This window comes from Jaculus jaculus, chromosome 9 (assembly GCF_020740685.1).
Source record: "Jaculus jaculus isolate mJacJac1 chromosome 9, mJacJac1.mat.Y.cur, whole genome shotgun sequence".
NCBI classification, from domain to species: Eukaryota; Metazoa; Chordata; class Mammalia; order Rodentia; family Dipodidae; genus Jaculus; species Jaculus jaculus.
This window is the reverse complement of record NC_059110.1, coordinates 89,631,690-89,750,360: the sequence shown is the minus strand read 5'-3', so window position 1 is coordinate 89,750,360 and position 118,671 is coordinate 89,631,690. Positions and strand designations below refer to the sequence as shown.

Below are 118,671 nucleotides of genomic sequence, written 5' to 3'. Positions count from 1 at the left end.
ATGTATCTGAATTACATGGGTTTTGAGGAACTGAACCAGGCTCCTTAGGCTTTGCAGGCAAGCATCTTAACTGCCAAGCCATCTATCTCTCTAGCCCTTTTCTATTTTTTTCTACCTTTAAAAAAATATTTTATTTTTTATTTATGAGAGAGAGAGAAAAAAAATGGGCATGCCAGGGCTGGCTTCAAGCCACTGTAAACAAAGTCCACATGCATGTGTCACCATGTGCATCTGGCTTTCATGGGTACTGGGGAAGTAAACCTGGGTTCTTAGGCTTCCCAGTCTTAATCTCTAAGCCATCTCTCCAGCCTTTTTTTTTTTTATTATTAACATTTTTAAAGGTTTTTTTCTTTTTTTGAGGTAGGGTCTTGCTCTAGTCCAGGCTGACCTGGAATTCACTATGTAGTCTCAGGGTGGCCTTGAACTCATAGCAATTCTCCTACTTCTGCCTCCCGAGTGCTGGGATTAAAGACATGCACCACCATGCCTAGCCTTTTTAATTTTTTTTGACTCTTTTAATTTTTTTGAGGTAGGGCCTCACTCTAGCTCAGACTGACCTGGAATTCACTATGTAGTTTCAGGGTGGCCTCCACCTCACGATGATCCTCCTACCTCTGCCTCCCAAGTGCTGGGATTAAAGGCATGTGCCACCATACCCAGCGTTTTTTGTCTTTTTAAAAATATTTATTTGCAAGCAGAGAAGGGTGGTAGAGAGAACGCATGCACAAGTGCCTAGCAGTGCCTGTAGCTGTGGTGAGTTCCAGATATATGTGCCACTTTGTGCTTCTGGCTTTATGTATGTAATGGAGAATCGAACCCAGGTCAATAGGCTCTGTAGGCAAATGCCTTAACCACTGAACCATCTCTTGAACCCCAGATATATTCTCTCAAGTAATGATATTGAAAGAAATACTTTATTTTTATTTATTTATTTTTAAAATATTATTTATTTATTTATTATTTATTTGAGAGAGAGAGAGAAAAAATGGGTGTGCCAGGGCCTCCAGCTGCTGCAAACAAACTCCAGACATATGCGCCACCTTGTGGATCTGGCTTACATGAATCCTGGAGAATTGAACCAGAGTCCTTTGGTTTTGCAGACAAACACCTTAACCACCACGCCATCTCTCCAGCCCAAAGGCTAACATGCCCAGCCCTAGAAGGAGTCCTCTATACTAGTTTCTTCAGGCCACCATAACAAAGTACTACAGGCTGTGTGTATGTATGCATGTATGTATGTATGTGTATATATATATATATATATATATATATATAATATATATATATACATATACATATATATATACATATATATTTTTTTTTTCAAGGTAGGGTTTCACTGTAGCCCAGGCTGACCTGGAATTCACTATGTAGTCTCAGGGTGGTCTTGAAATCATGGCAATCCTCCTACCTCTGCCTCTACAGTGCTGGTACTAAAGGCACGCACCACCATGCCTGGCCCCAGGCTAGGCATCTTAAAACAAAAAAAATTTGTTCTGTCACAGTTCTGGACATCCAAATCTGGTAATGGTATTCTTTGCTTGCAGAAATGTCATTCCAGTCTACATAGCATTTTCACATGGTGTTCTACCAGAATATGTTGATTTTCTTTTTTAAAAATACTTTTTGATCATTTTTATTTATTTATTTATTTGAGAGAGAGAGAGAGAGAAAGAGACAGAGAGAGAGAGAGAGAGAGAGAGAGAGAGAGAGAGAGAGGATGGGCACGCCAGGGCTTCCAGCCACTGCAAATTAACTCCAGATGCAAGCGCCCCCTTGTGCATCTGGCTAACGTGGGGCCTGGAGAATCGAGCCTCGAACTGGGGTACTTAGGCCTCACAGGCAAGCGCTTAACCGCTAAGCCATCTCTCCAGCCCCCCAAAAAATATTTTTGAAAAACTCAGTCATCTTGAAGTATAGTTGACATAAATTATACATATTCAGAGCAGGTGACTTAATAAGTTCAGACATATATATGCAGCCACAAAACTCTCATCATAATCAAGATAATGAGCATATCTATCATGTGCAAAATTTTCCTGGCACCTCTTCTTGCCCCTTCCCCAGATAACATTAATCCAACATGGTGATGTATGTCCCATTTCATACACAAGAAAACAGATACAGGCTGATTTAGTAACCTGACAATTATGGTTTGAATGAGAAAAATGTATGTCCCCATAGCCTGAGGTTTCTTTTCTTTTCTTTCTTTCTTTCTTTCTTTCTTTCTTTCTTTCTTTCTTTCTTTCTTTCTTTTTTTTTCCTGAGGTAGGGTTCGCTCTAGCCCAGGCTGATCTGGAATTCATGGAGTCTCAGGGTGGCCTCAAACTCAAGGCGATCCTCCTACCTCTGCTTCCCAAGTGCTTGTAGTGTATGGCTTGTAGTGTCTGCTGTTGAGTATCTTCATTGGTGATTTCTCTCTCTCCTACTAAACTGCATGCAGAATGGCTTCTTCCAGCTTTCTGTCAGCTTGGCTACATGGAGGAGGTTATCAGCTCAGTTCCAGCAGGAGTTCTCAGTGGCCTTACAGCCCAAGTATATGGAGTATTCAGTAATAGGGTCTTGCCATCTATTCCTGGTGGAAAACCAAGGGCCTCATCAATGGCCTATAATGTTTTGGGGGCATCAGGGACCTCCCTGGCCAACAAGTCACTGGAACGTATCCCATCCCTGGCAATGAAAATTTTCGAGCAATAATCTACAGCTTCTGAGTATTCCATTGTCCAAAAAAGTAGGTTTCTATGTGATTTATTTATATCCTCTTAGATTTTGATTAGCCCTCCTTCCACCTTTCCTTTACTCACTCTCTTCCCTGACCTCACTTGGGCCTTCCCCTGCCCATTAACCTTTTCTTCTACTTACATATATGCAATACCATCCTATTAAGTATCATATATATATGTATATATATATATATATATATATATATATATATATATATATATATATGTATATATATGTGTGTGTATATATATATATATATTTATTTAGTTAGTTATTTAGTTTTACGAGGTAGGGTCTCATTCTAGCCAAGGCTGATCTGGAATTAACTATGTAGTCTCAGGGTGGCCTCAAACTCACGGTGATCCACCTACCACTGTCTCCTGAGTGCTGGGATTAAAGGTATGCACTACCATGCCCCCCCCCATCTTATATTCAGCCAGCCAGACCAAATGAGCCAACAGATGCAATAGTGGCATGTCTGTCACGATGGAAACCAACTGCCCTCTAGCTGAACTGGAGGCCCACTCCATGGGAGGGAATACATCCCTGAGACTGAAAACCTACAACAGGGTTAGTCATGAGCCCTAGGGGTGTAACGTCTGCTGCTCTCTGGCTAAATGTATATACTATGCTCTTCAAACTGCACCGTAAGCACTTCTCTTAATGTTCATACCCATGTATTAATGCAAGTCTCACTTTTGGTAGAGAATCTTCTCTTTTCAGATGGTAGTGACCTTGGGATGACTCAGAAGGCATCATGGTGCTGGAAAGAAGTGACAGGAGTGCTCAGCACTGTAATATCTCTATCAGACCTTCCAAGCCTCTGGGTCTATTGCGGAAGAGGTGGCAGAAAGAATGTAAGAGCCAAAGGAAGGGTAGGACTCCTTCCAATGTGCTCCTCCAGACTGAAAATGGCCTCACAGTGCCTGACACTACCTACACAAGACCATCATAATAGGAGGAAAAGATCATGACATCAAAATAAAAGAGAGACTGATTGGGAGGGAGAGGGGATATGATGGAGAATGGAGTTTCAAAGGGGAAATTGGAGGGAGGGAGGGCATTGCCATGGGATGTTGTGTTTACAGTCATGGAAGTTGTTAATAAAAGAATTGAAAAGGGGGGGAAAAAAAAGGAAGCTGGGTGTGGTAGCTCATGCCTTTAATCCCAGCACTTGGGAGGCAGAGGTAGGAGGATCACTGTGAGTTTGAGGCCAGCCTGAGACTACATAGTGAATTCCAGGTCAGCCTAGGCTAGAGTGATACCCTACCTTAAAAAAAAAATAAGGAAGACTGGGGCTGGAGAGATGGCTTAGTGGTTAAGACGCTTGCTTGCAAAGCCTAAAGACCCAGGTCTAATTCCCCAGAACCCACATAAACCAGATGCACCTGATGGTGCACACATCTGGAGTTGTTTGGCGTTCCTTCACAGTGGCTAGAGGCTTTGGTGCACCTATTCTCTCTCTTTCTTGCTCAAAAATAAGTGAAAATAAAAATCTATACAACCAACCCCCCCCCAAAAAAAAAGCAAGAAAAAAAAAGAAGATTCCTAGACTCAGGGGTTGGGGATATAGCTCAGCAATAGAATGTGTGCTTAGTGTGCACAATCTGCCGATTCAATCCCCAGCACCAAAAGAAAATGCTCTAGAGCCAGGGTGTTGGGGCTCAAATGCTACTCTCTGCTTACTAGGTATTGTCTGTGGGCAAGTAATTTTGCACTCAGCCTATTCATCTGTACAGTGGAATAATAATACCCACTTCATAGGGTTGTAAGAATTGAATATGTAAGACTTATAAAGCACTTAGAATTCTCACACAGTATATATGCTGTATTTTTCTTTGTAAACTTAATATGAGATATAGGGCTACTTAATATCTTTTTATTATGTTTTCTATTTCTATTCTTATTTTTTGAGGTAGGGTCTCATTCTAGCCCAGGCTGACTTGGAACTCACTCTATAGTCCCAGACTGGCCTTGAACTCACAGCTATCCTTCCTCAACCTACTGAGTTCTGGGATTAAAGGTGTGTGCCACCCTGCCCAGCTTTTTGTCGTTGTTTTGTTTTGTTGTTGTTACATTTTTTTGTTTATTGAGGTAGGGTCTCACTGTAGCCTAGGAAGACCTGGAACTCACTCTGTAGTGTCAGGCTGGCCTTAAACACACAGAGATCGGGCTGGAACGATGGGTTAGTGGTTAAGCACTTGCCTGTGAAGCTTAAGGACCCCGGTTTGAGGTTGGTTCCCCAGGACCCACGTTAGCCAGATGCACAAGGGGACGCACACATCTGGAGTTGGTTTACAGTGGCTGGAGGCCCTGGCACGCACTCTCTCTCTGTCTCTCTCTCTGCCTCTTTCTCTGTCTGTCACTCTCAAATTAAAAAAAAAAAACAAAAAAAAACCAAAACACAGAGATTATCCTAATTCAGCCTCCTAAATAATGGGACTAAAGGTGTGCATCACCACCCCTGGCTTGGCCTAATAATTTTGTGAGTACTAGTCAAACTCTTGGAATGTATACTGAGTGTGACAGACCTCTGGCCACTGTCACCCTGTAAGCTAAGAATATGTTAACACCTGAGTCTTTTAAAAGATTTCCTTGTCTAGTTAAAGATAACATCAGACTCTTGTAGATGAGATTGCCACTGCTTAATAATACTATCTTATTTTGTGAGTATAAAAGTTTATGTAATCACTTTTCATGGAAGAAGCATGTTGTTTTCTGAATAGTTAGTGTTCTTGGTTACTCCTATTTGGCTCAGAATTAATTGTTTGAATTTTCAAAGTTGTTTCTTGTTTAGAGAGAGACACAGAGAGAGGTGAGATAAGAGAGCCAGGGCCTCAGTCACTGAAATCAAACTACAGATGCATGTGCCACCTTGTGCATCTGGCTAACATGGGTCCTGAAGAATTGAGCCTCGAACCAGGGTCCTTAGGCTTCACAGGCAAACGCTTAACCACTAAGCCATCTCTCCAGCCCCTTATTTTTATTTATTTAGTTATTTGACAGAGAAAGAGGGAGAGAGAGAAAATGGGTGTGCTAGAGCCTCCAGCCACTTCAAACAAAGTCTAGATGCGTGCATCCCCGTGTGCATCTAGCTAACATGGGTCATGGGGAATTGAACCTGGTTCCTTTGGCTTTGCAGGCAAACGCCTTTACCGCTAAGCCATTCCTCCAGCCCCTAAATTCTTTTATTTATTTATTTATTTATTTATTTATTTATTTATTTATTTTTGTGACTTTCGAGGTAGGGTATCACTCTGGTTCAGGCTGACCTGGAATTGACTATGTAGTCTCAGGGTGGCCTCGAATTCAAGGCAATCGTCCTACCTCTGCCTCCTGAGTGCTGGGATTAAAGGCATGTGCTCCATGCCTGGCTAAATTCTTGAATTTAAAAAAAAAAAAAAAAAAGCCCTTCCTCTTTTCCCCTTTGATCAAACTGTGTGTATGCATGTGTGTTTTTGCACACAGGAAAGAAAGTAGGAGACAGATTAATACTTTTCTGTGTGACTAGCTAGTTTATATGTTCTTTAACACATATTCTCGTGGAAGTCTCAAACAACAGGCGGTGGAGAACTCAGTTAAAAAGAAATGAAGCAGGACATGGTGGAATACGCCTTGAATCCCAGCACATGGGAGGCAGAGGTAGGGGGATGATGTGAGTTTGAAGCCACCCTGAGACTACATAGTCAATTCCAGGTTAGCCTGGGTTAGAGCCAGATCTTATCTGGGGGCGGGATGTTGGGGGGCATAAAAGAAAAGAAAAAGAAAGAATCGGTAGGATTGGGAAGATGGCTCAGCGGTTGTTTGTAAAACCTGATGGCCCAGGTTCTTTTCCCTAGAACCATGTAAAGCCAGATGCACAAAGTGGCGCATGCACTTGGAATTCATTTGCAGTGGCAAGAGGCCCTGGGTGTTCCTCGCATCCCCTCTGCAAAATAGATAAATAGATGCTAGACAGACAGATGATAAGTAGATAGGTAGGTAGGTAGAAAGAAAAGAAAAAGAAAGAAAGATAGTTAGATAGATAGATAGATAGATAGATAGATAGATAGATAGATAGATAGATAGATAGATAGATAAAAGCTTTTCAGCTAGGATGAACTAACTCAACAGGCCCCCTGCGGGAGGAACGCTCCCCCTCCTCGCCTGCCCAGCCCAGCTTTCCGGTTGGAGCACTGGGGAAGCGAGCGGAACGCAGGTGTGCGAGGGCCGGGATCTGGACGAGCCGGCCCGCGGAGGACTGAGGGCAGCGGCGGAACGGTTTGACGGGGACACCGGGCCGCTCGGAGGCTGCCGCGATGCTCCCCTCTCTGCAAGAATCTCTGGATGGAGATGAAAAGGAGCTAGAGAGCAGCGAGGAAGGTGGCTCTGCGGAGGAGCGGAGACTCGAGCCGCCGCCCAGCAGCCACTACTGCCTGTACAGCTACCGCGGAAGCAGGTGCGGGCGCCCGGCCCCGCCGCCGCCGGCCGCGAGCCGCGTTCCCCGCGCCGCTCGCGGAAACCATCTTCTCCTTTCGCAGCCACCGCCTCCGGCCCTAAGGGCCTTCCTGGCCTCGGTTCTTCCCTGACTTCCCAAGGGTCTTTCTGGCCCTGTCAAATGCTTCCCCACCCCCCTTGTTTCTGGTGTCTCGAGGTAGGGTCTTGCTTAAGTCCAGACTGACCTGAATTACTCTTAGCCTGTCCTCGAACTCACTGCGATCCTCCCACTTCTGCCTCCCGATTGCTGGGATTAAAGGTGTGCCCCACCACGTCCGGCTCGTTGTAAGAGCAATTTCTTTGAACTTTCACGGTATTAAGCTTTTCTCTATGCCTCACGTATCCTGGAAGCGAGAAGAGGTTATTGTCATCACTTTTTCTTGGGTTTTCTGTCAAGAGAATAAGGCAATACAGGGCCCTTGCACGTTGACCTTACAGCATTGTAACTGATTACTTTTCCATTACGTACCCTGTAAAGGCCCCACACTCTGCTGGATTTAGAGCCCATAACTCAGTGTGTTGTCTTTGTGGCTTGTAGATTGGCCCAGCAGCGAGGGGACAGTGATGATGGAACCTCAAGTGGCACAAATGCTGAAACTCCCTCTGGTGATGATTTCAGGTAAAAACAGCACAACCATAACGCAATGCTTTCATCATCTGAGTCTTTGACATATAGATGTCAGTGGGGTACTGTTTACAGCCTTGTACCCGAGCATAGCTTTCTCTAAACCAAAGATGCCCAGCTTATTTCGAGTTTCTTGCTTGGAACCCCAGTAAAATATTAGAGTCTTAGGCTGGAGAGATGGCTCAGCAGTAAAGGCACTTGCCTGCAAAGCCTAACTACCCGAGTTTGATTCCCAGTACCCACGTAAAACCAGATGCACAAGGTGGCCCATGACCTGGAGTTCATTTGCAGCAGCTGGAGTCCCTGGCATGTCCATTCTTTCCCTCTGCTGGGCATGGTGGTACATGTTTTTACCCAGTGCTCAGAAAACAGAGGTAGGAGGATCGCTGTGAGTTTGTTGACACCCTGAGACTACACAGTGAAATTCAGGTCAGCCTGGGCAAGAGTGAGAGCTCTACCTAAAAAAATAATTATTTGAAAAAGAGTGAAAGAGGGAAAAAGAAAGTGAAAGTAGGCCAGGGTCCCCTGCTCTTGCAAATGAACTCCATATGCATGTACCACTTTTTGCATCTGGCTTTATATAAGTACTAGGGAATCAAACCCAGGCCATCAGGCTTTGCAAGCAAGTACCTTTAACCACCAAGCCTGCAGTATTGTATTTCTCTCAAGACTTAGATTTTTTTTTTTAAAGTAATCTGGGCTAAAGTGAGACCTTACTTCCAAAAACCAAAAACAAAACAAAACAAGACAAAAAAACCCCATAAAATAAAATAAAAATGGATGTGGTAGCTCATGAATTCAAACTTAGCACTTGGAAGGCAGAGGTAGGAAGATCACTGTGCATTTGAGGGCACCCTAAGACTATATAATGAATTCCAGGTCAGCCTGGGCTAGAGTGAGACTCTACCTCAAAAAAAAAAAAAATAAAAATAAATAAATAATAAAAAATAAAACAAGCTAGGTGTGATGGCATTCATCTTTAATCCCAGCACCCAGGAGGCAGAGGCAAGAGGGTTGCTGTGAGTTTGAGGCCACCCTGAGACTACATAATGATTTTCAGGTCAGCCTGGGCTAGAGTGAGACCCTGCCTCAAAAAACCAATAAATAAATAAAAATAAAAAACAATAGTCAAACATGGTGGCACATGCTCTAATCTCAGTACTTGAAGGTGAAGGCAGGAGAATCAGTTCAAGGCCAGCCTCTGCTCCATAGTGAGTTCGAGGCCAGCCTGGACTACATGAGACCCTATCTTTTTTAAAAAATATATTTATTTGTTTGTTTGTTTGGACACACCAGGATTTCAGGTTTCTTTATGTTTCTTTGATTTTCAAGGTAGGGTCCCGCTCTAGCCCAGGCTGACCTGGAATTCACTATGTAGTTTCAGGGTGGCCTCGAACTCACAGTGATCCTCCTAGCTCTGCCTCCGGAGGAGTGCTGGGATTAAAGGCATGCGCCACCACGCCCAGCTCCTGTTGTGATTTCTTACTGTTGTAAATGTACAACAGACTTCTGTGCTACTTTGCATCCAGCTTTATGTGTGTGCTAAGCATCTTTACTGATCCATGTCCTCAGCCCCTGAGATAATATATTAAACTACATACATATATGTATGTTAAAGTAGTCTGAGCTGGGGGAGGTAGTATGGGCGTGAAAATGAAGTAAGATTGTGAGATGATAACTGTTAAACCTAGATGGTGGGAACATGGCAGCTATGTACTGTTCTACTTAATTTTTTTTTTCGAGGTAGGGTCTCACTCTAGCCCAGGTTGACCTGAAATTCACTATGTAGTCTAAGGGTGGCCTTGAATTCATGATGATCCTTCTATCTCTGCCTCCTGAGTGCTAGGACTAAAGGCATGTACCACCATGCCTGGCCTAATTACTTAAAAAAATATATTTTATTTATTTTTATTTTTTTATTTTTTAGTTTTTTGAAGTAGGGTCTCTGGCCCAGGCTGACCTGGAATTCACTATAGAGTCTCAGGGTGGCCTCGAACTCACGGCGATTCTCCTACCTCTGCCTCTCGAGTGCTGGGATTAAAGGTGTGCACCCCCACATCTGGCTAAAAAAATATTTTAAAGCATTAAAATTTTTTCACTTATTTATGAGAAAGATATATATATATATAGAGAGAGAGAGAGAATAGGTGCACCAGGGCTTTTAGCCACTGCTAACAAACTCCAGATGCATGCACCACCTTGAACATCTGGCTTACGTGACTACTGGGAATCAAACCTGGGTCCTTAGACTTTGCAGGTGAATACCTTAATAGCTAAGCCATCTCTCCAGCTCCTAAAATATATATTTTTATGTGAGAGAGTGAGTGTATGAGAGAGAGTGTGAGAGAAAGAATGGGCACGTCAGTGCCTCTAGCCACTGCAGTCATGTGTGCCCCCTTGTGTGCATGTGTGACCTTGCGAACTTGTCACTGTGTATTTGGCTTATGTGGGACCTGGAGAGTCAAATGTGAGTACTTAGGCTTCACGCAAGCGCCTTAACTGCTAAGCCAGCTTTTCAGCCCTTAACATTTTATTTTTATTTATTTATTCAAAAGAGAAAGAGACAGGGTGGGAGAGAGAGAGAAAGAGAAAATGGTCCAGGGCCGCCAGCCACTGTAAATGAGCTCCAGATGCATGCATCACCTTGTGCATCTGGCTTATGTGGGTCCTGGGGAATTGAACCTGGGTCCTTTGGCTTTGCAGGCAGGTCCCTTAACCACTAAGCCATCTCTCCAGCCCACTAATTACTTTTTTTTGTTGACAACTTCCATAATTGTAAACAATATCCCATGGTAATTCCCCGCTTCTCCCCACTTTCCCCTTTGAAAATGCACTCTCCATTATATCCCCTCCCCCTCTCAATCAGTCTCTCTTTTATTTTGATGTCATGATCTTTTCTTCCTATTATGATGGTGTTATGTAGGTAGTGTCAGGCACCATGAGATCATGGATATCCAGGCCATTTTGTGTCTGGAGGAGCATGTTGTAAGGAGTCCTGCCCTTCCTTTGGTTCTTACATTCTTTCCACCACCTCTTCTGCAATGGACCCTGAACCTTGGAAGGTGTGATAGAGATATTTCAGTGCTGAGCATTCCTCTGTCACTTCTCAGCACCATGGTGCCTTCTGAATCATCGGAAGGTCACTGCCATCTGAAAAGAGAAGCTTCTCTAACCAAAAATGAAAGTAGCATTAATAGATGGGTATGAACATTAAGAGAAGTACATACTGGGCAGTTTGATGAGCATAGTTCATACATTTGGCCAGACAGCAGCAGACGTTTACACCCCTAGGGCTCATGACTACCCATGTAGGTTTTCAGTATCAGGGATGTATTCTCTCCCATGGAGCGGGCATCCAGTCAAATTAGAGGGTGGTTGGTTTCCATCATAACAGATGTGCCACTTTTGCACCCGTTGGCTCATTTGGCCTGGCTGGCCAACTATAATGCTTGCAGTGTCCACTGTTGGGTATCTTCACTGGTGATTTCTCTCTCTCCCATTGAACTGCATGCAGCATGGCTTTTTCCAGCTTTCTGTTAGCTGGTCTACATGAAGTAGATTTTCAGCTCAGCTCCAGCAGGATTTCTCAGTGACCTTGCAGCCCAAGTATGTGGAGTCTTTAGCAATAGGGTCTTGCCATCTATTCCTGGTGGGAAACCAAGGGCCTCGGCAATGGTCTGTAATGTTTTGGGGACATCAAGAACCTCCTGGCCAACAACTCACTGGAAGGTATCCCATCCCTGGCAATGAAAGTCTTCTAGTTACAATCTATGGCTCCTGTGTGTTCTATTGTCCAAAAAAGTAGGTTTCCATATGACTTATAGCCATCCCTCCACCTTTCCTTTACTCAGTGTCTTCCCCTGACCTCACTTAGACTTTTTCATCCCCATTAATCTGTTCTTCCACTTACATATATACTTTTTTTCTTTTTTTTGAGGTAGGGTTTCACTCTTGCTCAGGGTGACCTGGAATTCACTCTATAGTCTCAAGGTGGCCTTGAACTTACAGTGATCCTCCTACCTCTGCCTCCCAAGTGCTGAGATTAAAGACATGTGCCACCATGTCTGGCTAATTACTTTTTATATGCTTTAAAATTTCTATAATATAAATGAAAAGTAGACCAAGCCTGGTGGTGCAAACCTGTTATTCTAACCACTTGTTTTTTTCTTTTTCTTTTTCTTTTGGCTGGGTGTGGTGGCACATGCCTTTATAAGACAGAAAGAAAGAGAATAGGCACACCAGGGCCTCTAACCACTACGATTGAACTCCAGATGAGTATGTTCCTTTATGTGCATACATGGCCTTGTGCATCTGTCACCTTGTGTGTCTGGCTTATGTGGGATCTGGGGAGTTGAACATGGGTCCTTAGGCTTTGCAGGAAAGTTCCCTAACCTCTAAGCCATCTCTCAAGCCTTGTTTGGTGAGGTAGGGTCTCACTCTAGCCCAGGCTGACCTGGATTCACTATATAGTCTCAGGATGGCCTCAAACTCATGGCCATCCTCCTACCTTAGCCTCCCAAGAACTGGGATTAAAGGCGTGTATCACCATGCCCAGCCTTTTTTTTAAAATCCATTTTGAGAGAACAAGTAAAGAGACAAGGCAGATAGATAGAAAAAGAGAGAGAGAATAGGTGTGCCAGGGCTTCCAGCCACTGCAAACAAACTCTAGATACATGTGCCCCCTTGTGCATCTGGCTACTGTGGGTCTTGGAGAATCAAACCGGGATCCTTTGGCCTTGCAGGCAAATGCTTTAACCACCATGCCATCTCTCTAGCCTTTTTAAAAATATATCTTTATTCATTTATTTATTTGACAGAGAAAGAGGGAGAGAGAGAATGGGCATGCCAGGGCTTCCAGCCACTGCAAGCAAACTCCAGATGCATGCGCCCCCTTGTGCATCTGGCTAACATGGGTCCTGGGGAATTGAACCTGGGTCCTTTGGCTTTGCAGGCAAATGCCTTGACTGCTAAGCCATCCCTCCAGCCCCCATTATTTAGTTTTCCAAGGTAGGGTTTTGCTCTAGTCCAAGCTAGCCTGAAATTCACTATGTAGTCTCAGGGTGACCTTGAACTCACAGTGATCCTCCTACCTCTGCCTCCCAAGTGCTGGGATTAAAGGTGTGCGCCACCACACCTGACCATTTTAACCGCTTGTGAGGCTGAAGCAGGAGCATGGTTTATGAGTACTCCAGAAGAAAGTAGCTCCTAGAGCCAGCCATAAGCTTTTGACTAGGTTTTCAGTACTATGCATAAATTCCCTCCTAGGGAGTGAGCCTCAAATCCAATGAGACAGCAGTTGGTTAACCCCATAACAAATACATTATTGCATTAGTGGGTACATCTTGTCTGGCTAACCAGTTTGTATAGCTTGCAGGGTCCGTTACTGGTTAAGACTATTGTTGACTTTTCTTCCCCAACAGTCTGCATGCTGCATAGCTCTTTCCAGCACAATGACAGCTAGTCAGCAGGTCTTCCTGCTGGTCCTTCCTGCTCAGCTTTAGCTTGATTTCTCAGTGTCCTGGAACTGAAGCATGTGGCATCTTTAGCAATAAGGTCTTACCATCTAGTCCTGTTAGGCAACCAAGAACCTTAGCAATAGCCTGTGTTCTTTGGGGGGCCTCAGGGACCTCATTAACCAACAGCTCATTGGAAGGTATCCCACCCCAAGCACTGGGATTTTTCTCTAATAGTTTATGTATTTATTTATTTATTTATTAAACAAAACTTTTTTGTGTTTATTCTTATTTATTTGAGAGTGACAGAAAGAGAAAGAGGCAGAGAGATAAAGAGAGAATGGACGCACCAGGGCTTCCAGCCACTGCAAATTAACTCCAGACACGTGCGCCCCCTTGTGCATCTGGCTAACATGGGTCCTGGGGAATCGAGCCTCGAACCAGGGTCCTTAGACTTCATAGGCAAGCGCTTAACCACTAAGCCATCTCTCCAGCCCTATATATTTATTTTTATTTATTTTTTATTTTTGAGGTAATGTCTCACTCTAGCCCAGGCTGGCTTTGAATTCACAGTGATTCTCCTACCTCAGCCTCCCAAGTGCTGGGATTAAAGAAAGACCTGTGCCACCACACGCAGGCTTGATTCTTAAGTCCTTAAGACAGACCCTGAAGTTGGGTGTGGTGATACATACCTGTAATCCTAGCACTTGGAAGTCTGTGGCAGGAGGATCACCACAAGTTTGAGATTAACCTTTACTGTATTTTGAGTTTATGTAGACAGTTTAGGCTACATTAATAAGATCCTGTCTGGAAAAAAAAAAGAAAGAAAGAAAGGAAAGAAAAAACAAAACAAAAAACAAAGAGTGTGGACCAGGGAGAGATGCTGGGTTTGGTACCAATCACTGATTAACAGGTGTGAAGGGTGAAGGCACTAGTCCACTGATAAGGAATGTGTTTCTTTCATTTGTCAAGCCTCTCCTTGGCAGACACTAATCTACCGTCTGAAGTGGAGCCAGAGCTGCGCGGTTTCATTGCTAAGCGACTTTCAAAGGGAGCAGTTTTTGAAGGGCTGGGTAATGTTGCATCTGTGGAGCTGAGGTAAGTATAAAGTTTGCTGTGCCCTGAGTTTTTTTTTTTTAATTTCTGAGCTAAATATGAGAAGTGTTGAGAAATTCCAGAAGATCTAGACCTATAGAATTTATCTTTGTTACTTTGTTTTCTGGCACTCTGAGCACTGGACCTCACACATAGACATTTGTGGAACAAAAGTAAGTGAATGGTAGAGATGCTGGAACTTAAGTATATTTCAATTCATTTTGTACTTAGAAGAAAAAAGTTAAAGGCTGAGGTGATATAATGGTAGATCACTTGCCCAGCAAGTGCACAGCTCTGTTTGATCCCTATTATTATTATTATTATATTATTATTTTGGTTTTTTAAGGTAGGGTCTCACTCTAGCCCAGGCTGGCCTGGAATTCACTATGGAGTCTCAGGGTGCCCTCGAACACACGGCGTTCCTCCTACCTCTGCCTCCTGAGTGCTGGGATTAAAGGCGTGCACCACCATGCCCAGCTTAACCCCCAGTATTATTTTATGAAAAACAGTTAATTAACAAGGGTGAAATTATATATGCTTTACGGTTTATAAAGTGCTTTCACAAACTTAAACAAAAAAATTTCTTTAATATATTTTATTAGGCTGGGTGTGGTGGCGCACTCCTTTAATCCCAGCACTCGGGAGGCAGAGGTAGGAGGATCTCCGTGAGTTCGAGGCCACCCTGAGACTCCATAGTGAATTCCAGGCCAGCCTGGGCTAGAGTGAGACCTTGAAAAACAAAAACAAACAAACAAACAAAATATATATATAATTTATTTATTTATTTAAGAGGGAGGGAAGGAGAGAATGGGCAAACCAGGGCCTGCAGCCACTGCAAATGAACTCCAGATGCATGCACCCCCTTGTGCATCTGGCTTGCATGGGTCCTGGAGAATTGAACTAGGATCCTTTGGCTTTGCAGGCAAGCACCTTAACCGCTAAGCCATCTCTCCAGCCCTTTTTTTTAAAATAAATATATTTTATTTATTTATTTATTTGAGACAGAGAGCAAAATTTTGATTTATTTATTTGATTGGGTGTGTGTATATGTGTGGACAGGCATGCCAGAGCCTCTTGCTTCTGCACATGAACACCACATGCTTTTGCCACATTTTTGTTTTTTTCGAGGTAGGGTCTCACTCTATCCCAGGCTGACCTGAAATTCACTATGTAATCTCAGGGTGGCCTCAGACTCATAGTGATTCTCCTACCTCTGCCTCCCGAGTGCTAGGATTAAAAGTGTGCACTACCACACCTGGCTGCCACTTTAAAAAAATGTATTTTTTAAAGTTTTTATTTATTTATTTGAGAGAGAAAGAGGAAGAGAGAGAGAGTGGTCTTTAGCCATTGCAAATGAACTCCAGATGCATGTGTCATCTTGTGCATCTGTTATGTGAGTCCTGGGGAATTGAACCTGGCTGGGTCTTTTGGCTTTACAGGCTAGTACCTTAACCACTAAGCCATCTCTTCAGCCCTAAAACATCTTATTTATTATTATTATTATTATTTTTGCAAGCAGAGAGAGAAAAAGAGAGAGTGAGTATGCTAGGGCATCTTGCTGCTGCAAATGAATGCCACACACGTGTTACTTTGTGCATCTGGCTTTTACATGGGCACTGATGAATCAAAACCAGGCCATCAGGCTTTGCAAACAAATACCTTTACCCACTGAGCCATTTTTCTAGCCCTTGTGCCACTTTTTATATCTGGCTTATGTGAGAAGTTTGAGAATTGAACCTGGGCTGGCATGCTTTGCAAGTAAGTGCCTTTAACTGCTAAACCATCTTCCCAGGCCTTTCACAAACTCTGATGCAGATCTCCTTAGAAAGGGAGATATACTTCCATTTTCTTTCTTTCTTTTTCTTTTCTTTTCTTTTTTTTTTTTTTCTTTTTCGAGGTAAGGGTCTCACTATAGCCCAGGCTGACCTGGAATTCACTATGGAGTCTCAGGGTGGCCTTGAACTTCTGGCAATCCTCCTACCTCTGCCTCCCGAGTGCTGGTATTAAAGGCGTGCACCATTACGCCTGGCTATACTTCCATTTTTAAATGAGGAAATAAACTCAGAGAAGTTAAATGCAATGCCCAAGGTAACTTACTTTGATGGTATTCCAGTTTAAACATTCCCAATCCAATTCTAGCTGTATTTCTGTTAAACTCCTTTAGACTATGAATTTGGCATATAGGTCTCCTCGGTAATATGAGTGCATGGCCCAAGGAACAGGCTTGGCACATCTGCTTGGAGCATCTATGATATATGAAGGTTTGAGAGATGGGAAAAACATGCCTATCTTCATGTAAGCATAGGCATTCTATGAACAACAGTGAACTTTATGTAAACTTTTCACTTAAACAAGAGAATTCAAAGAAAGTTCACTTTTGTCAGAAGCTGCTTTAAATTCAGTCCACCAGGATGCGTAGTCTGTTCCTCTGCTGAGATGAGTAAACCCCTGGGAAGCCTGGGAAGCTCTGCATTACTGCCCAGTCTACAGGGGTTTCCAGATCAAGGTGACCATAGTTCAGTATAGTCTGTAAAATGAGATGTATTTCTTTTCTTACTTATTTAAATTTTTTGTTATTTATTTATTTATTTATTTATTTATATGGGAGTGACAGAGATATTTCTTTTCTTAAAATCAATGTATTTTATTTATTTGCAAGTAGAGAGATGGAGAGAGAGAGAATGGGCACACCAGGGCCTCCTGCCACTGCAAATGAACTCCAGATGCATGTACCACTTTGTACATCTGGCTTTACGTGGGTAGTGGAGAATCAATCCTTGGTCATCAGACTTTGCAAGCAAGCACTTTAACTGCTGAGCCATCTCTCCAGCCCGAGATATATTTCTTTTCTTTCTTGTCTAGAATTTCTGGTTACCGAGTTGGTTGTTATTACTGCCTTTTCCAAAAAGAAAACCTGCTTCCTGAAACAGCAACAGCTGAACATACCCCTTCAGAGTATGTGGTCTGCTTTTTAGGAGGTTCTGAAAAAGGACTGGAGCTATATCCTTTCTTGTGTTGTTGAGGATATTACGAATGAGAGCAAGGGAAAGCAAGTGGAGGAGTCGCTCTAGCACTATGTAGTCTCAGGCTGGCCTCAAACTCACAGTGATCCTCCAGCCTCTGCCTCCTGAGTGCTGGAATTAAAGGTGTGAGCCACCATGCCTGGCCATCATTCATTTATTCTTTATCACTTCCTTAAGAACATACTTTCAGGCTTGAATTGGACAAGTATATCCAAGGACTGAAAAATAACATAAATTGTGAGGTAAGATGGCTGATTTAAGTGCTTCTTTTTAAAAGTATTTATTTGCATGTATATATGTGGAGGGAGAGAGTGAGTGTGTGTGTGTGTGTGTGTGTGTGTGTGTATGTGTGTGTGTATGGTGTGCCAGGGTCTCCTGCCACTGTAAATGAATGTCACTCTGACTTCACATGGGTGTCTGGGGGAACTGAACCTGAGATGGCAGGTTTTGCAAGGAAGTGCCTTTAGCTGTTGAGCCATTTTCCCAGTCCCTTGATTTAAATTTTATGACTGAAATGCTTTATATACTATGACTGCTGTTTCTCAAATCACACAGATAGCCATGAAAACTCTTAAATTCTAAAAATTGCCATGTAGACTGATGTTTAAGAAAAGCAGAGAACTTAACTTTGGTGGTCTTTTCATCAGCCTTCCAAGTGCTTGGACAAAGGTATGAGCCACCATGACTAGCTGAATGTAGCTCTTTATTGCAGAAGTTTCATAGGACTGCTTTTGATATATTATACTGATGAAAAATTCTGTATGTTAAATCCAGTGGCAGGTGATAACATGTTTGGTAGGGAATAAAATGCCTTTTCCCTCTACTTCTCGACATGTAAGATTTATACCCGCTTTCCCTCCCTCCCTTCCTCTCTGTCTCTATCTTTATAATAAAATATTTTTCAAAAATAAATACAATAGGGCTGCAGAGATGGCTTAGAGGTTAAGGCACTTGCCTGAAAAGCCAAAGGATCCAGGTTTGATTCTCCAGGACCCATGTAAGCCAGATGCACAAGGAGGCGCATGCATCTGGAGTTCGTTTACAGTGGCCGAAGGCCCTGATGTGCCCATTTTCTCTCTCTCTGCCTCTTTCTCTGCATCAAATAAACAAATAAATAATATTTTAAAAAATAAATAAAATAGGGGCTGGAGAGATAGCTTAGCAGTTAAGGTACTTGCCTGCAAAGCCTAAGGACCCATGTTTGACTCCCCAGATCGTATGTAAGCCAGATGCACAGTGTGGCATATGCACAAGGTCATGCATGCATACAAGGTAGCTCACATGTCTGGAGTTCAACTGTAGTGGCTGGAGGCCCTGCTGTGCCAATTCCCTCTTTCTCTGTGTCATAAAAATAAAATAAAATAAAATAGGGCTGGAGAAATGCCTTAGCAGTTAAGACACTTGCTGACAAAGCCAATGAACCTAAGTTCAGTTCCCCAGTACCCACGTAAAGCCAGATGCACAAGATGGCCCATGCATCTGGAGTTCATTTGCAGTGGCTGCAGGCCCTGCTGCACCCATTCTTCTAAGGGCTGGAGAGATGGTTTAGTGGTTAAGGTGCTTACCTGCAAAGCCAAAGGACCCAGGTTCGATTATCCAGGACCCACATAAGCTAGATGCAGAAGGTGTTGCATGCATTTGGAGTTCATTTGCAGTGGCTGGATGCCCTGGTGCATTCATTCTTTCTTTCTCTGTCTCTCTCTCTCTCAAATAAATAAAAATAAAATATTTTAAAATAAAATAAAGGGGCTGGAGAGATGGCTTAGCAGTTAAGTGCTTGTCTGTGAAGCCTAAGGACCCTGGTTCGAGGCTTGGTTCCCCAGGTCCCACGTTAGCCAGATGCACAAGGGGGTGCATGCGTCTGGAGTTCGTTTGCAGTGGCTGGAAGCCCTGGCACACCCATTCTCTCTCTCTCCCTCTATCTGTCTTTCTCTCTGTGTCTGTCGCTCTCAAATAAATAAATAAATAATGAACAAAAAATTTAAAAAATAAAATAAAAGTTAAGGGCTGGGAAGAAGTCTCAGTCTCCAAGAAAAACTATCATAACCAGGTATGGTGGTACCTTTATTTCCAGCACTCACTTGGAAGGCAGAGCTGAGAGGATCACTGTGAGTTCAAAGCCACCCTGAGACTATACAGTAAATTCCTGGTCTGCCTGGGCTAGAGTGAGACCCTATTTTGAAATCTCCCCCAACAAACAAAGAACAACAAAAGAAAAACTATCACAATACCTAGGTTTTCTTTTTTTTTTTTTTTTTCCTTTTGGTAGAAGGATTTTGTTTTGTAGTCTGGTCCAAACTCCCTTTGTAGTCCATGCTGGTTTTGAACTGATGGGTTGATGGTGTTTGCTTTAAAAAATGGGGGTAGGGTAGGCTGGAGAGATGGCTCGGTGGTTAAGATACTTGCCTGCAAAGGTTGGAGGTTCACTGTGAGTTTGAGGCCACCCTGAGACTACATAGTGAATTCTAGGTCAGCCTGGGCTAGATTAAAACCCTACTTTGAAAAAAAAAATAGATGAAAAGATTACTCAGATTAAAGGAGCATAAGGAGTATGTTTTCAGGGCCCTGGTTCAATTCCCAAGCTGCCCTAATAAGCCACATGCAAAAAGTGGTATTAAAGGGCTGGACAGATGGCTTAGCAGTTAAAGCACTTGCCTAGCCAAAAGACCCAGGTTCAATTCTCCAGGATCTATGTAAGCCAGATGCATGAGGTAGCACATGCATTTGAAGTTTGTTCTCTTTCTCCCTTTTCTCTCTGCCTCTTTCAAATAAAAATAAAATACTTTTTAAAAAAGTGGTGCTGGGTATGGTGGTGTATGCCTTTAATCCCAGCACTTGGGAGGTAGAGGTAGGAGGATCACTGTGAGTTTGAGGGCACCCTGAGACTACATAGTGAATTCCAGGTTAGCCTGGGCTAAAGCAAGACCCTACCTTAAAAAATAAAACAACACCACCACCAAAAAGTGGCATAAGGGCTGGAGAGATGGCTTAGCGGTTAAACGCTTGCCTGTGAAGCCTAAGGACCCCAGTTTGAGGCTCGATTCCCCAGGACCCATGTTAGCCAGATGCATGAGGGGGCGCACACATCTGTAGTTGGTTTGCAGTGGCTGGAGGCCCTGGCCCGCCCATTCTCTCTCTATCTGTCTCTTTCTCTCTGTGTGTCTGTTGCTCTCAAATAAATTAATAATTTTTTTTAAAGTGGCATAAGCTTCTGGTACTTGTTTGTAGAAGAGGCCTTGGTATACACACATACACACACACACACACATAAGCAGATAAAAATTATGAAAAAGAACTATCCTAGGGCTGGAGAGATGGCTTAGCAGTTAAGCACTTGCCTGTGAAGCCTAAGGACCCCAGTTCGAGGTTCCATTCCCCAGGACCCATGTAAGCTGGATGCACAAGGTGGCACATGCATCTGGAGTTTGTTTGCAGTGGCTGGAGGCCCTGGCACACCCATTCTCTCTCTATCTGCCTCTTTCTGTCTGTCTGTTGCTCTCAAATAAATATATAAAAATAACAAAAAATAAAATTAAGCTATCCTAGATTTCTGTTTTGTTTACTATCAAGAGTACATTGTAGTGGGCTGGAGGGATGGCTTAGCAGTTAAGGCATTTGTCTACAAAGACAAAGAACCCAGGTTTGATTCCCCAGGACCCACGTTAGCCAGATGCACAAGGAGGCGCACACGTCTGGAGGTCTGGAGTTCTTTTGCAGTGGCTGGAGGCCCTGGCATGCCCATTTTCTCTCTCACTCTATCTGTTAAATAAATAAATAAAATAATTTTTTTTAAAAAAGAGTACATTGTAGGGGGCTGGAGAGATATCTTAGTGGTTAAGGTACTTGCCTGCAAAGCCTAAGGACATAGGTTTGATTCCCCAGGACCCACGTTAGCCAGATGCACAATGTGGCACATGTGTCCGGAGGTCGTTTGCAGTAGCTTGAGGCCCTGGTGCGCCCATTCTGTATCTGCCTTTCTCTCTCATTCTCTGCCTCTTTCTCCCCATCTCTCAAATAAATAAACAAACAGCATTTTTTTTTTGGAAAAAAAGAGTACATTGTAGGGCTGGAGAGATGGCTTAGCAGTTAAGGAGCTTGCCTGCAAAGCCAAAGGGCCCAGGTTCAATTCCTCAGGTCCCATGTGAGCACAAAGTGGTGCATCTGGAGTTCATTTGCAGTAGCTAGAGGCCCTGTCATGCCCATTTTCTCTTTCAAATAAATAAATAAATATAGGAAAAGTAAATTTAAAAAAAGAGTACCGGGCTAGAAAAATGGTTTAGTGGCCTCTGCAGAGGCCAGTAAGTTAAAAAGGAGATGTAAAGGGAAGAGAAAGTAAGGGAGGAGGTACTTAATAGGTTGTTATTGTATATATGTAAGTACAATGATTGAGATGGGGAGGTAATATGATGGAGAATGGAATTTCAAAGGGGAAAGTGTGGGGGGAGACAGAGGGTATTACTATGGGATATTTTTTTATAACCATGGAAAATGTTAATAAAAATTAAATAAATAAATAAATAAATAAATAAATAAATAAATAAATAAAAAGAAAGAAATGGCTTAGTGGTGAAGGCATTTGTCTGCAAAGCCAAAGGACCCAGGTTTGATTCCCCAAGACCCCCATAAGCCAGATGCACAATATGGTTCATGCATCTAGAGTTTCTGGGGCCTTGGTGCTCCCATTCTATCTCTTCTCTCATCTGTTTCTCTCAAAATTAAAAAAAATTAAAGTACATTGTAAAGCCATATGTTGTGGCGCATGCCATTAATCCCAGTACTCTGGAGGCTGAGACAGGAGGATCATAGGATCAGCCAGGGCTAGAGTAAGACCCTGCATTTAAAAAAAAAAAAAAAAAGTATATTGAAACAAATGCTAATTCCACTAAGGTTTATGGTATTAAAGCAAATGATATTCTTTATTAATCTAGGAAAGAGGTCTGGAGAACCACATCAAGTCTTATCTGAACAACTGGTTTGAGGATGTCATATGTCCAATCCAGAGGGTCGTTCTTCTCTTTCAGGAGAAACTTACCTATCTGCTGCATGCTGTATGTATTGCCCAAACAAGAACATTCCCTTACCTGAGAATCTCTTTGCCAGAGTTTGGATTATTTAGAAACATACCCAATTTCTCCAAATATTTCCTGCAGTAATATTTATTCAAACGATTCTTGCTGTTAAAATAGACCATTTCTTTTGCTGGGTGTGGTAGCTCGTGCTTATAATCCCAGTCCTCAGAAGGCTAAAGCAGGTGGATTACCATGAGTTCAAGGTCAGACTGGTTTACAGATTGAGAACAGGACAGCCTGGGCTACAGAGTGAGACCTTGTCTCAAAAAAAAAAAAAAATGTGCACATGGTGGCACCCACCTTTAATCCCAGCACTCAGTAGGCTGAGGTAGGAGAATCACTGTGAGTTTGAGGCCAGTCTGAAACTACATAGTGAATTCCAGGTCAGCCTGGGCTAGAGTAAAGCCATACATCAAAAAACAACACAAAACAGAACAAACAAACAAAGATGAAAAGATGGCCCATATTTTATTAACTCAGATCTAGAAATTTTTTCTTTTCTTAGTTTTTCGAGGTAGGGTCTCTTTCTAGCCCAGGCTGATCTGGAATTCATTATGGAGTCTCAGGGTGGCCTTGAACTCATGGCAATCCTCCTACCTCTGCCTCCCAAGTGCTGTGCTGGGATTAAAGGCGTGCACCACCATGCCTGGTTTAGAAAGGTTTTTTTTGTTTGTTTGTTTTATCTTTTTAATATTTTTATTTATTTATTTGAAAGAGAGAGATGGAAATAGGCAAGGAGAGAGAATGGGTGCACCAGGGACTCCAGCCACTGCAGATAAACTTCAGATGCGTACACTGTCTTATGCATCTGGCTTATGTGGGTCCTGGGGAATTGAACCTGGGTCCTTTGGCTTTGCAGGCAAGTGCCTTAACCACTAAGCCATCTCTCCATCCCATTTTTGTTCCTTTGAGGTAAAGTAACACTGTAGTCCAGGCTGACCTGAAACTCTATCTGTAGTCCCAAGGTGGCCTTGAATTCACAGTGATCCTCCTACCTCTGCCTCCCAAAGTGTTCAGTTTAAAGGTGTGCGCCACCATGCCTGGCTATAAGGTGGATTTTAATTGTAAATGTCAGCTGAATTTTTCTAATGTATTTTTGGTCTTTTTTTTTTTTTGAGATAGGGTCTCACTGTGAAAAGGCTGGCTTTAAATTTTTTTTTTTAAATATTTTATTTTTATTTGAGAGCGACAGAGACAGAGAGAAAGACAGATAGAGGGAGAGAGAGAGAATGGGCACGCCAGGGCTTCCAGCCTCTGCAAATGAACTCCAGATGCGTGCGCCCCCTTGTGCATCTGGCTAATGTGGGACCTGGGGAACCGAGCCTTGAACCGGGGTCCTTAGGCTTCACAGGCAAGCGCTTAACCACTAAGCCATCTCTCCAGCCCGGCTTTAAATTTTTAATCCCAAGTTATGGGATAATAGGCCTTACCCAACTTTACCTGGTCTGAATAATTACTATTTGAAATGACCTGGGGCAGGTGTACTTTCCAAAATATTTTGAAAGGAAAACAGAATTTTTTTTTAAATTTTTTATTTGTTTTTATTTATTTGAGAGCAACAGACACAGAGAGAAAGACAGATAGAGGGAGAGAGAGAGAATGGGCGCGCCAGGGCTTCCAGCCTCTGTCAACGAACTCCAGACGCGTGCACCCCCTTGTGCATCTGGCTAACGTGGGACCTGGGGAACCGAGCCTCGAACTGGGGTCCTTAGGCTTCACAGGCAAGCGCTTAAACGCTAAGCCATCTCTCCAGCCCAGCTCAAAAGATTTTTAACTGGGAATTGTTTGCTGTTCAAAGAACAGTGAATGTAGCTGTGAGGAAAACAGAATTTCAAAGCAATTTTAACTGTATAAAATTTGTATTTAGTATGGGGTGTGGGGGAGTTGGCTTGGTAGGTAAGAATGTTTGCTGTCCAAGTATGAGGACCTGAGTTTGATCCTCAGCACCCACATAAAAGGCCAGGAATGCCTATAACCCTAGTGCCAAGGGAGAGACAGGAGAATCACTGAGACTCACAGGTCAGTCAGCCTGACTAAAAATGGAAGCTCCAGGTTCAGTAAGAGATTCTGTCTCAAGGAGATATCATAGAAGAGTGTTTTTACCCACATCTGAGGCCTCTTCATTCATGTGTATCTGCACACACATGGGCATACAGCACACACACACACACACACACCACACAAGACACAAACACAATATTAGAGTGGTTGTACATGCCTATAATCTTAGCACTCCGCAGTCTGAGCCTGGAGGACTGGGAGTCCCAGGCCAGCCTAGAGTACTTAGCAAGACCCTATTTCAAAATAAACCCCATTCCAAAAAAAGAAAACATGACTGAGCAAAGGGTATAGCTCAGTAGTAGAGCACTTGCCTTGTGTGCATGACACCTTGGTCTTTATCCTCATTACAAAAAAAAAAAAAAAAACCTCAGAAAACCAATTTTGCCTTTAAAAAAAATGGTAGCAAGCAGCTGCTGAACAAAGATAAGATGGGCAGTGCCCATCACCCTTAGTCTGCTGTGGTGGTGGCTGGAGAAGTAATATTTAGTCATGAGTGGCTGCTCATTGAGGAAAAGTAGAAGACAAATATTATCAGACTTTTTTTTTTTTTGTTTTTTTGAGGTAGGGTTTCACACTAGTCCAGGCTGACCTGAAATTCACTATGTGGAATTCATATATTCACTATATGACTGAAATTCACTCAGGATGACCTCGAACTCACAGTGATCCTCCTACCCCTGCCTCCTGAAGGCTGGGATTGAAGGTGTGTGCCACCACGCCTGGCTCAGACTTTTTTTTTCTTTTATAGGCCTTGAGTTATACTCCTGTTGAGGTTAAAGAGTCAGATGAAAAAACAAAGAGAGACATTAACAGGTAAGAGCCTAATTAAAAATATATATGTTTTATGAGAGTGGTAGAGAGAATGGGTGCATCTGGGCCTCCAGCCACTACAAATGAACTCCAGACACATGCTCCACCATATGCATCTGGCTTACATGGGTAGTAGGAAATTGAACCTGGGTCCTTAGGCTTCACAGGCAAGAACCTTAACCGCTAAGCCATTTCTCTAGCCCCAGAACCTAATTTTTTTTTTTTTTCAAGGTAGGGTCTCACTCTAGCCCAGGCTGACCTAGGATTCACTATGGAGTCTCAGGGTGGCCTCGAACTTACAGTGATCCTCCTACCTCTGCCTCCCAAGTGCTGAGATTAAAGGTGTGTGCCACTACGCCTGGCTCAGAACCTAATTTTTGCAGAAAGCTTTTCGTAGCAACTCTGATCACTAGTTTGTATGTGTGTGTGGTATATGTGTATCTGTGCCCCATTTGTGCCATTTGTGTGGAGGACAATGTTGGTGTCCTCTGCTGCTCTCTTCCCCCTTATTTCCTTGAGACAGGGTTTCTCACTGAACTTGGAGTTTGTGTCATTTTTTGGTTGGGCTGGTTGACCAGCCCCAGGTATTCTCCTGTTTCTCTCCACTCAGTGCTGGAGTTACATGCATGTACAGCCATGTCTAGCTTTTTCTATGGGTGCTAAAGATCAAATAGAAGTCCTCATGCTTACATACCAAGTGTTTTGTTTTTTTTTTTAATTTTTTTTTTAAATTTATTTATTTGAGAGCAACAGGCGCAGAGAGAAAGACAGGTAGAGGGAGAGAGAGAGAATGGGCGCGCCAGGGCTTCCAGCCTCTGCAAACGAACTCCAGACGCGTGCGCCCCCTTGTGCATCTGGCTAATGTGGGACCTGGGGAACCGAGCCTCGAACCGGGGTCCTTAGGCTTCACAGGCAAGCGCTTAACCGCTAAGCCATCTCTCCAGCCCCATACCAAGTGTTTTTACCCATGGTGACATCTCCCAAGCCCTTGATCATTGGACTTTTTAGCCTGCTCACTCCCAGTGCAGAATGGTTTTGGTTTCTCTTCCCATTCTACAGTATTGTTAGTGGAAAAGATTTGTCTATGTGACAGGTTTCTGAGTGTGGCCAGTCTTCAAGGACTTATTCATGAAGGCACCATGACATCTTTGTGCATGGCAATGACAGAGGAGCAGCATAAGTCTGTGGTCATCGATTGTAGTTGCTCCCAGCCTCAGTTCTACAATGCAGGTGAGCCATAAACTCATTTAAGTTGTCTTCGTGGGCCTGTTGTGAGTCTCCATCTTTGCATTGAAGGCAAATGATACGGTGTATTTTTTCATGGTTGTCTAAAGCTTGCTGAAACATTGATTTTTTTTTTTTTTAATGGTCTCGTGTAGCCTATATAGGCTGGCCTTGAACTCCTGAACTTCCTGCTGAACCTCCAAAGTGCTGTAATGGCAGGCATGTATCATCATGCCTGGTATTTTTTGCAGTAATGTAAAGAATTAAGCCGGGCGTGGTGGCACATGCCTGTAATCCCAGCACTTGGGAGGCAGAGGTAGGAGGATCAGTGTGAGTTCAAGGCCAGCCTGAGACTACATAGTGAATTCCAGGTTAGCCTGGGCTAGAGTGAGACCCTACCTTGAAAAACAAAAACAAATTGGAGGGCTAGAGAGATGGCTTAGCAGTTAAGGCACTTGCCTGCAAAGCTAAAGACCCAGGTTCAATTACCCAGGACCCATGTAAGCACAAGGCGGCCTATGTGTCTAGAATTTGTTTGCAGCAGCTGGAGGCCCTGGCACACCCATTCTCTCTCTCTTACTCTCACTCTCAAATAAATAAGTAAAAATAGGGCTGGAGAGATGGCTTAGCGGTTAAGTGCTTGCCTGTGAAGCCTAAGATCCCCAGTTCGAGGCTCGATTCCCCAGGACCCACGTAAGCCAGATGCACAAGGGGTGCACGCATCTGGAGTTCCTTTGCAGTGGCTGGAGGCCCTAGCATGCCCATTCTCTCTTTCTCTGTCTTGTCGCTCTCAAATAAATAAATAAAGATAAACAAAAGAATTAAAAATAAATAATTGGAGCTTTGGGGCTGGAGAGATGGCTTAGCAGCTAAGCGCTTGCCTGTGAAGCCTAAGGACCCCAGTTCAAGGCTTGATTCCCCAGGACCCATGTAAGCCAGTGCACAAGGTGGCGCATGTATCTGGAGTTCCTTTGTAGTGGCTGAAGGCCCTGATGAACCCATTCTCTCTCTCTGCCTCTTTCTCTTTCTCTGTCACTCTCAAATAGATAAATAAAAATAAACAACAACAACAACAAAATTGGAGCCATGCATGGTAGCACATGCCTTTAATCCCAACACTCTGGAGGCAAAGGTAGGTGGATCACTGTGAGTTCAAGGATACCCTGAGACTGCATAGTGAATTACAGGTCAGGCTGGGCTAGAGTGAAGCCCTACCTTTAAAAACCAAACAATAAATTAAATAAATAAATAAAAATACAAAGATTGGAGACACAAAGGTAGGTGGCATAAATTTAAGGAAATATGTGGGAGTGACAATACTTCCTCATGAGAAGAAAGGAGGAGGTTGATTTGAGTGCAGCCAATGGTCTTTAGCCATTTTGGTGTTTCTTAGCTATCTGATAAGCATTACTATTTTTTAGGTCAGTATAGAAGTTTTAAATAAGTCATTACATCTTTCATAAAGAAATACATGTCATTTGTAGGATTTAGTTTCATTTCTTTAACTTTTGAAAAAATATTTTGTAGGAAGCAACCGCTTTTGTGAGGATTGGATGCGGGCCTTCTTAAATGGTGCTGAAGGGGGCAACGCTTTTCTTTTCAGACAAGTCCTGGAGAACTTTAAACTAAAGGTAATTATGTGCTAGGGGCCACAGACATAGTTTTTTTTGTCTGAATTTTCATTACTAGCAATAACAGAATAAGCAGTCTGTTTTACAGTTGTCATGTGTCTTACATGGAACATCCTTACGACATGAGTTATCAGAAGAAATGTGCGTTTTTAGTAGTGAGGCCCTACCTCAGAAAGAAAGAAAGAAAGAAACCAAAAAACAAAAGCAAAAGCTAACATTAACAACCTATAGGAGGTATTTTCCAAGCTTCATCATGATCTCACTAAACACATATTTAACTGGGTAATCTTTTTTTCTAGGCCATACAAGACACAAACAACTTGAAGAGATTTATCCGACAGGCAGAAATGAATCATTATGCTTTGTTTAAATGTTACATGTTCCTAAAGAACTGTGGCAGCGGAGACATCCTTTTGAAGATTGTTAAAGTGGAACATGAAGAAATGCCTGAAGCAAAAAATGTGGTCGCTGTCCTTGAAGAGTTCATGACAGAAGCTGTTGTGTAAAGTATTTGATTGCTAGAGATAATCATCTCACGAAGTTGTATATGCAGGCATTCATGTTTGAGACTGCAGCTGTGATTGTTCATAGGATTACATTGCTCATAGGATCACATCGTCCATGGGATTATTTGAAACACACCCAATTCTTTTTTCTTTTTGTACTTTTACCAATTAACTTAATTAAACATAAAAATTTGAGGAATGTCTTCACTGAATACTAGATACATATATTAGAATTGTAGAGTTTTAGTATGTTACTGTTTTAGTATATTACATTTATTACCTAAAAATGTTCAGAAGTGGCGGGTGTAGTGGTGCATGCTTTTAATCCCAGCATTTGGGAGGCAGAGGTAGGAGGATCACTGTGAGTTCGAGGCCACACTGAGACTATATAGTGAATTCTAGGTCAGCCAGCCCTAGAGCAAGATCCTGCCTCGAAAAACCAAAACAAAAATAACCTTGAGTGATTTTTAATTTGTGTTTACTATAATCATTTAGCAAAATTTTCCTCCCAGAAAAAAAAAAAAAACATAGCTCTTCTTTCTCATAGGTTGTACCATTTTCAAAATTATGCATTCCCAGCTGGGTATGGTTACACACTCCTGTAATCCCAGCTAATCTGGAGATTGAGGATGGAGCATCTTAGGTTTCAGGCTAACCCAGGGCTACAAAAGGAGTATCTCACTTGGATTACATAACAAGACCCTGTTTTACCAAACCACCCCCCCAAAAAAAGAAAAGAAATAAAAATAACAGTAAATAGTCATAGGACAGATTAGCATCACCTCGCCATTTCAAAGACAGCTGTATGCATTGTACATGTGGTGACATGTGCTTTCGTTGGCTTGATAATGGCATGGTTGAAGAAGCTAGCCTTTTAAGTCAATATGCAAACAAATTATGAGTATAAGGTGGGTAAGGTGGTGTATCTTTAATCCCAGCACTCAGGAGGCAGAGGCAGGAGGACCACTGTGAGTTCAAGGCCACCTTGAGGCTGCATAGTGATGTCCAGATCAGCCTGGGCTAGAGTGAGACCCTACCTTGACAAAACAAAAAACAAAAACTATGAGTGTATAAGAAAGTGAGCTTTAAAAATAGACATACTAGGCTGGGTGTGGTGGTGCGCACCTTTAATTCCAGCACTGGGGAGGCAGAGGTAGGAGGATCCCTGTGAGTTCAAGGCCATCCTGAGACTCCATAGTGAATTCCAGGTCAGCCTGGGCTAGAGTGAAACCTTATCTTGAAAACCAAACAAAAACTATGAATATGATCATGGTATATTGTGTTTATGTATGGAGGTTGTCAATAAAACGTTTTTATAAATAAGATACGTCAGCATGTTGGTGTAGGCCTTTATTTCTAGCACTTGGGAGGCAGAGGTAGGAGGACCACTGTGAGTTTGAGGCTAGCCTGGAAATGCGGAGTGAATTCCAGGTCAGCCTGTGCTAACATGAGACCCTACCTCAAAATAAACACAAAAAAATAGATGCACTAGCTTCAAGATAAAACACTCTCTGATGGAAAGCCATGCAGAAGTGGCTTCACAGTTTTCTATATTTATTTACAGATATTTTTTGAGACTGCATTTTCTTTTTCTTTTAGATGAAAATGCAGAATGTTTGAAATGTAGTGTTAAGAAACAGTAGCTGGGTGTTGGACAGCTGGTTTAGCAGTTAAGGCACTTGCCTGCAAAGCCAAAGGACCCAGGTTCAATTCCTCAGGACCCACATACGCCAGATGCACAAGGTGGCATGTGTGTCAGAGTTTGTCTGCAGTGGCTGAAGGCCCTGGCATACCCATTCTCTCTCGATCTGCCTCTTTGTTTTCTCTCTCTCAAGAAAGAAAGATCTCAAGGAATTAAAAAAGAAAAAGATAGGGCTGGAGAGATGGCTTAGCGGTTAAGCGCTTGCCTGTGAAGCCTAAGGACCCCAGTTCGAGGTTCGATTCCCCAGGAACCACATTAGCCAGATGCACGAGGGGGCGCATGCGTCTGGAGTTCGTTTGCAGTAGCCGGAGGCCCCGGAGTGCCCATTCTCTCTCTCTCCCTCTCTGCCTCTTTCTCGCTCTGCCTATTACTCTCAAATAAATAAATAAACAAAATTTTTTAAAAAAGAAAAAGATTGGGTTGGAGGGGTGGCTTAGCGGTTAAGGCTCTTGCCTGCAAAGCCAAAGAACCCAGGTTCAATTCTCCAGGACCCACGTTAGCCAGATGCACAAGGGGGCGTACACGTCTGGAGTTCGTTTGCAGTGGCTGGAGGCCCTAGCACGCCCATTCTCTCTCTCTCTTTCCCTGTTTCTCTCTGTCAAATGAATAAATAAAGACAATATTTTTTTAAAAAAGAAAAAGATAGAAAGGAAGAAAAGAAAAAGTGAGAAAGAGAAAGAAAGAAACAGTAGCTGGTCATGGTGGCACACACCTTTAGTCCTAGCACTTAGAAGGCTGAGATAAGTGGATTTCTGTGAGTTCCAGGTCAGCCTGGGATGGAGTGAGTGAGACCCTGCCTCAGAAAAAAAGAAAAGAAACAAAACAAAAGTTACACTTAAAAAAATTTTTTTTGTTTATTTGTATTTATTTATTTGAGAGAGAGAGAGATAAAGAGAGAGAAAACAGGCACGCCAGGGCCTCCAGCCACTGAAAACAAACTCCAGACGTATGTGCCCCCTTGTACATCTGGCTAACATGGGTCCTGGGGAATCGAGCCTCTAACTGGGGATCTTAGGCTTCACAGGCAAGTGCTTAACTGCTAAGCCATCTCTCCAGCCCACACTAAAAAAAAAAAAAAAAAGATTTTATTTTGATTTATTTATTAGAGAGAGAGAGAGAGAATGGGCACGCCAGGGCCTCTAGCCACTGCAAACGAATGTGTGTGTCCCCTTGTACATCTGGCTAACATGGGTCCTGGGGAATCAAGCCTCGAACTGGGGATCTTAGGCTTCACAGGCAAGAACTTAACTGCTCACCCACACTTTTTTTTTAAAAAGATTTTATTTTGATTTATTTATTAGAGAGAGAGAGAGGAAAATGGGCACACCAGGGCCTCTAGCCACCGCAAATAAACTCCACTTGCATGTGCCACCATGTGCATCTTGCTTATGTGGGATCTGAAGAATCGAACCTGGGTCCTTAGGCAAGTGCCTTAACCGCCAAGCCATCTCTCCAGCCCAACCATTACACTTTATAAGTAAACTGTCCCAAAAAGGATGCAAACAGATCTTTCTATCAGAGGTACTCACTGAGCTGTTTTCTGTGCCTTTGTTACAAGTTTTGGATTGTTTTACTCCAAATCAATTGAAAGTGGCCTCACCTAGCCATTTATAATTGCCTTGGATGCCAGTTATGGCCACACACATATTTGTTCAGCACAGCTCTTTAATAAATTCATTTGATAATGATTTTTTGTTGGAAGATCAAAGTCTCATGTTCTCACTGCCCTCAGGATTCTGTGAGGAACACAGCCTGAAAAGCTGAGGGAGGCTGTTCAGCAGTTGTGAATCCCCACTGGGTGCAGAGCTTCAGCTTTCAAAATGACTGGCAAAGGCCTTCTGCTTTCTCAGTCAGTCTAGGGACATGACTCACTAAGCCCTTTGCTTTTCCCTTTAATGAGAAATACAATTCATGGTCTTCATAGATGCTTTCATATGCTTTTAAAGTTTAATAACCCTACAGGCAGTATAGAAAAAAAAAAACCCAGCATTTTTATAGCATTCAGGGCAACTGGATAATTAGCCATTTTATAGCATTATGCTTGTATCTGACCATCTTTTTCTAATGCAGTTGGAAATCAATTGTAAAAATAAGCAACATGAGTAAATCAACATTTTAAATCTGTGAAACAATTTTCATTTTCAAATTCATGTCAAGCATGAGTCTATGGCACAAAAGGCATTTATTTATTTTTAATTTTTTTAAATTATTTATTTATTTGAGAGTGACAGACACAGAGAGAAAGACAGATAAAAGGAGAGAGAGAGAATGGGCGCGCCAGGGCTTCCAGCCTCTGCAAACGAACTCCAGATGCGTGCGCCCCCTTGTGCATCTGGCTAACGTGGGACCTGGGGAACCGAGCCTCGAACCGGGGTCCTTAGGCTTCACAGGCAAGCGCTTAACCGCTAAGCCATCTCTCCAGCCCCTATTTTTAATTTTTTGGTTTTATTTTTATTTATTTAAGAGTGACAGAGAAAGGGGGGGGGAGAGAGAGAGAATGGGTGCGCCAGGGCCTTCAGCCACTCCAAACGAACTCCAGATGTGTGTGCCCCCTTGTGCATCTGGCTAACATGGGTCCTGGGGTATCAAGCCTCGAACCGGGGTCCTTAGACTTCACAAGCAAGCGCTAACCGCTAAGCCATCTCTCCAGCCCACAAAAGGCATTTAAAAAGTTGGGGCAGCTTAGCTCTCTTAAATGCTAAGGTTCTTAACTGCTTTCCAGACTTTGAGTCACATAGAATGCTGAGGTGGAATGCCTAAATTCAGGAATTGGGAGTGGCAGAGCAGTAACATTGACAGCTGTGAGTTCTTTGGCTCTTGTTTTGAAGTAGCATCTCACTCTAGCCCAGGCTGACCTGGAACTCACTCTGTAGTCACAGACTGGCCTAGAATTCCCAGCGATCCACCTACCTCTGCCTGCTGAGTGCTGGGATTAAAAGCATGTGCCATCACACCTGGCTTGACAGCTGTGGTTTTTGAAAAAAATAAATACATAATTTGTATGCAGAGAACAGAGAGAGGAAGAATAAGCACACTAGGGCCTCTAGCCAATGCAAATAAACGCCAGATGCATGTGCCACTTTGTGCACCTGGCTTTACATGGGCACTAGGGAATTGAACCCAGGTTGTTAGGCTTTGCAGACACACATCTTAAGTGCTGTGCCATCTCCAGCTATAGCTGGTTCTTTTTGATTTTTCGAGGTAGGGTCTCACTCTGGCCCAGGCTGACCTGGAATTCACAATTCACTATGCAGTCTTCTCAGGGTGGCCTAGAACTCACAGCGATCCTACTTCCAAGTGCTGGGATTAAAGGCGTGCACCACCATGCCTGGCTCTCCAGCTATGTTTTATAAACCACTTCTGGGAGGGCTGCCAGAGTTAGCAGGCCTGTTAAGTGAACTTAGCCAATGTTCCCCGGTGGGTTTGTGTTCTGAATGGCTCCAGGCCAGTGCAATGAGATTGGTTCTTGTAACAAACACCCTGATATGTTTGTGTGTTCACCATCCTTGATGTCCCATGCAAGTATCTGGGGACCAAGAGCTCTGGAACCAGAAGTCTTGGATGTAAATCCAACTGTAGTATCTACTGTCATCTAGTGACTGAACTCTGTATGTAGCCCAAAACAGTCATCAACATACTTAAAACATGACTTTCGCTGGGTGTGGCGGTGCATGCCTTTAATCCCAGCACTCAGGATGCACAGGTAGGAGGATCACCATGAGTTCAAGGCCAGCCTGAGATACATAGTGAATTCCAGGTTAGCCTGGGCTAGAGTGAGACACTACCTCAACCCCCCCCAACAAAAAACACCTTTTTTTTTTGTGATTGCTTTCTAAATCCATTGCATAGTTCCAGGATGTCAACTTTGTAGATGACAATGGCCAAAAGCTGGACATACCACAAGTGATCTGCTTTCGTATAAATATAGGAATGCTTGTATGCACTTCACATAAAATAGCTATGAAAATGGCTAACCCTGTGCCCATCATGTAGCAGGGAGTTGTTAAATATGTTGTGAGAATGTGATAGAAAGCAGTTTCCAGCAAAGTGAAAAGGATGATGGGAGAAAGCCAAATACAGAGTTTTTGGCAGCTTTTGGAACTTGCCTTGAAGAGTCTCAAGTCTCTATGCCTGGCCTGGCTCACTGGAATGCTTGACTTCCTTGTAGTAAAGTTGGTTTCTCCACAAGCTAAACAGAGGCGGTTCCTCTGTAAGCCTGAATGAACTGCACTCTGAAGTTCTGCGATGGCATCTGTGGAGTGCAGCAATACTTTTCAATGATACAGAGGAAAGAGATGTGAAAGAGCCCCTATCAGGAATTTAACAAGGCACTTTAATCCTTAACAAATTTAACAGCGGCAAATGGAAAACTATATACACCACCACTAGTTTAGAAAAGTTAGTGGAAAGAATCTACTTTTCCAGGCCTCATCCATGCAAAGCCAGCTTGGATATTAAATGCCCAGACATCACCTTGAACATTTATGCTTTCATTTCTCTCCTGGATGTGAGCTTGGCCATGTCCTGACCTTCAAGATCAGGATGCTGACTGTACCCAGGAGGACCTAAAGACTGGGCTACTGGGATGAAGAAAAACTCCTGAGGGCATTTCAAAGATCTCTACAATCTTAACAGTCATGGTATTAATCTTCCCCCAGAAGAGTGCACCGTGAGTGGAAGTGAAGGCAGGGAGTTACTGGGACACTGGCAATGAAGGCTCTTGACCTGGAGGCCAGGAAGAATTTCCCTGCCTGCTGCCACCCACCTCCGTAATTGTCCACAGAACTTTAGACATAGATGTATTTGTGGGAAGAGCAATTACAGCTCATTACCATTCAAGAGAGTTCAGTGTTCAAGGCAGGTTAAAGAACCACTGAGGGGCTGGGAAGATGGCTCAATGGTTAAAGGTGCTCACTTGCAAAGCCTGCCAGCCTGGATTCAATTCCCAAGCCACCCACATAAGCCAAACAGTAAGTGACACAAATGTCTAATGTTTGCAGCAGCCCTGGCGTGCATGTGCATACACATGTGCAAATAAATAATAAGAAAATACTAGCTAGAATGACTTCGCCAAGAACCAGCGCCCTTCTGTATTTCACAGACCACCCACCCATCACCAGTGTTCTCCCCCTCTCCCACCCACCGTGCCGAGACAGAGATGAAACAGGCTCCCTGCTGGTCCTTCGGGTTACTTCCGGAAAAATCCAGTGGCTTAAAAAAAAATCTTTAATGGAATCTGTGCTCAAATAATATGTTACAACAAAAATATACAGAATGTACACAATACAAAAATATTTAGAAACCTACATCGCGGCTAGTGTTCTGTTGTTTCCTGCTTACTGAAGTCCTCAGAGGGCAAACTGACCGTTGGGCACTGTTTTTCTTTTCTCATTTTCTTTTTTTTTGGGGGGGGGGATGGAGAGGGCACTGTTTTTAAGGCAGAGGAGAATTGGTGCTTTGCCAGCCAGCACTGGGAACGTGGACAGGATGATGTGCATCATCTACACAAACTGAATTGGACGCAAGAGGAAGACCTGGGTTTGGTGAGCAATGTCTCTCCTAATCATCCAGGCAAGAATGGTTCACATGGAAATTGACAGTCCCATTAATTGGCAAAAGAGCCTCATTAGGGAGCTTTTCCTAATTAAAAAACGAGTGATGAATAGTGTCATTAAAGTGAAATTTCTCCTTTGAAGGCCCATTCTCCCTTTCCCGGTTTCCGCACTTCCTCTCCTGTTTGATGAGTGAGCTCATCTGTGGCTGCTGTTTGGGGATTCCCCAGCCTTAGGCCAACCAGCATCCACCAGCATGAAGATTCACGCCGCCTTCCGCACTGAGCATCCTGGCTGCTGGCCACATCGGAGAGAAAGGAGTTGGAAAACAGGTGGGCACGTGTTACTGGGATGGTGGAAGTGGGGACACAGGAGTGAGGGGACCTGCTGAGAAGGCTAGACACCAAAAATTAGACGTTTCTCAGTTCTGCAAAGTGACCCTGTCCTTCTGTGGATGTGGGTGTGCGGACAGGGAGCAGGTGGGGCTGGTGTACGGAGGTGTAAATGGCACTGCTTGCCAGCGGGGGAGGGGGGGTAAGATCCTGCCTCAGGCAGCCCTTCCCAGTAACGAGCTTTCATCTGAGGCCCTGAAGGAACTGGGTACTCCTTGAGAGCTTTCTAGAGTCTTTTAGTTCATTACCTTCTCTACTCTTCCCAGGTTATACCTGCCAAAACTGCCCCCTGGTGCCAGATCAGGAGTCTGAATGGGGAAGGACCCTTTCTCCTTAGGAAGTGACAGCTCGCTCAGGCCTAGTCAGGGCTGCAGCCCACGGAAGCAGTATCAAAATCCTAGTCCCTTTTAATCCCCACCTATGCCTTCGTCTCAGCCCCGCAGCCTCAGTCTCTTCTCCCTAGAAGCTGACTTTTCTGCCTATATCTGTCTGTCCCCGGGACAGAGAAAGGCAGGCAGGGCAGATGAGATGCTCAGGGCTGATGCAGGTCAGCTAAAGGCCCAGGACTGTGTAGCATCTGGATGAGAAGCCTCAATGCAGTATTGGCACAAATGCAGCAGGATCTTATGAGCTACATGTGAGGACCAGGACAATATAGTTGGTGCCAGGCAGAGATGGAAAAGGGCTTGGCACAGACGGTGATGAGTGAGTATGACCCTGGGGGCATCTGCTTCTAGGGGATCACAGGACATGAAGCTGGGAGAAGCCCTTAGTGCCTGACTTTGCCAGCTCTGGACCTCGCCACAAAGTGAACCGGCCTGGTGGAAAGCAGATTCCCACCCTCCTGCCCTTCCTCCTGCACATGCTCTGCCCCTCACAGCCCACGCTCTTTCTCTTGGGCTGTTATGGCTTCAGAATTCAGAGTAGGAGGGAATACCATTCCATTGAAGGTCACCTGTCAGTCACCTTCCATTTGCGGCTTCTGGTAGCTCCTGTTAGTGCCAGCTTGAGAAGAATATATCCTCCTTGTAGGGCAAGAGGTAGCTGGTACTCTGCTTCCCCTCCAGACTTCTGTCCTGACATTTGGGGATGCCAGGATATGGGCAAAGCAAGACCATTCGCTTAACCACATCTTCCCTGTACAGGGAGGGTGGGGGCAAACTTATCTCCAAGTTCTCTCCGGGGTCTAAGTATTGGACTCTACTGCGTTCTCGCTTTGGACACGCACCCAACTCCCCGACAACCCTTCTTGGGAGCAAAGCTTTCCATCATAATAAAGAATTTCTTTTCCTGCGGCCTCCTGTCCTCACATGGGCATGTGGCCTCAGTATTACTCAGTATTACTGCCCTAGCCTCTCTTGTACCCCACAGTTTCTTCTACACAAGACGAACAGGATCTCTTCAGATAGGAAGGCCATCTCAGAGGGGCCAGGGGTAGAATGTGTCTGAGGGCTCCTTTCTCAAGCCTGACCTCATTAGTCAGGGATGCTCAGGGAGGGTCTGAAGGGACAGGAGATGGGAAAGGGGGCCAGCTATGCTGAAAGCAAAAGGACACTCAGCAATCATACCACAGCTCCCCTCCAAGAACCTCCTCACCCTTACAGATACCCCAACATGCCCACCACCCCCCATGCACCCTCTCTGCAGGCTCCAACTTGTCTTCATTATCTTCCTTCTCCATCTCTCTCCGCAAAACACTGTTTTCATACCCAAAGGAGAGGCACAAGGTACAGTCAGGAAAGTCGAAGGGGACGCAAGGGCCCTAAAGTCTAGACAGGGCATGGGTGGCAGGGTTCTGGTGTGAGATCAGAATTCTGGATGACAGGCAGGAAGAAGTCTGAAGTTGGGGAATTTGGGATGCAGTTCATTTCCCCCTAGCATGGGTCTCTCTCACAGGTCCCCCAGGCAAGGTTGAGGCCCGGAGCTTACAGCATTTCCCTCCTCTGTCTAGCACTGACCATAGAGATCTTGCCATAGCACCCATTGGCAGGCCTAGGATGAGGGGCACCAGAGCTCCATACCCCAAGCTACAGAGGGAACATAGAGCCTGCCTGTGACTACCTTCAGAGGTTCGCTGTGTCTCAGAGTCTCTCCAGGTAGAGAACCAGGGAAAAGACAGAGGGGGAGCACCATGGAAGAAGTCCAAGCTACAGGGAAAATCACTCTCACCTTATCCTAGGCCATGGCCAGACGACATCAGACCAACCTAGAAAAATGACAGCAGCCTCATCCAACTCCTCCCCAGTGCCTTTCACAAAACAGCCTCCACCCCTCAAGTTGAAACCTCTCCTTGGCCTCATTGAGCTGGTGATGAGAAACAGATGCAGGTGCCCCCTCTGGGTACAGCTACTCTCACTCCTTCCCACCACAGCTCCCCAGTCCCTTAGGGGGGCGGTGGCAACGTCAAGTCCAGCAGGGTATAGGCAAAGATGTTCCAGAAGACAGCGAACAGCACAAAGATGGTATACATGGCCGTGAAAATCCACCACAGTGACTGGTCCTGCAGCCTCTGCTCATAGTTCCTCAGGACCACCACACCCAGGGTGATGCCCACGGCCACACCACCCAAGTGTGCCACAAAGCTTGGGTGTGGGCACGGGGGATAAGCCGATGGGTGGAAGCGGAGCCACACTGCCCGTCCAAACTCCATGCTCACTGTAAGGGGAGGAAACAGAGAGGTGTCACGGCGAGCTCTGAGCAGGGGCTGGGGAGAGAGGGTTGGCACACCAGCCGCCTTAGTCACCCATTAACTCATTGTTGTGACCCTGAGTACTGTCTATGCTAGAGACACAATAAAAAACTTCTCCCAGGGCTGGAGAGATGGCTTAGCGGTTAAGTGCTTGCCTGTGAAGCCTGAGGACCCTGGTTCGAGGCTCAACTCCCCAGGACCCATGTTAGCCAGATGCACAAGGGGGCGCATGCAATTGGAATTCGTTTGCAGTGGCTGGAGGCCCTGGCGCGCCCATTCTCTCTCCTTCTCTCTATCTGCCTCTTTCACTGTCTGTCGCTCTCAAATAAATAAAGAAAGAAAAAGAAAAAAAAACTTCTCCCAAAGGCCGGGCGTGCTGACACATGCCTTTAATCCCAGCACTTGGGAGGAGGAGGTAAGAGGATCTCCGGGAGTTCCAGGCCACCCTGAGACTACATACTGAGTTCCAGGTCAGCCTGGGCTAGAGTAGTGAAATCCTACTCAGAAGACCAAAAAAAAAAAAAAAAACTTCTCCCAGAGCCTACAGTGTCTGGCAATGAATCAGCAATCAATTACATAAACAAGACAATTTCATTAAGAGATACAGATATGCTGAAAACAGAGATGATATAAAATCCATTCCAGACATAAGGGGAGGGGCATTCTTTGGGGAGTTAGGTAGGGCCTCCCTCTCGAGGCAAAGTTTGAGCTGGGATCTGAATGCTGACAGGGGCCTTGCTGCCCCGGCGTCTTTGTGGTCATGCTGCATCCTGTGCACTGTGTCTTCCTCTGCCTTTGGTATGAGGCTCGCTATTGTGTACCTGGCTGCATCAGAGGAACACGATTAACATGTGTGCTGAGCACTCTGCACTCTATGGAGTGTTTCCATGCATCTCCTCCAACCCTCTGAACACGCTGAGAACCAGAGACTTGGTCGTTAATGAGGGTGGCGGGTGGGAGGCAGGGACAAAGAAGAAATGGAAGTCAACAGTCCCAGGTCCACCCTCCCTCCAACACATCTATGGAATTGCTCCCTTAACTGATTCTAAGATGCAATCCAATCTTCTTTCTCTTTCTTTCTTTTTTATATGCAAGGATAGAGAGAGAGAGAGAGAATGGGTACATCAGGGCCTCTGCCACTGAGTTCCAGACACATGTGCCACGTTGTACATCTGACTTTATCTGAGTACTGGGTAATTGAACTCAGGCTTTCAGGCTTCGCAAGCAAGTGCCTTTAACCACTGAGCCATTTCCCTAGTCCGTCTCTCCTCCTTTCCTCCCCCACCCCAATCTTTTTTTTTTTTTTTTTGGTCTTTTCGAGATCTTACTCTAACAGAAGCTGACCCAGAACTCATCTGCAGCCCTAGGCTGACCTCAAGTGCTAGAATTAAAGGTGTGTGCTACCAAGCCCATCTCTGGCTTGTTTTTTTCAATTTAATTTTTTAAAATATTTATTTGAGAGAAAGGGAGGAAGAGAGAAAAGCAGATAGAGAAGAGAGAGAGAATGGGTGCACCAGGGCCTCTAGCCACTGCAAACAAGCTCTGGACACATGGGCCACCTTGTGCATCTGGCTTTATTTGGGTACTAGAGAACTGAACCTGGGTCCTTTGGTTTTCCAGGCAAGCACCTTAAGTGCCAAGCCATCTCTCCAACTCTAAATTAATTTTTCTTGTTTTGTTATGTGCTGTGTGTGTGTGATATATGCATGTGTGTATACCAAGGCCAATGGAAGACATCAGGAATTCTCTATCACTCTTCTGCTTATCTTCTTGAGCCAGAGTCTCTCACTAAATCTAGAATTCCCATCTTTTGGACAGGCTGACCATGGAGCCCCAGCAGCCCTCTGGTCTCTGCTCCCCTCAGCACCTGGGTTCCAGGCACTCCCAGCCATGAAGGGCTTTTCACAGGTGCTAGGGATCGAATGCTGGCTCTCCCTGGCCTCCCAGTCTTTTTCCCATTATGAACCTTCTGGGTCAATCAAATATGGATTTCGTTTCCTCCAAAGAGAAAGGCAAGGGAATGGTGTCATCCCGTTTCCCAATACCTAAGAAGCACCGTGGGTAGGTATTCTTATCCCCACTTCACCAACAGGGAAAACAAAGCAAATCTGACAGACTGAAAGAGGAATGCACTGTTTAATTCACTAGAGTGTCTCTCTAACCTCTCCATCTAGACCTCATTCATGCTGGGAATCGACTGCCAGACCTTCACAGGACCCTGCAACTCCAAGGACGGCCGACAGAGGGTACAAAAGGAGCAGCAGAGAGCCAAGTGTAGTGGTGCACGCCTTTAATCCCAGCACTCAGGAGGCAGAGGTAGGTGGGAGAGGATTCCTGAGAGTTCGAGGTCAGCCTGAGCTAGAGTGAGACCCTACCTCAAAAAGCAAAAAAAAAAAAAAAAAAAAAAGACTCTCCTACCTCTGGAGGTCAAGGTCCTGGGACAATAAAACGAGGGGTGTAAAACACAAAGGCTCCCAAGTCTGCATTGTGTTTTAGTTTTTGTGATGTTAAGAATTAGGTTTTAAAAAGTATTTTTTACTTGAGAGAGCGGGAGAAAGGGAGAGAGATGAAGAGAGAGAATGGGCATGCCAGAGCCTCTAGCAAGTGTAAACAAGCTCCAGGTGCATGTGCCACCTTGTGCATATGCCTTTATGTGGGTACTGGGGAACTGAACCTGGGTCTTTAGACTTCACACAAAAGTGCCTTAACTGCTAAGCCGTCTCTCCAGCCTTAGAGGTTTGTTTGTTTGTTTGGCTTTTCAAGATTGGGTCTCACTCTAGCCCAGGCTGACCTGGAATTCACTATGTAATCTCAGGGTGGCCTTGAACTTGAACTCACAGCAATCCTCCTACCTCTGCCTGGGATTAAAGGCGTGTACCACCACGCTTGGCTGAGTTTTATATATATATAAAATATTATAATAATATGTATTATAATATATTATAATATAATATATATAATATAATATATATATTAGTTTTATTTATTTGATGAGGAGAGAGAGATTAATGGGTGTGCCAGGGCTTCCAGCCACTGCAAACTCCAGATATGTAAGCCCACTTGTGCATCTGATTCCTGGAGAATCAAACCTCAATCCTTTGACTTTGCAGGCAAATGCCTTAACCACTAAACCATCCCTCTAGACCCTAGACTTTTTTTTTTTTTTTAAACTCTTGCTTCTCTTTCCATCCTCCAAAGCAGACAAAAAGCAGAGTCTGCAAGCTAGGCAGTGTTACTTTCCTTTTCCCAGAATTTGGGGGATACAGCCAGGAAGATCAAGAGTTCAAGGTCAGCCGGGCACCACGCCTTTAATCCCAGCACTCGGGAGGCAGAGGTAGGAGGATTGCCATGAGTTCAAGGCCACCCTGAGATGACAGAGTTAATTCCAGGTCAGCCTGGACCAGAGTGAGACCCTACCTTGAAGAAACAAAAAACAAACAAACAAAAAAGAGTTCAAGGTCATCCTTTGCTACATAAAGAGTTCAAGGCCAGCATGGGTTAGAGGACATCCTGTCTCAACTCCCCCCCCAACCAAAAGAAAAGCAGACCCCCACCCATTTTCACTGCCCCTGTGGTGTATGATCAAAGAATCTTCTGGTTTTCAGGCTAGAAAGTCCTCCCTGGGATCAGAGATCTTCCAGTCCCACTCAAGAAACTGAGACTGCGGGCTGGGTCAGAGGCAAGGACTATGGAGGTGACATGGAGGGGAGCCCTGGCAGGCCACAGCCTACTCAGCATTTGTTCTGGCTCAGTCTCCCCCTTACCACACAGCAGGTGGCTAAGGAAGCCATGGTGCTCCCTGCCCAGCCTGGCTACCGTGTGGGGCATCAGGAATAAACTGTGGTCGTATCTCCTTTCAGCTGGGTGATGCTAAAACATTGCGCCTCAAGATTCTCCTTGTGAACTAGACCTAATGATACTCTCTTCACAGGCATGTTCTGGAGGCTGAAGGAGACAATGTGTTCTCTCCTCTTTTACTGTCTCCATGCTTTTCAGCTTCAGTTTTCATCTCAAGATGGGTCCTGGGGGCCTCTGGTCTCATCTACCCATAACTCAAGTCATTTCTTTACACGTCAACTTTGCTGGTTTCTTAAGTCTCAAGTCCTTCAGGAGCCATCCCCTCTACTTTATTCATGCCTGTGTGTGTGTTCAGGTGTGTACAGGAGTAAAGGCCAAGAATACCTCAGGTGTCATTCCTCAGGAATACCACACACTTTTTTTTTTTCTGAGATAGAGCATCTCATTGGTTTAGAGTTGTCAATGAGGCTATACTAGCTGGCCTACAAGCTCCGGGGATCCACCTGTCACTGCCTCCCCAGTACTGGGATTATCAGCATGAACTGCTATGATCAGAATTTATATATATATAATATATATTATATATATATATATATTATATAATATATATTATATAAATATATATACACACACACATTTGTGTATGTGTGTGCACACACGCGCATGTGAGCACCAGAGACTTACTGCTATAAATGAACACCAGATGCTTGCATAACTTTTCATATCCAGCTTATGCAGGAGGCTTGGGAACTGAATGTGGGGCAGCAGGCTTTGCAAGCAAGCACCTTTAACTGCTGAGCCACCTTCCCAGCACCTGACTGGGATTATATGTCAATTCTGCAGATCCAACTGAGGTCCTCATGCTAGTGAGACAAGCACTGTAACAACTGAGCTATCTCCATGGTCCTGGGGGGAGGTATTTCTGTCTCAGCATTTCACTATGGAGGCCAGGCTGGCCTCAAACTCTGTGAGTCTTCTGCTGCAGTCTCTCAAGTGCTTGGATTTCAGGTACATGCTACCACATCCTACCTGAGTCTTTTGACTTTCAACACGAGTCTCTCTCCCTCTCTGTAGTTTTCTTATTGGTTTTTCACTCTGGCCCAGGCTGACCTGGAATTCACTCTGTAGTCTCAGGCTGGCCTCAAACTCACAGTGATCCTCTTACTTCTGCCTCCCAAGTGCTGGAATTAAAGGCGTGCACCACTACGCCCAGCTGAATTTTTTGTTTTGTTTTGTTTTTTGAGGTAGGGTCTCACTCTAGCCCAGGCTGACCCGGAATTCACTATGGGGTCTCAGAGTAGCCTCAAACTCACAGCAGTCCTCCTACCTCTGCCTCCCGAGTGCTAGGATTAAAGGCGTGCACCACCATGCCCGGCCAGCTGAAATATTTTGATTTACTTACTTGAGAGACATAGAGAAAGAGGCAGACAGAGAGTGAGTAAGGTCTCCTACCACTGTAAACCCACTCCAGATGTATGCATCACTTCCAGCATTTAGCTTTATGTGAGTACGGGGGAATCAAACCCAGGCCATCAGGCTTTATAAAAAAGCACCTTTAACCACTAAGCCATTTCTTTAGCCTGGTATCTCTTTCTCTCTCTCTCTCTCTCTCTTTTTCAAGACAGGGTATACTGTAGCCCAGGATGACCTGGAACTCACTTTGTAGCTCCAGGCTGGCCTCAAACTCACTATGATCTTCCTGCCTCAGCTTCCTTTGTGCTGGAATGAAAGGCATGGGAATCATGCTCAGCCAACAGGATCTCAAAGGATCAACTCCATGATGTAAAAGGTCATGAGGTAGTTTTTCTTGACCTGAGTGCTGGTCATTAAGTACTGTTCTGTTTACATACTTTATGTCCATAAAAAGATAAGGGAGGGGCTGGAGAGATGGCTTAGCGGTTAAGCACTTGCTATGAAGCCTAAGGATCCCGGTTCGAGGCTCAATTCCCCAGGTCCCACGTAAGCCAGATGCACAATGTGATGCATGCATCTGGAGTTCATTTGCAGTGGCTGGAGGCCCTGGAGCGTCCATTCTCATTCTCTCTCTCTCTCGCTCTCAAACAAATAAATAAAAATAAAACAAAAAATTTTTTTAAAGATAAGGGAGGAGAGCTGGCCACAGTGGTACACACTGGTAACCCATCTCATTTGGGAGGTAGAGGTAGGAGTATCAGGGGTTCAAGGCCACTCTCAGCTAACCAGATTTCAAGACAAGGCTAACCTGAACTGCACGAGACCTTGGTCTCAAACAGAAAGGATTAAACAGTGCAGAGGTACAGATTTTCGAGCTCATCTCCTCACTTTGTACATATTACTGACAATGCCTCCCTTCTTTTTCTTGATCCCAAGCCCGTAAAGCACAAAGGCAAGAACATCTCTATACTCCTAAGTCCTGGTGGCAGGCTGTCCTCCTAACTTGCCCCATCAGTACTTACTACAGATCAAGGCCACAGCCATCCGCAGCAGCTTGAACTGGCACTTCATGCCTGACCAGTTCTAGAGGAAAAGGAGAGAGTCCTGTTAGTTCCAGACCAGACGCCTCCTCGGCAAACGCACCCGACACATAAGCAAGTCATGACACAAAGCACACAGTGACAGGGCGGGGCCTGAGCAGCGAGAGCTGGGCAGTGGTAAATCTATCCCATTGGCAGCTCGTGGCTGCACCGATGGGCAGAACACGTAGATCTAGTGGGATGAGAGCCCCTGCCGTCTGCCCCGGACAGATGACTCCGGCAGGCTGTGTGAATTGTCGCGTCACACAGTCGACAAGGAATGCAGAGCAGAACGCCAAGCAAAGTCAAAGCGAAGAAACCAGGATCTTCCAACCCAAAGACTCAGGGGTCAAGTTTATTGTAAGTCAATACCAGAAAAGCACATGCAGTACAAGCAGAAAATGTCATGGATGAGGGAGGGTCTCGCTCTAGCCCAGGCTGACCTGGAACTCACTCTGTAGTCTCAGGGTGGCCTTGAACTCACAACGATCCTTCTACCTCTGCCTCCCAAGTACTGGGATTAAAGATGTGCACCAAATGCCCAATTACATATTTTTATTTATTTATTTATTTTAAAGAAGAGGGGGGTGGGGCAAGCGAGATGGCTTAGCAGTTAAGGTGCTTGCCTGCAAAGCCAAAGGATCCAGGTTCAATTCCCTAGCACCAATGCAAGCCAGATGCAGGAAGTGGTGCATGCGTCTGGAATCCATTTGCAATGGCTAGAGGCCCTGGCATGCCCATTCTCTCTCTCTCTCTCTCTCTCTCTCTGCCTCTCAAATAAATAAAAATGAAATACAAAAAAAAATTTTTTTAAAGAAAGAAGAATGGGCATTCTAAGGCCTCCAGCCACTGCAAATGAACTCTAGATACATCTGGCTTTACATGAGTATTGGAGAACCTAACCAGGGTTGTTAGGCTTTGCAGGCAAGTACCTTAACCCCTGAACCATCTCTCTTGTCCCCTTTGTAAAAAAACATTATTCATTTATTTATTTATTTGCAAGAAGAAAGAGGAGAAAGACAGACAGCAAGAATGGGTGCACCAGGGCCTCCAGCCACTACAAACAAACTCCAGATGCATGTGTTACTTTGTGCATCTGGCTTTTTTTTTTTTATTTTTAATATTTTTTTGTTCATTTTTTATTTATTTATTTGAGAGTGACAGACACAGGTAGAAAGACAGATAGAGGGAGAGAGAGAGAATGGGCGCGCCAGGGCTTCCAGCCACTGCAAACGAACTCCAGACGCGTGCGCCCCCTTGTGCATCTGGCTAACATGGGACCTGGGGAACCGAGCCTCGAACCGGGGTCCTTAGGCTTCATAGGCAAGCGCTTAACCGCTAAGCCATCTCTCCAGCCCTGCATCTGGCTTTACTTGGGTACTGGGGAATCATACCTGGGTTGTTAGTCTTTGCAGGCAAGTGCCTTAACCACTGACAGCAATCTCTCCAGCCCCTTTCTCCCTTTTCTTTTTTTCCCTCAAAGTAGGGTCTCACTCTAGCCCAGGCTGACCGGAAATTCACTGTGTAGTCTCAGGGTGGTCTCAGACTCATGACCACCCTCCTACCTCTGCCTCCCAAGTGCTGAGATTAAAGGTGTAAGCCACCACGCCCAGCTCCCTTTCTCCCTTAAAAAAATTTTTTTTTAAAAAAATTTACTTGCAAGAGTGATAGAAGAGAAAAAACATGGGCATGCCAGGGCTTCCTGCCAATGCAAATGAACTCCAGGCGCATGTGCCATTTTCTGCATCTGAATTTATGTGGGTACAAGAGAAATGAACCTGGGCCGTCAGACTTTGCTTTAACTACCAAGCCATCTCTCCATCCCCTCTTCTCTTTTAAATTAACTAGTTTTTGAGAGAGAGGGAATGAGAATGATTATGGGCACACAAGGGTCTCTTGCCACTGCAAACAAACTCCAGACATATTGTGCCACATTGTTCATCTGGCTTTATGTGGGTGTTAGGGAAACAAACCTGGGCCAATAGGCTTTGCAAGCAAGCACTTTTAACCACTGAGCCATTTCTTCAGTCCCTTCTTTTTTCCTTTTCTTTCTTTTTATTTATTTATTTTTTGTTTTTTCAAGGTAGGGTCTCACTCAAGTCCAGGCTGACATGGAATTCACTATGTAGTGTCAGGGTGGCCTCAAACTCATGGCAATCCTCCTACCTCTGCCTCCTGAGTGCTGGGATTAAAGGCGTGCACCACCACGCTGGACTTTTCTTTCTTTCTTTTTTCTTTTTCTTTTTTTTTTAAGCTCAAATCATGTTTCCATTTCTAATAAGTGGAACTGTCCAAAGAGGAATGATTCATTGTAAAAGGTCATGTGTTTCTCATCACTGATGGTTCCAAACAGAAATTTAGCACTCAGAACATTCTAGAGGAGAATCAAGCATCAGAAATGGGTGGGTCAGAGAGCCTTCAAACAAACCTCTCTCCCCTGAGAATCTCCGGAAACGCTGAACCTCCAGAGCAGATAAACAGAACCCAATTATTCATCTTACAAAAGGATTTTTCACTTTACAAAAGACTCCGCCATACAGTTCATTTGAGTGGCACCCCTGCAGCGCATTCAAAGCACAGTTCCATTTACAAAGATGCATGCACATGCACAGAAATGAGCCTGTGATTTTCCTGGACGACAGGGCACAGCCAGGGGCTTCTGTTCCCTCCCACCCAATCTGCCCCAGACCACACTCCAGGGCACATCTCATGCCCCTTTGAAGTGACAGCAACGCACTTTAAACTTCACAGAAGCCCTGACACTGGTACCACAATACCATCTATGAAGGTGTCGGTGGACATGGAGAAGCTGCCAGTGAGAGAGAAATCAGCCAGCTTGGTGGTGAACTTACAGTCCCAGCACCTGGAAGGCAGAGGCTGGAAAACAGCAAGTTCCAGGCCAGTCTAGGCAATACAGGTGAGAACCTGTCTACAACAAGCTCCTCTTCATAAAATGTGGGGGGTGGGCGGGGGGCGGGGGACTGGAGAGATGGTTCAGCGCTTTAAGGCACTTGCTTGCAATGCTTGAGGACCTGGGTTCCATTTCTCAGTACCCAGGTAAAGGCAGATGCACAAAGCAGAATATGTGTCTGGAGTTCATTTGCAGCAGCACTAGGTCATGACAGGCCAATTCTCTTTCTCCCTGCTTGCAAATAAATAAATTTTCCAAAATTTTAAAAAATAGTGAAGTGGGGGGAGATGGAGAGATGGCTTAGCAGTAAAGGCACATGCCTGTGAAGCCTAACGAGCCATGTTCAATTCTCCAGGTTCCACGTAAGCCAGATGCACAAGGTGGCAATGTGTTTGGAGTTTGTTTGCGGTGGATAGAGGCCCTGTGCCCATTTTCTTTCCATTCTCTCCCTCCCTTTCTCTGTCTCTAATAAAAAAAGATAAAATCTTTACAAAAAAATAGTGAAGGGGCTGGAGAGATGGCTTAGCAGTTAAGGCATTTGCTTACAAAGCCAAAGGGCCTTGGTTCAATTCCCCTTGACTTACATAAGCCAGATGCTCAAGGTGGCACATGCCTCTGGAGTTTGTTTGCAGTGGCTGGAGGCCCTGGCACACCCATCCTCTCTCCCTCTCTCTATCTGCCTCTTTCTCTCTCTGTTGCTCTCAAATAAATAAATAAAAATAACAACAAAAAAAATTTTTAAAGGGGGTAAACTGAGGAATGAGTATCTTCTCCCCAAAGCAGACAGCTGTCATCAACAAGATGGCCCATCTGCCATGGGAAAGGGAGCTCACTACTTCCCAGGGTAAACCTGGGAACAGCTTGCAATCCTGGAAAATTCTTTTTGCTATTGTTCTCCAGTCGGGACTTGCTATGATATCTTCCCATGGGTATGCATGCATTTATTTATTTAGACATAAGGTCTCACTATGTTTCTTAGGGTGGCCTCAAACTCATAGTTCAAATGATCTCCTGTTTCAGGCTCCTGGGCTGCTTGCTCTATACAGAAGCAGTATTCATAATCATTAAGAGCTGTGGGCTGGGGCTGGAGGGATGGCTTAGTGATTAAGGCATTTGCCTACAAAGCCAAAGGACCCAGGTTCCACTCCCCAGGACCTATGTTAACCAGATGCACCAGGGGGCACATGCATCTAGAGTTCATTTGCAATGGCTGAAGGCCCTGGAGCACCCATTCTCTCTCTCTCTCTCTTTTTCTCTATCAAATAAATAAACAAATATTTAAAAGGTGTGGGCTAAGCAGGGCATAGTGGCACACGCCTTTAATCCCAACAATCCTGAGGCAGAGGTAGGAGGATCGCTGTGAGTTCGAGGCCACCATGAGATTACACAGTGAATTCCAGGTCAGCTTGAGCTAGAGGGAGACCCTATCTCAAAACAACAACAACAAAAGGGTTGGGAAGATGGCTCAGAGGTTAAAAGTACTTGCTTGTGAAGTCTGCTGGCCTGAGTTTGAGTCCCTACTAATGCATGTGAAGCCAGATACACAAATGGCACATGCGTCTGGAATTTGTTTGCAGTGGCAAAAAGACCTGGCATACCTACACTCATTCTCTCTCTCTCTCTGCTTGCAAATAATACCAAGTTTGTTAAAAAGGAAAACAGGGGTGTGTGTAGGGAGATGGTACAGCAGCTAGGTGCTTGCTTGGAAGCCTGCCAGCCAAGTTCAAGTCTCCAGCACCCAAGTAAAGCCAGACGAAAAGCAGTGCTTGTGTCTGTGATCCCAATGCAGATATGCCAATGGGAGGTGGAGCCAGGAAAATTCAGAAGCTCAGTGGTCCAGCTAGACTGCAGCAAAGTGGCAAAACCAAAACAAAGGAGGTCCTGTCTCAGGCAGGGTAGAGAAAGAAGACGAACACCCAAGGTCGTCCTCAGACCTCTTGACGGCATTCACGCTCACATGCCATGTCCCCCCACATATATAAAGATACACACATAATAATAAAAAAAAGGGGGAGGGGGAAGGAGCTATTACATGATGGCGCACGCCTTTAATCCCAGCACTCAGAAGGCAGAGGTAGGAGGATCACCGTGAGTTCGAGGCTATGCTGAGACTACATGGTTAATTCCAGGTCAGCCTGAGCTAATTCCAGCACTTGGGAAACTGAGTTCCAGTTCAGCCTGGGCTAGAGTGAGGCCTTATCTCAAAACACATACACACACACGCAGGTAAATTTTTATGTTGTTTTCAAGACAAGGTCTCTCTCAAGTCCAGGCTGACTTGAAACTCACTCTGAAGCTCAAGGCTGGCCTTGAACTCATGGTGATCCTCCTACCTCTGCCTCCTGAGTGCTGGGATTAAAGGCATGTGCCACCATGCCCAGCTTGGCCTGGTAAATTTTTAAAAAATATTTCATTTATTTGAGAAAGAGAAAATGGGCATGCTAGGGTCTCTTACTACTGCAAGCAAACTCTAGACATATGTGCCTCGCTTTACACGGGTACTGGGAAATGGAACCTGGGTCCTCAGGTTTTGTAAGCGAGTGCTTCAACCTCTGAGCCATACCCCCAGTACCCATAAATTTTGACTGAAGACAATGTTCTAGTTATTGTCCAGTCTACTGTCTGCTTGCAGTGTGCTTAAACTATTAAAAAAACAGAAACCAGGTCTGGAGAGATGGCTTAGCAGTTAAGATGCTTGACTGCAAAGCCAAAGGACCTAGGTTAGATTCCCTAGGACCCACATAAGCCAGACATACAAGGTGGCACATGTGTCTGGAGTTCGTTTGCAGTGGCTGGAGGCCCTGGCGTGCCCATTCTCTATCTGCCTCTTTCTCTTTCTCTGCCTCTTTCTCTCAAGTAAAATGAATTAATTAAAAAAAAAAAAACAGAAACAAAACTGGTCAATTTTGTGTTATGCGCAGGCTTATCATAAATACAAATTCTCAGAATATCTTTTTTGGCTTTTTTTGGGGGGGGGGTCTTGCTTATGTAGCCCAGGCTGTCCTCAAACTATGATCCTCCTGCCTTGGCTTCAGAGTGCCAGGATCACAACAGGTGTGCACCACCATACCCAGCCTCAGTGTCTTATCTGCAAGTAGTGGCTCTGCCACTGTATCAGGATGTAATATGTCAGTTTCGGGTCCTCTGTCTCCATGCACCTCTGTACCCTAGCTTCGAACCCATTGCAAACAGCACCATGCATCTTCTTGGCCTGGCACGGCCATCAATGGGCTAGCTCATAACTTCTTTTTCTCTAGTGTCCTCATTTGTGAAGTTGAGAAAACAACAGTCCCTGTGTCAACTACCTGCCTCTTCATGTAGACATATAGATGAAGTACATTAATGTGGAAGAACTAACTCCTAGCATATGGTGGGCTTCATATAAATGGCTAATAGTAGCTGGGCATGGTGGCGCACACCTTTAATCCCAGCACTCGGGAAGCTGAGGTAGGAGGATTGCCATGAGTTCGAGGCCACCCTGAGACTCCATAGTGAATAATCCAGCTGGGTGTGTTGGTGTGAGCCTTTAATCTCAGCACTTGAGAGGTTGGGGTAGTAGAGGTCATGAGGATCACAGTAAATTGGAGTCTAGCCTGGGGTACAGAGTAAGTTCCAGGTTACCCTGGGCTAAAGTAAGACCCTACCTCAGAAAAAAAAATGTAGGTCTAGAGAGATGGCTCAGTTGTTAAGGCACTTGTCTGCAAAGCCTAACAACCTGGGTTTGATTCTCTAATACCCACATAAAGCCAGATACACAAAGTGACACATGTATCTGGAGCTCATTTGCAGTGGCAGAGGCACTGGTATGCTTATTCTCTGTCTGTATCTCTTCTATTTCTTTGCTTGTAAATAAAATTAATAGATTTTTTTTGGTTTTTAAATTCTTTTTAAAAAATATTTTATTTTTATTTATTTGGCAGAGAAAGTAGAGGGGAGAGAGAGAAAAAAAAAAAAAGAGAGAGAGAGAGAGAGTATGTGTGTGTAGGTGCTCCAGGGCCTCCAGCCACTGCAAAGGAACTCCAGACATGTGCGCCCCCTTGTGCCTCTGACAAACATGGGTCCTGGGGAACTGAACCAGGGTCCTTTGGCTTTGCAGGCAAACACCTTAACCGCTAAGCCATCCCTCCAGCCCCTAATAGTTACTTAAAAAATATTTTATTTTTATTTATTTATTTGATAGAGAGAGAAAGAGATACAGAAATAGGCAAGGAGAGAGAGATATAGAAATAGGCAAGTAGAGAGAGAGAATGGGCATGCCAGGGCCTCCAGCTACTACAAATGAACTCTGGATGCATGCACCACTTTGTATATCTGGCTTCATGTGGGCACTGGGGAATTGAACTCAGGTCCTTAGGTTTTTGTAGGTGCAAGCACCTTAACTGCTGAGCCATCTCCCCAGTCCTCTTTTGGTTGTTTTAGACACAGGGTCTCATGTTGGCTAGGCTGGCCTTGGACTGGCTTTTTGGCAGAAGATGACCTTCAACTCCTGCCTCAACTTCCCAAGTACCCAGCCTTGCCCAGCCAGCTTCATGAATTTATAGAGCTGCCTGAAGGAAGCACTGGAGTTTGCCAAGGGGATCCAATCCAGCCTTTTGCCACACCTTAGGAAAGAAGGGCCTGAGGCTCCAGGAGGGCTTTTTCAAGATCACAGAAAGCTAATGACTCTGCCTACCACTTCTTAGAGAATTGCCTGTGCTGTCTGCCCTGCAGCCCAGGATGCAGGGAATGATGCTTCCCTGCAGCTGAGGGGTTAAACCGGAAGGTCATCCCTTCCTGCCATTGTCTTCTTTTCCTGATCCATTATTCCCTCCAGAACAGCATGCAGTGAAATACCAGGAGAGACAAAAAAAAACCTCTCTCACACTCAGCCAGCACTGCTGCTGTTACAAATGTGGAAAAGCTACAGGACTCAGGTCTCAAATATTTTAGGAAAACATCTAACACAGAGAGAAAAGTGCAAGTAAATACCTTGTATATTTAAAAAATGGAACTCTGGCCTGCAAAGCCTAACAACCCAGTTTCAATTCCTCAGTACCCACATAAAGCCAGATACACAAGGTGGCACAAGCATATGGAATTCATTTGTAGCATCCTTTCTCTTTTATTTTTGTTATTTTATTTTATTTTTTGGTTATTCAAGGGTAGCGTCTCACTCTAACCCAGGTTGACCTGGAATTCACTATGTAGTTTCAGGGTGGCTTTGAACGCACAGCGATCTTCCTACCTCTGCCTCCTGAGTGCTGGGATTAAAGGCGCGTGCCACCATGCCCAGCTGCAGTATCCTCTCTCCCTCCTGTTTCTCTTTGCTTGCATATAAATTTAAAATTTTTAAATTTAAAAAAAAAAAGAAAGAAAATACAGCCAGGTGTGAGTTCAAGGCCATCCTGAGATTACATAGTGAATTCCAGGTCAGCCTGGGCTAGAGCGAGACCCTACCTTGAAAAATCAAAATAAATAAAATAAATAAATAAACAAAAGCCACGATAGTATATTGGGGCTGGGGAGATGGGTCAGCAGGCAAGCACACTTGCTGTGCAAGCATGAGGCCCTGACTTCCACGCCAGCACCTACATAAAAAGCTCAGTGTGGGGCTGAAGAGATGGCTTAGCAGTTAAGGCAGCTGCCCTAAGTACCTAGGCTCCATTCCCCAGGACCCACGTAAACCAGATGCACAAGGTGATACATGCATCTGGAGTTTGTTTGCAGTAGTTGGAGGACTTGGCACACCCAAGTTCTCTATCTCCCCCCCACCACAAAAAAAAAAGTAAGTAAGTAAATAAATACTTTAAAAAAAAAAAGAGAGCTTAGCATGGCTAGACATGCCTGTAAATGCTATGGAGACAGGATAATCACTGGAGCTCGCTGGTCAACCAGCCTGGCTGAAAAGCAGCAACACTAGGTCTGGTGAAAGGCTGTCTCAAGGAAATAAAGCGGAAGAGCAAGAGCAGAGGACATGCAATGCTCTCTGGGCCACAGAAATAGTAATTTCCAATGGGTTGACCCAATGCATCTCTGAATTGCTCAGCACTGAGCTAATCTGGGTAAAAATGGCCCCTTGATGAGGGGAAATTGACCTTTTTGATGAGAAAACGGTTTCTTCACCATTAACAAGTACCACACAACTTTCCAGAAAGGGCACTCCAGAATAAGTCATACTCTGAGGGCTGGGCAGCTCTGGGTGGCAGCCCGCTTCTGGGAAGTCACTGGGGTCTAGATGGGACTGTGCATCATCACAGCCACAGGCCAGAAAGAAGTGTAAAGTGAACGAAATTGCTTCCACAGCTCCCTGTGGCCCCTATGGTCTACTCTTCAGTCTTGGGTGGGCTGTCCTCGCCATGGGAACTGGGCGTTTCTATCAACTCCGGCTTGCTTCTTCTGTCTCGTGTTCCCGTTCTGCTGTGCCTGCTCACCCCCCCACCCCATCTTCAGAAATGGGAGGGAGGAGGCCAGTGCTTCCTCCCCCTACTGAGAGGAATTGGGGCAGGGGGAGGGGGAGTGGAGGAGGCAGAATTCAGAGGAATAGCTGTGTCTGGGGAAAGACGAGGCACTGATACAGAATAGAATGACCCATTTATAAGGGCCATGTGCTCGCAAACTCTCAGCAGACTGAGCCGTGTGAGTGTGTGTGTGTAAACACATGTGTGCAAATACACTCTCAACTCCCACATTCACACACCCACAGCCTCTCTTCAAGTACACATTGAACGTTGCCAGAATCCAGCCACGTGGTTACTCCACGTCTGCCTCCCTCTCTCTCTTCTGCTTTCTCTTCCTCTCAATTTATAAAAGGGCCATTGATGAAAAGAAAAGGGAGGTGTTCAGAGTGGGACAACTGAGAAAGAGACTGATCAAGAAAACATGGATTCTGGGCTGGAGAGATGGCTTAGCAGTTAAGGTGCTTGCCTGTGAAGCCTAAGGACCAAGGTTCAATTCCCCAGGACCCATGTGAGCCAGATATGCAAGGTGGCACATGTGTCTGGAGTTCATTTGCAGTGGCTACAGTCCTCTTTCTCTCTCTCTCCCAAAATAAATAAATAATTTTTTTAAAGGCTGGTGAAGTGGCTTAGCAGTTAAGGCACTTGTCTGCAAAGCCAGAGGACTCAGGTTTGATTCCCCAGGACCCACATAAGCCAGATGCACTAGGTGGCGAATATCTCTGGAGTTCCATTTGCTACAGGTCCTGACGTCTGATGTGCCTATTCTCTCTCCTATCTGTGTCTTTCTCTCTCAAATAAATAAGCTTTAAAAAAATATTAATAGGGCTGGAGAGATGGCTTAGCGGTTAAGCGCTTGCCTGTGAAGTCTAAGAACCCCCGTTCAAGGCTCGATTCCCCAGGACCCACATTAAACAGATGCACAAAGGGGCGCATGTGTCTGGAGTTTGTTTGTAGTGGCTGGAAGCCCTGGCATGCCCATTCTCTCTCTCTCTCTCTCCCTCTTTCTCTATCTGTCACTCTCAAATAAATAAATAATAATAAATTTAAAAATATTAATAGCCGGGTGTGGTGGTACATGCCTTTAATCCCAGCACTCGGGAGGCAGAGGTAGGAGGATTGCCGTGAGTTCAAGGCCACCCTGAGACTACACAGTGAATTCCAGGTCAGCCTGAGCTACAGTGAGACCCTACCTTGGAAAAAAAAAAAAAGAAAAAAAATATTAAAAAAAATTTTTTTAAAAGAAAGAAAACATGGGGCTGGAGAGATGGCTTAGCGGTTAAGCGCTTGCCTGTGAAGCCTAAGGACCCCGGTTCGAGGCTCAACTCCCCAGGACCCACGTTAGCCAGATGCACATGGGGGCGCATGCGTCTGGAGTTCGTTTGCAGTGGCTGGAGGCCGTGGTCACCCATTCTCTGTCTCTCTCTTTCTGTTTGCCTGTTTCTGTCTCTGTTGCTCTCAAATAAATAAATAAACAATTAAAAAAAAAGAAAGAAAGAAAACATGGATTCCAGCCAAATGTGGTGGTTCACACCTGTAATTCTGGCATCCTGTCACTCAGGAGACTGAGGCAAGAGGACTGCCACAAGTTTGAGATCATCTTGCACTGCATAGTGAGTTCTTAACCAACCTGGGGTAGAGAATGAGAACTCCTCATCACAAAAAAAAAGAAGAAGAAGGAGGAGGAGGAAAGAGGAAGACGGCAAGACATGGATTCTAGCATTTGAGAGGGCCAGGGTAAGAAAATCACAAGGTTCAGGTCAGCCAGGACTACATGGCAAGACCATACAAAAGAGAAGGGAAGGGAATGGAAGGGGAGGGAAAAGAGGAGTGGAGAGGAGAACAGAAGGACAGACAGACAAGGTAGAATTTAGAAACTCCAAAACTGCTTCCACTGAGCATACACAATTGCCTCATGGGGAAAGACAGTGATGGAGGCAGGAAGGCCTCAAAGGGAAGCTGCGCTTTCTCAGGGTTCTCTCCTTCTTTCCTTCCTACCCCCATCCCCTTTCTTTCTTTCCCCCAAATCAAGGGAGCAACATAGAGCTTGCCAGGCACAGTGGGAGAAATGTGTAATATACGGCGGCTCTCCAGGCCAGCAGGGGCAGCCATGCCCCACCAGCGTGGCCTCCTTTGAACTCAGACTTCTTCAATAGGAACTTCAATATCTCAATTTCTTTTCTTTTTCTAAAAAAAATATTTATTTAAGAGAGATAAAGAGGCAGATATATAGACAGAATGGGTGTGCCAGGGCCTCCAGCCATTACAAACAAACTCCAGGTACATATGCCACCCTGAGCATATGGCTTATGTGGGTCTTGGGAAATCGAACCTGGGTCCTTAGACTTTGCAGGCAAGTGCCTTAACTGCTAAGCCATCTCTCCAGCCCTCAATTTCTTGAGCTATATATATATATATATGGCTGGGTGTGGTGGTGCTTGCCTTTAATTTCAGTACTCAGGAGGCTGAGGTAGGAGGATTGCCGTGAGTTCGAGGCCAGTTTGAGACTACGCAGTGAATTCCAGGTCAGCCTGGGCTAGAGCGAGACCCTACCTTGAAAAACAAACACACACACACACACACAAACAAAAACAACAACAAGAAAAACCAAAAACACTTATTTGAGAGAGAGAAAGAATGGTGCACCAGGGCCTCTGGCTGCTGCAAATTAACTCCAGACACGTGTTCTGTAATACTTCTTGCATCTGGCCTTCAATAGGTACTGGGGAATTGAACCTGGGGCCAACACACTTTGCAAGCAAGTACCTTTAGCCACTAAGCCATCTCCCCAGCACCTCAATTTATTTTTTTATCTTTCTTTCCTTTCTTTTTTCTTTTAAGGTAGAATCTTGCTGTAGCCCCGGCTGACCTGGAACTCACTCTGTTGTCTCAGGTTGGCCTCAAATTCATGGCTATCCTCCTATGTCTGCTTCCTAAGTGCTGAGATTAAAGGCATGTGCCATCATACCCCACTAAAGTTCTTTTTTTTTTTTTTCTTTTCTTTTTGGTGCTTGAACTCATAGAGCCTCATACATACTAGGCAAGAGCTCTACTGCTGAGCTACGACATCTCAATTTCTTCCCTTGAAGGTTCTGTCTATCCTGAATCCACCTTGGTCTCTTCTATAAGGAGCAACAAGTTAACATTTAAGTGTTTATTTTCGTTTTCTTCCTTTCTTAAAAAAAAAAAATTATTTGTTTATTTAAGAGAGAGAGGAAGGGAGGGAGAAAGTATGGGTGCAACAGGACCTTTAGTTGCTGCAAACAAACTCCAGAGCACGCACCACTTTGTGCATCTGGCTTTATGTGGGTACTGAGGAATCAAACCTGGGTCCTTAGGCTTTGCAAATAAAGTACCTTAACCACTGAGCCCTCTCTCCAGCCCCTATTTTCATTTTCTCCATGTCAGAGATGTGTAACCCAAGGCGCAAAGCAGTCAGTGTGTTGCCACGGTGACCCTTTAAGGAGACTTCAGGGAGCCAGACCTAAGCTGCCTGGCTCCAAAGCCCATGCTCTTACCTACCAGACTGCACTGTAAAGAGGGTGGAAGGAAGCAGAATGGGGTCTCATCACTGTGAGGGGCTAGGGTAGAGAATAATGCTTGAATGGCTGTCAGAAGACGTGGGTTCAAAACCAGATTTTACAACTAATTTGATTGTGACTTTGGACAGATCATTAATCACTCAAGGCCTCTTTTCCTATTTGAGAATTTGGGTGAGATGACCTTTAAAGTCCTCTTACTTTTTTTTCTTTTTATTTATTTGACAGAGAAAGAGGGAAAGAGAGAGAGAATGGGCGCGCCAGGGCCTCCAGGCACTACAAACACCAGACGCGTGTGCCTCTAGAGCATCTGGCTAATGTGGGTCCTGAGGAATCGAACCTGGGTCCTTTGGCTTTGCAGGCAAACTCCTTAACTGCTAAACCATTCCTCCAGCTCCCTCTTACTTTTAACAACGAACCAGAAAGAATTCCAATGACCACACATATCAGTGGCCAAATTTTTAATACTTTTTTAAAAGTTACCAGATGGGAAATATGTGGAATAGGGAGACAAGCATACTCACAGGCTGGAGAAAATGTAAACTGGTCTGGGAGAGACCTACTGATATGGGTCTATAAAGAGGGAGGACGGGGTTGAACTCTGCCACCAGCCATGTCTGTCTGGCACTTGGCAAAGCCAGCTCCAGCAGATGAATGCCCAGGCCCATTAATGGCAGAGGAGAGAGGCTGGGAAGATGTACAGGGAACAGAGATAGCTCACCATGACGATGTTGGCTAGGTGGGCAGAGACGAGAGCATACACCCCTCCAGAAGACCCCACAACAGGCGCAGTCATGTCAGCCACAGACACAGCCAAGGACCCTGGCACAGAAAGAGTAAGAACTGTCAGGAACGCTGCACCCAGCTGCCCAGCCCAGCCCAGCCCGTGGATTCTGCCATCCGAATGGCAGGAAGGCTCCACAGCAAGAGGCTCCACCTTTACGGCCTTTGATGCCACACTGCCTTGGAGCTTCCTAGCAGAAAAAACACCTCGATGCAACCTTCTCGGTCTTCAAGACGGGAAACCCAGACTTAAAGTGTAAAGTCTGACTGGCTCTGCGTGCAACTGGGATCCTGACAAGGTCATCTGCCCTTCATCCCAACCTCTGCCCAACACTTAATGGTGTTAAGGTTCTGGAACGGCAGCAAAAATACCCAGAGAGAGCTGCCGCATGAGCACAGTATGTGTGATGCACTGCATGTTTCTCCCTTCTGTTCTCACGGCTGAGCTTTCAGACAGGTGTTAATAGCCTCACTCCAGACACAAGGAAAAACTCAGAGCCCTGGGTCTTCTGGTGGAAAATGCTAGAACAAGGATGTTGTATAGAAAATCCCTCCACATTGAAGGCAGTAAACAACTACTACCAGCTTTATCAAAAGCAGCTGGGGCAACTCCTGAGACACAGGCACGGGGAGAGCCACCAGACCCCCCCCCGGAGAGCTCGGGCATCCCCGCTAGTAGCATGCGCAGACACACAGGTCTCACGGCCTCAGAGGGAGACAGAGTAGACAGAGGGTAAAAGGTCCAGGGACAATCGAGTTCCACCCAGGTGGTTTCTTTGGAGTCTCCATGCTCTGTAAATCCCATCCCCCAGGCTGAGGGAAGGGTATCCGCAGGGGTAATCCCCACACAGTGAACCCCAGTGAAGCTCAGGGGTCTCCATACTCTTGGACAGAGACAAGGAGAATCTAGAAGCTACTACGAGGAGGCCATCGTTCAGGGTGGACTTCTTGGTGGTGTAGCTGCTCTGGGGTTGCCATGTTTTGTAGGTAAGCCTTCACCCTGAGGCTATGGGAAGAGGGTGGGGGGGGGAACAGGGACAATCCTGACACAGCTGTAACTGAGCAGCCACAGGGAGGTCGTCATCTAGGATAGGATGAGACGTCTAGGCGATATGGTTGCTTTAGGGGCTCCACGTTCCTGTATGCAACCCCTTATTCTACTCTGTAAGTATCCCCCAATAAAGTCACTGATTCACCAAACTGGTTTTGGTGCAATCATACTTTGGTCTGTCACCTGAGCCCTGTCTGAAGTAAAGATGTGTGTGTGTTTGTGCATCTGCTCAGGTGAAAACTTTCCTGCAACCCAGGACTTTATTTATTTATTTAGTGCTAGGAATCACACCTAAGGTCTTACACAAGCTAGGAAAGCACTTTGCCATGAGTTATAGCTTTAGTTCCAAGCCCATGTTGACCAAGTTCAGTGGAAGCCACTCCTCCTTACACTGATTTGGGGGGCTGCCTCTACCTCTTCCCACGCCTCCCTTTGCTCAGCTGCATCCAAAAACCTGCTTAACATCACCTCTGACCTTCCTCCAGCTGACTAAAATCACAAAAGGCCCAGAGGCTCTCCCAAGTGGGGCCTCTCTGGAGGGATAATGTCCTTGAAAAGTCTCTAAGAGAGTGATGTCACACTCTCTGGGGGATAGGGAAGTCTACTGCTCTTGGTCTGTGGGATGACAAACTTTGGTCCGGGAGGGAAGCAGGGCAAAGAGGAGATGGGGAAATTTATTGTTCTGGTCACATTTAAATGTGATCAATGCTTTGGCTTCCAGGGAAGGACGCAGAAGACTAAAAATAACTAGGTGGAGGGGGGGCGGTTGGCAGTGAGTAGCGGCTGCCCTGAGTGAGCAAGCAGAAACCACCACTGGAAAATGCTCGCAGGCTCAGGAGCCAATTAGTTCCTGAGAGAAGAGGGACAGGCAAAGAGCTGAATCCAGCAGGTCCCACAGGAGTGGGGGGACTCACACATGACCCAGAGCCCCTGAACATCTAGATTTGGACATGCAGAAGTCCCCATGGGAACATCATCAGCTGCCCTGCCCACCTCCCTGCGGCCCCTTCTCCAGGTTTTTGCATTCGCAAAATCATTCAGGGAAGAGATCCCCAACAACTTCTTGCTACCAGGGGAGATGTAATCTCTCAGGAAAACAAAACAAAACCCAAAAACCCAAGCTGTCATGAACTGGGAACCCCCACGTCACTTGCCCCGATCAGGGCGACTATAAATCTTCATCTCTTTCATGGCTTCCCTCTGGCTTTAATTTGGTATTGATCTATTGTCAGATAACCTTTCCTTTCTCTTCTTGTTTTATGGCCTAGCCACAGAGTCAGTCATATATATAACAGAAAGAAAGAAAAAAAATCCCAGGGTGGCAAACAGGCAGCAGGGATCTGCATGACAAAGGATTCCCATGCTCTCCTGGCTGGCTGGCAGTCAGAGAAGGCTCATGGCTGGGCTGAGCAGGGCTGGCTGCCCAAGCCACTCCTCATTAATTATTGTTTGCAGCGAGGAAGCCTCAGGCCTCCCCTGGCTGGCCTCTTTCTCCCACAGAACAAACTGGGCTCCCTGCATCAGGGCCAGGGAGGCGTCAGGGCAGCCTCCAGTCAGGGAAGGGACCTGCTAGGGTCACGCCTGCACAGCACTGACCTTTTTCTCCCTCCTGCCCGGCCCTGTGTTTACAGTCTTGACCCCAGGGCCAGGGGCCAGCTTGGGATCAGGGCAGGAGGAGTATGGAATGGGGTTGTGGCTGGGCAGTTATGTGACCTTGGCCATTGCTTCTGAATTCTTTGGACTTCAGTTTTGACATGTATGAAATAAGGAAGTCTAAGGCTTCCCAAATTCCAAGCAATGAAACCCCCTTTTCAAAGGAAATCTTTTTGGGGGCCTCTAATTCACTGTGCATAGCACACAGCCCCTCTGGCCAAATGGGTTGAGGTCTGGGAGCAAAGCTGTCTCTCCACTAGAGGAGCCTCTGTGTTCCTCCTGGAGAGGAACGTCAATAACTCCAGACTTGGCTGAAGAGCCAAGATCCTATTCTACAAGCTGGAACTACCTGCCCAGGTTTCCCTAAGGTTCCTGTCTATCTATCAGCAGGAAATGGAGGAACTGTCTGGGACCAAACACTACAAGGGATGTACACACCTTGAGTGGTACAGGACATCTGAGGGTACGTGTGGGCCAAGCAGGATTCCTTAACTCGTGGCCAGTAGAAAGCTCATGAAGGTAGGAGGGATAGAGGACTGGGAACTGAACTGCCAAACCTCACCTCTGCACAGCACAGACCCAGGGGCACTTCTAGTAAGGGCCGCTAGAGGCCACAGATAACGGAAAATGGAACATTCTTAATCCTTAATCCTGGTGACCTTGCCATAAGGCACATCTGTGATTACTCTTAGCCTGGAAAGTTTGAAGGTAGGTGCTCTAATAGCTCCTCTGGCCATTAGCAAGAACCCAAATAAAAACTGACAGAAGACCTGGCCTGCTGGCGCACACCTTTAATCCCAGCACTGCAGAGGCAGAGGTGGGAGGATTGCCATAAAGTCAAAACCAGCCTGAGATTGCATGGTGACTTCCAGGTCAGCCTGGGCTAGAACAGGTCCCTACCTTGCAAACAACAAAAACCTGACAGAGTCCTGGAGGGATGGCTCAGCGGTGAAGGTGCTTGCCTGACCAGGGCTTGATTCCCCAGGACCCACATAGGCCAGATGCACAAGGTGGCACATGCATCTGGCGTCCATTTGCAATAGCTAGAGGCCCTGGCACACCCATTCTCTCTCTCTCTCTCTGCCTCTTTCTCTCTTAAAGAATATATTTTTTAAATACTAACAAAATATCTACCTTTAAGCAACCCAAATGTGTTAATTGATGTGCTCCTTTATGTACTTTACAGATATTTATTACCTAGTAGGTGCCAGGCTCCATGGATGCATATGTGGCTTCTATATAATCCATAAGAAATGGCTGTTCTCCTACTTAACATACTGGGTTTTATTTTTTTAAGATTTATTTTTATTTATTTGAGACAGAGAGTGAGAGAGAGTGAATGGGCATGCCAGGACTTCTAGCCACTGCAAACCAACTCCAGATGCATGTGCCACCATATGCATCTGTCTTATGTGGGACCTGGAGGATCAAATCTGGGTCCTTAGGATTTCACAGGCAATGCCTTAACTGCTAAACCATCTCTCCAGCTCAAGATACTGGTTTTTAAAGTACTTAAACTGTTAGTGACATAACAGCCTTTATTTATTTGAGAGTTAGGCCGGGGGGGGGGATGGGAATGTATGCACCAGGGCCTCTAGCCACTTCAAACAAACTCCAGACGCATGTGCCACCTTGTACATCTGCCTTATGTAGGTACTGGGGAGTGGAATCTGGGTCCTTAGGCTACACAGGCAAGTGCCTTAACCACTAAGCCATCTCTCCAGCCCCACAATTAGTCTTTAGTGACTTTCATATTGGCCACAGGTGTTAGCAGCACAAGGCCCTATTAGCCTATTAGTTCTATTAGCTAGGCTAAGTGAGCAAGTCATTTCATCGCTCTGAACTGCCTATAAAATGAGGGTGATAGTACATACCTCACAGAATTGTGCACATGGGTGATGATACACATGACCTGTATTTGTAGGCCTGGAGCACTGTATATTCCAAATAGCAGTTTGACTATCATTGTTACAAAATGTGATGGCTTTGGACTTAGAACACTTTCATTGAGCAGGAATTACAGAGTAGGCCTAGATACCTATTAAGGCTGCCCTTGGTTTCTGTCAAGTTATCTGCACAAAGGGAAAGACCTATTTTTGATCCATCCTCCCTCTCTCTCTCTCTCTTTTGGATTTTTCAAGGGAGGATCTTCCTCTAGCCCAGACTGACCTGGAATTCACTATGTATTATCAGGGTGGCCTTGAACTCATGACAATCCTACTACCTCTGCCTCTTGAGTGCTGGGATTGAAGGCATGAGCCACCACTCCTGGCTTCTTTTGATTCTGTTCATATTACAGTAGGGTTTACAGGACAGCTTTGAGGTCACAGTCTGAGCATGAGCCCTGTTCTACCGCTTATGAGCTGTGTCTTCTTGGGCAAGTCACTTGTTGTTTGTTGGTGGTTTTTGCTTTGAGACAGAATTTATTTATTTATTTATTTCTTCTTTTTTTTTTTTCAAGGTAGTGTTTCACTCTAGCCCAGGCTGACCTGGAATTCACTATGTGGTCTCAGGATGGCATCGAACTCTCAGTGATCCTCCTACCTCTGCCACCCACATACCGGATTAAAGGTGTGCACCACCACACCCGGCCCTGTGTTGTTGTTTGTTTTGAGGCAGGGTCACTCACTCAAGCCCAAGCTGACCTGAAACTCCTTGTGTAGCCCCAAGTTGGCCTCAAACTGACAGCAATCCTTCTACCTTAGTCCCCTCCAAGTATAGGTGTGAGCCATCATGCCTGGTTTTGTCCATTAAAAAAAAAAATATTGTTATTGTTATTTATTTATTTGAGAGAGATATACAGAAATAGGCAGGTACAGAGAAAGAGAAAGAGAGAGAGAGAGAATGGGCATGCCAAGGCCTCCAGCCATTGCAAATGAACTCCAAACATGTGCGGCCCCTTGTGCATCTGGCTTACGTGGGTCCTGGGGAATGGAACCTGGGTCCTTTGCTTTGCAGGCAAGTGTCTTAACTACTAAGCCATCCCTCCAGCTTCAGAGTTTCTTTATGTAGCCCAGTCTGGCTTCAAACTCAGCCTCAGCCTCCTCAGAGCTGGGAGTATTGGTAGGTGCTACCACACCTGGATTTTTGCTTTTGTTCTGGGGGGGTGGGTAGGGGCTGGGGACTGAACCCAGGGCCTTCCCACTTATTTTTTTTAAATTTTTTGTTTATTTTTATTTATTTATTTGAGAGCGACAGAGAGACAGAGAGAAAGAGGCAGATAGAGAGAATGGGCACGCCAGGGTGTTCAACCACGGAAATGAATTCCAGACGCGTGCGCCCCCTTGCGCATCTGGCTAACATGAATCCTGGGGAATCAAGCCTCAAACTGGGGTCCTCAGGCTTCCCAGACCAGTGCTTAACTGCTAAGCCATTTCTCCAGCCCCCTTCCCACATATTAAACATAGTATCCACACCAGAAACAGAAGAACAGCCACCGCTTCATGGAGTGGTGCCAGACATGAACAACCACCACTGACTGTCCAGTCACAGTTTGCCCATCTGTAAATGGGCTCCCCTCTGGAAGATGACATGGCAGAGAGGGAGAGGGCACGGTAGGCAGACTATTTTACTCAATCCTGGAGGTTAATGACATGATTTGTGGTGACCAGGGTGCCATCTGATCAGAATCAATGGCTAGGGCACAGACGCCATGCCCTTGGCTCCACAGTGCAGCCCCACCGCCCCAGACCTTGGTGATGAGCCTTGCTTCTGTCTGCGTCTTCCCGCTGTGCACTGACATCACTGCGGAGCGATGCCTGTGCTGTCTCCCCGCTATGTCATCTGTTCTGGGTGAGGTCTGAGTCATTTTGAATCTTCTGTCTTCCAGGTTACTGGCATTCCATCTAATTGACTACTAACTGCAAGTGTTACGATTGTCTTCCCCGTTCCTCTCCATTTAGCATCTGGGACTCTGGAAATCTAGGTATGGAAATACAGCTATAAATCCCCAGGTGTCAGGACGAGCAGGTGTGTGGGTGGCTGAGCAAGTGTGCAACATGGAGGTGCTCACCCTGTCTTTGTGCAGGATGTGGTAGGCGGCGGGTTATGAGAAAGGCTTGCAGGGGCTCTGTCCAAGGCCCAAGGTGCTGACCACACAGAGGAGTAATGGAATCCACGCTGACAATCTCTCGGGCCAAGGGTTCACAAACCAGGGAGGGCATCCCCATGGGGGTGGGGTGAGAGCCCTCCCTTCCCTTTTTGATTTTGGACGACACTTCAGCCACCTTGGCCAAGGGTCGTTGCCTGCCTGTTGTTTACAAGGCTAAAGCTGCCCTGCTCTCCCGATGACAACCTTAATGCCACTGAGAAAGGATTAAGATCTTACTTTTAAACACACACTCACAAAGCTCCCCAGGGCCCAGCTGTCAAGCCATAGAGCTGGGGCGGCAAACCTTCCCCAGGCAGCGGTACGGCTGGGAGCTCCACGAGGGAGAGCCCTGCGCTCAGAAGCCTGACTGGGCTGCTGCTGGCTTCTCTGTAGAAACCAGCTTCGCCGCTGCCCCAGTTCACTTGCCCATCTCCCTCCACCAGGCACACATCAGCTTTCTCCGGATGGGGTGAGCAGCCCGAACCTCACAGGCCACTCTCCTGTACCATTAACAGCCCTGTTACCTCCCTCTGACTCCCCCCCCCCAAAAAAAAAAAACCCAGCAGGAAGATCTCATCCGTTCTCTCTTCAAGCTTGTTGGAACCAAGAGAGGTTTAAGGAATTGCCCCAAGTTTATAGTTACAACAAGGTAGCATGGCCACTGAAATTTGGTTAGCCGGCCTGTTCCCAATCCTGTGTTCTGCCCCCTTACCGTCACACATGGTGTGGGTGACTGTACCTTTCAGCCTCCCAGGAGGCCAAAGATTTGCCTGGAGGACAAGCCTCAATCGGGAAGCTCGGACATGAAGACCTGCGTGTGCCCAGGAAGCCTGGGCTTGTCCCCACCCATGTGGTTTTCCTGTGATGACTCTGAGAAGGCTTACCCCTTGGACACGGGGCCCACCCGCCTACCTGCCACAACGCCGGCCACGTAGACAAGCCCAATGCGGGTGGCTCCATGCACCATCTCCAGAGGCACCCCCACCAGCAGCTGCAGCACCACATTGAGTCCCAGGTGTTCTACCCTGTGACAGACCACACTCATTAACTCATTTAAACTGGGTGCCAACATGCGATAAAGCCGGGAGGGAACAGGGTTATCAGTACCTTTGAGCAGCTCATGGTCTGGGAAGAGGAAAGACCATGTGAACAGACCATCATGAAAAGAGCGTTCTTTACAGCCGGGGTGGGAACATGCATCCTGGACCTTCGGGTCTCACCTGTAGCTATGATGGGGACTAAACATGGCCAGGATCTAGCAGTTCCTGGGGTTAAGGGACCAAGGCCCTGAGAGCAGCAGTGACTGGCTGAAAGTCACAGCACCCAGATGTCTAACTGGCTCCATTCACCAGGCTCCACACTCACTCACTTTCTCCACTCTACCTGTAAGGGCTATTGATACTGAAAACAAAGATGTTCTCAAAGCAACTGAGGTATTCAAGAGACCTCTTACAGAGGGTATGACGATGCACGCCTTTAATCCCAGGACTCTTTTGGGAAGCAGAGGTAGGAGAATGTCAGTGAGTTTGAGGCCAGTCTGAGACTACATAGCGAATTCTAGGTCAGCCTGGGCTACAGCGAGACCCTATCTCTAAAAACCAAAAGAAGGCTCTCTTACAACAGCAACTTTGTGTTCCCTAAGAGTTTCCTAGGGGAAGGTTCTCCTTCATGGTGTGAGAAGTAGAACCTTTCTACTCCAAACCTCCGAGGGCTGGGAGAGGGACCCCACACTTTGTTCTCCTGTGATGCTCTTCCTTTGTATACTACTTGCCATCTGAGGCCAGATCTTGTCACCAAATGTGGGATGTTGAGCCAAGTTTATCATTGTTAGAAAAGATCCTAATGTTACTATTACTCAATCAATGTGAGGCTTTCAAGTTTACAAAGCACTTTAACATCCATTATCTCATTTAAATTGAGCCTATAGAACATGCACAGCTCTCTGGCTGTGGGTTAATTAATACAGAATACAGATTTTTTTAAAAATTTGTGTATATGTAAGTAGAAGAATAGATTAATGGGGATGAAAAGGCCTAAGTGAGGTTAGGGAAGATATTAAGTAAAGGAAAGTTGGAGGGAGGCTAATCAAAGTCTAAAAGTATATAAATAAATCATATGGAAACCTACTTTTTTGGACAATGGAACACACAGGAGCCATAGATTGTTACTAGAAAATTTTCAGTGCCAGGGATGGGATACCTCCAGTGAGTTGTTAGCCAGGGAGGTCCCTGATGCCCCCAAAACATTACAGGCCATTGCCGAGGCCCTTGGTTTCCCAACAGGAAGAGATGGTAAGACCCTATTGCTGAAGACTCCACATACTTGGGCTGCAAGGCCACTGAGAAATGCTGCTGGAACTCAGCTGAAAACCTCCTCCATGTAGACCAGCTAACAGAAAGCTGGAAAAAGCCACACTACATGCAGCTCAATGGGAGAGAGAGAAATCACCAGTGAAGATACTCAACAGTGGACACTATAAGCCTTACATTTGGCCAAACAGGCCAAATGAGCCAACAGGTGCAATAGTGGCACGTCTGTTATGGGGGAAACCACCTGCCCTCTAATTGGACTGGAGGCCCACTCCATGGAAGGGAATACATCCCTGATACTGAAAACCTACAACAAGGGTAGTCATGAGCCCTAGGGGTGTAACATCTGCTGCTGTCTGGCTAAATGTATATACTATGCTCACCAAACTGCCCAGTAAGCATTTCTCTTAATGTTCATACGCATATATTAATGCTACTTTCAGTTTTGGTTAGAGAAGCTTCTCTTTTCAGATGGTAGTGACCTTGGGATGACTTAGAAGGCATCATGGTGCTGGAAAGAAGTGACAGAGGAGTGCTCAGCACTGAAATATCTCTATCACACCTTCCAAGGCTCAGGGTCCATTGCAGAAGAGGAGGTGGAAAGAATGTAAGAGCCAAAGGAAGGATAGGACTCCTTACAACATACTCCTCCAGACACAAAATGGCCTGGATATCCATGATCTCATAGTGCCTGACACTACATGTATTTCTCCAGCCCAAATACAGAGGGCTTTTTGTTTGTTTCTTTTTTTTGTTTTTCAAGGTAGGGTCTCACTCTGGTCCAGGCTGACCTGGAATTAACTCTGTCATCTCAGGGTGGCCTTGAACTCATGGCAATCCTCCTACCTCTGCCTCCCCGAGTACAGGGATTAAAGGCATGCGCCACCACACCCAGCTTGTTTTTTTTTTTTTTTAATACTTTTTTGTTCATTTTTTATTTATTTATTTGAGAGTGACAGACACAGGTAGAAAGACAGATAGAGGGAGAGAGAGAGGATGGGCGCGCCAGGGCTTCCAGCCACTGCAAACGAACTCCAGATGCGTGCGCCCCCTTGTGCATCTGGCTAACATGGGACCTGGGGAACCGAGCCTGGAACCGGGGTCCTTAGGCTTCATAGGCAAGCGCTTAACTGCTAAGCCATCTCTCCAGCCCAGCTTGTTTGTTTTTTGAGGTAGGGTTTCACTGTAGCCCAGGCTGACCTGGAATTCACTATGTAGCCTCAGGGTGGCCTTGAATTCATGGTGATCCTCCTACCTCTGCCTCCCGAGTGCTAGGATTAAAGGCATGTGTCATCACGCCCGGCCTGAATAAAGATCTTACAAAAGAAAAAAAATATATATATAGGACATGAAAGTATAGAGGGAACTATGAGGGGGAAGAAGGGACTTAATAGAGAGAGGAGGGTAAAACAAGAAAAGCTAATGGGGAGAAAGAAGATAAACATTGGATATTTTCTCTCATATGCAGAAACTAGATTTCAGTTTATATAATGTTATGAAAGCAGAGGGAATATTTGGGGGCAGAAAGGACACCAACAGGAAGGAGAAAGAAGAAAGGGAAGTTGGAGAGTAAAGAGGAACAGAGTACAATGATGTACCAGTAAAAAATGTCGTAATGAAGCCAGGCGTGATGACGCACGCCTTTAATCCCAGCACTCGGGAGGCAGAGGTAGGAGGATCACGGTGAATTCGAGGCCACCCATAGTGAATTCCAGGTCAGGCTGGATTAGAGTGAGACATTGCCTCAAAAACAGCCACCCCCCAAATCGTAATGAAACCTATTACTTTTTATGCTAACTAAAGAAAATTAGTTTTTTCTTTTCTGGAGACAGGGTCTCATGTAACCCACTCTGGCATCAAACTTGCTGTGTAGCTGAGGAATCACAGGAACAAGGCCCAAGGTCATCCAGGGGTCGCAGCTGAGGGCACCAGCACCCTGCCGGCTGCTGCTCTGGGCACTAAGTGGTAGAGGTGGGGCAAGGTTTTGCAGGAAATGACCTTTCTCATTCCTCACTGTGCAGGATCAAGGAAGTCCTGAGGGCAGTCCTGGCAGACTGGCCTGAAGCCCTAGCCCGTGTACAGCTGTGGGTGCTCAGGAACCTGCAATACCTGCTGCCTCTGGATTGTGACTCCTGAGAACAAACACTGAAGCCTGACCTGCCTCTTCTCGCTGTTCCTTAGCTATGTGGAATCAAAGCTTGGGGGAGCAGTGCCTGGTCCTACCTACACAAAACTCTCATAATAGGAGGACAAGATGATGACATTCTAATAAAAGACAGGGGCTGAAGAGACGGCTAGGTGGTTAGGGCGCTTGCCTGTGAAGCCTAAGGGCCCAGGTTTGATTCTCCAGGTCCCATATAAGCCAGACGCACATGGTGGCACATGCATCTGGAGCTCATTTGCAGTGGCAAGAGATCCTGGCATGCCCATTCTTTCTCTCTCTGTTTCTAATAAATAAATAAAATAAATTAAAAAAAAAAAGACAGACCCAGGTGTGGTGGCGCATGCCTTTAATCCCTGCACTTGGGAGGCATAGGTAGATGGATCACTATGAGTTTGAGGCCACTTTGAGACTACATAGTGAATTCCAGGTCAGCCTGGGCTAGACAGTGAGACCCTACCTTGAAAAACCAAAACTAAAAAAGAAAAAAAGACAGACTAATTGAGAAGGGGAGGGGATAAGACAGAGAGTGGAGATATGAAGGAGAAACCGAGGGAGGAGGGAATATCATGGTTTACTGTCTATAATTATGGAAGTTGTCAATAAAAAAAATAATTAAAAAAAAAAAGAGTCTGGGATAAGCCAGGCATGGCCCACAGCCTGTTTCAGTGACTCACTGTGATGTTTGCCAGCAAATGCTGACGCGTCTCCTCACCCTCGCCTCCCACTCCCTCCACAGGCGGTGGCTAGTGATGGGCCCTCGTGCCTGCCGGGTGCATGGCAGGAAGGGGGCTCACCACAGCCCTCATTCTCCATGTGGGTCTTTCTGCTGAGGCGCAGAATGTCAGCGCCCTGAGGGCCAGAGTGATCCCCTTTCCCGTTTCTACCATAGGTCAGGTGACCCCAGGGTATTTTCCCCCAAGTAGAGATTTTCCCTCATTTCTCAGGAGGGGCTGGAAGAGACACCATCCAGCTTGTGCCCGGGGTCTCTGTTGTTTCAACTCAGGGCTACTCCTGTGTATTAAGCCCTAAGGCCAAGTCCCCAAGGGATTTGGACCTGGTAGCCACCTGGACAGCAGACAGGGCCTCAGCCTGCAACAGGAGACACCAGGGTGAACTAACTACACTCTGGCCCCAAAAGAGGTCACAGAGCTCTGCAAAAAGAAGGTATAGTTATTCCAAGGATTCCTCAGACCTCACGACATACAGAGACCACCCTGGGCAGAACGTAGCTCTAATAAATTAGTCCTTTATGTCATTTATGAGGTGGTCACACACACTGCCTTTTGGATGATCACTTAAAATTTTTTTTTAATTTTTAATTTTATTTATTTGAGAGAGGGAGAGAGAGAGAATGGGCATGCCAGTTCCTCCAGCCACTGCAAACAAACTCCAGACGTGTGCGCCCCTTGTGCATCTAGCTAATGTGGGTCCTGGGGAATCAAACTGAGTTCCTTTGGCTTTGCAGGCAAACGCCTTAACCACTAAGCCATCTCTCCAGCCCCAGATGGTCACTTTTTGCTTTGGCCAGTAGAAGTACAGAATAGCAACTACTTTTAGCAATAAACAGAACTGTGTATGTGTGTGCTGCTTCCACTGCTAGATTTTAGCATTTTTCTACTTATTTGTCCTTTCCCACAAGCTCAATAACTGACCAGTATCTAAGTTATAGTATTAAATGAGTTTTAAGTAGCTCTTTTAAATCCTGCATCCAAGCTGATGAAAACAAACTAAAAACTCAATTCCAGGGTCCAAGGTATAGTTTAGTCATAGAACACTTGCCTAGCATTTAAAAGGCTCTGGGAAGCTGGAAGAATGGTGCAGCAATTAAGGCACTTGCCTGTGAAACTTAAGAACCCAGGTTCAATTCCCCAGGACTCATGTAGAGCCAGATACACTAGATGGCACATGCATCTGGAGTTCATTTGCAGTGGCTAGAGACCCTGGCACACACATTCTCTCTATGTATATCTGCCTTTATCTCTCTCTCTCAAATAAGTAAATAAATAAATTTTTTAAGGCTCTGGGTTTAATCTTTGACATTGCAAAAACGTTAATTAAGCTGGGCATGGTGGCAAACACCTTTAATGCCAGCATTTGGGAGGCAGAGGTAGGAGGATTACCGTGAGTTTGAGGCTACCCTGAGACTACATAGTGAAGCCCAGGTCAGCCTAGGGTAGTGCAAGACCCCATCTCAAGAAAACAAAACCAAAAAAATTTAATTAAAATGTATGCATATGTAAATATGTGTCTATACATTTGAATCCAGCTGATCTGGACCACATATTTTTCCACATGGATTCACAGTAGGGAAAGACAGATACTCACCCCGCATGCATGAAGATGTAGGTCAGGTAGCGCCAGGCCTGTGCTCGGAGTTGGGGGTGGTAAACTAGGGAGTTCTTCAGGTAGTGAGGATGGGTCACTTGCAGCACAAACTGATCCAGCGACACCCCATTATAGAGGAAAAAGGCAACCTGGATGAAGCATAGCATGGGGAAGAAGTCTGTTACTAGGCACAAGATTGCCCAGAAGCCCCTCCCCATGCTTATGAGTATAGGGGACCCTACAGGAAGCTGCCATCCTGTCCTGAAAGTGCCCGTAGCCAGTGCCCACTTAGTGAAAATAATTCCTTGCCTCACTTCTATTTGATTTGCGTGTGTTACATGGTTACTTGATCTTACTCACTGACTACATTTCCTTGGTGGGTTTGGAGAATTTTAAACCTTTATTCTAGTCATAATGCACTCATTCCACACAGGCTGACTTCAAACAGAAACACTGTTGTAGAATAAAGCCTACCATCTTGCCCAGTTTTCAGCATAGAGCTTAATGCTATTCAATATATCCACATCATGCTACCATCACTATTATCCATCCACAGAATTCATCAGCAAAACTGAAGCATACCCATGAACACTCTCATTGCCCCCCCCAAAAAAAACCCACATACTTGACAACCATTACCTTCTACTTTCTGCTTACATGTGTCACCTACGCTAGGGCTCCATAGAGCTGAGGTCACACAGCATTCCTTTCTCTGTCACTGGCCTATTTCGCTTAGTATGTTCTTAGGGTAGACCCACGTTGTCACATGGGTCAGAATTTCTTCCCTTCTTTTTATCTTAGTATTTTTATTTATGTATATGTGTGTGCCAAGGCCTCTTGCCACTGCAAAAGAATGTCAGATGTACCACTTTTTGTGTCTGGCTTTACATCGGTACTAGAGAACAGAACCTGCACGCACAGGCTTTGTAGGTAAGCACCTTTAACTGCTGAGCCATCTCCTCAGCCCCTCCTTCCTTCTTTCTTGGGGAAGGGTTATAATGTAAGGTCTCCCTGAGTAGCTTGGGTTGGCCTGAAGCTTGTTATGCAGGCCACCGGGCTCATGATCCTCCTGCCCTGGCACCCAGAGTGCTGAGGTCAGAGGCCTGCACTACCATGCCTGGGCGAGTTTCCTTCCTTGTGAAGACAGAGTAATATTCCAGCATGTGTGTCTGTTGGATTTTGTTTATGCATTCATGTGTCAGTGGATACTTAGATTCTTCCACTTTTTGCAAATAATGGCACTATGAGCATAAGTATTCATTATCTATTTACTATATGTACCAGTCGTGGTGGCGCACGCCTTTAATCCCAGCACTTGGGAAACAGAAGTAGGAGGATCACTGTGAGTTTGAGGCCACCCTGAGACTACATAGTGGATTCCAGGTCAGCCTGGGCTAGAGGAAGATAAGACAACAAAACAAATTTATTGTATGTGTGGACATGGGTGCACATGCCATGGCACACGTGGAAATTAGAGTGCAACTTCGAGATGTCTGTGCTCCATCTTCTTTGAGATAGGTTTTCTAGCCACTGCAAATCAACTGCTTGACTGTAAACTCAGACAAGCTGGCCCAAGAGCTTCCAATTCTCCTGGCTCTGCCTCCCATTGTCTAAGGTGCTGGGATCACAGATGTGTATGCCACTCTGCATCTAGCTTACATGGATACTAAGGAATTGAATCTTAGCCCGCAGACTTTGCAAGCAAGTACCTTTAACCACTGGGCCATGTCCCAGTCCTTAGTATCTTGTTTAACTGCTTTCAACTCTGAAGAGGAACTGGTAGATGAGATCATAACCTTTAAGTTTTTTTTTTTTTTTCAAGGTAGGGTCTCAGCTCTAGCCCAGACTGACCTGGAATTCACTATGTAGTCTTAGGGTCACCTTAAACTCATGGTGATCCTCCTGCCTCTGCCTCCCCAGTGCTGGGATTAAAAGCATCCACCACCATGCCTGGATAAATTAAACTTTTTGAAGAAATGAATGCAGAAATGAATGGTTTCACCATTTTCCACTGCTACCATCAATCAGCACACAAAGGTTCCATATTTCCCAGGTCTTTACCTACATTTCATATAAGTTGACTCTGCAGACAACTAAGGCACATTTCCTTCCATCCTAAAAGGGTGTTTAGTTTTTAAATATTATATTTATTAGAGAGAGAGAGGCAGATATATATGGAGAGAGTGGACAAGTCAGGGCCTCTAGCCACCTTGTGTATCTGGCTATATGTGGGTACTGGGGAATCGAACCTAGGTCCTGAGACTTTGCAGGCAACTGCTAAGCCATCTCTCCAGCCCAGGGTGTTTATTTTGGTTAATTTTGGAGCTCAAGAGAGAGGTGGGAGAGAGACAACAGGGAGAGAGAATGGGCACAGCAGGGCTTCTTGCTGCTGCAAACAAACTTCAGACACATGCACCACTTTGTGCATCTGGCTTATGTGGGTACTAGGGAATTGAACTCAGGCCATCAGGCTTTGCAAGCAAGCACCTAAACTTCTGAGCATCTCTCTAGGCCCGGGAACTCTCTGTTTTCAAAGAAGGGTCTCGTGCTAGCCTAGGCTAACCTAGAATTCACTCTGTAGTCTCAGAATGGCCTCAAACTCAGGTGATCCTCCTACCTCAGCCTCCCAAGTGATGGGATTAAAGGCATGTGCAACCATGCCAAGCTCCCTGGAACCCTTGATGAAACACATCACTGTGACCCTGTGCTCTTAATTAGAGGTAGGAGGAATGCCGTGAGTTCGAGGCTACCCTGAGACTCCATAGTGAATTCCAGGTCAGCCTGAGCTAGAGTGAGACCCTACCTCAAAAAAAAAAAAGAGTAATGAAGTAGCTGGGTGTGGTGGTGGTCCCAGCGCCCCCTGGTAGGCACAGGCAGGAGTATGAGGTTGAGGGCAGCTGTGGTCTACACAGACGCTTTCTCAATGTAACAGACAAACAGCAACAATAACAATGGTAAAGTTTGCCACAGAGCCTGCCTGGTGCACAGCTCATGCTCAGTGAAGAAAGCTATATGTGCCAGACTGGCCTGTCTAGAATAAGCCATAGACTAAGGCCACGGTGATTCTGCACTCTCCAAGAAGCTGCTCTTAGGGCTGGGGATGTAGCCCAGGGGTAGCATGCTTGCCTAGCAGGCGTGAGGCCCTAGGTTCAATCCCCAGCACTGCAATATGAAACAAACAAACAAAAAAAAAAAAAAACACCAAAAGGTGCTCCTCTATGGAGTGCTGTTTGGGTGGCCTGGCAACAAATTCAGCATCCAAGGCATATCATGATTATTGGTCCTCAAATAGAAGTCAATAAATAGACCAACAGTACTGAACTTGAAGAACGCATCTAAGAATATCTCAGAAAAATCACGACTTCAGTATGCACTTGGAAGAAGCCATAACAACAGAGAATCTCTGGCCAACAAAACAGCTCAGAGAGCTTAAGTATATACATATATACATACATACATACATATATATATATATATATATATACACACACACACACACATACACACACATATACATACACATACACACATATACATATATATATACACATACATACATACACACACATACATATATATGTATATGTATATATATATGTATGTGTGTGTGTGTGTATATAATTTATTGGAGGGGGTCAGAGAGAGACAGAATAGGCATACCAAGGCCTCTAGTCACTACAACTGAACTCCAGATGCATGTATCACCTTGTGCATTTGGCTTTATGTGGGTACTGAGGAATTGAGCCTGGGTCCTTAGGCTTCACAAGCAAGTGCCTCAATCACTAAGCCCCATCTCTCCAGCCCCAGAGAGCTTGTTTTTGTTTTTTATTTTGTTTGTTTTGTTTTGGCTTTGGTTTTGGTTTTGTTTTAGGCAGGGTCTCATTTTGTAGCCCAGGCTGATCTCAACTCACTGTCTTGGCCTCTGGAGAGCTGGGATCACAGGTGTGGGCTACCACACCTGGCCAGACCAGGCATTTCTGACTTGGTGAAAGCCTAAGGATCTTGCCAGTTGATGAAGCAGAGCCATTACAAGAACATATGCAAAGGCGGTAATTAGGTGCCTGGCTTTGGAAGAGAATGGCAGAAGACTGGGAAACGCTTAAGGGAAGCCATACATACCTTTAGGAAGGGGGCTCGTGAGTGGGCTACATGGGTTCCTGGGTTGAACAACCAAGAAAATTGAGTTCCATTATATGGGTGTGACACAGAAAAAAAAGTGTGACACCCCCAAGTACCTTGGGAGTCTGTTGTCCACATAGGGGACTCTTTTTGCATGACAATAAATATGGTTGATTCCCTAGGGAGAGAATGTTCCTTAACACTGTGAAGCCTATATTTACTTGTTCATAAACACAACACGCTCTCCTAGAGATAAGTGTGTGCTGTTTTTGTTCTCAAAAAATAAAAAATAAAAAGCCCCCACAGCCACACTCTCTCTCTAAAGTGGGAGTGGGTGGGGGTTCTGGTGGGACGTGAAGTCCAGGGAATCGATGTCTGGCACTTCCTGGGGAAGAACGAAAGTAAATTGGCTTTGCTGAGTTTGTCTGGCTAAATCCTCCAATTAGTAAACTTAACACACTGTTTCTGTGGCTTTTTTTGGTGGGTGTGGCTATGTGGGGACTTTGCTGAAGCAAAAATCGTTTGAATTAAAAAGTGCTTGAAGTAATTATCTCTGCTTCTGCACAGTGACTCACACCTTCAATTCCAGCACATCCGGAGGCTGAGGCTAGGGAGTTTGAGGCCACCCTGGGTTACATAGTGAAACTCTCTCCCAAAAGCCAACCAACTTAAGGTGGGGAGATGGCTCAGCACTTAGAGGCACTTGCTCGCAAAGCCCAGACTTCACTTCCCCAGCACCTGAATGCAATGTGGTATTTGTATATGTGACCCCGAGACCTGTGATAATGGGAGGAAGAGCCAGGAGAACCTGAGGCTCACCGATTAGCAGTCTGGTGTTGTTTTGCAGCAGCAAGAGACGTAGTCTCAAAGGAGGGAGGTGGAACACAGGTACCTCAAAGTCCTGCTCTAATCCCCACACACATGCTGTCCCATGCATACCCCCCCCACACACATATACAACACAACTAAAATTTTTAAAATCCACCTTGGGAATCTGTTTTTGCAGCCCAGATTGTAACAACACTTGCATCTCCTTGCCCTGCATTGATAGCTGCTCTCAACCAACCCCTTTCAGGGAAGAGCCTGCGCCTGGCTTCTCTTGATCACAGACCCCCTTCCCCCACCTCCCACCGCGACTGCACAGCCACTGCCCCATCCTGGTCCTTGCCTCCAGCAGGGTGACCGTGATCATGAACCAGGGCGGTGGGCAGCAGGTGTAGCTGTCATAGTACCACTTGCGGTCAATCTCCCGGGGCAGGGTCTCGTAGGCCACGTGGCGGATCAGCCGCTGCGAGAGACTCAGCCCTTTCTCCTCCAGCAAGGCCTTGCTGCTCAGCCGGCGGTTGCCCTGCAGGATGGCCTGGCGGAAGCTGTTGGACCGCTTGTTGCTCATCTGTGCAGAAAATGGGGTGGGAGGAGGTCAGAGATTGGACCTGGGGGAGACCCGTATCACATCCCACTCAACTCGGTACTTAGAGCAGACCTAGTCCCACATTTCCTTTTCTTCTCGTGAGTTCTTTATTTTTTTTTCTGGTTTTCTGAGGCAGGGTTCTTCCTCTAGCCCAGGCTGACCTGGAATTCACTATGTAGTCTCAGAGTGGCCTCAAACTCCTACTACTGCCTCCCGAGTGCTGGGATTAAAGGTGTGCGCCACCACACCAGGCTTGAGTTCTTTTTTTTTTTTTTAAATATTTTATTTATTTATTAGAGAGAGAGAGAGCGCATGGGCCCACTAGGGCCTCTAGCCACTGTAAATCAACTCTAGACACATGTGCCACCTTGTGCATCTGACTTAGGTGGGTCCTGGGGAATAGAGCCTGGGTCCTTAGGCTTTTAGCGCCTTAACTGCTATGCCACCTCTCCAGCTCTGCAAAAGAACACTCCCAGGCTGGAGAGATGGCTTAGCAGCTTAGGGTACTTGGCTGCAAAGCCTAAGAACCCAGGTTTGATTCCTCAGATCCCATGTAAGCCAGATGCCCATGGTGGCACATGTGTCTGGAATTGTTTGCATTGGCTAGTGGCCCTGGCACTCCCATATTCATTCATTCATTCATTCTCTCTCTCTCTTCTCTGCTTATAAATTTTTTAAATATATTTTTTTGTGGCAAAAAAAACCTAAAAGAAAAAAAACAAAGAAGCAGCAACGCTCCCTCTGTCAGGACTGTCCTGCGCACCTCACCTGTGTTGGCATTCTCATCTGAAGCTCACCACTCATCTATGTGCTCAATAAGGACTATGCACACCCCTCTCTGCCAGGTAGGAAACTGAGGCACAGAGCATTTCAAGGACCTACAAAGTTCAAAGCCAAGATCTGTATTTGTATTCGCTCTACATTCCTTCCACCCACTCAGTCATCATCTCTTATCACTATTAACGAAGCAAACAGCCTGTAGGCAGCAGGGTTGTCACCAGGCACAGACGGAACAATGGTGCTCGGGACAGAGGAATGAGTGTGTCCAGAGGGACCGCTGCTATGAGACCACATACTAGGGACACCAGTCCCCCCCAAGGTGGTCAGCGAGGGCTTCGTGGAGGAGGTGCTGGCTAGGCGGGGGCCATAAGGCGAGTAGGATTTAGCATCTTCACACACACTGGCTTGGGAAGATGTGATGAGTTCTTGATTAGCTGGCTGTGTCAGGAGGCAACCAAAACCAAGACCAACGAGAGCTCTGTGGTGGAAGCCATGACACCTGAGTGGCCTTCGGAACCGAAGATAGCCAGGTACTAGTGGTGAGATCCAGCCCTCAGCAGCCCCTGGCTGCCCTGCGCTGTTTCCCTGCAGAGCTCTGGCTGCTTCAGCTAGCAGTCAGCCTGACTCCCTGGCCAGAGGTGGTCTTACTGACTTCTAGCTTCCAGAAGCCTTTGCCACTCTTAAGAGTCATACTCTAGACCCCTCCTCGAGAAGCCCTAGAGATCAGCTCCCCCAGCCCTAGGGCCCAGCTGCTCCGTGGCTGCTGGCACGGGGATTGCTGATGTGCAAGGCCAGGAGGGGTCAGTGAACGAGACCTGGAGGCAGGAGCCAGCCAGGGCTGGCGAGGTGAACGGGGCCAGAGCTAGGAGCAGGGGTATGAGCCCTGACAGCTAAAGGCAGCTAAGATCGGGTTCAGATGGGGCCAGGCAGTGGGAGCCTCCCCAGCAAGGCCCCCTCCTCACTTCCTAAACCCCGCTGCCTCTCATTTTCAATGTCAGGCTTCAAGCTCACCTCCCCCAGCAAGCCATCCTAAATGAACCCCTCCTGACCATTCCCTTCCCTATCCTTACCCACTCCATGCATGCACTTCAAAGCACGGCTCTGCTTGTGCTTAGTGGCTGGGGACTTGTATAAATGCAGGCATGGGCTGGGGAATCCTGCAAATCTTCTGAGCTCCCAACAGGACCCCACTGTCAGACTGCCCATCTCTCCCCTAGCCCCTGAAGGTGCGCATGCACCAGCACGCCCAGCACACACGCTCACACACTTGTGGCAAGGGGGAGTTGGCTCAGCAGGAGCACAGGAGAAGCAGCCTGCTATGTTTCAGATGGGCCCAGAGCCATGCCTGGCACAGCTGTAACCAAGGTCTTGGGCACCATGGAGCTTACAGGGAGGCAAGTAAAAACTGCAGCAAAAGAGCCGGGCGTGGTGGCGCACACCTTTAATCCCAGCCCTCGGGAGGCAGAGGTAGGAGGATCGCCGAGAGTTCGAGGCCACCCTGAGACTACAGAGTGAATTCCAGGTCAGCCTGAGCTAGAGTGAGACACTACCTCGAAAAACAAAAACAAAACAAAAACTGCAGCAAAAGAGACATCAGAGCTGCCCAGTGCATAGCATTATGCCCGTACCATGAAGATGAGGACCGAAGCTTTGATGGTAGGTCATTTCCCCAAGCACCCAAAGTAAATCCCACAGTCAGGATTCAAATTCAAATCCTCCCAACTCAAGTCAGCGCTGGTCTATATGGAGGCTTTGTGTTAATTAGATAAAGGAGCCTGGGTAAGCAAAAGTCTCGGACAGATGTCAGTCCTCACCGAGCCCTCTGGCAGGCCTCCCTGTACAGCGCACAGCATGCATACCCGACATGACAACCCAGTCCGCTCAGCTGTTGCCGAGCGCTCTGTGCCGTGGGGTCTGCAGGAGCACTGGAGACGCTCCAAACACATCTTAGTGCTTCTGCCTGGGTTGGTGCAAGGAAGGGTCCCTGGCAGGAGAACATTAAGAGACAACAGACAATCTTAAACACTTCTTTCTCAAAAGATTTGATCCTTGGGCCGGGCGTGGTGGCGCACACCTTTAATCCCAGCACTTGGGAGGCAGAGAGGCTACATAGTGAGTTCCAAATCAGCCTGGGCTAAAGTGAGACCAAACCTTGAAAAACAAAACATCCATGCAAAACCCCCAGATGAACCCTTGGATCATTTTACAAATGAAAAAACACACCCAGAGGCTCACTCCAGTGAGTGGCAAAGACAGAATGTGATCCAAGGTGCAGGCGTGCCTGGCTCCAGGCCAGGAGTGCTCTGCCCTGCCCAGAGCTCTGTCTCTTTCTCAGTCTCACGGGCTTACAGAGAGAACTGCGCCAGTGTCCATCAAGTGAGAAACACCTCTCTTGCCCAGCATGCCATCACTATGCCCCGAAACGTGCGCACACAGGCTTAAACCCCAGACTTGTTTCTTTGTGGTACTGCTGGGCTCCAAATGGCAGGACTCATCTCTCATCACTGTCATGTGGCCTGTGAACCTGCCTCTGAGTTCAGCTCTGACCCAGGTTTCCAGAAGGCCTACCCTCAGGGTCTACTCTGAACAGCAGAAGACGCCCCCATTCCTACAGCAGCTCCCTACAAGCCTGTGGGGACTGTGGGAGTCTGTTGCCAAGAGGCCATTTCAGCCATTACTGCCTGGGCGCTCACAGGGCAGGGAGGTGGTAAGGCAGCTATGAGAGGCACCGGCGTCTCCACAGCTGCGACCTTTGACTTCTAGGAGTGTGGAAAATGTCACCTAGTCCTCTCCATGGGTGACAGGAAAAGAGGTAGACCACTTCTACAGCACCAAGAGGGAAACCAAGCACAGACTTCCAGTCTGAAATTCATCTTGTAGTTTAATGTAACATCTACTGATGTCTGGGTAAAAAAAACCCACCACCTGCCAAACCCCCTGTAGCCCATAGAACTGCTTCCCCCTCCCCTTGGTTTTATGAGGTAGGGTTTCACTCTAGCCCAGGCTGACCTGGAATTCACTCTGTAGTCTCAGGGTGGCCTCGAACTAACAGCAATCCTCCTACCTCTGCCTCCCGAGTGCTGGGATTAAAAGTGTGTGCCACCACTCCTGGCAGAACTTTTTTTTTTTTAATTATTTTTAACACCAGTGAAGATATTCAGCAGTGGACACTGCAAGCCTTATGTTTGGCCAGCCAGGCCAAATGAGCCAATGGGTGCAATAGTGACACATCTGTCATGGTGGAAACCAACTGCCCTCTAATTGGACTGGAGGGAATACATCCCTGATACTGGAAACTTAAAACAGGGGTAGTCATGAGCCCTAGGGGTGTAACATCTGCTGCTTTCTGGCTAAATGTATACACTGTGCTTATCAAACTACCCCGTAAGCACTTCTCTTAATGTTCATACCCATATATTAATGCTACTCTCACTTTTGGTAGAGAATCTTCTCTTTTCAGATGGCAGTGACCTTGGGATGACTCAGAAGGCATCATGGTGCTGGGAAGAAGTGACCGGAGTGCTCAGTACTGCAATATCTCTATCACACCTTCTGAGGCTCAGGGTGTATTGCGGAAGAGGTGGCAGAAAGAATGTAAGAGCCAAAGGAAGGGTAGGACTCCTTACAACGTGCTCCCCCCAGACAAAAATAGCCTGGATATCCATGACCTCACAGTGCCTGACACTACCTACACAAGATCATCATAATGGGAGGAAAAGATAATGACATCAAAATAAAAGAGAGACTGGTTGAGATGGGGAGAGGATATGATGGAGAATGGAGTTTCAAAGGGGAAAGTGGGAGGAGGGGGGGCATTACCATGGGATATTTTTTTATAAACATGGAAGTTGTTAATAAAAAAATAAAAATATTTTTATTTATTTATTTATTTGAGACAGGGGAGGGGTAGAGATAGACTGAGTAAGAATGGGCACACTAGGACGTATAGCCACCGCAAACGAACTCCAGATTTACGTGCCACCATGTGCATCTGGCTTACGTGGGACCTGCAGAATCGAACCTGGGTCCTTAGGCTTTGCAGGCATGCACCTTAACTGCTAAGCCATCTCTCCAACCCAGAACTTTTTTCTTAATGACATATTTTTAAAAATATATTTTATCTAGTTATTTGAAAGACAGAAAGAGGGAGAGAGAAGAAAGAATGGGCATGCTAGGGTATCTCCAGCCACTGCAGATGAACTTCAGATGCATGCACCACCTTGTACATCTGGCTTACGTGGTTTCTGGAGAATAGAACCAGGATCCTTTGGCTTTGCAGGCAAACGCCTTAACCGCTAAGCCATTTTCCAGCAAGTACCTACAGAACTTTTGAAAGGACACAACATCAGCCCCTAGGAAGGAAGGGCAGGACTCATCAGCCTCCCCTTTTCAGCCCCCGCCCTGCCCCCCAGATCACCAGGACAATCCAAGTGTCCTGGCTTCCATACGTGAAATGCTGTGCTGTTACCAGTGAGGTGTGGCCTGATCTCGCTCCTTCTCTTGCCAGAACCTCTCTACTTTTGGCCCTTTGTTTTGGCAGCACTGCCCCTACTCATAGCTCCAGAGAGGCAGAGGTTGATTTAAGTTCGGTACATCCCACTGACCCAATCCAGGCCAGTAGAAGGAAAGAAATCCAAGACCAAGGGTAGAAACTCAAACTCACTCTTTCTCTGAATGGTGGGGCCTGATGGTATGAGGGCCAGTGCAGTGTAGCTACCTTGCTAGCCCCATGAAGGACTAGAATTGCCAGGAGCTGAAGTCAGAGAACAGAAACCAGGTCCTTCGTGATATCAGCTCACTTGAAAAAGCCAGGGCTTTTCTTTAAAAAAAAAAAAAAAAAAATTGGCTAGAGAGATGGCTTAGCAGTTAAGGCACTTGCCTAAGAGGCCTAAGGACCCAGATTCAGCTCCCCAGAACCCATGTAAGCGAGATGTACACAGTGGCACATGCATCTGGCGTTGTGTGCAGTGGCTGGAGGCCCTCGCATGCCATTCTCCCTTTCTCTCATAGATAAAGAAATTAAATATTTTATTTATCGATTTATTTGAGAGAGAGAAAGAGGCAGGTAGAGAGAGACAGAATGGGCACGCCAGGACCTCTAGCTATTGCACATAGACTCCAGACACATGCACCACTATGTGCATCTGTCTTACATGGGAACTGGGGAATTGAACCTGGGTCCTTAGGCTTCACAGGCAAGCGCCTTAACCACTAAGCTATCTCTCCAGCCTGAGCCAGGACTTTTCAAACATAAATCAAGTGACCCCTTTACCTAAATCTGTTTCCCGTATCTACGCCACCCACTCCCCACCAATCCCCTCCCAGAATGCTCACCAGGTTGACAAAATCCTGGTAGCAGATCTGTCCATCCGAATGGCTGTCGGCGAGAGCCAGAAGCACCTCCTTTTTGTGCGGGTCTAGCTTGGAGCTGTGGCTCTCCAGGAGGCTCCGGAACTTGCCTGTGCTGATGTAGCCTGTGCTCCCAGGGTCAAACTGCAGAGGAAGAACAGAGAGCAGCAGGGTCAGGGGTGGGCCAGTCCCCCCAGGCGAATGTGAGGGCCAGCTTCCATCCCACCCTTCACCACACAGCCCAGGTCAGAATCATCTAACCCAACGAACCTGGAAGTTACTATGTGGTCTCAGAGTGGTCTTGAACTCGTGGCAATCCTCCTACCCTCCTACCTCTGCTGGGTTTAAAGGCATGTGTCGCCACACTCAACTATCCCCTTTATTTTTTAGCTTATTGCTTTGGGTTATTTATTTTTTAGTTATGAGAGAGAGAAAAAAATGGGGCCGGAGCAAGACCTCTAGCCACTGAAATGAACTCCAGATACACGCACCACCATGAACATCTGGCTTATGTGACCTGGAATTCACTATGTAGTCTCAGGGTGGCCGCATACTCATAGCCTCCTACCTCATTCTCCTGAGTGCTGGGATTAAACGTGTGTGCCACCACACCTGGATGCCTTGTATTTTTGAGACCAGTGTTTCACTCTGTAGCCTAGGCTGGCCCTGAACTGGCAGCAATCATCTTGTGAGGCATATGCCACCACACTCAGCTCTGATTTTTTATTTTCGTGATAGGGTTTGAACTCAGGGTCTTATGCATGTCAGGCAAGTACAAGGCCACTGAGCTATTTTCTCTGCCCTCCCCCTTGCCTCACAGGGATGAAGTTCAATGACAAAAGGAATCAAGGGCCTTGAGGGGCCTGGGCAGTGGGGGAGGCAGAGAGGCCCTGACAGGGGGCACACAGGCTGGCCAGGTCTTTTGCCCCTCACCACGGCTCCTCCCAGTGCCCTACACTCCCCACAACACTCCTGCATCTGGACAGCCAGCACGGCCTCCTACCCACACTGTCTCTTAGCTGCTTCCTCCTCCATGCTGGACTGCAGCTCCTCAAAGGCTGGGATCACCTGTCCTGAATGCTCAGAACACAGCCTGTGTTAGGGGCACTCAAGCAAGATTTGCCAGATGAATAGACACATGAATAGATGAACAGACAGGCACTAATTTTCAATGAAAAGCCTCTTGGATTCAGTTTTAAAAGGCCCTAATCCATATGCCCTTCCTTTCTCACAGAGCCCACCCAGAGCCCACCCCTCACACCCCGCTAGGAAACGAAACTGCATCCTTCCCTCCCAGCGTCAAGATAACTCCTGTTTAAAAAGGGCTTTGTCACAGTGGGCTCCAGTGCATCCCTGGAGGTGCTGCTGTGTGTTATTTAGGTTTTAAAAGGTACTGGTGGGCTGGAGAGAAGGCTTAGCGGTTAAGGTGCTTGCCTGAGAAGCCTACGGATCAAGGTTCAAGTCCCCAGTACCCTCCTAAGCCAGATGCACAAGGTGGGTTTGTTTGCAGTGGCTAGCATCCCTGGTGCACCTGTTCTTTCTATTTGCCCCCCCACTCTCTCTCTCAAAAAGATAAATAAAAAGGCAATGGATAGAGAATGGGGGGGGGGGGTGAACATTGTATGGCACACAACCAATGAAAACCTGAGTTTGGATCCCTAACACCCTCAGAAAAATTAGGCATGAATAGCTGGGTATGGTGACACACACCTTAAGGCAGAGGTAGGAGGATCGCTGTGAGTTCGAGGCCACCCTGAGACTACATAGTGAATCCTAAGTCAGCCTGGACTAGAGTGACACCCTGCCTTGAAAAAAAAAAAAAGTAGTAACAATGACTGAGGAAGACATCTGACATGAACACATATACCCCTAGCCCCCCATACACATATGAATATGCTTTTACATGCACACTTTTTTTTTTTAAGCAATGGGCTGGGCATGGTGGTATATGCCTTTAATTCCAGCACTTGGTAGAAGGATAGCTGTGAGTCTGAGGCCAGCTTGGGGCTACACAGTGAATTCCAGGTCAGCCTGGGCTACACTGATACCTTACTGGGGGGTGGGAAAGGCAATGGATGGACAGAGAATGTAGCTCAGTAGTAGAGTGCTTACAAGCAAGAGGCCTTGGGTGTGGTCCCCAGTACTGTGTGTGTTTGTGTATGAGTGTGTGTATGTATATCATATATATAATAAATGGTAATGAACATCAGGGATGAATGGGGGTTGGAGGGACCCGGAAGACCAAGCCCATAGTGGTGGGTAACAAACACTATTTTGGGAAAGCAGGTTCTGTGTGCTCGAGCAACAGTTAGAAGTCAACTACAATTCTCTCTGAGCTCTACAGGAGATGACACCTCACTGGAGGCCTATTCAGATCTGCATGTCCCCCACCCTCCACGCTGAATACCAGACATGACACCCATCTGGTTCTAATCAACTATTTCAGGAAATCCAGAGAGATCTTCATGAATAAAAGCACCTAATATTTGTGTTTTCACAGTGCCAAACCCTGTTTTACACACTGAATATCTATAGAATTTGTCTCCCTGTAACAGAAAGAACGGGTCATATTATGATCCCCATGTTACAGACAAGAACACAGAGGCAAGGGAAAGCTAGTACAGACTCGTGAAATGACCTGCCTGGCATGGGGCAGAGCCAGCATTCTGCATCTGGGAGCCCAACCACTGCCTCAAAGCTACTTCCAGTGGGTACCAACCTTCAGTTCCAGGACCCACTTTCCTGTCTGGAAGCAAAACAGGAGCCGAAGGAATCTGTCCTCTCCTAAACAGAGATTTCTGCAGCAAGACCATCCCCAAACTGCACCAGCGCTGGCCTCCTTATTGCTCAGAGAGGGACACTGGCCATGGCTGGCAGGGGACTTTTTCCTTGGTGCCTGGAACCCTTGCCAACCCTGTGAGCCACTTAGACTAACCCTGACCCCATCTCAGGTACCCAGTAGCCTGGCCCTTCCTGATCTCAGTGCTCTCAGTGCTAGAATGCATTCTGGTGCTGGGGAGAAGCCTGGTCGGTCTGGTGTGTGGGGGAAGAGGGGAGTGCCCTTCACAGCATGGAGTCTCTCTTGCCTCAGCAGGGGAGAAAGTCCAGTGGTTTTGCATGTGCTGGGAGCAGGGCCACCAATCCCTTCCCAGGGGCCTCCTGTAGAGGCAGAGGGCTGGGATCAGGCACCAGACAAAGAGCCACCTGCTCTCCTCCCCCCCCCCTTCCTCCAGGGCTCCCTGCTGTTGTCCTAGTGACAGGGGCTGCCCAGTGGCTCCCAGCCACCCAACCCCCACCGCGGACAGCCAGCCCTGCCCCGAGCACATTACAGGCTCTACACCTCAGAGAACCGAGCTGGAATCCGGCCGAGCCTTCATTCTCTGCCAAAACTCTACCTTTCATGCCAGGGCCAGACAGACCAGACAGAGTGCGCCGGTGGGAGGGTCACCACCACCCTAATAATGAGGCCCAGGAGGCTTGAGGGCCATAGGTGGGGTGGGGGAGGGGCAGTCACAGGGCTGGCTGCTGGGGCTCTGTGTGTGTACCACTCGACACCTGGGAAGGTGAGGGCAAGGGGAGAACTGACTGTGGGCATGGGGCGCCCAGGTAGGGTGGAGCCCCGAGAAAAGGCAGGAGACAAAAAGAGCGGGGGGGGGGGGGGGAGGACACACCTGGAAGGCAGGAGAGGGAAGGTTACATAGAAGGGAGCTGGGGGCTTCTAAATCAGGCTACACTCCTCCAGCAGGGTGGCAAGGAACAAGACAAAATGGCATATTGGCGTCACCACTAAGCAGGATGGGCTTAACTTGGGGTGATCAGCTCTGTCTCAGTTTCCCCGTCAGTAGAGTGCGGGCTGCCTTCCCCACAGAACCTGGTGGGCTAAAGCAAACTCAAGACTCACCAAAGGTGGAGGATGCGCACCCAGCGCCACCACCTCATTCACAGGAGGCTTTCCCCGTGAGAGGTGTGGCCAGCCCCTCTGGGCACATATCCTCCCGGCTGACCTTCCTCGGGTCACAGTAAGAGTAAGAATTGAAAGTGCACGCCTTTAATCCCAGCACTTGAGAGGCTGAGGTAAGAGGAGTTTAAGGCCAGCCTGGAGCTACAGAGTGAATTCCCGGTCAGCCTGGGCTACAATGAGCCCCTGCCTTGAAAACAAACTAACAAAAAGAGTATGGAGCCAGGTGTGGTGGTGCACACCTTTAATCCCAGAACTTGGGAGGCAGAGGTAGGAGGATCACCAAGAGTTCGAGGCCACCCTGAGACTACATAGTTAATTCCAGGCCAGCCTGGACCAGAGTGAGACCCTACCTCAAAAAGAATATGGCTTGATGCTTTCTTTGATGGTGTTGGGGAGGGGGAGCCCTATAAATGCAAAGTCCTTGTTAATGATGCCTAAACCCCTGAAGCTGTCTCTCCCGTGGTACTAGCAGTGGGTGGCTTTCAGAATGGAGGGAGATGGGTTTGAGGCAGCCTGGCCAGGACTGGTCTGGGGGTGGTCAGAGGGAGTAGCAGGAGGGATGAATTTGGACTGTGAACAGGGGAGGGGTCCAGTGGGAAGGCAGGAGCCAGGGAGGGTCCTGAACTGCTTCTAGAATAGGGACCAATGCTGGGGTGGGGGAGGACTCTGTCTACATTCAGCTCCAAGGCATGATGCTGACAGGAGGAAAAAAGACACTAAGAGAGAAGCAGGCCCTCCCCAAATCCCGCCCACCTGCCTCAGCTTGAAAAGAGCCTCTAAGGAGGTTTTTAATCCCACCAGTGCCCAGCCTTCTGGCCCCTAATCCCCTAGGTGGCCAACTCTCCCCAGTCTAAGGCCACACACACACACACACACACACACACACACACACACACACACACACACGGTCATGTCCCATTTCCGACTGTGCCCCATTTTGGGTCACTTAACCCATCTAAACTGGAGAAATGACCCACCAAAGTCTCTCTCTGTATTGTTGCTATCTGGAGGTCCGTCTCTTCCTTCTTCTTTTTTTTTTTTAATATTTTTTTGTTTATTTTTATTTATTTATTTGAGAGTGACAGAAAGAGAGGGAGAGAGAGAATGGGCGCACCAGGGCTTCCAGCCACTGCAAACGAACTCCAGACGCATGCGCCCCCTTGTGCATCTGGCTAACATGGATCCTGGGGAACCGGGCCTCGAACCGGGGTCCTGAGGCTTCACAGGCAAGCGCTTAACCGCTAAGCCGTCTCTCCAGCCCCGTCTCTTCCCTCTTTGATGGACACAGTGGGGAGAAAGAACTGGGTAGGAGCCCCACCCTCCGGCACTGTGCCACTGTTGGCAAATTTAAGCACATCACCTCGGGCTCTCCATCAATGAACTGGTAGGAGCTCTGCCTTCTGGGGGAGATAGAGTGGGCGTGTCCACCCTGGTGCACAGAAACAAGGATAGGGCAAAGAGAGTCACAGCATATTCAGCCCTTGGGGGCAATCTCTCCTATTTTCTTTTTGTTCCCCCTCCCAAGGTAGTCTAGCCTAAGCGAACTCACAGTGATCTTCCTACCTCTGTCTCCTAAGTGCTGGGATTAAAGGTGTGTGTCAGAAGGGGCAATCTTTTCTAGTCTGAGTCCTACTGCTGACACAGGGCGAAAGGAGAGTGAGGTGGCCTTGGCCCCATCTAGCAGGATTAACAGGCTAGGGCCTCATGAGGCAGAGTTCCAATAGGTGGGAGGGAAGCTGAGAGCCGTGCCATACCCCTGTAATTCCAGTGCTCAGGAGGTGGGAGGCAGGAGCATCAGGAAGTCAAGAACATCCTAGGTGATACAGCAAGTTCAAGGCCACCATGAGACACATGAAGACCTGTCTCAAAAAACAAAAGCAGGGCTGGAGAGATGGCTTAGTGGTTAAAGCACTTGCCTGCAAAGCCAAAGAACCTTGGTTCGATTCCCCAGGACCCACGTAAGCCAGATGCACAAGGTAGGTATATATCTGGAGTTCGTTTTCAGTGGCTGGAGGCTCTGGTGCATGTTCTCTCTCTCAAATTAATTAATTTTTTTTTTTTTTTAAGTAAAGCCAGGCATGGTGATGCATGCCTTTAATCCCAGCACTCAGGAGGCCACCCTGAGACTACATAGTGAATTGCAGGTCAGCCTGGACCAGAGTGAAACCCTACCTGGGGGGGGGGGTAGCAAAAAAACAAGCACAACAATGAAACCCAAATAGCTGAAAGAATCCTCAGCGGCTTTGGATCTCCAAAGCCCACAGGCAGTGATGAAGGGATTGCCCAGCAGCTTCCATCCCTCCTCAGAAAGAACGGCTCCAGCTGGGCCTGGTGGTGCATCCCTGTGAGTTCAAGGCCAGACTAAGGCTACTCAGTGAATTCCAGGTCAGCCTGGGCTACAGCGAGATCCCACATGAAAAATCAAAAAGAGAAAAAGCAGCTCCCCTCAGCTTGTATATATATCCTCCTGCCCCGCTGAACAAAAATAAATAAATAAATAAAATGAGCGAATTCATGTGGGATGCTTGCTATGCGTCAGGCCCTACCTCACTGGGGCCTGGGAAAATACTGGTTTATTCCTGTTCTCTAAACACGATTATTAACGGTGCCCCTTCACACTCAGTGTTCTAACTTGGCTGATAACTTAGTCTCTTTCCCTCATTTAAACCTCATAAAAACCTACGACAGGGCTGGAGGGATGGGTTAGTGGTCAAGGCACTTGCCTGCAAAGCCCAAGGACCAAAGTTCAATTCCCCAGGACCCATGTAAGCCAGATGCACAAGGTGGTGCATGTATCTGGAGTTCATCTGCAGTGGCTAGAGGTCCTATTGTACCCATTCTCTCTCTCTCAAATAAAAAAGTAAATAAATAAATAAAAATATTTTTTAAAAACCCTGTGACAGCTGGGTGTGGTGGCTCACTCCTTTAATCCCAGCACTCAGGAGGCAGAGGTAGGAGGATCGCCCTGAGTTGAGGCTACATAGTAAATTCCAGGTCAGCCTGGGCTAGAGTGAGACTCTACCTCAAAAAACAAAATCAATCAAACAAACCAACCCTATGACACATTTACTGTTACCAGATCCACTTTATGGGGGAGGGGAGTCAAGAAACCAAAAGCAGAGTAAGCTGCTGTGCTCAAGTTTAAACAAATGGTCATCAGTGTAGATAAATTCACACCCAGGAAGAAAAGCCCAGGGCCTACACTCTCTCCATCAATAGGATGCTAGGGGGCTGGAGAGATGGCTTAGCGGTTAAACGCTTGCCTGTGAAGCCTAAGGACCCCGGTTCGAGGCTTGGTTCCCCAGGTCCCACGTTAGCCAGATGCACAAGGGGGCGCACGCGTCTGGAGTTCGTTTGCAGAGGCTGGAAGCCCTGGCGCGCCCATTCTCTCTCTCTCCCTCCATCTGTCTTTCTCTCTAAGTCTGTCGCTCTCAAATAAATAAATAAAAAATGAACAAAAAAAAATTAAAAAAAAAAGGATGCTAGGGCTAAAAAGAATTTGAGAGGCCCTAGCCAGTCCTCCCATGCATTCATCTCACATGTATTTGCTCAGGATCCACTGTGATGGCCCTGGCATCACTCTGTGATGGTTTATATTGTTAACTTGACAGGACCTGGGCAGGCCTGTGAGGAATTACTGTGATCAGGTGAACCTAGGTGACCCACAATAACTGTAGGCACTACTCCACCGGCTGGGGTCCTTGCCTGCAAAGCCAAAGGATCCAGGTTCAATTCCCTAGGACCCCCCCTAAGCCAGATGCATAAGGGGGCGCGCACATCTAGAGTTGGTTCGCAATGGCTGGAGGCCGTGGTGCACCTATTCTCTCTCTTTCTCTCTGTCTCTGCCTATTTCTCTTTCTCAAATAAGTATTAGGGGCTGGAGAGACGGCTTAGCGGCTAAGGACTTGCCTGCAAAGCCAAAGCACCTGGGCTAAATTCCTCAGTACCCACATAAGCCAGATGCACAAGGTGGCACATGCATCTGGAGTCTCTCAAATAAATAAAGATAAAATATTTTAAAATAAATAAATAAACATTAAAAAAATAAAAAATAAAAGGAGCGAGCTGGCTAAGTACCAGCATGCGTGGCCCTCTGCTTCCTCACTGCGGACTGTGTGCGGCCAGCTGCTTCGCGCTCCGGCCGCTGCACCTTCCCAGCCATGATGGACTGTGATCTGGAACCGTGAGCTGAAACAAGCCCTTCATTCCCGAAGTTGCTGCCTGTCAGGTATTTGGTCACAGCCATGAGAAATTAACTCATACACGCCCTCACTGGACGCATATGGGAAATAGGCAGAGACTAAGAAGAGTGGAAGAAACTAGCTTAAGGTCAGAGAGTAAGCGATTAGGACGGAAATAATCTGAGGCTCTTCCATCGGGTTCACTGGTCCCAGCCTTGCCCTCCCTTGTTGTTCTGTGTGGAACCCTAGACCCAAGGGGGTGCATGAGACAAAGGTTCAGGATCAGGACACCAATCCCTTCTCAGGGGCCTCCAGGAAGGTTGTGGAGGACAGTGAGGTCGGGGGCTGGGATCAGGCACTTAAGAGCCGCCTCCTTTCCCATGGTATAGAAGACTCGCGTGGAGGAGCACGCTGCACGCAAGCTCAGTGAGGGCTCTGCAGGGTCTGGATGGGGAGACGCCTGATTTGGTTCAGCCCTGCACCTTCCTAATTTGACCTTTGATCATAGGAGCACTCTGAGAACATGAATCGGCAGTACAGTCAAGTTTCCCTTTGAAAAGCCCAGGCTCTTTCTCTGGGCTGGGGACACTCAGGCTCTTTGTCAGGAGTGGGGACCTGGTCTTTAACCTCCAGCTCATGAGTGGCCCAGACTCTCAAGACAGCTGACACTAGGCCAGAGTCCTCCAGCAGCGTTAGAAGTCTGTGAGATTCGGCCCTGCTGGAAGGTTGACTGGGGACACCAGGTCCCAAGAGACGCCGAGAAATCAGTGACGGGCCTAATAGGGCCACTGAGCTGAGCTCTCAGGGAACAACCTGGCAGAAGCAGGGATTTGCCTGCTCAGCACCCAGGACAGCAGCCTCGCTTCTCTCCCAGCTGTGTGGGTCAGCTCTGGCCTCAGCATTCACAGGCAGCAGTGAAGCATGAAAGACGGGAACCTGTCTATCTCATAACTATTACACATCCTCAGGGTGGATACACTGGACTTCCAGGACAAGCACAAGTCTGGATTCTGTGGGGTTTTGTTTGTTTGTTTGTTTTGTTTTTCAATGTAGGGTCTCGCTCTAGCCCGGCTGACCTGGAATTCACTCTGGAGTCTCAGGGTGGCCTTGAACTTCTACCTCTGCCTCCTGTGTGCTGGGATTAAAGGCTCACGCCAGGTTCCTGTTTTTTTTTTTTTTCAACACCTGAAGAAGATCCTCTCCTATACTGATAGAAGCCCATATCCTCCGAGAGGGCTGAGAACATTTAAAATGACCCAAAGGCAGCACCTGGGGCCCATGAGCTAGCTGCTATCCCATGAAGATCTCAAAGGTCTGAGATGCGAACCTAAGGTCTGGAAAGGCTCCATGCCCATCCCCACTGTCTTCAATCTGTCCGCTGAGGCAGAAGGAGCCTTGGGAAGTGGCCACAGGGCAGGGTAAGGTATAGACAGCAGCCCTTCCCAAGGGGAGGGTGTTCTCCCATCTGCTGGCTTCTTGCTTCATTACCAGGCTTCTGGGCAAAGTGAATTAACAAGGCTAAGGCTGCTGAGGGGTTTTGTAGTTCAGCAGAGCTGTCCCACCCAGCAAGCCAGCGCCCATCAGGGAAGTCTGGCCCATTCAGGGATATTTACAGCCCCATAAATTAGGTCCGGGCTGCAGCTGGCGAGGTCAGGAGGCGAGGTGAAGGGAGTGGGAGCATTCTCTCCCACTTCTTCCTTGCAAACGAGGATGCTAATCCCCCCCAAGAGAGAAGACCTCCGTGTGCCCTTCCCATGACCTTCTCCCCCAGCTCTTTAAAACACTGACTTTCACAAATCACTTGTGATTTTTATTCTCACCAAACCCAATTAAGTGTGACAAGTCCCAGCTATCGAAACTGAAGCAGTCAGAGTTGCTCCACCTGACCACAGCTCTCCAAGACGGAGCAGGCATCATCAGAGCTGCTCCCAGGTGAGCTCAAGCCTTCCCGGGAGCAGAAGGAAAGTGAAAAAGCGCCAGGTCTGGCCCCATCTGCCTGCCTCTCCACTTAGACCATGAAGGGTCCTGGCGCTCCCTAATCCCCACGCCTCCCCCACGTTGTCTTGGCCAGGCTGATTGGAATATTCTCCATTGAATTAATGCTGCTCTTCCAGCTGCCACTGCAGGGGGCCCAGGGAGGCAGCTCAGGCACTTCTCTTCGAGGCCCCATGCCAGGCTCCTGAACACCAGGAGCTGAGGCAAGCTGGCTGGGTAGGGAGACAGCATGCCCTTCCTCCAGTGGAGAAGGGAGCACCCTGGCCCGAACCCAGGCTGACAGCGTGGATGGACAAACAGCACTGCCAGAAAACCATCTACATTGCCGGCACCTGAACGAGGGGAGGAAAAGATTCAAGCCTGTCCCAGAATGCAGGAAGCTAGGACTGGTAGTGGCCATTGAGGGTGGAGGAAGTCTCCTTTCACTAAACACTGCCCTCCTCAGCTGAGCACCTACCTCAGGAACACCCCACTTCTGCTCCAATGCCACCCCTGCAACACCCCCAGGCATGGGGACAGCTCTTCCTCCTGTGCCTAGGCCATGCCACAGGCTCTGAGGGGGTGGATGGGGGATGTGATTCAGAAGCAATACCCTTGGGGATCAGGAACAGATGTAGTGCCTGAACTGACTCATCTGGCCCAGCCTGTTAAGGCCACCTGGGGACCAAAGCCCAGTCACAGCCATAAAGCCAAGAGCCTCCAAGGAGTAGCAGGCAGGAACAGTGGGAGCAAGGAGGAGGGGGTCTGACATCTGCTCCCTCTCCCCTTCAGCCTAAACGCCAGGCCCATGCTGATTTTCCTTGAAGCCCCCAGAGTCCCTCTGGTTCCCCAGAACAGAAAGACCTGAGCAATCCAGGAGGGAGGTGGGAGACAGAGCAGGAGCAGACAGGCATAACGAAGGAGCCTTGAACTTCCCCTTTTACCTTTTGTCCCATCACAGAAGCCATCCAGAAGCTTTGGGGACAAATACAGACCCCACCCCCCAACACACACAGAGGCTCCTCTGCTTGGTGTCTTTGGACAACTCTGCCCCCTCTGGCCTTAGTAGTGTCCTCTATGAAGAGAGGACATGGCAGCCTTACCTCACCAGGTTGCTGAGAAATTAAAACAAGATGACTGACATTTGCACACACAGTAGATAATCAGTGCTTGCTTCCTCAAAAAACTATAGCAGTGCAGACCTGTACCTTGCTTCAAAAGAGAGGTGGCACATGCCTATAACTGTAGCACTCAGGAAGTTAAAGCAGGACTAAGAACTTGAGACAAGCCTGGGCTGCAGTGAGACCCCGCCACAAAAATAAATAAGAACAACCTGGGCTGGAAAGATGGCTCAATGGTTAAAGAAGCTTGCTTGCAAAGCATGAAGGCCCAGGTTCGATTCCCCTGTGTTCAAATAAAGCCACACACAAAGTGGCATAAAAATCTGGAATTCACTTGCAGTGGCAAGAGGTCCTGGCATGGCCTTTCTTTCACTCTCTGTACATGCAAATAAAGAAATAAGTATATATGTATTTTGGTTTTTTTTTTTTTTTTTTTTTTTTGGAGGTAGTGTTTCACTCCAATCCAGACTCACCTAGAATTCACTATGTAATCTCAGGCTGGCCTTGAACTCACAGATATCCTCCTAACCTCTACCTCTTATGATCTGGGATTAAAGGTGTGTGCTACCATGCTTGGCATCAAGGAAATATATTTTTAAAAATTGGGCTGGGGCGTTGGTTCAGCAGCTAAAGGCATTTGCTTGCAAAGCCTGCTGGCTCAGGTTTAATTCTCCAGTATCCATGTAAAGCCAGATGCACAAAGTGGTACATCTGGAGTTAGTACGCAGCAAAAGGCCCTGGTATACCCAAAATCGCACACACTCTCTCTCTCTCTCAAATAAATATGTATTTTTAAATCCATGGAAGTTAGGCTGGAGAGATTGTTTAGTAGCTAAGGCATTTGCCTACAAAACCTAATGACTCAGGTTCAATTCCCCAATACCCATGTAAAGGCAGATGTACAAGAAGGGCATCTTTCCATCTGCCTTCATCACCATGCAGTGCACTGTGCAGTCTGCAGCCCCTGGTGACAAACACAGAGGAGGAGCTCTGGCACTGCTACACCAAGTGACCTCAGAAGGTCACGTCCCTTTCTCTTCTCATTTGTAAAATAAGCACGGTGGACAAGATGCTTCCATCAACCTCCTGATAACCGAGGGTTCCTAGGGCAGCAGTAGCTGCATGATGGTAGAGGCAGGAATGGACATAGGCATGGCTGCCCACAGTCACGGCTGCTCCTGGAGAGGGTATCCTAGCCCCGGACGTACATGTAGGGCTGTAGTTTGATCTGTCATTCTCTCAAACTTGTGTGAACCTATTATGTGCCAGGGTAGCAGATTGAAGCTCTTGGCCCTACTGCTCAGCCACTAGCAAATGCACTTTTTTTTCCCCATTCTTTCACAGAGAAGGGTGGGAGAGGGGGAGAGAGAGAGAGAGAGAGAGAGAGAGAGAGAGAGAGAATGGGCCCGCTAGGGCCTCTAACCACTGTGAACGAACTCCAAACACATACGCCACCTTGTGCATCTGGCTTATGTGGGACCTGGAGAATCGAACCTGGGTCCTTCGGCTTCACAGGCAAGTGCCTTAGCCACTAAGCCATCCTTCCAGCCCACAAATGCACTTTCGTAAGTGGTCAGGTATCAAAATGAGAGGGGGCTAGAGTTAGGGTGACTGGACCCCTGAAGGTGAAAAACAGGAAAATTTGCACTTGCTAGAAATCAAAGACCATCTGATTTCTTATCTGTTTTTCCACAAACAGCCAGGAAATCCCTCCTGAGAGGGAGGGTCTTTCATTGGACTGAAACATTGTGGTTGGTTAAGTTCAGCCCTCAGGACTTGATGCCAGGGCAAACCTCTTCCTGAGACAGCTCCTAGCCTAGCTCTAACCAACCAGCTGTCCCTCTGGTTCACCCGAGCCAGAAGACAAGCAGCCCGCCACTGTAAGGTTATGAATACCTTTGCAAGCGGAGGGCAGTCTCGCTCTCTGATCACTTGGGAACTTCCAGCCATGGGTAAGTTTTTCCCCTCCAGCTCCCCATGTGGCAGGAGCTCCTTGAACTTTTTCTTCCCACACTCTTTTATTCCCCCAGGCCCTCCACATGGGATCTTGAGCCACATGGGTGCCTTTCCTTGGCTCTGTACTTCCCTCAATAATAATTTAATAATTATCCTTCTCAGTCTTCTTTATTCAATTCTTTGCTTAAATTGAAAACAAACCTAGGGTTTGCAGTTCAAGGACTTTCCTGGACCCTAGCACCCTGTTACAGAAGGGTTAATTCCAGCCTGGCTGATGGGATCACCACCATAGAAGCAGGGTAGGGGACCCTGACTGTGCTGTGGAGACATGTCTACAGCCTCAAGGGCTGTGCAAGCCACTCGACAAGGAGTTGAGGAGCAGAGCCAAAGGGCAGGCTCCAGTTAAGCCCGTGCTTTGTCCCTCTCTGGGAACTTGACTCTGCTGTCTAATTGTGTGTTCTGTGGCTCATGGCCAATGCTACTGTCTCAGGGCAGGTATATTCTCTGTGGCTCCCTAATAATCCATCCAGCAATTTTATCTTTTTTGGCTCCCAGAGTGCCTCCCCTACCAATCCAACTTACACAAAGACTAAAATGATGTGGGTATCTCAGGCCAGAGGAAGACTTCCAGGCTGGAGGGGAGGGGCCTGAACAGGGAAGACACTGGGAGAAAGAAAAATCCATTGGGGTCATAATTCATTCTCTCTCTCTCTCTCTCACTCTCTCTCTCTCAGGCCTGAACAGGGAAGACACTGGGAAAAAGAAAGAAAAATCCACTGGGGTCATAATTCATTCATATTCTCTCTCTGTCTTTCTCTCTCTCTCTCTCTCCCTCTCCCTCTCCCTCTCCCTCTCCCTCTCTCTCTCTCAGAGCCGCCTTGGTGTCCAAACCTCAGAAGTGATCCTTGTACATCTGCCAGTAAATTCTGACTCCCAGGAAAGACATATTTGTCAAATGTCTACTCGGAATCAGATATTATGAAAGGACTTTCCACTCCCCCTAATTCTCAGTTGTGTAGGGAAAAGGGACTTGCAGTTCTTTCTCTTTCTTTTGAACCCAAAGCAACAGTGCTCTGTAGACTTGACAGAAATCAGCTTCAAACCCCTTTCCTTATTAAACATTCAAAGATCTTAAGAGTCCCATTTTAAGGGAGAAACTTGGAAATGTCCTTAATTTTTAAAAAATTATTTTATTTTTATTTATTTGAGAGCAAGAAAGGCAGAGAGAGAGAGAAAATATGAGAGAATGGGTGAGCCAGAGCCTCCAGCCATTGCAAATGAACTTCAGGCGCATGAGCCACCATGTGCATCTGGCTTATGTGGATTCTAGGGAGTAGAACCTGAGTCCTTAGGCTTTGCAGGCAAGCACCTTAACCGCCAAGCCATCTCTCCAGTCCTCTTTTTGATTTTTGGGACAAAGTCTCTGTGTAACAGGCAGGGGTATTTAATCTTTTCACATTGTGATATGATGATGTCATCTACAAAAGCTGCATTCATAGTTATCCCGGGTTGCATGAGACCCTTGGGCAGCAGGTTGGATATACTTGTGTCTATGTTGGCCTAAAACTCACTACATAACTCAGGCAAGCCTTGAACTCACAGTTCTCCTGCCTTGGCCTCCAGAATGTTGGGATGCCAAGTGTGCACCAACACAGCTGGCTTAGAAATAGCTTTTCTGGGCTGAAGTGGTTAAGGTGCTTACCTGTAAAGCGTAAGGATTAAGGTTCAATCCCCCAGGATCCACATAAAGCCAGATACACAAAGTGGCAATACATTTGGAGATCGTTTGCAGTGGCTGGAGGGCCTGGCATGCCCATTTTGTCATTCTCTCTCTGCTTGCAAATAAAATATTTTTATTTATTTATTTGACAGAGAAAGAGAGAGAGTGTATCTGTGAGAGAGAATGGGCACACCAAGGCCTCCAGTCGCTGCAAACAGACTCCAGGTGCCCCCTTGTGTGTCTGGCTAACGTGGGTCCTGGGGAATTGAGCCTGGGTCCTTTGGCTTTACATGCAAACACCTTAACTGCTAAGCCATCCCTCCAGCCCAAAATATCTTTTATAAAAAAAGGAAAAATCAGGGGCTGGAGAGATGGCTCAGCAGTTAAAGGCACTTGCTTGCAAAGCCTGAAGGCCTGGGTTTGATTCCCCAGTAACCACATAAAGCCAGATGCACAAAGTGGCACATGCATCTAGAGTTCATTGGTAGTGGCAGGAGGCCCTGGCACACCTATACTCTCCCCCCACCTTTCTCTCTGTTGAAAGGAGGGAGGGCGGGAAGAAAGGGAGGGGAGGGAAGGGAAGGAAGAGTAAGTCTTGGTGGCTTCTTTCCCAGAATTCATTTTGTCTGTCCGGAATGATTTTATTTTATATTTCTTAATTTCCTCTAGGATGCTGCAGATCAAACCCAAACCCCTGAACATCCCAGGCAGGTGCTCCCCACCACCGCCATCTTTCTTCCCAGTCAAGAAGGATTTCTGAGTGGGCCCTCCCACCAGCAGAGAGGTGCTCTCAGTGATGTCCAAGATCTTTCTCCAGTTGGACCTTAGGGACCACCGGCTAAGCCTGGATGCTACGCATTCCCTCTGCTCAGAGCTGCTGCCCAACTCCAAGTTGTTCCCACTGAAAGTTCCCTCCCATTCATCCAAATGGCTTGTTTCAAATGTAAACACACATAGGAACTGGCAAAGGAAATTAGTCAAATGTGAAAGACACAGAGAGGAAAAAAAGCATGATACACTTTGTTCTGGCTTCTGATTCTAAATCTGGCAGGAGGTGTGAAGGGCTGGCAGCTTGGTGGTGGCACAGCAGTGGTGGCAGCGGAGCTCCCTCCTTCCTGGGGCGTCAGGCCAGCAAGTGCCAGGCTCTTAGAAGCCAAGGGGACACTGGGTGCAGAGGGAGAGATGTTCTATCCCATCGGGGCTGGAAGCGGATGCTCCTCAGGCCACAGCCCAGGTTTGTGAGTGACAGCCCCAGATCTTCACTCTGCCTGGCCAGCTCTTTTTCACTCGAGCAAGTCACCAAGTTCGGTCTCACTGGGCATTTGCATTTAGGTGGCTCCTCAGATTGAACTTGTCTGGAACCAAAGCTGTCACTGCTGCTAACCCTCCCCCACACCCACTTTTCCCTTTCCTCTAGTTCAGGACCTCAGTTAGGGATGTGGTTCCCTTCAGCTATTCGGGTTTATCGACAGCTTCCAACCCTCCAATCACCACATCCCTCTTTCTGGACATTCTCATTGTCACCTTTTGTTCTTGTTTTGCAGTAGGGTCTCACACCGTAGCCCAGGCTGGCTGGCCTTAAATTCACGGCGATCCTCCTACCTCAGCCTCCAGAGTGCTGGGATTCAAGGTGTGTGCCACCATGCCCAGCTCACTGTCACCTTCTGAATCCAGGTGTGCTATGGTTTTAGTAAGTCTTCCAAAGGCCCATGCATTAGAAGCTTGATTCCCAGCTTGGAGGTACCAAGGGTCAGTGGAAACTTTCAGAGGAGGTCTTTAGGTTGCTGGAGAGTTGCCCTGGAAGGGGACTATGGGACTCCAGTCTCTTATTCTCTCTTTGTCTATGGCCCTGAGGTGAGTGGATTTTGCTTTGCCACATGCTTCTGCCATGATGTGCTCCCTTCCAAGTGGGGAGGGGGTCACCCAGAACAGACTGGAGCTTTCTAACTCTGAGCCAAGGTAAACCTTTCTAATGGAAATTCACTAACACAGGGTACTTGCCTGCATTCTCTACAGAAGCCCCTGGCTAGTGTCTCTCACCCCCACAATCCATCTCATTTCTGTCCCACCATCACAGTACCTTTCCAAGTACTGCCTGGGGGCTGGAGAGATGGCTTAGTGGTTAAGGCACATGCCTGCAAAGGCTAAGGACCCAGGTTTGATTCTCCAGGTCCCACATAGGCCACATGCAATGCACATGGTGGTACAAACGTCTGGAGTTTGTTTGCAGTGGCTAGAGGCCCTGACATGCCTATTCTCAATCTCTCTCTCTGTCTCTAATCAATAAATAAAAATAAGTCTTATTACTGCCTGGATCTCACAATAGCCCTAATTAAAAAAAAAAAAAAAGCAAGCCAGGAGTGGTGGCACATGCCTTTAATCCCAGCACTTGGGAGACAGAGGTAGGTGGATTGCCGTGAGTTCGAGGCCACCCTGAGACTACATAGTGAGTACCACATCAGCCTGGATTAGAGTGAGACCCTACCTCAAAAAGCAAACAAACAAAAAAAAAGTCAAGGTCTTTCCCATCTACAACAAGGGTGTAGACCAAACTGTTTTTTCTTATCTATCTCCTTCCTTGTCTAACCCAGCACATTTCCTCTGGTTCAAATAGATTGACCTCTTTTGTTTTTAGGGAGCAGGAGATTTGAGAAAGGGTCCCATGTAGCCCAGGCTGGCCTCCATCTGACTATGTGGTTGAGAATGAACTCCTGATCCTCCTGCCTCCACCTCCCAGGTGCTGGAAATGCAGCTATATGCTACCATGCCCATCTTAACAGTCCAATAATCTCTTAAAGTTGTATCAACTTCGTGGCACAGTTATTCACATCTCAGGACTGAAGTGGACAGCATCGACACACACTGGGACACCTCCCACCTCTTTTGCATCAAAGGATAGCGAGGGCAAAGAAAACACGCAAAAGCCGGGCGTGGTGGCGCACGCCTTTAATCCCAGCCCTCAGGAGGCAGAGGTAGGAGGATCGCGATGAGTTTGAGGCCACCCTGAGACTCCATAGTGAATTCCAGGTCAGCCTGGGCTAGAGTGAAACCCTACCTCGAAAAACCAAAAAAAAAAAAAAAAGAAGAAGAAGAAGAAGAAGAAGAAGAAAGAAAACACACAAAAGTACATGAGTCTTGAGCAGAAAAAGAGAATTATTTCCTTGCTGAAGGTCAAATGTCCATCCCCAGATTCAGACCCAACTTTTGGAACTTACAACTACTTCTCACCCCTAAGACTCCAGGCACTGTGTATACTATTATACACACCATTTTCATTTTCCATTTGTAATCTCCCAGCAAGGGCCCATCCCAAGTGCAGAATCAGAGAAAAGGGACCATCCTTCAAAAGAGTCCATGTTTTAAGAAACCCTCGCTCCTTAAGGATGGTGGAAATTTCACTTTAATGGGGACTATGGACCTTTGATGATAGGGGCATACAGGGAACCTGACAGTTACACCTCAAGCCCTCCCACTTTCCCCTCCTCCTCCTGCAACCCCCTTGTGTATAGAAAAATTCCCTTTTAACACATACTGTCCAATTCCTACGTGGTATAAATCCAGCCACGGTACAGCAGAAATTGAAAGGAGAGGGAGAATTCTCTCCAAGAAGTCCACTGCTCTCTCCAGATACCTGAAGCACGGTAGTGGCTCAGCCTACATCCTCTAAGCCACGCCTCCATATACGTCACCACCTCCGGAGCACCGAGCGGAGCTAGGGAAGCCCACGCAAGCAGGGAGACTGAGACTGGTTTCAGGGAGGGCTGGAGGGAAAAAAGGGGGGGGATTTAACTGCTCACATACCTTATCAAACAGGACTTTCCAGGGCTGGTAGAGAGGGAGGCCATGCAGGCGAAGAGGAAGAGAAAAGAAAAAAGAAAGAAAGAAAGACACTTATCACCAAGGTCTCTACAGCCCCCTGAGGTTTCTGACATCACCTCCCAGCTGCTGCCCTAGTGTCTAGAACCAGGCTCAGGCGCTCGCGCTCACGACAAGAGGAGCCCAGGAAAACTTGCTCCCCAAATGAGCAAAGACAGGGCAGTCACAGCAGGAGTAACAAGGTGGGTGCCCGTGGTCTGGGATAGCCAGGAGGAGAAAAATATGATTCTCAACCATGATCTCATAGAGACGGGCCGACTCACAACTCCCGAAGGCTTGTGCTATCTAAAAGCTTAGGTCTAACTCCCAGACCCTCAGACCCTGCAGGTGGGATACGCTGCTGGGGAGAACTCACCGCTGGAAAAAAAAAACATTAACATTAACATTTGGCTGCGGGTGTTTTGATGGGAAAGGGTGCTTCCCAATAAGCTTCCAAGGCTGAGAATCTAAGGGGGGACTCAGGAGTTAGGGAAAGGAGGAAGTGACAGGCTTAGGCACAGAAGCGGGAGAGAGGTTCAAGTCTCCAGCGCGTTCGGATGCGCTGACTTTAAATTCAGTAGACTGGAGGAAGAAGGAGAGATGGGGCAGGGCAGGGCAGATGCCCAGGTTCTCCCCCTTCCATTTGCAGGTTAACATCAGGAGGAAGAAGCTTAACTTGTTCCCAAGTGCCTGATCCGTCCAGGGATTCCAGGACGATGGAGTGGAGAGACCCCGAGTGGCAGATGGCACGGGGAAACCCTCTGGGGTAACCCCTCCTTATCCTCTCCCAGGGGACCATCCCTGGCACGAACCTGGCCTAGGACTCATAAGCCCCCTGCTGGGAGTAAAACCAGCCCGGGCCGGCCGGGTTCAGGGACAGAGGCCAATATGAATTTCAATCAGTGTCGCGACCAGGCAGATGCCTGGAGGGAGCTAATAGGGGAGCGGGAGAGGGGTGTGTGTGTTGGGGGAGGGTGTCTCCACATCGGTCCGTGCGGCCGGGGACCCGGGTGTGTGTGGGGGGGAAGGAGTCTGCGGCGCCCACTCTTTCCCGGGGCTCTGAGAGTCGCAGGTCGCGGAAGGGAGGGGAGGGGGAGTCAGTGCTGTGACGCGGTCGCCTCTGCAGGAAAACGCCGTGTCCCGGGCACTGCACCAGCCGCGGGGAGGGGGCTCGCTCGGCGGCCCACGGGTCTCCGGAGCCGCGGCCGGGGCAGCGTCCTGCGGGGAGGGACACCGGTCCCCGGGCCCCCTTGGGCTCGCGGGGAAGCTGTCCAATCCTGGACTTCCCGCATCACCTTGACCCCTCCAACTTGCCCCTGGGGAGGGCTCGGGGGTGGGGTGGAGAGGGATGAGACTGGGGCTGCTTCCCCCTCCCCATCCCGCCCCCTTCCCCCAGAAAGTTTGCTTGGCGGAGCAGGGGGGGTGCACTCACGTCTTCGGGCGCCGCGGGCTGCCGCTCCCCGGCCTCGGGTTCCAGCACCTCGATGCGCTCCGCCTCGGCGCAGGCGGCCACTGCGGGGCCGGGGCTGGGGTGCTCGCCCATGGCCCAGGCCGGCGGCGGCGAGGGGAGGAGGGTCCGGCGCTGACCCGCGGGCGGCGGCGGCGGCGCTCGTCCCGGGGCGCCGGGCTAACTTTGCGCCGCAGCGGCTGCGCCGCTCCAGGAGCTCCGTGCGCGCCGCGCCGCCTCCGCGCCGGCCCCGCCGCCCGCCCCCATGGCCCGGGTTCTCCCCGCTTCCCCCACCCCCGGGGCTGGGCTGGGCTGGGCTGTGCTGGGGGGAGGAACGACGTCCCGGTTCCTCCCGCCGCCAAACTTCTCCGCGCTCGTCTGCCTCTCTTCCTCCGCCTCCGCCACGGTCCCTGCGCCGGGCTCGGAGGCGAAGGCGCCCTTGGGCCGGCCCGGCCGCGCCGCTCCCCGGCCTGCGCCGCTTCCCGCTCCGCGCGGCCCCCGCTCTGCGCCCGAGTCTCCTCCTCCTCCTCCTCCCCGCCGGCTCCTCGGGGGCGGCGCGCGCGGGCGGGCGGGGGCGGGGCTGCTCGCGGGGTTCCCGCCTCCACCCCCCAACCCCCCCAGGACGCAGCTGCCCGGGTCCTCCGGGGAAGGGAGGCTGGACTGCAGCGGGGACCGCTCCGCCCAGGCCGCGGGCTTCGGGGGAGGGGGGTGATCCCGACTGCGCGGCCCTCCGCCCGGTTCCCCGCAGCCGCCACTCATCTCGCCCGCAGGGTGAACGGTCGCTTGGAGGCGGCAGATTGAGGTTGACGCTAAGTCGGCAAGGTCAGGGTTAACTAGAACTGAATTGGGGGCAATGTTATGAAGACTGGACCCCCCCCAACACACACACACACACACACACACACACACACACACACACACACACACTATCCCCCACCAGCGACCCTCTGCGTCTATATTCACTGCGGTCTCACGGCTCTGAGAAGTCTGGCATGGGAGAAGTCGGGGGTGGGGGTCCAGCGCCCCCAACCCTCATCCTTGTTCTCGCTGCACTGAGCCACATGCCCTCGCTCAGGCTTCGTTGGCCCACGATGAACCCAGGAAAGTGCCCTCACCTGGGAACCGGGTGGTAAAGAAACTCAAAAGCAAGAAATGAAGTTAGCAAAGCAGTGGGGGATCTTTAAAGGAAAAAAAAAAAAACAGGGGAGGGGGCTGTTTCCTTGCAGAACCCCCCCCCCCCAGAAAGCCCATCTTCCCTAACAGAGCCTGTATGTAGTAGGTGCCAGTGGTCAGTTCCCACGGGAGGCTGAGGGAGGGACTCATTCCTAGTGAACTCTCCCAGTCTGCCCCTCACCAAATCCCCACGCTGCGCCAAGACTGTGTGTCCTTTAGCCTCGTCCCACGCCACCACCTTGTGCACCTGTCCACGTCCCGTCAGGAAGGGAGGTTCTTTTCTATTCTTAAAAGTTGCCATTAACGCTCTCGTCTTCATCAGGCAACTTAACCACACCACGCAGCCCCAGCATGGATCCAACCTGTGACCAATCTCTCACCCAGCACTGACAGCTCCCCCTAAACACAGAAGGAAATTAGTTCCATCCTAATTAGGTGAGTTCGCTACAGACACCAATTTTCATCTCAGGTTTCAGAAAGTGTGATCGTTTCAACTATTTTTGTTTCGCACCACCCTCCCCCCCAAGCCCGACTCTACTCACAAGTCAAGATTCTGCCAAGATTTCCTTGTAAATAAAACTGTCTGCGGTGGGGTGTGATTTTGAAAACAGCCTTCAGGGGACAGAAGAGAGGCTGACTTCTCCGTGGAAAGAAGCTTGGACGGATCAGCTATGTGGCCCCTGGGGGCGGGAGTCCCTGCCGCTCCCACCGCTGCTATCGCTGACCTGACTTGAACGGTCCTGTCTTTGTTGCATTGAGACCTTCTAGTCCTAGAGGTGGCCAAGGAAGCCTGGCTGCAAGTGGAACTGGACGGACGGACGTGATGGGTGCACGGAGGACATGGCCACTCTGTGGCGATGCCCAGCAGCCCAGCATCCACTGACCTATCCATATCCAACTCTGTCATCCCCTCAGGGGTAGGGACTTCAAGCGGGCGCAGTGAAATTGCTGAACATTGACTAAGCTCTTCTCAGTACTAGGGACAGAGTTTTGAGAGGGCAGAGTTTTCAGTCTCTGTCCTTCATGAATGGTCTAACTGGGGGGCCAGGGCCATATTCAACACATTCTGGGAAGCAGGGGATGGGTCCTCGTGAATCCAGGAGGTCTTCCCCACAGACTGGGACCTACAACCAAGCGACAAGGGTAGGTGTGGAAGTGGCAATCCAGTGGAGGCGGGGGGAGGGCAGCGTGGGCAAAGGCTGGGCATGAGAAGTGGCGTGACATGGAGGGGAACTACAAGTGAATTGGCTTGCCTGGAAGTGAGCAAAGTGTTCAAGGTCCAGAGCCCAGTCTGAAGGGGAGGGAAGGGGAGGGAAGGGCTGTGAGTGTCCTGAGAGCAAGTGGATCTCACCCTAAGCCTGATGAGAGCTATGAAGGATGGTGAGCAGCACAGTAACTCTTAAAAAGATACTCCTGGGCTGGAGAGATGGCTTAGCAGCTAAGGCATTTGCCAGCAAAACCAAATCATCCAGGTTTGATTCCCCAGTGCCCACATAAGCCAAATGCACATGGTGGCACATGTGTCTGGAATGCCTTTGCAGTGGCTGGAGGCCCTGGCATGCCTATTTTCCCTTTCTCTCACTCTCTCAAATACATAAATAAAAATAAAAAGAAGCCAGGCATGGTGGCACATGGCTTTAATCCCAGCACTCAGGGAGGCAGAGGTAGGAGGATTGCCATGAGTTCAAGGCCACCTTGAGACAACATAGTGAATTCCAGGTCAGCCTGAGCTAGAGTGAGTCCCTATCTCAGGAAATAAAAACAACAACAACAACACATAAACACACACACACACACACACACACATTTAGATACAGGCTGGAGAGATGGCTTGGTGGTTAAGGTGCTTGCCAGCAAAGCCAAATTACCCAGGTTTGATTCTCCAATGCCCATGTAAGGCCAGATGCACAAGGTGGCACATGCATCTGGAGTTCGTTTGCAGTGGCTAGAGGTCCTGGTGTGCACATTCTCTCTATCTGCCTCTTTCTTTCATATTCTCTCTCTCTGTGTGTCTGCCTAATACATAAATAAAGCAATAAAAATATTTAACAAGGGCTGGAGAGGTGGCTTAGCAGTTATGATGCTTGCCTGCAAAACCAAATGACTTCGGTTCGATTCCCCAGGACCCACATAAGCCAGATGCTGAAGGGGGCGCATGCATCTGGAGTTCATTTGCAGTGGCTGGAAACCCCGGCATGCCCATTTTCTCTCTCTCTATTTCCCTTTCTCAAATAAATAAATAAATAAAAATAAAGCTCTTCTTTTAAAAAAATCAACCAAACAGAAAAAATCCTCCTAGTTGAGTACAGTGGCAAGTGCTGGTCCCAGCTACTTGGGAGGCTGAAGCAGGAGGATCACTTGATCCATGGGTTACATTGGAGGCCAACCTGGACAGCATAGTTAGATGCTGGTTCCTCATTTCTCCTCTTCTCTCACCCTTCTTTTTCTTCTTCCTTCTCTGTCTCACTTTCCCTTGAAATGCTGGAAGCTAATTAAACCTAGTGTCTTGAGCCTGCTGATCAAGTCCTCAACCACTGAGCTATATCCTCAGTTCTCTCTCTCTCTCTTTTTTTGTCTTTCAAGGGAGAGTCTCACTCTAGCTCAGGCTGTCCTGAAATTCACTATGGAGTCTCGGGTGGCCTTGAACTCACTGCAATCCTCCTACCTCAGCCTCCAGAGTGCTGGGATTAAAGGCGTGCGCCATCATGCTGGGCTTAGTTCTCTCTCTTTTAATGTTTTTATTTATTTGTTTTGCAAGCAGAGAGAGATAGAAGAGAGACAAGCAGAGAGAACGGCTGTGCCAGGGCCTCTAGCTGCTACAGATGAACTCCAGATACATGTGCTACCTTGTGCATCTGGCTTTACATGGGCACTGGGGAATTGAACCCAGTTGTTAGGCTTTGCAGGCAAGTACCTTCATCACCGAGCCATCTCCTCAGCCCCTCTCTTTTTTATTTTTAGTTTTTGTTTGTTTTTCAAGGTAGGATTTCACTCTAACTCAGGCTGACTTAGAATTCACTATGTAGTCTCAGAATGGCCTCGAACTCACTGGGATCCTCCTACCTCTGCCTCCCGAGTGCTGTGATTAAAGGCATGTGCCACCACACCCAGTGCCCCTTTCTTTTTTTTAAAGAAACTTTATTTTGAAGCCGGGCATGGTGACCCTGCTTCAAAACCTACCTCCTCACTACCACCAAAAAGAAAAAAAAATACAAAAACCTGTATTTTGAGACAGTATTACATTGTTACCAACATTAGCCTTAGACTTTTGATCTTCCTGCCTCAGTCTCTCCCAGGTAGCTATGACTGATTATAGGCCTGCACCACCAGGTCCAGCTACAAGACCCTATCTTAAATCAAATAAAAAAGGTCCCTCCAACTGCCATTCAGAGGAGACTTGGCCTGAACATAGGGACAGGGGGAGGTACCCTTCAAAGAAGAGACAAAATCAGCCTGTGACAGTTGGGACTAAGTACTTAGAAGGGAGTCTTGTACCTCCTCTTGTCCCTAGGAACAGGTACCGACCTGGGTAGTGTTCCCAAACCCTCCTAGGAAGAACCTGCGAGTCCTCCCTCAGAAGACCCTCTCTCCTGGCTTCTGTTGGAAGAATGCCATGTGAACTGGAGACCACCGAGACCAGTTGTGATTCCCAGCCTCTGTCAACCTGAGGCCTACAATAAGGTGACATTTGCTCCCCAGTGGGCAGTTGGACTTTGGGTCTCCAGCAGAATTTATAATCCCCCAAGGAATAAAATGGCCAGAATACTTGATAGCTTTTTGTTTTTTTGTTTGTTTGTTTTGTTTCAGGTAAGGTCTGGCTATAGCCCAAGCTGACCTAGAATTCACTATGTTACCTCAGGCTATCCTCAAACTCACAATAATCCTCCTACCTCTGCCTCCTGAGTACTGGGATTAAAGGCGTACGCCATCATTCCCTGCAACTTGGTAGCTTTTGTCCTACTCCAACCTCAGGGAACCTGGTCACTGGCACATTCTGATAGGGACAGAGACTTTTACTCAACAGCCACTGTGGTCCAGACACTCACAGGTACCTGGGGGTGTGCTGCGCATGGGCATACCCTGGGAGGGTGCTTGGGGATGTAGTGAGAAATGACAACAAAGCCAGTCAACATTTATGTATGTATGTGTGTGGGGGGGGGGTATTGGAGAGCAAACCCAGGACTTGATGCATTCTAGACAAGTCCTTTAACATTGAGCCTCATGCCCTCTTCTGAAGTTCCCCAAAAGACATGTTAGTCAATTTCCTGTCACTATAATGAAATAACCTGAGATAACCAACTCATAAAGAGAAAGAATGGGCTGCTGGAGAGATGACTTAGCAGCTAAGGGATTTGCCTGCAAAGCCAAAGGACCTCAGTTCAACTCCCCAGGACCTATGTAAGCCAGCTGCACAAAGTGGCACATGTGTCTAGAGTTCGTTTTCAGTGGCTGGAGGCCCTGGTGCACCCATTTTCTGTCTTTTCTGTGTCTGCCTCTTTCTCTCTTGCTCTCTCAAATTAATAAATTAATTAAAAAATGGTTAAAGTCAGGCATGGTGGTGCACGCCTTTAATCCCAGCACTCAGGAGGCAGAGGTAGGAGGATGACTGTGAGTTCGAGGCTGCCCTGAGACTACAGAGTTAATTCCAGGTCAGCCTGGACCAGAGTGAGACCCTACCTCAAAAAAAAAAAAAAAAAAGTTTAAAGAGAAAGGTTTATCTTGGCGCTCACAGCTTTGGAAGTTTCAGGCTGTGATTGATTAGGCCTGTTGCTTTGGGCCTGTATTGAGGGCACATAACAGCCAAAATTTTTTTGGGGGGGGGACAAAAGTGCTTACTTCATTGCCAGGAAGCCAAAGAGAAGAGGAAGAAATCATCAGCAAACGACCACCGCCAAAGACCTAGAGACCTCCCACTGGGCCCAGCCTTTCAAAGTTTCCACGCTGGGCTGGAGAGATGGCTTAGCGGTTAGGGCGCTTGCCTGTGAAGCCTAAGGAGGCACGGTCTACTCCAGTTCTCACCTTAGCCAGACGCTCACAGGTGAGGCAAGTGCAAGGCAGCAAATGCCCACTAGGTGGCGCAAGCATCTGGAGTTCAATTACAGCGGCTGAGGCCCTGAGGCCAATTCTCTCTCTCTCAAAAAAAAAAAAAAAAGACATTTAAAACAAAATTTCCTAACCAGGCGTGGTGGTGCATGCGTTTAATCCTCGGGAGGCAGAGGTAGGAGGATCACCATGAGCCATGAGTTCCATGGATTTGAGGCCCTTCCTTGAAAAGAAAACACCAAACAAACAACAACAAAAGTTTCTTCCACCTCCTTTCCAGAGCTCCAAGTTGAGATGGAGCCTTTAACACAGGGAACTTTCATCATCTAAACTACAGCACCGAGTAAGAACTGTCCAAAACTCCAAGAGGGTGACCCCCCTCCAAAGGGCAGGAACACACTGCTGAGTCTTGGGGATGGGGTACAGCATGGAAGGGCTTCTGCGTCGAAGGGACCCCCACACACAGCAGCCGACTGTGCGAATCACTAAGCGGCTGGGCACAGAGTAAGGAGGGCAAGGCCAGCGAGAAAGCTAGCTCTGGCCCGTCAGGGGATGGAGAAGTGGTGAGGGCTGCTAACTGGAGCAGCATTTAGGAAGATGAGGCTGGCAGCAGCTCAGCAGTGCCATTCAACTAAGGTTGCCAGTGCCCATGAGTTGCCAGACCCTGGCCAAGGTGCTGAGAGTCCAAAGGGTTAGATAAGAGCCAAGCCTGGCCTCCTGAGAGAAAATGAGATAATTCTCTAATGACAGCACTGTGGGATAACAGAACCTGGAGGGGGGGTGGGGGCTGGAAGGGGGCTACATGCAAAGAGAGGGAGAGCTGATGTTTTAGATGTGGGTGCTAGAACAGTGGGCTGCCAGGAGAGGCCAGGCATGGTGGCACATGCCTTTAACCCCAGCACTGGGAGGCTGAGGTAGGAAGGTCACCGTGAGTTTGAGGCCAGCCTGAGACAACATAGTGAGTTCCAGGGTAGAGTGAGACCCTACCTCAAAAACCCAAAAAGAAAAAAGAAAATCCAGAAAGCCCCAGGCATGGCTCAGAGATAGAGAACTTGCCTAGCTCTTGCCTAGAATGTCTTAGGCCCTGGACTCCAACCCCAGCCCTGAGGAGGTGAGTGGGGGAAACCAGGAGAGATCCCTGGAAGAGCCAGGCCTGTGAGAAGTGATTTGTTTGTGGATAGCCCAAGCTAAGGAGAGATCAGGGCTGTAATTATCACTCAAAGCAAATGGCAGCGCTCAGAAGTGGGATGTCAAGGGTTTTTTGTTCATTTGTTTGTTTTTTTTTTCATCAGAACCTCTTCCACGTGGATTTTGGATTCCCCACAGCCAGGTCCACACCCTCCAAGGCCCCTGTCCTCCCCAGAGCTGACCCTCTCAGCGCACCTGTAGCTCCAACCCTTCCTGAGCAGCCGGCAAACCAGCCTGCGGCTGCTGCCTTTGCCTGTGATGAAGACATGAGTTATTTTTGACTGAGTTCCAAGGCTTGGCCCTGAATTCTTTTGTCTTCCAGGAATCCCCCAGTCATGTTTGAAGTCTGCAAGTCCAAACAGCAGACGTAGCTCCGGGAGGAGGCCGCCGCTTGGAATCCAACCACCTTCCGTCCTCAGCTCCAGCATTCTTCCATTATTGCCCGCTGTCTGTGAGATCAAACAGAGCGAGGCTGCTAACCAGAGGTTTTTTTCCCTTTCCTTTCGTCTCCTCACTCCAGGGCCCTCAGTTTTGTGAGTAACTTAAATCATCTACTGAAAGATGTCTAAGTTCACAGGCACCAAACCCTTTCAAAGAGAGGTGGAAGCATTAACAGCGAGACATAGACAGGCACAGGGAAACTCGGCTAATCACGCACTCAGGGACCTTGCTAGCCACTTTGCCAAGCCCCAGCTTCCTTCCCTGCCATCTCCTGGGGACTTGGCTGCTCCTTGGGGCACCATTTCCGGGCCAGTGGCACTTCTGTATGACCTTTGGTTATGCAGCGGGTAGGTTCTGCCTGCCGGAGGAGCATCCTAGGAGATCTCGTGCGTCTCTCTGGTGAAAACTGTCTCCCCACGAAACCTCTCCTGAACTCTCCTGCCCAGATGGTCCCTCCCTTCCTCTGAATCACTTCCTTCTTTCAACCGTGCATTCTATTGTCTAAATTTTATCTTGCCAATACCAGTGCATTCTTTGAAGGGGAAGATCTTGGCTGATTCAATTTTCACATCCATCACAATGCACAACGCTGCAGAAGCCAAACAAATGTCTGTTTAATGAAAAACAGAGCATGCCTCTCTTGACATGACACAAAGTCTAATTATATACTTATTACTCTCAGCCCCCAACAAAAGACAAGTTTTATGTTATGGGGAAAAGACTGTTCTGCATAATAACAGTGATATACACTTGTGTGTCTGCTGTCTTTATTTCAAGATGCTTCCACATTTGTCACTGCATCTCACTCTCAAAAAGGCCCACAGAACAGAGACAGCGAAGCCACTTTAGGGACAGTAATATCCCTACGCTGGAGGAGGCTTGATTCTCCATTGCTATCACCAAACCTATTATTTTAAGAGTTAAAATATTGGGCTGGAGAGATGGCTTAGAGGTTAAGCGCTTGCCTGAGAAGCCTAAGGACCCTGGTTCGAGGCTCGGTTCCCCAGGTCCCATGTTAGCCAGATGCACAAGGGGGCGCACGCGTCTGGAGTTCGTTTGCAGAGGCTGGAAGCCCTGGCGCGCCCATTCTCTCTCTCTCCCTCTATCTGTCTTTCTCTCTGTGTCTGTCGCTCTCAAATAAATAAATAAAAATTAAAAAAAAAGAGTTAAAATATTAATTCCAGCACTCAGGAGGCAGAGGTAGGAGGATTGCGGTGAGTTCAAGGCCATCTCGAGACTACATAGTGAATTCCAAGTCAACCTGAGCTAGAGTGAGACCCTACCTCAAAAAAAATTATATATATATAAATACATGTGTATTGCTAGAGGGTAGCTCAGTGGTAGAGCTCTTGCCCAGCACATATGAAATCCTGGGTTCAATCCTCAGCACTGCAAGAAAAACACATACATAGATACATACAATCTCTGCCAATGGAGGTATCCCTTAGTCCTCACCAGCTACAAAGATAGGTAACTGTGTGAGGCTAAACAGTGTGGCCAAATAGGGCTGGCCTAGCTACAGGCTTTCAGGAATCAGAAACTTTGGGGGAGCTTTAGAGCAAAAGCTAATATCAGTTTACTTATTTGTTTCTACACACACAGACACATGCACATTATATACGTACAATATATGTTCACATATATACATTTGATTAAATAAATAAATATATAAAATATTGTTTGGTTCTCTATATAAATTTATTCATTTACTTATTTATTTTTGAGGCAAGCCCAACAGACTGATTTTTTAAAAATATTTTATTTTTATTTATTTATTTGAGAGTGACAGACAGAGAGAGAAAGAGGGAGAGTGAGAGAGAGAGGGAGAATGGGTGAGCCAGGGCCTCCAGCCACTGCAAATGAACTCCAGACGCATGTGCCCCCTTGTGCATCTGGCTAACGTGGGTCCTGGGGAGCCAAGCCTCGAGCCAGGGTCCTTAGGCTTCACAGGCAAGTGCTTAACCCCTAAGCCATCTCTCCAGCCCTGATTTTTTTTTTTAATTCATTTTTCCAGGTAGGGTCTCACTCTAGCTCAGGCTGACCTGGAATTCACTATGTAGTGTCAGGGTGGCCTCGAACTCACAGCGATCCTCCTACCTCTGCCTCCCAAGTGCTGGGATTAAAGGCATGTGCCACCAGGCCCAGCTTCTGTATAAATTTATTAGAGAGGGTATGGGCACACCAGGATCTCTTGCCACTGAAAATAAACTTCAGATGCATTTTCCACTTTGTGCGTTGGGCTTTATGTGGGTAGTGGGGATTCAAACTGGGAAGCCTAGGCTTTAGAAGGAAGCACCTTTGCAAGCAACTACTGAGCATCTCCCCAGCCCTGCTTTGTTTCTTTTTAATAAGATAAGAACTACCTTTCTCTTCCTCTCTTTCCTCACATACCCCTTTTAAAAAAAAACTTTTATTGACAATTATTTTTTTTTGTCTAGGCAGGGTCTCATTCTAGCCCAGGCTGACGTGGAACTCATTCTGTAGTTTTAGGCTGGTCTCAAACTCACAGAGATTCTCCTACTTCAGCCCTCCCCCTCCCGTGCTGGGATTAAAGGCGTGCACCATTACGCCCACCTTATTGACAATTTTCACACAAGTCCATAATGCATTTTGATCATGATCCCTTCCCATTACCTTCTTTTGACCCCCCATTCTTACTGAACCCTTCTTTTTTTCAGCTAGTTCCTCCTCAACTTTGACTTTGTTTTGCTGTCTTCCATCATCCATGATGACATGTTGATCTGCCCAATGTTGTGCAAGTCTTGTTGCAGATAATAACAGTCACTGTGAGGCTAGAAATACAAAGTGCACTTCATGTCTGGATGACAGTGCTCCCAAGCCCTCCTCCCGTCCTTTGGCTCTGCCAGTTCTTCTTCCCCTCTTCTGCAGCTCTTTCTGCCCTCCCCTGAGCCTTGGGGAGTGTGATGCGGATGGCTCCTTCAGTGCGAAGCCCTGCATGCTCATGTCTCAGCCCTTTGGTGAGTTTTAAATCTCCCCAGGAGTCACTGCCAACTGTAAAAAGAAGCTTCTCTGACTGAAGATGAGAACAGCATTAATCTATGGGCATAAATATAACTATTTAGAGGGCAATTTGGCAGGCACAATATATCCATTTAGCCAAACAACAGTAGTAGCTTCCACCTTAGAGCCTATGACCTTCCCAGCCACGAGCTTTTGACTAGGTTTTCAGTACTAGGCATGAATTCCCTCCCATGGAGTGGGTCTCAAATCCAATCAGAGAATAGTTGCTTACCCCATACCAGTTATGCCACTATTACACCAATGGACACATCTTGCCTGGCTGGTTAGTTCTCAGGCAACTGCTGGTTAAGAGTGATGATGTCTTTCTGGCCCTAGCAACCTGTAAAAAATTTCCAGCACTATGACAACTAGCCAGCTTGATTCTCAGTGTCCTGCGACCAAACATGGTGTATCTTCAGCAGTAGAGTCCTAGTCCCAATGGGCAGGCAAGAACACTGGCAATATCCTGTATTGTTTTGGGGCCTCAGGGACCTCCCTAAAAACAATTTACTAGGGAGTATCTCATGCCTGGCTTTGGAAGTTTCTAAGTTATAGCTTCTTATAGCAACTTTTGTTGTTGTTGTTTTGTTTTGTTTTTTAAGGTAGGGTTTCACTCTAGCTCAGGCTGACCTGGAATTCCTGAGTGCTGGGATTAAAGGCATGCACCAGCATACCAGCTTGGAAGTTTTGTTTTTAATATTTTGTTATTTATTTATTTATTTGACATAGAGAAAGAGGGAGAGAGAGAATGGGCACACCAGGGCTCCAGCCATTGCAAATGAACTCCAGATACATGTGCCACCTTGTGCATCTGACTTACGTGGGTACTGGGGAATCGAGCCTCAAACTGGGGTCCTTAGGCTTCACAGGCAAGCGCTTAACCATCTCAAGCTGGTCTCAAACCCACAATGATCCTCCTACCTCTGCCTCCTGAATTCTGGGATCAAAGGCATGGACCAGTTTTTTTTTTTTAGGAAAAAGCTCAAGTTCTTTTTTTTTTCCCCCCTAATTTTGTTTATGTATTCATTTGCACATGTGTGTGTGTCATTTGCAAGTGGATGTGTATAGATATGCAAGGGTCTTTTTGCCACTATAAACCAACTCTTGTTGCATGTGCCACTTTGTGTCTGGCTTTATGTGGATACTGGGGAATTGAACCTAGGCTGGCAGGCCTATGCAAGCAAGCACCGTTAACTGCTGAGGCATATTCCCCAGTCCTGCCCCACCTTTTTTTTTGTTGAGACAGGATCTCTCAAGCTGACCTTAAAGTCATGCTTCTCCTGCCTCAGCCTCAGTTTTGTTTAAGTGGCACATGCAGAGGAGAGGTGTGGTTTGCCATGATTTACCACTGCAGTCAGGCACAAATAGGCACTAGGGTTCCCAGAAGATGCTAGAGGGAAAGAACAGTAAGAAAAGCTGTTGACAAGGTCAGTCTTCGCATGTACTGTCCGCAGGGCGTGGGCTTGGCTGCCGTTTGTTTGTAGCAGTGTCTTGATTGATTCCTGGCACATAGTACACAAAAAAGAGTGGCCAAATGCCAAGTGTGATGATGCATGCCTTCTGACCCGGCACTTGGAGACTGAAGTAGGAAGAAACTGCCCATGAGTTCAAGGCCAGCTTGGGGCTACAGAGTGAGTTCCTAGGATAGTGATCCTGCCTCAAAACAAACAACCAAAAAAAAAAAAACCTTCCCCAAAAGAGGTTGGCCCTGGGGCACACACCTATAATGCCAGCACTCAGGAGGCAGTGGCAGCAGGATCCTGAGGAACCCTTTCAGCAAAGCCTGTGTGGGGTACATAGTAGGTTCAAAGCCAGCCTGCATGATAGTGACATCTGGGGTTGCAGATATAGTTTAGTGGTAGGATGCTTGTTCAACAGGAGGCCCTGAGTTCAGTCCCTAGCACAAAAACAGAGACAGGGCCAGGTGTGGTGGCGCACACCTTTAATCCCAGCATTTGAGAGGCAGAGGTAGGAGGATCGCTGTGAGTTCGAGGCCACCTTGAGACTCCAGAGTGAATTCCAGGTCAGCCTGGGCTAGAGTGAAACTCTAACTCGAAAAAAAAACAAAATAAATAAGTAAAAACAAACAGAGAGGGAGGGAGGGAGAGAGACAGGTAGAAAAAGAAAGAGAAAGAGAGAGAGGACAAAAAGAGAAAGAAATCTGCACAAAGTATGTCTCAATGACGGAGTCTGTCCTTTTTCCATTTCTCCAGGTCTAGGTGAGCAAGAACTCTCAGAGTCAGAGGTAAGAATCCCTGGGCAGTCTACTCATATCTAGCATCACAGGACTTCTCCAGCCTCTCTCTCTCTCTCTCTCTCTTTTTTTTTTTTTTTTGGTTTTTTGAGGTAGGGTCTCACTCTAGCTCAGGCTGACCTGGAATTCACTCTGTAGTCTCAGGGTGTCCTCAAACTCACAGTGATCCTCCTACCTCTGCCTCTTGAGGGCTGGGATTAACCTGGCTCCCCAGCCTCCTTTTGAGGAGAATGTCAGTTCATTTGAGCATGTACTCTCGTGGGGCTCCTGGGGTCCAGGGTGCTTTCTGACAAGAAGCAACAGGAGGCAGAGGCAGAGGCAGAGCAAGCACCCTGGAGTTCCGTGTTCAGGACGGTGAGAGGCATAAGCACCAGCAAGACACCGCCCCAGAGCAAGTGCAGCAGCAGCAGCCTGCTAGCCAAAGGCAGAGGAGTGAGAACAGTGGGCATCAAATCTGTTTCCTCCATCTCTCAGCCACACAGCCCAAGCGGGAGAACTCCTCAGTGCATTGTAAATACCATCTGTCACGCTGCCTGCCCAGACATGGCCTTCCTCCCTGGAAAGGGAGCATTCATTATTATTTATGCAAAACGCACCCCTCCTTAAGTGTGGAGCCACCAGGAGAGGGAAAGCCTGGAAGAGCCAGGGGCTCCAGGGACCTGCCCCTCGGAGAGCAGCTGGCTTGGGATGCCTGGGCCATTCGTCTTCTGTGGGTAGGAGGGTAATGCTCCACTCTACCTGGAACAGCAGTGGAGCCAGGGGCACAGCCTTAGGGATCGGGAGGCATGCATCTTCAGCTCCGCCCCATCTCCAGTTTGCAGTGTGACCTTGGACAGTCACCTCATCCTCACATGCCTCCATTTCAACTCTTCTGCAAATACAGAGGTTGGCCTAGATGACCCTTGACCTCTCCCCCAGCTCCGAGATTCGCTTGCTGTCCCTCCAGCCCTCCCCATTTCTGTGCTGGCCCAGAAGCCGGATCCTTACCTGTCAGCCCTTTTTCCTAGGCAGGAGAAGGGAAACATAGCTCGGCATATGATTCCTTAGTATCCCAACAGCAGGGAAGGAGTCAGTAAAGCTGGGTTCTTGCTCAAGC

The 118,671-nt window shown here is 47.2% G+C and overlaps 2 protein-coding genes across 3 annotated transcripts; one reads left to right on the top strand and one right to left on the bottom strand.

The window, feature by feature from the left end:
* Positions 1–6,972: 6,972 nt before the first annotated feature.
* On the top strand, positions 6,973–29,271 carry C9H17orf75 (chromosome 9 C17orf75 homolog). Its single transcript, XM_045158642.1, has 10 exons — positions 6,973–7,162; positions 7,739–7,819; positions 14,251–14,376; positions 17,236–17,373; positions 17,581–17,638; positions 22,325–22,444; positions 25,275–25,339; positions 26,430–26,566; positions 28,088–28,191; positions 28,491–29,271. The coding sequence occupies exons 1-10, from the start codon at positions 7,023–7,025 to the stop codon at positions 28,695–28,697; spliced, it is 1,176 nt and encodes a 391-aa protein (XP_045014577.1). The 5' UTR covers positions 6,973–7,022; the 3' UTR covers positions 28,698–29,271.
* Positions 29,272–35,581: 6,310 nt separating this feature from the next.
* On the bottom strand, positions 35,582–104,551 carry Rhbdl3 (rhomboid like 3). 2 transcript variants are annotated; one of them, XM_004664584.2, is made up of 9 exons: positions 104,441–104,551; positions 102,955–102,978; positions 84,226–84,384; positions 77,869–78,093; positions 72,582–72,730; positions 66,696–66,808; positions 58,928–59,028; positions 45,266–45,326; positions 35,582–38,998 (listed from the first exon to the last, which is right to left on the bottom strand). In XM_004664584.2, exons 1-9 carry the CDS (start codon positions 104,549–104,551, stop codon positions 38,727–38,729), a joined length of 1,215 nt encoding a protein of 404 aa, XP_004664641.1. In that variant the 3' UTR covers positions 35,582–38,726. The 2 variants fall into 2 exon arrangements, with proteins under 2 accessions (XP_004664641.1, XP_004664642.1); XM_004664585.2 differs by lacking the exon at positions 102,955–102,978.
* Between the last annotated feature and the right edge of the window lie 14,120 nt (positions 104,552–118,671).

Bases quoted from the DNA above. Each gene is read 5' to 3' on its own strand.
- Rhbdl3 (XM_004664584.2), bottom strand. From the start codon at position 104,551: ATGGGCGAGCACCCCAGCCCCGGCCCCGCAGTGGCCGCCTGCGCCGAG. The intron at 66,809-72,581 runs GTGAGTATCTGT...GGTCTGTCACAG, and splicing joins TACATCTTCATGCATGCGGG to GGTAGAACACCTGGGACTCA. The intron at 38,999-45,265 runs GTAAGTACTGAT...CTCCCCTTACAG, and splicing joins GGCTGTGGCCTTGATCTGTA to TGAGCATGGAGTTTGGACGG.
- C9H17orf75 (XM_045158642.1), top strand. From the start codon at position 7,023: ATGCTCCCCTCTCTGCAAGAATCTCTGGATGGAGATGAAAAGGAGCTA. The intron at 17,639-22,324 runs GTAAGATGGCTG...TTATTAATCTAG, and splicing joins AAAATAACATAAATTGTGAG to GAAAGAGGTCTGGAGAACCA. The intron at 22,445-25,274 runs GTATGTATTGCC...TTTCTTTTATAG, and splicing joins TTACCTATCTGCTGCATGCT to GCCTTGAGTTATACTCCTGT.